General features: G+C 40.8%; 1 protein-coding gene across 3 annotated transcripts; it reads left to right on the top strand.

The window, feature by feature from the left end:
- Window positions 1-67,384: 67,384 nt before the first annotated feature.
- Window positions 67,385-131,991, top strand: LYN (LYN proto-oncogene, Src family tyrosine kinase; the record flags this gene model as incomplete). Of its 3 annotated transcripts, none has more annotated exons than XM_084230801.1 (12): window positions 67,385-67,547; window positions 74,196-74,241; window positions 75,285-75,390; window positions 79,069-79,167; window positions 79,289-79,392; window positions 79,927-80,076; window positions 81,148-81,300; window positions 90,620-90,806; window positions 92,823-92,895; window positions 118,920-119,073; window positions 119,825-119,956; window positions 131,789-131,991. In XM_084230801.1, 12 exons carry the CDS (start codon window positions 67,416-67,418, stop codon window positions 131,989-131,991), a joined length of 1,539 nt encoding a protein of 512 aa, XP_084086927.1. The 3 variants fall into 3 exon arrangements, with proteins under 3 accessions (XP_084086927.1, XP_084086929.1, XP_084086928.1); XM_084230803.1 differs by having other exon boundaries at window positions 67,416-67,484; XM_084230802.1 differs by having other exon boundaries at window positions 67,416-67,547; window positions 75,291-75,390.
- Window positions 131,992-144,179: the final 12,188 nt, after the last annotated feature.

Raw genomic sequence — 144,179 nt, 5'->3', positions numbered from 1 at the left:
TTTTAGAATATTATTCCATGCAGTTTCTATAAGTCCTCAAGTAGAGAGAATAAATATGATTACCACCCCTACTTTTTATCTGCTGTGCTCTGCCCTTCCAGAGAGAAGTCTGTGAGTTCGCGCCCTCCTGGAACCTGTGCTCCCTTGCAGACAATGTTCCAACTATCATAAACCTCAAGTCCCTGCCCAGGAGTTCCTCAGTAGAACAGGAGATCAGTCTCCTCCCTGGGGAGGATAGCATAGCAGACCAGCAGAACGTTCCCCCCTGGGATGCAGATGGGCTTTGATGTGTGGGTTAGGAAGGCCACAGGCAGGCATGCAAGGCAGCTCAGCGTGAAGGGCAGAGGGAGTGAGAAGGGAAGGGATTGAGTAGAATGCGCAGGCAGAGCCTTCAGCTAGCCCTCTGGGTATCACTCTGATGCACAACTCTAGAGAGTCGGAGAATTCTAACTTCCCAAACTCTTTTGAAGATTGTGATGGTGAGTTCTGCATGTTAACTTGACTGTGCCATGGTACCTAGATAATTGACCAAACAACAGTGTAGTTATTTATGTGAAGAGACTTTTTTTTTTTTAAGGCGAGCTTAGCATTTAAATCAGTAGACTTAAGTAAAATGGATTATCCCTTCCAACATAATGTGGGTGGGTGTTACTTAACCAGAAGACTAAGAACAAAGACTAAGTTTCTTTGAGGAAGGAGAAATGCTGCCCCCAGACTGCCTTTGGACAGGAGCTACAATATCAGCATTTCCCTGGGTCTTTAGCCTGCTGATCAGCTTTGCAGATTTTGCACTTGTCAGCCTCCATAATTGCATGAGCTAATTCCTTAAAATCTCTCTATCCATACATACATAGATGAATACACACATACATACATGTGCACACGTGTACACATATATTCATATTCAAGAGTAGTGCTTATTGGAATGTATCTGTCTTATTATCTTACCAGGCTCCAAAGAACAAGGCATAGCCATGCACTCTTGGCTTCTGCTAGGTGTGAGGATTGAGATTCAGAGAGCTCCAGTGGCAGATTTTGGGGACTCAGTTCATTCAATGTAGGGCAGGCACCACCTGCTACAACTAATCTCCACCAGTACAACCTCCATTATTCCACTGTTCTGACATCTTTAGTTCTTATAAACCCCCATTCAAGCTCAAAATCATGTTAGTTCATTCAAAATTCTCCCACTCAGTGGGAGAATAAGGTAAATAAATTCTAATTTAAAAAAAAATTCTAATTATTTTAATGCAACTTTTTCTCTTATAAATTTGACCCCTACCTACAATCAGATCTACAGAACCCCTATGTAAGAACCAAATATAATACTTGATAGACAGTTGTATTTTTGGAATAGGAGTATTCTCAGAACTAAACAATAACAAATCAAAATAAACAGGACTTCCATGGAACAGACACACATAAACAATTTAGGTCAACAAAATGACACACCCAAAGTCAGAGAAAACTAAAAACCCACTCTGGAGTGAACTCTACCCTCAGAGGGAGGTTGACATTTTAACCAGTGAATTGGTTAATAGTCAGTATTCACTGAACTTCTCCAGAAGTGGAGGTAAAGAATGGAAAACCACCACAATGAAGCTGTAGAGGTTTTCCTTAACACTTTAGCTGGGCACAAGAAATCACCAGCTGATTGATCTGACATGCTTAGTGAAGACGAGCCAGTAGGTCCACATTAGTATGCCAACACCTGTTTGCACACAGTTAGAATCTATATATTCCTATGAAATATGTCCCACCTTACAGCAATGTGGCCATCTATGTCCAAAATGTGGTTACAACCAAATCATGATATCAGCCTGGTTGTACAGAGAATAGGGGTGATTCTATTGATACCTCCAACCAGTTCAAAAACCAGAATCTCATCTGAGGCTAAATTCATTCATAGGCAGCCTAGACTGAGAAACAACATCAAGATGATGTCCCAACTGGTGAAAGAGAAATGATACAACTTCAGTCAATGAAGATAAAGAATATAAAATTATTATTAACTTTACATAAACAAGGCAATGCCTCCACCTTCTGCTACCAGTGCTTGGCACTGGTGGTAGAGGTTGGAAGTGAATTCAGCACACCTACATGAGCTGACTGACAGGGTCAGTCAGTAGATGGATGAGAGCTGACAGCATTAAACAGATCTTGATGAGCCCCTGACCCATTCATCACAGAAAGCAAAGATCGACAATTCTATCAATACAGAGTGACACAGAGCTCTGGGAAGGAGGTTAGGTTTGTTTTCAGAATGGGAAAGGAGTGCAGACATCCAGTCCTTCACTTTCATGCTCACATTTTAACTATCATGCTGTCATGTGTCTGACAGTGGCCATGGCAGCAGCTCAACTCCAGGGGCTCAGACATGGTGCTGGCTACCTTATCACGTAGCATCGAGCAGTCTCTACAATAAGCAGCTGTGTTTTCTCTTTGAGAGCTGGTCCCAAGGGCATCTCTCAGCACACTCATGACCTGGGTGCCTGACTTTGGAAACATACCCACCTTAGCTCCTTGCTGGAGATCAACAACAACATCACTGTGCAATGAGGAGCCTTTGAGATTGGGTTCAAGTCAAGATCCCCAAAGCTATTTGACCATGAATCCCTTTCCCATGTAACACCCACTATTATCTCACAAATATTTTGCAAAATTCTGCTTTGTGGTATAATTTATACATACACAAAATTTTATGAAAATTATTAACATTTTTCTGTAATCTGAAAGGGTTTTAATGATTTTACCTTTTATTTATTAATTCTCTGGTATCTATAACCTTTGTATTAAAGTCACCCAGGTTCACTGATAGCACAGGTTTGATATTTGAATTTTTTAATAATTAATTTCTTTATTTGTATATATTTTACATCAGGTGTAGTCCCCATAAAATTTCCACCACCAATTCACCCGTGTACCATCACCTTAGTCCCTTGTGCTCCTTGCACCCTCGTCTTGATCCTTCTCCCTCCCCCACCCCTGCCGAGTGTCTCTGATTGATAGTTGTCTGATTATTTTTGTTTAGTTTTGTCGTGGTTTTTTTTAGATTATTGTTATTCTTTTCCTGATCCCTTATTTTGTTCCCCTATATTCCTCCTATAAGTTAAACCATCCGATATTTTTCTTTTTCCTTTTGACTTATTTCACTGAGCATAATTCCTTCTAGCTCCATCCATGTTGCCGTGAATGGCATTAGATTGATATTTGAAATTCTTAGCCTTTCACTGCACATACCTGAATCTCTCTTAAAGCCAGAGGTTTTGGGTGGAGGGCCCCCCTAGGGTGAGACTGTCACTATTAGAACAGTGGGCTTCCATATTAGGGGCGTGGCAGAGCCCAATCTGAGAGAGAGGTGAACTTATGGCTAATGCAGTAAAGAAGCAAGAGGGAGATTGGATGACATGGAGATAGCCCTTTTTCTAGCAAAGGGATAGGAAGGGCATAAACTTCCTATCAGGCAGGCTCCAGGCCCTGAGTCTGAAGTGGCAGGTGAATCTGAGCTGAGATCTTTACCAACAGCTCTAGGACCAGAATCCAGCCCACCTCCCAGACACACTCATATTACCTTGGTACCAAACTGATTCAGGTGGATTTTTTTCTGGAAAATAAGCAAGACAGGAGCATAAAAGAAGACAGAGTTGAAACATATGGAAAAAGCCTGGAAGCCCCAGAGATTTGCATACCTGGTGCCCACCTCATCTGTGTCCCTGGTTCAGCCTACTGGAGCAGGCACCAGTCCAGTTTCTGACAATGGGGAGGATGGTTTCTGTTCCCCATGGAGACTGCCCCTGCTTTGTTGAGTGACTTGTTCATTGCTGTGAACATTAAAGGTGATTAGTGGAGATGCATCTTTGAGAAGGAATGAAGTTATACTGTCAGTATCAAGATCAATGTCTGCATGATGCCGTCCATAGGCTCAAGAAGAAGTAGGTAACACGTACGTGCCCCATTGAGGGAGATCTTTTTCTGCAGCCCTTTCTTACTCAAAACCTCCCTCAGGCTCTAGTTCCTGCCTTCAGAGTAAACTGACTGATTTCTCCAATGTCCATATTCCTTCATGATTTCCTAGGCATCACATGGTCCATTTTTCATCCATTTTCATACAAACCGCCGAAGTCCTAATGCCAATAGATCTTAACAAAGCTCTCTTATTAAACCTCATCATTAAACTGCTCTAAAAATTAAGTCTTTTTTTTTTCTAAAGATTTATTTATTTATTTATTTATTTATTTATTTATTTATACAAGCACTGGGTACAGTCAGAACCTCGGGAGGGTGAGAGAATTCACCAGAGCCAGAGAGGGGAACAGAACAGGCAGACTGATGAAACACACTGTTGGGGGAGCAGTGGGCGTGGCAGGAGAGGTCTGTCATGCCTTGTGGGACCCTCGCCAGCGGTGGGGGATTGAACCAGTGCTGCAGAGGCTGTGGGCAGCCTTGCAGCCGAGTGCTCCACCGCTGCGTCACCAGGGGAGGCCCCCCAAAATTAAGTCTTTTTTAATGTCTTTCTTCTAGATCCTTGCCACACGTTTTTCCAAATTTCATCTACCTCCTTTGATTAACATAATCTAATTCCAGGAAGTTTTTTGTTAAAACGCCATAGGATGTACAATTTACCAACAATTATAGTAATCACTGATTGAAGTAAGACTCTCAGCAGTAGCTACTAATACTTGTGACTTGATAAAAGACAAGAAATTTATAGTATCAAAGTATCTCCCTGTAAGAAAATGATTTATTTCAAAAGAAAATTTGTCTTCAGAGTTGAGAAATTAGGCAGGCACCATTTTACACAACCGATCAGAGTGAACTTCCAGCACTGGGAGATGGGCCCACTGGTCTGCACCAAGAACATAGCAGTATTTTCTTCAGGCAGTACTCATCCCCAAAATGCTTAGCTTGGCTCAATTTGCATAAACCCAAGCTGAGCAAATTCTATATAAAAAGGTCTGTATACATTAAAAATATCAAAAGTATGAAGCACAAAAATGTGAATTTGTTCTAAATTAAGGGGAGACTAAGAAGACATGAAAACCAAAGGCAAAGCATGAGCTGGGATTTTCTTTTGCTATGAAACATAATTTTGGTTCAATTGCAATATTTGAATATGGAGTGTAGATTAATAGTGTTGTATCAGTGTTTGTTTCTTGATAAGATTATCTTTTTTTGGGGGGGGGCACAGGGGTCTTTGTTATCTTTTGTAACATTGGGATGTACCCCAATCAGATGCCTTAAGTTATTCTGATGGTTCCTCAAATTCCACCAGAGAACAAGAAAAAGTCAGAGACTAAAGAGTCCCCATAGTCTTTTCCTCATATTATACCCCCAATGGGTCACCAAAAGTTGTGGAGAAGAATTGGGGTGTAGGCTGGAGGTGCGGGAGGGAGGGGTGGAAGAATTCACCAGAGACAGAGTAGAGGACAGAAAAGGCAGATTTATTGAAATACACTGCTAAGAGAAGCAGTGGGTGAGACAAGAGAAGTCCTCTGTGCTATGTCTGTTTTTTTAAGATTTATTTTTATTTATGCATACAAGAACTGGGGTGCAAGCCAGAGGTGTGTGTGGGGGGGGTGAGAGGATTTACCAGATACAGAGTGGGTAGCAAAACAGGTGAATCTACTGAAATACACTATTGAGGGAAGCAGTGGGTGAGACAGGAGAGGTCTGCTGCACCATGTGGGTAACTCCCTGACCCGGGATGGAACTCATGCTGCAGTGGCTGCCCAATAGCTTGATAGTGCTGGGACTTCCCTGTTTTGTTTTGTTTTTTTAAGGAAATGTACACTCCCTCTCCCCCCCACCCCCCTTTTTAAAGGAAATATACACTCAAGCATTTAGGAGCAAAGGGACATCATACCTACAATTTGTTTATAAACAACTGAAAAATTTATAGATTGATAGAGTGTAAATGTGGTTAAATATTAACAGTTGGAGAATCTGGCTAAGGCTATATAGTGATTCTTGAATGATTTTTGAAACTTTAGGTATGAAATTATGAAATGCTTAAAACATGAGTTCCTAGATACCACAGATAGGTTTGACACATCTAGAATTAGAACCAGAGACAAGGAACATACTTAGGTCCTGAAACCAGCTGGGTTTGAGGAACCAGCTGTGCTTGCTGAAGAACAGAAAGTAGGGAAGATGGGGGAGGTACCTGGACTTTACTCCCTCAGAAAGAAACAGATTCACTCATAAGCAATTTTCCTCTTATCTCTAGACATTCCTCAGTAGACCTCAGAAACCCCATGTCTGACTATATGAGATGATTTTTAATGCTTTATTATTTTGGCCTAGTTACCATGTAGTACAATCTTATGTATCACTGAGTGACAAATTAATGCTGCAAATTTGATAATTCTAATACTAACTATGCAATTGGTGTTATTGCTATTATTATTTGGCTTGGTTTTAATTACCTTTAGTTCAGATAGCTTGGTTGTTCCTTTATAATATAAAGAAAGGAAAGGAACATGGTCTAGATTTAGGCTTGCTTACACTGTGCTATTTCTATGTGTATCAGACTAAGGGTGAATTTCATAGAAAACTTTGTAACTTCAGGGTACAAGCTTGGGTTTTGGTGCTGGTCACACAGACAGAACAGGGTACAAATCTGGTGACTTCTTAGGCAAGGTGAATTTGAACGAGTTGCCTGCCTCTTTTGAAGTTGTTTTCTTATTTATGAAATGTAAAAAAAATAAAGCCTGGTTGATTGAAGACTTTAGCATAAACCATTCTGCCCAGTTGCTAACTGGTATTTGTGACAGAAGAAATCAACCTCTTCAAGTAAGAGACCTGAGGCAAACAGCATGGGAGGCGAAGGAAGGGGGTCAAAATAGGACAGCGAAGAGCACAAAGGACTATGGTGATAGTTCATGGGTGATGTGGTGGTGGGAGAATTATGGGGTTTACAGGAGGAGAAAAATCAAATACTGTACAAAAATGAACAACAATGTAAGAAACTAAACTAAATAATAAAAACTAACAAAAACCAAAATAACCAAAAGAGAGAGAGAGAGAGAGAGAGAGAGAGAGAGAGAGAGATCAACTTCTTTCCAACAAACTCTGGATGAACCCTCTGTTAAACTTGTGAACAGAAAGATGGGATCTGGGCAGGTGATTCTCAAGTTGCAGCCAAGATTGAGATGTGTGGTCTTTTTTATTTGCTCCTGGTTCTAAATATTAATGTTCACATGTCACAAATAAATTTCAGCAAGTAGGGCATTTTGCAAAAACTCACTCTGAAAGCATGAAGATAGTGGTGTCATTTCTATTCTTCCTCTGTCCTTCTCAGCTATATCTGTCATCATTTTCTTCAGAGGCCTGCTTACCCCTTCAAGGGGATCTTTTTAATTTGCAGCCTGCTTCGGATCGTTCCATTCTGTACTCAATGGAGAACTGAATGAGACAGATCAGTCTATCAATCAATGAACAATCAATCAATATGAATGAAGAATTTTAAAACACCTAATAGAAATTGTGAGAGGTACAATGGAAAAGAAAAATTGAAGGAGCAATGTTTTTTAAAGAGGATTTTGCTATTTACCAATAATCAAGGAAAGTTAACAAGTAAAACAAATGATACTGGTAAGTACCTAAGTCTAGTTTAAAATGAATGTTGTGCACTGTAGCCTCTAAAGAAACTACCAGTAAGGTCATTAAATAAAATTTTTTCCAAGTCATGAACTTTTTAAAAATTTTTATGTATTTTATTGTCTTACATCATTGTCATCCCCACAGTTCTCCTGCCACTGTATCATCTGTGAGTCATCACCATAGCCCCTTGTGTTCTTCCCACCCTTATTTTTGACGCCCCTCTCCCTTACTGTATGCTTCAGATCTATAGACAGCTTACTAGTTTTGTCTTTTTCCTAACCTTTTGTTTGGTTTCTCTATATTTCCCATATAAGTGAAATCATCTGATATTTATCTTTTTCCTTCTGACTTATTTTGGCTAGCATAGCCCCTTCCAGTTCCATCTGTGTTGCCCCAAATGGCACGAGTTTGTCTTTTTTGATAACTGAGTAATATTCCATTGTGTAAACATACCACAACTTCTTGATCCATTCATCTATTTTGGGACATTTAGGTTGTTTCCATATCTTGGCTATTGTAACTAGTGCTGGCATAAACATAGGAGCACAGGGTTCCTGTCGAATTAGTGTTTTTGTGACCTTTGGGTAGATTTCTAGGAGTAGAATCACTGAATCATATGATAGATCCATTTTCAGTGTTCTGAGGAAGTGCCACACAGCTTTCTATAGTGAAAGCACCTGTTTCAAGTCATGGGCTTTTCATGGGCCTAAAAGGAGAGAAGACAGATATACAGAGAAGGTAAAAGCATTCCAGATATATGAATACAGCCTGGGGAATGGGAATGAATACTTTCCCCCAAAATAAAAATAAAGAGATGGTGACTATAATAAAGAGATGAAGAATGAAGAGGCTAGGTAGGCTTTTGCATGTTGGAGGCTGGAACCATAGAGCTGGGTGCAAGCCCAGTGATGCCTGATGATGCAAAATTTCTTACTTCAAGAGACTTTTTTTTAAAAAAAAGATTTATTTATGCATACAAGAGCTGGGGTGTAGGCCAGAGTTGTGGTGGTGAGGGGTGGGGGGTGAGAGGATTCACCAGAGACAGATCTGCAGAACAGGCAGATCTTCTGAAATACACTGCTGAGGGAGGAGCTAGCAAGACAGAAGAGGTCTGCTGTGCCATGTGGGTTAGATCCCTGGCTGGGGATCGAAATCCTGCTGCAGTGGCTGCCAATAGCTTGATAGTGCTCAGACTTAACCCCTTGCACCTCCAGGGAGCTCCACTCCAAGAGACATTTACCAGAAAACACTGACAAAACATCCCAGTTGGTTCACTAACATCAAACATTTTGGATCCCATTCTTATTTGATACAAACTTTTAACGAAGCGTCTCAAAAACTCACTGGTATAATCGATATTTTAATTTAGGGTCATCTAAATATTTGAAAGGACATCTTCTTCAGCAGGAAACCAGCCAACTACATACTATTTATAGAAAACATTAGAGGTATAAAGAATCCTTTTTTTTTTTTTTTTTGCCTTAAAGAGAGTAGCTTGAAGATTTTAGAACTCTATTATGAGTGCCAGTCACTGCTCTATCAGATTGTGGTACAAGGTGGCTGACTTGGCCTCTGGACTGTGGCTGCAGCCACCTTTGGTGGGGCCAGCCTCTTAAGGACACTTTATAAAAGATAATCCAAACATGGAGTGCTGTTATTAACACAAAGACCAAAACCTACAGTGGCTGTTTATTTTCTTGTAAGTTCTGCAGTATGGCACAATGCTGGGATCCTAGGAGCAGAAACATCGTGGAACAAGCAGGCATCCATGGTGATTGGGACTAACACTATATTTTGGCTTTGTAAGTGATATTTACTGAATGAGATGCAATCATTCTTTCAACACACCCTAATTAGGCACCTGATCTGTACCAAGAACTCTGCAACACCCCAGGGCACAGAGACAGCAGGAATGAGAGTAACATGTCCATTCTAGGTGCCCGGGAGCCCTTTACAGAAGACATTCATTCGTCCTCCCCAGAACCCTGCCAGATACACATCCTTAGCTTCGTTTTTCAGGGAGAAAACTGAGGTTTTGAGCCGCAAGACATCTACCTCCACAGCCTCCTGATCTCTAGCGAATACTCATGAACGTCTCTGTCCGCCCTTTAACTTCCTCTGTGCTGATTAAGAACCGGAGGAGATGCTGAACATCACCTAGGCACACCTCATCCTCTCTCTAGGGAACTCCAAGTGTTGGAGGGCTCTTAGCGTGCCCGCTGTGCTGCCGGGGACACCCACTTCCTAACACGTTGGGGAGTCCTTTGGAAGGAGACGCCAGAGGTTTCGTCGACGCGCCCAGGACGCCAAGACGCCAGAGGTTTCCCTGGAAGATCCTGCCGTCTGTCCCTAGAGGAGAAGGCTGGCCCCCGGGCGGCTCCCCTTTCCCAGACCGCACACCGGGACGCCAGGTTTTCTTTGCCTTCAAAGCTCCGCGCGGCTGCGACTAAGGACCCAGACCTTGGGCAGGGGCCAAACGGTCACTTCCCCGCCCCGAGCGCAGTATGCAAATCCGAGCACCAGGAAGTGGCTGGGACCTCTCGGCCGAGCCCAGCGACAGCCAGTTCCTCTCCCGCCGCGCCGGGCCGCCAGCCTCTCGCTCGCCGGTCGCGGCGCCTCCGGGCCTGACGCGCTGCAGCCGCCTGTCCGCGGCGGGCGGGGAGGCCGCGCCACCCCAAGTTCGGAGTCCGCAGCCCCCGGCCGCACGCCCTCGGTCCCCGGCCCGCCGCCTTCCCTGCACGGGCCCCTCCGGGCCGCCCCGTGCGCCCTCAGCTCTGAGCTCAAGTCACCGTGGAGCGCGGACGCAGCGCCCCGCAACTTCCCACCGCAAGCTGGTGAGTCCTCGGCGCGAGCGCGGGCGCCGGGGCGCACGGGGAGGGGGTCGCGGCCGCGCCGTCGCCGGAGACCCGGGTCGGAGTGTCCGCGCGGCCGCCGGGATGGGGGGCGCCCGCAGCTTCCTGACCATACCGGCGACGAGCCCGTTGTGGGGACCCCCAATGAGCTCAGCCTGTGGGTGGCTGGCCCCGGGGAGCGAGGAATTGGTGGCGAGCGTCCCCGCAGGTGTCCTTCCAGCGGAGCCACACAGGGGCGTGGTGAGATAGAGGTGCGGGGGCGGGTGCACCGCGGGTTCCGCGGCGCCAGCGGTCGGCGGGATGCTGTCTCCTTGGGCTACTCTCCGTGCGCCGCGGGGACTCCCCTCGCAGGGCAGAGAGGGCAGCCGACGGGAATCCTGGAGGAAAGTCTTCGGGTTGCACAATCTGGTCTCCCAGCTGGGCCCTGAGTCCCCAGAGTTGAGGGGTGAGGCTCAGCTTAGGTCCTCTCCCAGGCCCTTGGGCAGCTGCCCCCTCGGTGGCCACTGCAGGGGGATGACGTCGAGGGGCTACAGCCGAGGCTGGCGCGCACACTCCTGCTGAGCGCGGCGCCTCTCCTGCACTGGAGCGCTCCACTGTCTTGCCAGCAGAGAGGAAGCCAGGGTTATTTTAAGAATTCAGGGTTGCCTTTCCTTGGCCTTGGGGGAAGGGTGTAAGAGTTAGTTCCCACCATCCTGTGTTCTCTTGGCTGAATGTGACATCTCTCCAGGCTGTCACATTACAGGCTGTAATGCTCCTTCTAATAACCGGCGTGGTCGTGCAGTTGTGTCTCCATTTGTGTGAGCTTTGTATGTGTATGTCTTAGTAACCCCAAATCCCCCAACTTTGCCATGTCAGAAAACTGAGTTGAGTCCTGGATCCAGACTGTGCAATTTCCTAGTTGTGTATGAACTTGGCCCTATCATTGAAATCCCCTGTTTGGGTTTTCTCATCTTTGAAAGAACTTATTTACCTCCTAAGTTATTTATTGCCTGCGAAGTCCCAAGCACATTCCAGGCATTCCATAAATGGTGCTCTTATTATTTTTTATGGCAAATGGTTCTGTCTGCAAAAAACGAGACTCCCTGGTTCTTTGCAATATGAGTGTCTTAAACCTAAGACTGCAGAGCGGATTTAGTCACCTGACCTGACTAGTATACCACTTAAAAAAAAAAAACGTCAGGGAGGGCCTCCCCTGGTGGCGCAGGGGTTAAGCGCTGGGTTGCGAAGCAGCCCGCAGCCTCTGCAGCACAGGCCGCGGGGCGAGGGTCCCACATGGCACGCAGACCTCTCCTGCCGCCCGCTGCTCCCCTCAACAGTGTACTTAGTCAGTCTGCCTGCTCTGCTCTCCACTGTGGCTCTGGTGAATTCTCTCACCCTCTCGTGCTTCTGACTGTACCCAGTGCTCGTATAAATAAATAAACAAATCTTAAAAAAAAAAAAAAATCAGGGATTTGCTGTTCCAAGTAGGGTCCCAGAATCTGACTCATCCTAAGAACTAACTAATGATATGTTGGTTGACCCCCAAATTGTCCACATGTGTCTAGTCTGTACTCACCATACAACGAAAGCTCCATGAAACAGATTTATCTTATTTGAAACACTAGCCTTGGTGCCTATCACATAATCAAGATGACTTGGGAAAAGGAATGAAAATATGCTCTGATCTTGGCCCAGTGTGAGGCCGGGGCGACAGGGACATGAAGACACAGGGCTGGTTTCTAAGGCATTTAAAGCACACTGACTCTCTCTTTTCTGATTTCTAAAATGGGGATTTGAGGAACTTGGACTGTCAGGTTCTTTGGGCACTAATGTTCCACCTGGGACTCCCCACCTCCCACTGCTTAATCTGCTGTATCATTGGGAGAGAGCAGACTTGCTTGGAAGTGTAAGTGGAGTCTGTAAAAGTAGTTTGCCAGATAAAAAGACCCAATTTATCTTGGAATTATTGGCATTGCAAAGATATGAGGAGAATTTGTAATATCCCCTCTCCACTGACATTCTTTTAGAAGAGGAACAGCCTTGCAGTTTTGTGAATTAATAACTTTCAAAGCCTTTTAGTTCCTTTATATTTGTTTTCAAACATTACTGAAACATCTGAGATTCCACTTGGTTCAAATGAATATATGGAGTTGTAATTTAACAAAATTAAACTATAGAACCTATGAAGACATACATATTAATTAAAAATCTGCATAAATACGAATTCAATGTATACACGTCCACAGCCTGGGACATTGTTATAGCTCACACTGTTATCTCAGTGACTTCCTTATCCTCACCTTGTCAAGCGTCAAGCGTGGGCATTATTAGCATTGATAAGTCACCATACTCAGAGGGAAAATTGATCATTGATATATTGATGACAGACTCAGCCTCACACCTCTCTTGGGCTCGCTCTCCTCTCCCTGGCAATCAGAGTCTGAACTTTGATTTCCTTTGAGCTCTCATGGCCTCTGGGGCTGGGCAGGGAGAGGTGTGGAAAGAGATTTGGTGGCATAGTCTTAATTAAGTGCCACTGTTGAGCAGGGTGGGTATGTTTTATGGCTCCAACCTTAGAGATTTCCTCATTTTTCTGTCTTTGGAACTGTAGAAGGTAGCTAGTTACTTAAACTGAAAAAAATTTCTCTCTTAATGAAAATTTTTGGAAGACTGTCACAAGGCAGTTTTCTCCTATCAGTTGGTAGTTGCCTAAGTGATTAACTGCCCAGGACAAATAAGTAGTAGATACACCATCAAACAGGAAGCTTAAGCTGGGTTGGGGAGATGAATTTCTGTGCCTTTTAGTGCTGCTTCTTGCTTGGGGAAAGGTCTGGCAATGTCAGAGCTTCCCCAGTGATGGCCTTGGCATTCTCCGGTGTTTGATGGTTAATGCAGAGTGCCAAATAATACTTTGCAAATGGATCCCCTCAACCTCTGCTAGAAGTGTCTCCCCACACATCTCTTGTGGGTGTTAGAAGCACAGAGAGCATTGTTCGAGATGAAAATAAAAGGTGAGGACACAAGGCCCATAAGATGCACATTAAAACCTCTACCTCATTTCCTGAACAACTGCTATGAGCAGGGCACCCTGCTAAGCTCACACTCTTACAGTAGATCCACGCTGTTTCCTGTCTTTTAAGATTGGTAATAAAGAGAAGGACAAGGAAGAGGAAGTTTTTTTTTTTTTTTCTGTCAGAAATACTGAAAGTTTTCTTACAGCTGCCTAGTTTCCTGATACTTATATTGTGAAACACTGAGTTCACTTTATCATTTCTAAAATTTACTTTGAGTAAGTTCCCATTTGGGGGAGAAGTCCAAGTGTGAGAGATAAAAGGGAAATCTGCCAATTGAGGAATTAGAATTTTTGAAACAGGCCAGTTTAAATAATTGGACTTCTTTGAGATGATTTGGCTTCAGTTTGCTAGAAGAGTCTCTTGCAATTTAGAATAACAAGTACAAACAATTACTTGGGGTACTGTGTTTAAAAGACTCATCTGACATGTTGCAGGGGCCTATAGTAGCCTCTGTTATTCATTCTTGGACTTTTTTCAATCTTGTTCTGTAATTCACTTTACTTAGTCCTGAATAAGCTGTCACTTATTTGCCACTAAACTATTTCTTAAAAGTTATATATATGCACAATCAAGATATAGTTTTCATTTGTGCAGAGCTATTCCAAGCGTTGATTATTTAACCTTCAACATATTTCCAGTCTCCCTTCTCTAGCTCCTGTCTTCAACAGTTTCTCCACCATCTTACAAAATCATCTAACCATTAGTTAATAAAAAGAGCTGACCAGTATGGAAAGAGAGTATTTATTAGTCTCATTATGCTAAAAGATGTAAATAATGCTCCATAAAATTACATGAGCAGGAATGAATTTCCAGACTCCATTGGAATGGCTATTTTTTAGTGGACTCAGCTCTGCTCTTGTTGAGTAACGGGACAAAGACAAGGAGGCCTCATCTGTGTAGCTCAGAAGGTCTCCTACTCTGTCTCATTTCCGTTTTAGAGTTCACATTCCAGACAAAATCAAATATTGCTGGGCCTGCTTGCACTTCCACCTCTCTCAGCATTTAACGTCACGCTCACTACTCTTTTTTAGCCCCAAACTGGGCTGATTGGAAGCCCATAGTCAGAGTCAGCATTCTTCTCCAGCTCTCCTTCCTCAACAACAGCTGGCAGGCAGCTCTAGTGACTTCTCTGAGCCCCTTTTAGGCACTGGTGACAGTGCACAGTGAAACTGAAGAGATGGGTGTGGACCCATTCTGCCTCTACTGACAGTAAGGGTGTCCTGGTGTTTGGGCCTTCTGGTTGCCTCCACTCTTCCTGTAAATGTTAACCCTCAGGGGGGTGTGGGGAATGGAGAAGCTTGCCTCTGAGAGACCTTCTGGAAAGGGAAGACCACTTCTGCTTTCCACAGGGAAGCTGTGTCACGGAGAGAGAGCAGAACTGTAGTGAGAGGCCTGAGGGAGGAGGCCTGCGAGGAAGTGATACTTCCTCCTGCTTAGAAGGCCCCAGGCCCTGTCATTTGCCTACAACCCCACCTTCTTTACCACCCAAGGCTGCTTTTTTCCCTCAGGTTTCTTTCTGCCACCTTTTACTCTTGGAGGTGGGTGGAGGGAGGGAGGAAGAGAGTAAAAGATTGAATCTAGTCACCTGTGTAGAGCTTTCTCTGGAGAAGCCCATACTTAATTTTTTCAATGACAGAAATGTGTACACTTTGAAATTTACCATCTTAGAAACCGTTATGAAATTCTCAGTAGATGCTTAAAATCTTTTAATGTTTAGGCAATATAATAATTGTTTAATCCCAGCTAATAGTTCAGTGCTATCTTTAAAAGTACATAAGCTATAGATAGCCTTTTGTTAAATTCTTGGGATAGAGTTGTGACTTTTAAACTTTTTTGACTCCAACCCATGTCAAGAAGCACATTTTATCTTGTGTCTGAATGCATATCTATTAGTATATATTTCAAAGTTTAAAAAAAAAAAGGGAGAGAAACAAAAAATTTGGTCAAAATCCCTCATCTTCACTTATTAGGAGGATATGACCCACATAAGTCCTTTTGAGTCCAGCTTGGCAAGATCCAGCAGAATTCAAGGCCCAGCAATTCTCATAAGCTACTATTCAATGTGGAGGTTCATTAAACAAATAGAATGAAGGTATGCCCATGCAATGGAATGGCTTGTAGAACTTTTAAAATATTAAATAACATTTACTAATATGAAAGATATTTTTAAAAATCTGAGCATAAACCAGTACAAAAGATAGGATAATATATATGAAATAAAGTATTTCTATCTGGGACACTTAATTTGTAAGCTGTATATGTAAAAAAAAATGAATATTACAGTTTTAATAGTGATTATTTCTGGATGATGTTTGAATGCTGATTTTTAAAAAAAGATTTATTTATTTATGCATGCAAGAACTGGGGTACAGGCCAGAGGTGTGGGGGGTGAGAGGATTCACCAGAGACAGAGTGGGGATCAGAACATGCGGATTGACTGAAATACACTGCTAAGGGGTGCAGAGGAAAGTCAGGAGAGGTCTGCTGTGCCATGTGGGTAGCTCCCTGGCCGGGGATCGAACTCGTGCTGCAGTGGCTGTGAATGGCTTCATAGTGCTGTGTCTTAACCCCTTTTGCCACCAGGGAGGCCTGAATGCTGATTTTTTCTTTTGCACTTTTTTTAAAGGAATGTTTATATGATTTTAAAACTGTAGTATAATGAGCAATGAAATGAAACCAGTGTGACTATGGAAGGAAAGTAGAAACAATCAGGAAATTTTGAGGCAAAAGTGGCCATTATGATGGTTGTGTGGGCATAATTATAAGCAGATCTGTCCTTGGAGGAACTGATGAGTTTGGACTGTTACAGAGACAGCAATTTCTCAAAGAAGCACCCAGTTCTTATATTAGTGTTGAGTTTAGTATACCTTTCTTGAGTACCTATTGCAAGTCAGGTGCAGTGTCAGGAGCTAGGGCACAAATATGCTGACAGTCCTGAAACGGAGTAGCCTTGGGGGCAGAAGGAGCCATCAAGAAGGGGCAGAACAGGTCGGGCAGGGATGGATCACTCACTCCACTGTCCAAGATCCTGCACTAGGGAGCTGGAGATAAGTTACCTAAGCATGCAAGGAGGGCCTTTGTCCAGAACACTGAATGTTGAATTTCATTGTGTAAACAAAAAAGAATCACCGGAACCTTTCAGTGGGAAAGTTTTCCCTCACAATCAACTTCTGGATTTTCATAAGGTAGTCACGATATTGTCAAGTGAGCACTCATTTACTGCTTTGACTAGATGGGTGGTTAACAGGGACTTCCACGGTGACTGATTTAGGGCTAGAAAATGACATTTATTGCTGTTTTATATGACATCAGAAGGCTTAACCTAGTAGTCACTCACTCCTAAGTACTTGATAATGGCCCCAAATGGATGCTGTTGTCCAAACATTTATCTACATATTCTTGATGATGGCAAAGCTCTTGAAGAAATAAGCAATTTGAAGTTGATGGATAAGTTTCTATAGGGCTATCAGTATTGTCCATTTGATTTAAAAAAAGGAGAATGTGTTGTAAAGTAATAGCTTGATGTTGGATTGTTCTCATGATATATGTTAGTTTATTAAAACATTATCATAATTGGAATGGCAACATTTGGTCAGAATGGCATAATTTGGCAATTGTGCAAGTACCTTGCTTAATCAGCTAGAGCCTTTTTCATATCAACTCTATTAAACCTATAAGGATATTATTTGAGGGGAGATAGGACAACATGGTAGAAAGAAAATGGGCTTCTGTGTTTAGATAGATCTAAATTCTATCTAGATTCCAATGCTTGTGACTTTAAGCAAGTTACTTAATCCATTTCTAGATATATACAATGATGACAGTTAATACCCACTTCTCAGGTTTGTGGTGGTGATTAACAGAACTAGCTTGTAATTGCCTAACATTCAACACATAATAAATGGTAAATGCTCTCTCCTTTCAGAGGGGAGAACCCCATTCATTTCTCCCATTAACAAACATGTGCTGAATAAAAAGTCAATATACTATCGCAGCAGCTCAAGGAAAGTGGGGCCGGTGAAGGAGTCACTCATAAACCATCCTAACTGGCACCATGTTTGTCAGGTACTGGAAGCTCAGGTGTTTAGCGAGTTAAGCTTCTGACCTGCCTACGAAACACCATAGCCCAAAGGCTACAGGAGTGAGCAGGATGATCTCTGCACTTGAAGATACTTAAGTCATAGGGACACTGGGACTTAAGTGTGCTTTCACTTTGGTGAATGTCTCTCAAATGTAACCCTTGCTGTAGTTGTAAGCCTTCAGCTAAGGCAATACTATAAATCCAACTTAACACATGACTCACCTCCTCTGGTTTCATGTCAGCTGCTTGATATCACCCATCTACTTTTGTATCCAGCATTAGAATCATAGGATCTTATAGGAGGAAGGAATTTTGGTGGGTGTCTTATGCGTAGGCTTTAGTGTGTAGTCATGTTCCTTTGAATACTGTGTCTCAAATATCAGTGTCTGCGCCAGTGATTTGATACAGGTAGTGGAGATCCAAAGTGGCCTATTTAATGTTGAACAGCTGTGGCTATTAGAAAGCTTTTTCTCTGACACTATAATCTTCCATTTCCATAGCTCCTGCCTCTTGGGTCTTGTTCTGCCCTCTGGCATGGTCTTCAAACATTTGAAGCGGTCACTGCTGGCTTGATTGAATAATCACTTACTGTGGCTGTGTCTAAGACTTCAGGGATACTGCTGCGTGCCTTCCCACCCAGCACTGTCACTCCACCTCTCTTCTGATCCCAGATTATTTCAGGATCCATCTTCTCCATTAAGTTTTAGCATAGGTTTCCCCCATAAGACCACCCCCTAAGGATGGTCCTGACTGGTCAGAGGCTCCTAATCTAGTCTGTGGTTGGTTCATGAATGGATACATTAGATTGGACAGTAGTATGTAAAGCAAAGTAATATCCTGTAGGGGATACTAAAATATAAACCGAAAAGGGGTTGGGGGAGAAAGAGAGAGGGAAAGTGAGAGGTAGATGAAGGATAATGCCTTTATATAAAAGTCAAGACATTGGAAAGAAAATACTGTAAGTTATCTTTGTTACTGGTTTGTAATTACCAGTGTGTGGTTATCCACTCTGCATTCTTCTAGTCAAACAGACTGGTGTGGGATTAATGCTCAGGATTGTGTATAGGGCCGAGGGACCCCCAAATCTGACCACTCTAAATGGCTTCTGCCATCCACCAAGACAAAACATACACTACTGCATGAGATCTTTGTTTTTAAAGATTTATTTATTTATTTATTTATTTATACAAGCACTGGCAGACTGACAAAGTACACTGCTGAGGGGAGCAGCAGGTGCAGCAGGAGAGGCCTGCATGCCATGTGGGACCCTCACTGGGCTCTGGGGATTGAACTGGCACTGCAGAGGCTCTGGGCAGCTTCGCAGCCCAGCACTCAACCTCTGAGCCAACGGGGAGGCCCTACTGCATAAGATCTTAAGAAAAGGAGAAAAGATATAGTTTCCAAATCGAGCACCCAAAATTACCCATTCCCTCATTGATAAATGTCCAGCCAAACAGGGTTGGCCCAAAATAGGACCACTGATGCCCAAAAGCTTGCCAAGTTAAGGCACCTTCTGGTGGGGAACCATGGGAGAAGGGCAGAAGGGGCCAGGCAAGTCTGGCATGACAGGAGCAAAATCAAAACACATATCTAGATAAAGGCTGCCATTGTCAACTTCCCCACGGGTCTGTTTCAAGCGTCTCCTTTCATTTCCCCCAAGTCCCTGGTGCAAGCCGAAGGCTGGGAAGCAAGGACAGCTTCTTCACATGTCTCTCTGCTCCATGTGCCTCCTCCAGGTCCTCCTTCTTGATTCCCTTCCTTCCTTTTTCCTGTCTTCTCTCACTTCTCCCTGCTAGGTCCACCCTTCCTCGGGTAGGGCAGGGAACCTGGAATCTCCCTTTTCCCTGGGGATTAATTACCCCAGGGAAATGTATGCTTATTGAATACTCAGTATTTTAGTGGGTGCTTGGAGGGAAGAATTTATCTTCTGTGTCAGACCAGAAGGCTGACTAACTTGCTATAAGTGTGGTTGACAATAACTCTCAGGGCACCCAACTCCCTTCCTATAAAAAGGATGGGTTAGAGCACAGGATGTGGAATTCATCACATTTGGGTTCAAATTTCAGGTCTGTCCCTTCTTAACAGTGGGACTGCTAGCAGGATGTTGTATTTGTTAGTCTTAGCATCCTCATTTAAATCTCAGATATTTTGTGAGGATTCCAACATGTAATAGATTCAGAACAAGCCACAGATCAGGTGCACAACAAATGGTAGTTGCTGTTATTATTAAAAAGAAAGTGGCTTAGAATGGCTACTATAAAAAAACAAACAAACAAAAAAAATAACACCAGGGCTTCCCTGGTGGCGTAAGGGGTTAAGCACAGCTCTATGAAGCTATCTGCAGCCTCTACAGCACGAGTTTGATCCCTAGCCAGGGAGCAACCCAGGCAGCAGACCTCGCCTGTCTCGCCCACTGTTCCCCTCAGCAGTGTATTTCAGTAGATCTGCCTGTTCTGTTCCCCACTCTGCCTTTGGTGAATCCTCTCACCCCCTGCACCTCTGGCTTGTACCCCAGTTCTTGTATGCATAAATAAATAAATCCTTAAAAACAAAAACAAAAAAATAGAAAACAAGGGTCGGCAAGTATGTGGAGAAATTGGAGCTCTTGTGCACTGCTGGTGGAAATGTAAAATGGTACAGTTATGGAAAACAGGATGGCATTTCCTTAAAAAAATTAACAAAAGATTACCATATGATGTGCCATTCCATCTCTGGGTATATACCCATAAGAACCAAAATCAGGATCTTGAAGAGATATTTGTACACCTGTGGTCATCACAGCCATGTTCACAATAGCCAAAGGCATAGAACAACTCAAATGTCCACCAGTGGATGACTGGATAAACAAAATGGTGCATGTACATACAATGTAATATTGTTTTAAAAAGAAGGAGATATTGATACATACTAAAACATGGATGAAACTTGAGGGCACTATGTTAACATAAATAAACCTGCCACAAAATGACAGACACTGTCTAATTTCACTTATATAAAGTACTTAGAGGTGTTAGATTCATAGAGACAGAAAGCAGAATGGTGATTGTCAGGGGCTGGGTGGAAGGGGAAATGGCTGTAGAGAATTTAATGGGTCTAGAGTTTCAGTTTTGCAAGATGAAAAGATTTCCGGAATGGAGGATGGTGGTGGTTGTATAAGAATATGAATGTTCTTAAAGTCACTGAAATGTACACTTAAAAATGTAATTTTTGTTACATGTGCTTCATTAAAATTTAAAAAAATGATTTTTTAAAAGTTGCTTGATAATCAGAAATGTGTACAAATAGATGAGGGTGGTCTTGAAGATGTTTCCGTAATTTTGATAAATTGACCTTATTCTCTCTCAGAATTTGCCTACCAAACTGAGGTTCACTCTTTCAAGAGGGAGGGGACAGGGTCTTGAACTCTATCATTTGCTACCAGGCCTTTTGGGCTGATGACTGACAAAATATTGAAATGACTGTCGTATGGGAAAGAATGAGCTTTCTAACAATCGATGGTGCCTGTGGTGTAAAGTGCATCATTAGATGGTTTGTAAGCACTGGTTAAGCAACTCTTAGAGGACCTTTTACAGAAAATTGAAGTCGTACTCAGAAGCAAATACCCATGTACCTTCCCAGATCAAAACCAGAACCAGGCTTACGCCCAGTGTCTCCCTATTCAGCCCCAGACAATCTTTCCTCCTCAAAGGCTTCTACCACCCTGCTTCTAGTTTTTTTTTTTAGGTTTTTTTTTTTTTTTTAACAATAGAGTATAAGAAATTGAAAAAGCATTACTGCTTTTGGTTTGCAGATAAACAGATTTTCATTCATTTATTTTTATTTTCGACTTTGCTGCTGGCATCTCCATGTGTTGAATTATTGCAGTTTAAGTTCTTGTCCTGTTTTATACCCTGACTATTCATTTGCTAAACTTCTCACATGTGAGTTTGATCAGTGCCTTCTTTAAATATCTTTTAAATCAACTCTTAGTAAAATTAGTTGGCACTGGCCATATATAGCTTGTTTTTCGATCCATGGCTGCATAGCTAAGTAAATTTGTAATTGCAAATATGTGGGTGTGATAGGGTAGTTTTCAGTGACCCATATCTAATCAAACATCCTGCTATGTGACACTATGCCAGTCTGTGCATTTGAAAATACTCACTGGTTTCTGAATTTAGTTATGATATTCTTCAGGAAAATAGGGCTCCTAATGTGAAGGAATAGAGTACCCTTATTATTGACGGTTTGCTTTGTTTTGTGTTGTTTTGACATTTATTTTTGTTGGGGGTGAGCAAGGAAGTCTTGATTTGACCTGTGAAATGTATTAATCCCCAAAGTAGTTTTTCATTTATTCATCATTCAGAAAAATGTTTCTTGGAAAATCACCATTTGTGAATATGCAGGCTTATGACTAGAGACATTTGGCTCTAAAATGCAGAGTTGTTCTGTATATACTGAAGTTAAATTACTTTAAAAAGTGGACAAGAAGTATAAATTTCTATTTCCTATGAAATATGAATAATGCACACAGATAGAGGAGTACTGAGGTGCCTGTCTGCTATGGAAAATCAGAGCTGTGGTCTGGGTCATCTTGGGAATACCTCACATCCCAATAGGATAAGCTAAACCCGTGGATTGACAGCTTGCAGCACCCCCACCCCCACCCCCAGTTTAATTATTCCCATTCCAGAGAGACGGTAACTTTGTATTTTCACAGCTCCCAATGTTGGCAGCCATTGATTGCTCCAGAAAATTTGGACAAGAAGAGAACCCTGGGAATGGAGGGGAGGGGAGTGTTAGACCACGGAGACTGACCAGAGTAGTTTTTAAGTGAAGTACATTCCACAGATGAGAGTAAAAAAAGAAAAGATGGGGAAATGACTGAGCTGAATTCCTTACTTATCCTGCTGAATAATATAGGGCGTACATACTTAACGATAATTAACTTGTGAGAAAAGTGTGGCTACAGAGTGAATGTTGGGGTGTCTGAGGAGTCCTGTGATGTCACAGTTATAAACCCAAGGTTCAGGAATTGGTTTCTAACCCACCTCCAGTCTCGGGGCACTAGGTGAAGTTGCAGAATCTATTCAGGTCACATTTTCACAGACTACCAGACAGTAATGGCTTCTTATCTCCTATCTTACCCACTTGTTGCAAGGATTAAGTGAGGTGATATGGTTTCTGGAGAAATCTAACTCTACACTTTGAACTTTTATTTTGACCTAAACTACACAACCTTTAGCCTTTTCTTGATTTCGGAGTCTCGCTGGCTACTTAGGGGCCCCTAGCCTGTTTTAACTAGATTCACTAATAGCTTCCCACCAGTCCTGGGTGAAACTGAGGTTTGGTATACACAACTAGATGCAAATTCACTCTTCTCAGAATGTTCAGGAACAGGGAAAACATTTTCTTTCATTAGTAGGCCGGCTTAAGCATGAGAATTCAAGCAGTTAAAAAAAAGAGGGCCTCCCCGGTGGCGCAGCGGTTGAGCGCTGGGTTGCGAAGCTGCCCGCAGCCTCTGCGGCGCCGGTTCGATCCCCGGCTGCTCCCCGGCCACTGGAGGAGGGTCCCACATGGCGCGCAGACCTCTCCTGCCGCCCGCTGCTCCCCTTAGCAGTGTACTTCGGTCCTTCTGCCTGCTCTGCTCCCCGCTCTGGCTCTGGTGAATTCTCTCACCCTCCCGCGCTTCTGACTGTACCCAGTGCATGTATAAACAAAAACCAAAAAACAAACAAACAAATAAATAAATAAACATGCCTCTATTAAAAAAAAAATATTAAAAATAAATCTATAAAAAAAAATAAAAAATAAAAAAAAGAGAAAAGAAAACTAGTTTATAGATGAAAAAGCAGGGACTAGAAATTGCCTAATTTGGTAGAGGTACCTAGCAGGCTCCTTACCTCTATCTGAGTGGCCCCTACTTGCGGTGAAGAGCTGCCATCCGTTGGACTGGAGGGAGAACCGTGCTATCCACCAAGCAGCCTCCAAACAGCATGACCTCTGACTGATCTCAGGGTGATCTTGGCCTGTTTTCTCCCAACAAGGAGCAAACATTGGTGCATTGGGGTTTTGATTCATGTGACTTTTATCATGGCTATCATGAAGATTCAGGTTTTAGATTAACTGGAGTTTTCTCAGTGGATCTTACAGAGCAACTCCTCTTCATGACAAATAACACACAGCTTTAAGTCTCACTGCATTAACAAACCTTGAGATCAGGAACTGGCTTCTAGATGCTGAGCAGAGCAGACTTCTGACCTCACTTGTGGTAACAAGGGCCCGGATGCCCTAGGATCCTGACTACCCTCTGTCTCACTCTTAAATTTGCCTTTTTTTTTTTTTTAAGATTTATTTATTTATTTATACAAGCACTGGGTACAGTCAGAAGCACAGGAGGGTGAGAGAATTCACCAGAGCCAGAGCAGGGAACAGAACAAGCAGATGGACCAAAATACACTGTTGAGGGGAGCAGCGGGCGGCAGGAGAGGTCTGCTGTGCCATGTGGGACCCTCGCCAGCGGCTGGGAATTGAACCGGCGTTGCAGAGGCTGCGGGCAGCTTCGCAGCCCAGCGCTCAACCGCTGAACCACCAGGGGAGGCCCACATTTGCCTTTTTGATCTTGGTCTCTCCCCTAGTTTATTTATTTATTTATTTTAAAGATTTACTTATTTATTTTTGCATACAAGACCTGGGGTGTAGACCAGAGGTGCAAGAGGGGTGAAAGGATTCACCAGCAAAAGTGGGGAGCAGAACAGGCAGATCTACTGAAATACACTGCTGAGGGGAGCGGTGGGAGAGATAGGAGAGGTCTGCCAGGCCATGTGGGTAGCTCCCTGGCCGGGGATGGAACTCATGCTGCAGTGGCTGGCGAAGCTTGATAGCGCTGTGTCTTTAAGCTCTGCACCACAGGGAGGCCCCTCTCCCTTAGTTTAATGGAAAACCTACTACTTACTAAATACTCTGACATATCTCAAAATGCCTTTACTAACGCGATACAACACTCATCAGAATAACTTTTAAGATTATTTTTTTATTTTGAAAAATATAACAAAAATTAAAACGAAAGTAGACCTGATTTAAAAAACCAGCTGGGTTTGTTTTGTTTTTTATTGACTTTTAAAATTTTGCTATACAATTATGTGATGTTTGTTAATTATATGTCACTCTCCCCCTCACGAAAACCCCTCACTTGTGCTACTCCCACGCCTAGCTCCTGACAACTGCTGACCCCTTTCCAGAATCTACAAGGGGAACTTTTTTTAAACAACAGTGGCTTTATTGAGATATAATTTACAGAACATATAATTTACCCATTTAAAGTACACACATCTCTGGTTTTTAGAGTGTCCACAGAATTGTACAAATATCACTACAATCAATTTAAGAACATTTTAATCCCAACAAAAAAAATCCCGTCCACATTGACAGTCACTCCCCATTTGCCAGATCCTTTCCCCCCTTACCCCAAGAAAGTCACTAATCTGTGTTCTGTCTCTGTAGATTCCAGGCAACTGTCTTTAGAATTTTGTGCATGCCTTTTCGTATTTCCAATAATAAACTGTTCCCACTGTTAACTTAACTTTGCAGAGTTGAGAGAGATCATTTGTAAGGCAATTTCTGTGCAGTTTAATATTGTCAAAGAGACAAACTTCATTGTGTCTTTTACCAATAAATATGCTCAAGGTAGTTTTTCTATTTTAAATCTTACTTAAAAAAACAAAATAAAGACCCCTCCATTAGAATCCTCTAAGATGTCAAAGGGCAGTGCTGGGCACAGTGGAATGAACATTATTTGGGAGGAAATCTTAGAAAGTCAAGTTTTAAATTCTGAGGGTAAACTGTGGGCTTGGGCCTCCCCCGTGGCACAGCGGGTTGAGCACAGCTCTGTGAAGCTGTCCTCTACAGCACGGGTTCAATTCCCGGCAGGCCAGGGAGATTCCCACATGGCAAGGCAGACCTCTCCTGTCTTGTCCGCTGCTCCCCTCAGCAGTGTTTTTAGTCTGTCTGCCTGTTCTGCTCCCCACTCTGTCTCTGGTGAATCCTCTCACACTCCCACACCTCTGGCCTATACCCCGGTTCTTGTATAAATAAATAAATCTTAAAAAAAAAAAACACAAAAAAACCCGTGGGCTTTTCTCCTGCTTCCTTATGCTGTCTACACCTCCCTGAGGACAAAGGCATGTTCTTAACTTCAGGTTTACTTTGGGGAATGTTTTCTGTGGGCCCCAGCTCCCCCACTAGATAATGGACATGATTATAGCTTTGCATGAGGTCTCACAAACAGCAAGTGATATGTGTTCCTTTTAGCTATTTTAATCATTTAATCATTCTCTTCTTTGTGAGAGGCAACATGAGGTAGGGACGATGGACAGAGGACCTGGTGGCATAACCTGGCTCCGCATTTGGAGCTATAAATTCTTACTGTTGGAGGCATAATCTTGGACGAGTCACTCAACTTTTCATCATTTTGTGACCCTCCATTGTGTTACGCTCAATAATGGATGGTCTTTTGAAGTTTGTGTTTATTTATGTAGATGTTAGTCAAAACATAATAGAAGCTTAAAAAAATTAATGTTTGTTTTTCTTTTGGCTGAAGTAATCATTTTTGTTCATCAGCGTCTTTAGTGAGCTTATTCTGCACAACTCTATAGTTGATATGAGCCAAAAATTGATGCTAAGGTTATGATAGTTGCTCACTTGGAGTGAGCCAGCATTGTGTTTTGAAGTGTTTCTTAAATCTTGGAAGCAAATTTTGTTGCTTAAAGGGAAGGAATGTTTGATGAACAAAGATGAACAAAGGAGAAAACTAGCCCAGGACGGCTAAGCATTGCTTGGGGAGCTAGAGGAAATTGCGGACTTTGTAGACAGTCTTAGTTACTGAACACCAGTTAATGGTGAGCAGCAGGATCCAATCTAAAATTGTTTTCTTTAGATGATGTGTGTGAGGTCCAAGGAGAAAAAGACGTTGGGGATGAGTAGTTGGCACCTATGGGAAATGAAGTTTTCTTCTTATTTGGAAGAGTTTTCTTTCTTTCTTTCTCTGTTTTTTAGTTTAAAAGTGTTTTCTAATGATGCCAGCACAGTTATTATTTGTTTTACTTTTGTGTCAGGCAACCATTAACTTTCACAAAAAATATAATAAAAATAGTAATCATTTATTAAATGTGTGTCCTCTGTTAGGTGATGAATTCTTTGTGTTGTATGTTATTATATTCTAATTATTGATAAGGAAACCAAGACTCATAGATAATAATTTGCTCCTTTAGCTGCTAATGGAGCCTGAGGCCACCTGATTCCCAAGATGTATTTTCTAACTTTGAAAGTTTGTTTTTTAAAAATCTTGGTTATAATATGTGGAAGACAATGTCCTTGACTTTAGTTTATCAAGTTGACTTTATACATTAACTTAAGTGTAAACACAGGAATACAATTTGCTCCTGAGAGACTAATAACAAATACAATGCAGCAAGTATTTATTGAACAGCACGCCATTCATTATTCTACACACTTGTTATGATTTTGTTCACCTAATTCTCATATTAATTCTTGACAGCCTTATCAAATTAGTACAATTTCCATCCCCTGTTTGTGGATAAACGAAGTTTAACTTGAGTCACTTTGAGGTAGAGCTGGATCTTGAAACCAGGCAGTCTAACTCTCAAGCTCACCACTACACGTGGGTATAATGCGTGTCCTTTCTGACTTGGGAAAGACAGACTCTAAAAACAAGTCAGTACAGCCAAAGCAAGAGAGAGCCCCTGATTCTGCCAGTTCGATGTCATTTTTACTATAATCACAGCTTGAAGAGATAGAGAAAAAAATTATTGAAATTGCAGTGAGAATTTAAACATTAAATCAAGAGTTTAAAGATCAACCAGGATTAAGGCAGTTGAATTTATCTGCACTGATGTCAGCTGGAAACCCAGTTTAAATTTATTATAGTTGCCACTCTGTGTTGGGAAAAAAATATTTTTTTCTCTTGGTAAAACCAAGTGAAGGAAATAATTTGTTTTAAAAACTAAGACTGAATTATGGCTGGATTAAGACTTTTCTTGAGTATGTATCTCACATTTTTCTTTTGCTATCTACTTACCTAGCTTGCGTTTTTCTTCCTATTTTGTAGTAATACTTTTATATTCTCATAACTCTTTACCTTAAAATATTGTTGTACAACCTTGGACTTTGAAAAGTCATCGTAGTTTTAGTTAATAGGTTACTAGTCGCAAAGGGGAAGGGATTAAGCAGGGAATATATGGATCAGATGAGTCACAGTGTCATCCTCAGCTCTCTCCCTTTGGTTTTCTTAGTGGCATTTGCAGCAATGTGTTTATGATGCTGGAGCTAAACCTGCTCATTCCTCGGGAAATTGGCCTAACTCTATGTGGCTAGGGCTTTCTCTCAGCTCTTGGGCACCCCAAGGCCGAATAACTCTAAAAAGATCTTAAAAGACTTCAGCTTTCCCTTTAAAAGGAAAAATCTATTAGGATTCTCCTACTTCATTTCATTACTGGGCTGTCAGATGACTCTTTAAGTAAAACCCCAGTTTTCTCCTGCCTTGAGGGTCAGTATGAAAAGTGTCTCAACATTGACTCTAACATACAGTTTTTCAATCTCAGTATCAGTCTTTGTGCTCATTTTTGGATTGGTACAGGGTCATTTCTGGGTATCCCTTGTGGCTTAACTGGAAACACTTATATTTGGTCCCCAGTATGGTAGCTTAAAGCTCAGCACCTGGAAGAGAGAGAGGTGGTTCATCTACTCCTTTTTCTATGGGGATGCAGTGAAGCTGGGGGAGTCTTGCATCAATATTTTTCTTAGCGATTTAAAAGGAATGTGGGGAATACGCTTATATAAAACAGTTTGGACTGGAAGCTGGGTCTCTAAGAACCTTTGAGCCATGGGACTGTTGATCCATCCTAGACCCAACACTTGAAATGTTTCTAAGGCTACAGCAAGGAGAAAGCTCCTCATTGAACGATTTATATGAAGTCATTATCTAGTTGCACTCCTGGCTCAACTAAAGATTAAGAGAACCTAAGCCAAATGGGCATTAGGATTGTGATTTGTGTTAACATACACAGCCTCAGGGTGGTCATGGATCCATTGATGGATACATACAGGAAAAAATCTGGGGACAGAAAACCAAGAGTCAGTGGTGATATGTCATAATTAAAAAAAAAATCTCATTGTAGTTATGAGAATGTAGGGTGGAGGTGTCTTCACAGTAGAGCAAATAAAGGAGTTGAGCTATTCTTTAAACTTTTATTAAAAGTTTTCAAATGAACAAAGTCCCTGAAGTCAGCCATACATAACATTTCCATTGTTATAATTTTTTTTAAAAAAAAGATTTATTTATTTATGCATACAAGAACTGGGATACAGGTCAGAGGTGTTGCGGGGGAGGGGGATGAGAGGATTCACCAGAGACAGAGTGGGGAACAGAACAGGCACTGACTGCTGAGGGGAGCAGCGGGCGAATCAGGAGAGGTCTGCTGCGCCATGTGGGTTGCTCCCTGCCCGGGGATTGAACTCATGCTGAAGTGGCTGTGGATAGCTTCATAGGTTGTGTCTTAACCCCTTGAGCCACCAAGGAGGCCCTCCATTGTTATAATTTCCACTGCTACATGGAGGAATAATGGAAATTAAGATGTGTGTGTATACAAGGCCTATGGTATAGAATTGAAAGAAATGAAATAGATCTCTACAAAAGAAGTCTAAGGAGCTGAATTATTTTTAATGCTTTTGAAATGAACAGTTTGGAAATGTTCTGCTTTTTTAGGTTTTACCTTTAAGATCAGGGATAAATTATTTCCTGGGAAGTTTTACTTTACTGTAAATTCATTTTATTTCTGTGTTGAAAGTATAATCTGAATACATTGGATTTTATTGGAACCCTTCCATCTGATATTTATTTATCATTATCTTGACTATGGTTTGTTTATGTGCAATTTAAGATGTTATGTTCTTTATATGTATCTTTCAGTTTGAAACTTGAACTAGCATATTTCATCACTTATAAAAATGCCTGTTCTCTGAGAGTTGATTATAATCAATGAGTTGATTATAAACATTCCTGAAATAAAAGAAAATAAGAGCAATAATTTTTTAATAGCTAGATCTGATATAAGTAAATTATGTCTTACATACAGTATATACAGAAGCTAATACTTTGTAAATACTACCATTTTTATGGCTACATAATGTATACAAAATCAGGACTAGATAATTTTCCGTTTGTGGTTCTCAAGTTCATAGAACAAAAAAGTAGAGTTCACAGAAGCAAACATGTGATATGAAATTCAACCTTACTAAACACAAATGCATTTGCAGTTGGGGGCTCTAATTATTAATGAGCTTTTTGCCACCTTTCATGACATTTTTCTCTGTTTTGTGTTCAGGTATCGGGTTAGGTTGACTGCAGATAAATTCCACTATCCCTCTTGGGTAAAGGCATGGACTTGTAATGCCATATGGGATAATTATTGTAGCAGTTAACCAGCTGGGTGCCTGAGTTAACCATATGGAACATTTCCACTGCTACACGGTCAGTTTTTTATAAGGTTCCTAATAATACTGGACTGTGAATTTCTTTTTCAAAAACAGGTGAGGTTGTATTATTGGGATTTTCTAGTGGTTCTCAACCCTGGCTATTCATTAGAATCAATGCAGGGTATTTAAACTGTCCAACCAATTAAATGGGGGTGTAGAGGATTCAACATCAGTACTTTCTGATGTTCGCTCCAAGATTCTGCTTGTGTATTATTAAGGTTGAGAACCATTTCATTAGACATAGTCATCATGGGAATCTCTGAGCTCTTACAAGAATACGTGCAGATCAATGAATTAGGGTGGTCCTATTAATGTTTGGCACATTCTCACCACAGTGTCAGATGTCCTAGAGTGCTGAGATGTGCCCAGACTACTTAGTTAGAAGTCACCTGGAGTGCCCCTTTTGGAAAGGCGGCCATGCAGTTAGAACCTCAATAATTTTTTAGGATTGAAAACCTCCTCTGCCCAGGCTTCCCATACACCTGAGAAGCATCTGGAGAGGAGCAGGGACATAGCATCTGTGCAGACAGCCTTACCCAGAACAGCATCATCTTGCCTGTCTTTTAAGTCATGTGGGGGCACACCGAGCTCTCTCCAATGGAGGCTAGCTCCCGTCTCCTCAGGACAGGCTCCTGCAGTTCTAAGAGTGGGCTCTTCCTTCATTTTGACTTCTGGAAAGTGAAACTCTGTCAAAGCCATTCAGGAATGAGAATAAGGTATGTAGTGGCAAACCACGGAGTAACACAATCCCATCATCACATAGCTCAGTATGTTATTATTAATTTTTTTATATAACAGATCAATTGGGATGCCCAGAAAGGGGCACTTCTTAAATCAGAGGTGTGGGATGGTGAGGCCTTCCCTGAGAACTCTTGGCAGATTACCGGAATATGTGAAAGTGCTTTTAGAAAAGAAAATAAATTAAATGACCCTCACTTAAACCCCAGCTAAGCTAGGGGATTAGCCCTTCTGCCTGAGGGAGAAGGAGCACCGCCCCGCCCCCCAAAAATGTTGGAGAGTTGTTTTCCTCTTTCTGCATCACTCATGGTGAGCAATTGCTGTCCATTAAAAGACTGATAATTCCAGTGCTGGCAAGGATGTGGGGAGACTAGAGTCTAAAACACTATCCACTGCAGGAAATCCTTTGACAGTTTCTTATATAATTCCACATACCGCTCCCTCACAACCAAGTACTTCCTTGGTTACATGTCATAAAACATAGCAACTTTTTTCATAATATATTTAAAAACCAAAACTCTTGGGAATGTCTCAAATGTCCATTACTAGAAGAGTGGCTCCATACATTTGGATGATATAGTCACAAATTGGGACACTGCTCAGACCCAAAAAAGGACACTGATACATACAAAAACTGACTGAATCTCAAGTAAACTAAGACAGAAGAAAACATACACTGTATGATTGCATTTGTGTGATCACAGGGTGGGATCACGGTGATCACAGGGTGGGATGACTTGGAAAGGGAGGCAGGGCCTGAAGGTGGGAGGAATGCTGTGTCATGTTCTGGATGGTGATATGTGGGTGTACTTGTATACCAAAACTGATCAAATACAGCCTTAAAAATCTGTGCAATTCATAGTAGATACATTTTTGGGGTGAATAATCAATTTTTTTTGATTTTGTTAAGCTATAGTAGAATGTACAAAACAATTACCAGGTCACCCATTTTAAAGTGTCTGGTGGCGTGAAGGACCTCCACAGTGCTCTGTAGCCATATGTCTCCAGAGCACCGTGTAGACGTTTCACTTCAATAAGAAAAGCAAACTAAAAATACTGTCATATGGGAGGTCTGATTAGTTTCCAACAGAGGTGTTGGTCTTGTCAAATGTGCAGCCACCCCTGCCATGCAGGATCTTCTGCTTTTCTCTGTGGCCCCAAAGCATGTGGAACAGACATCTGTTACAGCTCCTGTTGGGGCTCATCAGCATCAGCCTTGATTCATCTCTTTCTCTCACTGGTTTTGAACTACTGAGGGCAGAGACTGTCCAGCTCCTCCTCCGCTCACCACCTCCCACTTTCATGGAAAGAAGGTTTTCATGAAAGTGTGGTGCAGAACCCTAAATGGACCTGACATAGTACTTAGCTTGGTGATTTCCAGGGTTTCCTTCCTATTTTTCCTCCTGTAAAATTGTTTAAGAAACTATGCTCAGCGAAATAAGCCAGAAAGAAAACGAAAAATATCGCATGGTATCACTTATAGGAGAAATGTAGAGGAACCAAATAAGAAATCAGGGGGGAAAAATAACTATAATAAAGTAAAAATCAAAATCAACAAGCAACCATAGACCAGAGACATTCTGCAGGGGAGGAGGAGGGAGAAGGATCAGGACAGGGGTGGGAAGAGCACAAGGGACTATGGTGATGGTGCACGGGTGAATTGGTGCTGGAATTTCATGGGGAAATCATACATTATAAAAAAATGAAGGATAATGCAATAAATATAAGCATATATAAAACATAAAAATATCAACATATATATAAAAAAGTGTGAATACCAATTTCCCCCAAGGTGACCAGTAAAAAAAAGAAAAAGAAACTGTAAGTGTTTAGAACCTGGAAGGGGGCATACGTATGTAGTGTGACTTCCTGGAACTGTTTGCTCCTACTTAATGTGTGTGTTTTGTCTCTTTTCTTCCCTCTTGCTACCCCCACTCTGTGAGTTTGGCACTTCCCTGTCCCCAGTACCCTGTGGTTTCCGGTCTGCCTTAAAATTGTCTATCTAAATGACACAAAAGGGCCTGGAACCACTGCAAGCATTTCATTCCTTCAGCAGCTCATCAGCTTTGAAACTAAAACTTTAGGTTTTTCTTCTTCAGAAACTAACAATTGCCAGGAGTAAGGAGGATGTTAAATAACAAGAGGCTGCTGTTTCTGGACCTGGTCACATTGCTGTTTAGCTCTGCCGTAGACGGCCCACAGACCGAACTGGAAGCCAAAAATAGAAGTATATGTGATGAGGTCTTCCCTTTTCAGACTGTTAAACAACTTGTACCATTTCTAAATTTCCACCTACACATAATTTTCAGTATATGTTCAACAGTTCATCCTTAGTCTCTCTTACTTTTATTATATTTTCTTCATAGTAAATCTACCTGTTTTCATCAAAAAAGACTGTCTTGCTGAAGACCAGAGAGCCCCTACTTTCAGCTGACTGTATGCTTTTCATCTTGTTGCAGTTGAATTAGGTTTATGGCATCTCTGGCATCTCTGTCAACACTGTGGCCTTTGATCTTTCTACCAAATTTGTTAAATTGCAAGTTAAAATACAATGAAACACTTAAGTAACTGCACCAACTGTCTTTTTGTACAGACTAAATGGGTTCGGACCCAGAGAGACAGCCATTACACCAGCACCAGGGCTTGAGGTGCATCTACTGCTTGGTAGGGAAAGTCTGAATTTGGTGCAGCAAAGGTTGTCTAAGAATGTCAAGATTGGGGCCTCCCTGGTGGCGCAAGGGGTTAAGCACAGCACTGTGAAGCCATCTGCAGCCTCTGCAGCATAAGTTCAATCCCCAGCCGACCAGGGAGCTACCCACATAGTGCAGCAGACCTCTCCTGACTCGTTTGCTTCTCCCCTCAGCAGTGTATTTCAGTCATCCTGCCTGTTCTGCTCCCCACTGTGTCTCTGGTGAATCCTCTCACCTCCCCCCACCTCTTGCCTGTACCCCAGTTCTTGTTTGAATAAATAAATAAATCTTTAAAAAAAAAAAAAGAATGTCAAGATCATATTATAAAATGGAACATGCCAAAAGTGAAGACTGCTAAGAATTTGAGGAAATATAAGTTTATCCATGGGAAGCTCATTCATTTATCAGCAATATAGATATTGAGTGACTTTTAAATGCTGGGTTCAGTTCTAGTGCTGTGGAGAGAGATAGTGACCTGGTTTAGTCACATTAAGATACAGAATTAATAAAGTTTGCTATATTGATCTCTTCAAAGGTACATATCTTACAGTAGAGACAAAGTATCCCCTGCATCAAATTAGTGTAAAAATTACCTATATTGTTGCTACAAATGCTTCCAACCCCTGTCCAGATACTAATTCAGGGGTTTTCCTGATGTAGACCCCAAGAATCTGTATTTTTAACAAACTCCCCAGCCATTCCTATAAACTGGCAAGTCTGGAAAACACTGCCTTGAGTGTGAAAGGATTCAAGTTGTCATTTGAATTCCAACTATATTAAAGTTATGAAGGTAAAAGGCCTTTGAGACACTGGAGATGAATTATTGTACATGACTTATTTTTTTAATTAGATCATTCCACAAGGTTTGTTGAGTGACCTCTAACAGGCATGGCATTGTCTCCTGGCATGGGTACAAGGGGGTGGGGGTGGCCATGAAACAAGTCTTGTACTGAAATAGAGACATGGCAGGAGGGCTGTGCCCCCTGGCTGGAGGAGCAGGGCCTTTCCACATAAGACATGGTATTTGAAATGGCTCATTTGAAAGAGGAAGTTGATTGTAGCATGGGGTATTCCAGAAAGGAAGCTGGTAGGAAGGTACCAAGGAGGTGTGACAAGCTATTGGGTATTGGGTTTCGATGTGGCTCAAGTATAGGATGGGTTGAAAGAGAGGAGTGACTTATAAAAGTACAAAGCAGGTTGTTGTGAAGGGTGTCACTTGCCAGCCACTACCCTACAAGGAATAAGGAAACAGAATTATAGTTGTTTTTAGAACTGTGGTGTGCGGTGTGGAGAATGAGTGGTGGAGATGAGGTCTAATAAGTTCCTGAGTAAGTCGGTAGGATGGCAAAGATGATTGGGATCCAGGCACTGTTTCTGAAGGAAATGAAAGGATGCTGAGATTGTCCTCAGGAGGTCAGCCTGCCACTCCCTGTAAGCATTTAAGGCAGTTAATATGACACATGCTGGGACAAACTCATTGTGTAGGATACCAATGCTCTCTCTGAGTGAGAGTGCAAGAAGAGAGAGATTGTTCTGATTTCTGAGTGCATTAAGTCCTGGATTTCTTTGGAACTTCTCGGGGAGGGCTACATAGGTGGAACAGTCTCAGCTGCTTCCTGGGACCCTGGTTCCAATGCAGCCGCTCCGGCCATCTGCATGTGCTCCAGTGACAAGACCCCATTCTGGGACCTTTCTCTGAGGCTCCATATCTGGGAATTTTGGAGGGAATCCTGACAACAGAGTATTCCTCATACCCATCCCACCTCCTTCTGCTCCATCCTTACTCTCCCTTTCCAGATGTAAGAAAACACTGCTTCAGAACAAAATCTAGATGATTTTCCTACTTGGTAAAATGAGGAAGCTCAAGGATGTTGCCATCCTTTAACCCCATGTGTCTGTTCTTTTTGTTTGTAATAGAGGAAGTAAGTTTCAAACAAGATTAGAAAAGGGGAATAATGGATTTGTTTCCAGGGGGATTCAGGGCCAGCGAAACTTGAAATTGGCTTAGTTGTCTGTGTCCTTGGGTTTTCACCTGGTTTGAATTGAGATCATTTAGTAATATCCTATCAGAATGGGTGAGTCCAAATGGGTTTGCTAATTAGAAGAGAAAGTCCATATGATCCAGCAATCCCACTACTAGATATTTACCCAAAGGACACAGAAACATCAATTCCAAAGAGCACCTGCACCCCTATGTTTATAGCAGCACTATTTACAATAGCTAAGCTTTGGAAACAGCCCAAATGCCCAAAAATAGATGACTGGATCAAGAAGATGTGGTACATATTCACCATGGAATATTACTCAGCATTCAAAAAGATAAATACATGCAATTTGTACCAACATGGATAGAGCTGTAAAGGATCATGCTCAGCAAAATAAGCCAAAAAGAAAAAGAAAAATACCGGATGGTCTCACTCATAGCAGGAATCTATAAAACTTAAATAAGGGACCAGGAAAATGAATAACTATAAGAAAGTGAAAATCAAAATCAACAAGCAACTATGAACCAGATACACTCTATGGGGGGTAGGGGGCGGGGAGGGGAGGGATTGGGGTCAAAATAAGGGGGTCGCAATTGTATGGGGAACATAAAAATAAAATTTATAAAATAAAAAAAAGAAGAGAAAGTTACACTTTATAATACTTATCACATTAACCATGGATCGAAGAGATAGGTACACTCTGTGTTAAAGCCTTGTCTGTTACTTGTACTTCCTTTTGAAAAAGTATCTTCTTATTTCAGTTTCCATCACGCAGTGCTGTGGCTGGCCAATCTTTGTCATTTTTGAGTGCATACTGCCTGCTTTCCACATTACAGCTCTCATTGTTCTTTGCCTGATCTTTTGTGAACTTATGTACCACAGTTCCGGATATCCTCCATCCTCTGATACTCAGTTTTAAATATGTTAGCAATGGTTTGTTTAAATGTATCTTATTAAATTCAAATTCTTTGAAAATTGATACTCTGTGAAATTAGAACCAAATTATTTAGGATTTCAGGCTCTGTACTAAAATTCTGAAGACTGAGATTGCGTTTTTTTCACTTTGTCTTGTCCCTTGGACATCACTGTTTTGTCTGTGAAATAAGGAGGTTGGACTAGTTAATCAGTGGCTGTGGAACTTATAGAAGCATCTCCTAGAGTTTTTCTAAAATCCATATTGCTGGATATACTACTAGAGGTTCTCACTGAGCATGTCCAGTTCGGACCTGGAGATGAATTATTGTACATTCGCATTTTAATGTGTTTCCAGGAGATGCTGAAGTTGCTGTTTGAGGTGACCTCTTAGTCTTTTCTAGCTCAAAAATTTAGATTCTTTGGTCTGCTATGAAGCATCATGAGGAGTCTTGAAATCTTTCCCTTACAGATATTTGTGTCTGTCCATTTTGCGCTCAACTTTCACAGATGTTTACTCTAATAACGACTTCTCGCTCCTGCAGCCTCTTCCAGTCTCACCCTTGTGGTCTGATAACTCCACCCACTAAGAAACCCTCTCCCCACAGCCTCAGAAGGTGGTCGGTCACACACTGCACGCAGTGTGACGCCATTCCGGGGTGGTCGGCTGTGGACCGCAGTCCTCACGTTGCAGGCTGATGTCCAAACTTTCTTTTTCCCCTGCAGCTCCCCCTTAGGTGCAAACAGTGCTGAGTGAGAGCCAGAGTCCGAAATCTGGCTCCCTTGCTTTCTGCCTCTGTCACCTTGGAAGACTTGCTTTACCTCTCTAAGTCTCATGTTCCTGTTTGTTAAATGTCCAAACTTGTTAAATGTCCAAACTAAATGACATGACAGTTATATCTGGAAGATTGTTAGAAGATGGAATGACACAATCCGTGGAAATTTTGAAACCATAGTAGGTGTCAAATAGATGGTAGCATTTGCCAGTGCAATGTTTGAGTTGGAAACCAAGTTAAGCATAGATGAGGGATGAAAAGATAACCCTACATCTTACTCAAGTCCTTTAAAACTTTCTTTAATAATCAGACTCTTCCTACTGAAAAAGAATGTGAATTAGCATACCGAGATAAAAAGACATTTAAGTATAAAATAGAACAGAGATTATGACCGATAAAATAAATAATGAACGTTCAATAAGCATGTACTCGTTCTTCATAGGCTCTGAGACCTGCTTGTTTTTATAAGTTAATACCTCTGACATTACAGTTAATGGTACCTTAATATTTTAAAGGGTGCCATTCTTTTTCTTTTTTCTTTTTAATGGTATACAAAATAATGGCATAAAATCAGTGGTATTGTAGGTTCAGGAAAATATAGAACTTTATATAAATCAATTTGATATTTCCATTCTATGGTAAATTATTTCATGTGATAGTCCCACTTGCCTTCAGGAAAAAAAAAAAAAAAACTTACCAAAAGTTGATCATTGGCTAAAGAAGTACTGATTTTAAATAAACACATTTTATTTTATTTTATTTTTTTTAAAGATTTATTTATTTATTTATACAAGAACCTGGGTACAGTCAGAAACACGGGAGGGCGAGAGAATTCACCAGTGCCAGAGCAGGGAACAGAACAGGCAGACTGACGAAATACACTGTTGAAGGGAGCAGCGGGTGTCAGGAGAGGTCTGCGCGCCATGTGGGACCCTCACCTGGTGGCCAGGGATCAAACCGGCACTGCAGAGGCTGCAGGCAGCTTCACAGCCCAGCGCTCAACCACTGCGCCACCAGGGGAGGCCCATAAACACATTTTATTTTTAAAGAAGTACCTTTTTCTTACATTGTTGTTAATTTTTGGACAATACATGATTTCTCCCTTGGGCATGGTCACCATAGTTTTCCCGTCACCAAAGCAGCCATAGTCCATCACCATAGTCCCTTGTGCCTTCTCACCCCTGCCCTCTATTTTTAGGAGAGAAAGGGAGAATACTGAAGAGAAATATTGGATGTGCTTTTAATACATGAATATGCTTTTAATATCAGTAAACTTGAACTGGATACAGTTGGGTTGCCCTTGGTGCTGTTAAGCAGTCCTGTTTTTTTATTTAAAAATAGTGTTTCTGGGCCTCCCCGGTGGCGCAGAGGTTGAGCGCTGGGTTGCGAAGCTGCCGGCGACCTCTGCGACGCCGGTTCGATCCCCGGCTGCTCCCTGGCCACCGGAGGAGGGTCCCACACGGTGCACAGACCTCTCCTGCCGCCCGCTGCTCCCCTCAGCAGTGTACTTTGGTCCTTCTGCCTGCTCTGCTCCCCGCTCTGGCTCTGGTGAACTCTCTCACCCTCCCGCGCTTCTGACTGTACCCAGTGCATGTATAAACAAAACGAACAAACAAACAAACAAATAAATAAATAAAACATGCCTTTCCTGTATAAAAAAAATAAATAAAAAAAGATAAAAATAGTGTTTCTAAAACTCAACTTTCTACTTCTTGTGGGCTTTGTCAAAATGCTTTCAATGATTTGGAAATATGCCAGTTTCCAAACTGTTACCGCTCTAGAAGGGTGTGGGCAAAATGCAGATCACAGAGCAATGGAGACATATATTTACATCTGAGGGCGGCCGGGGTAGACTGTGACCCTGGGACAATTGTTCTAGATGGGTATCCTGTCTTTGATGATGATTCCTGAGCACCAGATGTTAAGGAAGATATAAATCCTTCATCATGTAGTGCATTTCACAACACCTCTCCCTTCCATGCCCAGAGAAGAGCACAGACTGACCTCAATCTAGTTCTAGCCTAGCATTGTCTCGATAAAATGGTGTGTAGGTTTTTATTAATTTGGGGTAATGTTTGCGGTCAAGGGGAGCTTTTATTTTTGAAATTGCTCTTTAAATGACTTTATATCTTGGATACTTTAATGATATTTGGTCAAACTTGTGTACTTTAGGGAGTGGGGACAGGGAGACTGTATTAATGAGCTAGTGACATGAACTAAAGAAAAAGGAAAGAAAGAGTTCCCTGAAAATGTGTATGCTGGGTAATTACCTTCCACGAATGTGAAAACGTAACATACCCAGCTCCTTGAGGATAGGGCCATGTCTTGTTGGTATTTACACCTCCAATGTCTCCTTTATAAAATATGTTCAACAAGTGGGCCTCCCCTGGTGGCGCAGCAGTTGAGCGCTGGGCTGCGAAGCTGCCCACAGCCTCTGCAGCACCAGTTCGATCCCCAGCTGCCGGCAAGGGTCCCACATGGAGCATAGACCTCTCCTGCCGTGCCCGCTGCTCCCCTCAGCAGTGTATTTCGTCAGTCTGTCTGTTCTGTTCCCTGCTCTGGCTCTGGTGAATTCTCTCACCCTCCGGCACTTCTGACTGTACCCAGTGCTTATATAAATAAATAAATAAATCTTAAAGAAAAGAAAAGAAAAGAAAAGATAAGAAAAGAAAAGAAAATTGTTTAAAATAAAAAATATGTTCAACAAGTAAAGATGTTCCCAGGTTCATAGATGTATAGGCTTTGAGCTGGAAGAGATGGAAATTTTTGTTTGATGAGTGAGGAAAGGAAGTAGGCCCAGAAAAAGTTAAGGAATATGTGTGGGATACTCACTGTGGCTATACTAGTTTCCCATGTTTCCATGTTCATCAAATGTGATCATATAAATTAGAGTAATTTAAATTAAATAACCTGTTGTATTGGTAGTTCTTTGGGTTTCCATGGAAACCTCTTCTGGCTAGCTTAAGAAATAATGGGGGATTATTGGAAGGAAGCTGAAGTATTGCATAAAATTGCACAAAATTGAAGGGAGAACGGAGCAAATAAGCTGCAGTGGGAAAGAATCTGGGTGGCCTGGGAACAGCAGAAACTCTGGGATTGGATCTCCTGCCACTGATGCCATGTCAGCACAATCCTCTCTCCTCTCTGTCTCTGATCCCTAAGGGGGGGGGGGCTCTTTCCTTCCAGGGATACCTCCTCACCTTAAGCAGGATCTGCTCACCTCACATGGGCTCTGCTGACCAACTATCCTGTCCCTCTTCTTGTTACCTGTTTTTATTTTCTTCATTGTGCTTACACCATCTAAAAGCCTTAGTTACCTATGACTTGTGCAGATTTAAAAATACTGATACCCAGGCCAAAACCCCCAAAGATTCTGATGTCACTGGAGCACATGTCTTCTTTGAAATTGTTTCAGTGTGCAACCTAGATTAAGAATTATGGCTTGGGGCCTCCCTGGTGGTGCAAGGGGTTAAGATGCAACCTATGAGTCTGTCGGCAGCCTCTGCAGCATGAGTTCGATCCCCTGGCCGGCCAGGGAGCAACCCACATGGCAAGGCAGACCTCTCCTGCCCACTGCTCCCCTCATTAATGTACTTCAGTTGATCTGCCTGTTGGTTTTCCCACTCTGTCTCTGGTGAATCCTCTCACCTCCCTCCCCCATACCTCTGGCCTGTACCCCAGCTCTTGTATGCATAATTAAATAAATCTTAAAAATATATTCTTACCAAAAAAAAAAAGAATTATGTCTTTATACATTGATAGAACAAATACAGAATGTACTGCTATAAGCTGTGTTGCTGAAGATATTTGAAATGAATTAAGGATGATGCACCTAGAAAGGATTATTGAGGAGTAATAAGGCACTTTTTTTTTAAGGATTTTTTTATTTATTTATGCACACAAGAACTAGAGTACAGGCCAGAGTTGCAGGAGGAGGAGGTGAGAGGATTCACCAGAGAGAATGGAGAGCAGAACAGGTAGACCTACTGAAATACACTGCTGAGGAGAGCAGTGGGCATGATAGGAGAGGTCAGCTGCACCATATGGGTTGCTCCCTGGCCAGCTGGGTATTGAATTTGTGATGCAGTGGCTGGCGATGGCTTGATAGCACTGTCTTTAATCCCTGTGCCACCAGGGAGGCCCAACTTTTAGGTGACCATATATAAGTGACAGTGACAAGAATTGTCCCAGTTTGAGGTACGCTGGGCATTCTATGTGCTTAGTTAATCTGGGGTGGACGGGATGCAGTGGGTAGGTGAAAATGTGTTCATTTCCCAAATGAGTCAGTTGAGGCTGGGAGATTATATAATACCCCCTAGATGGGCAAGTCTATGTCCACAGTCTTTGACAAATACAACCAGTGTTCCAAGTGCACCAAGATCCTTTTGTTCTTTTGTAATTAAATGTATTTATTTGTTTTATTACATCGTTGTTCATTTTTGTACAGTAATTGATTTCTCCCCTAAGGTGTAGTCCCCACAGTTTTTCCACCACTGTAGCACCCATGATCCATCACCACAGTTCCTTGTCCTCCCCCTCCCCCTGCTGTCTGCCTCAGACCTATGGTCAGCTTGCAAGTTTTGTCTTTTTCCTCACTTTTGTTCAGTTTGTCTTTCATGGAAAAGATAACATGAGTAAGACGTCCCTGACAGGAAAGACTGTTGAATGTTAGGACCCGTTGCTAAAGAGAACACATTTTCAGCAAAAAATGATAGCAAGAAAGGGCCTCCCCGGTGGCGCAGTGATTGAGTGCTGGGCTGCGAAGCTGCCCGCAGCCTTTGCAGCGCTGGTTTGAGGGTCGCCAGTGAGGGTCCCACATGGTGCACAGACCTCTCCTGCTTCGCCCACTGCTCCCCTCAGCAGTGTACTTCGTCAGTCTGCCTGTTCTGCTCCCCACTCTGGCTCTGGTGAATTCTCTTACCCTCCCGTGCTTCTGACTGTACCCAGTGCTTGTATAAATAAATAAATCTTTAAAAAAAAATGATAGCAAGAAAGAGGATCTCAATTATCTCAATAAAAGCAGAACTTGATGGACCTTTAAGGCTGATTATGAAGAATGAAAGTATGTGAAAAATCTGAACTAAAAGCAGTTTAGTTTTAGTTTAAAGGAGAAGAAATAGAGTTAGGGGAAATTTTGATTTTCCTTTTAGGAAATCAGTATATAATTTAGTGTTTGTTCTTAGAGCTTTGGTGAGAAGAATGGGAAATACATGCACACACACACACACACATATATATATATATATACTTTATATAACTATCAATATAGTATTGTCAATATAAGATCTGTCAATATAGTACTACTTATAATAGTGACTAGGCCTCACTGAGGATTCTAAACAGTCTCTCTGTCAGGGTGATGTGGAAAAGGACTGATTTAACAGGGATGGACAACTGGCCTCTGTGGGTTCTTGAAGAAAAAATCTCTAATCCTTTTGGGTTTAACCATTAGGCAAATTTAGCTTCCTGGTTTCAGAAAGAGAAAACACACCCACTAAAAGAAAAACTCAGGCCCGTGGGAAAGAGTAACTTCCTCCTCCCGGGGCTACTTGAAAATCCTAATGCCTGTCAGGAGTCCCTTTCCTGCTCAGTGTGAAGCCAAGAAGCTGGGGAGGCATCCAAGAGGCTAAGGGGCCCACACAGGAGGGAGGGGTGGTGGGGGAGAGAATTCACTGTTTTGGTAAAGTCACTAAATAAGAGTTGGCTGAGGTGTGAGTCTTGGAACACAGCTCCTCAGGCAAAGAAGTTGGTTAGAGGCAAATTTATAATTCTGGGTACACCTGAGAAAATGAAGAATTGGGGGACTGCCTTGTGCCCCCCCTTTGTTCCTTTGTCTCCTTTGTCCTTCATTTTAATGTGCCTTGAGGTATAAAAAATTTAATTCTTCATTTTTTATTCATTAGGTGATAAAATCAGAGAAAAACATCAAAGCCAGTTGAAAAAGAAATACCTGCAAATACAGAACTTATTTTTCTGCCAAATATGTAGGATTGTGGGCTGTAAATACAGTAAAATGATTTTAGCAGATTAATTGAAGAGAACCTAGTGTAAGTTGGGGAAAGGTCTGAATCTGGACTGCTTGAATTTTAGTAAAGTGAGGGGAGAGCTGGAACAGACGTAGAGACAAGGAAGGGGATTCAATAGAAATTACTGGGAGTGCTGTGGTTTAGTTTCTAGACTTAACACTCATAAAGGGCTCTTAGCAATATTTATTTAACAATTTTGTTTGTGCAAGAGGTCACATGAGTCTTTCTCCACTTAGATACAATAATGTCACTATAATCTGGCTTTCCTTGTTTGTGGGTCAGAGAGGGAAAACGGGAAGTAACGCATTGTTCATTTGCTTTGGGTGAAGCGTTTAACAGATGCTATTTCATTTGATCCTCACAGCAACCCTTGAAGGAGGAGTATTATCTACATTTTACAGATGAGTAAAACAAATTTAATTAAGTAACTTGCTGATGTGTATATGCTATTAATAAATACAGGAACTAGGTTGGACTCAAATTTCCTCATCCCAAGCCCTTTACTCTCTTACTTCAGGAAAATTATTTGTTTTAATTAGATATTTTCAGCTCAAATTCCTTGAATGATTACAGATTCTCAGTTAATGGGGTCATTTTGGTGGTTGTTATGGACTAAGTATGTCTGAAATGAAAACAATTTTGCACATTGATATTTATAGATCATTTGTTGTAAACAAATAGATTGTAGTTGTTAAAAATAATGGGCTTTTTTTTAATATTAGTCCATGGGATTTCTAAATTCAACTTTCATTCAACAAGTGGTGTTTTGTTGCTAACTTGGTAACCATATGTGCTTTGATAGGGCAAGCAGAGTAGTTAACATCTGCCCCCCAGGAGTCTAAGATGTAGTTGAGGAGAGAACCATGCATCCCCTTAGGAGGTAGACAATTCAAGAGATACCCAATAGCATGAAATAGCACTATCTGCTGTCCTTTGGCTTATGACAAAGTTCCAAACTGTTTGTAGACAGAAGAACTCAGAGGGAAAGAAGAATGTAAGCTATGGGGGACCCGGCAAGACAGGGCATGAGTTAGGCTTTGGAGGCTAGGTCAGATGTGCCTAAATGGGTAAGAACCAAGTGTTGAAGGCAGAATGATGCCACCACACCAATTAATGCAAATGTCTGTCAGTGCCAGGAGGCTTCTGTTTGGAGTGACAATGGTAAGGGAGGTTGGGGCCAGGCTGCGAGGGGCTGTGAGTAGCAAGTGGAATATTTGAGAATTAATCTTTGGCCATTGTAGTGGTATTGAATATTAAAAGTGATGGTTTTATAGTAACAATAATATCTTATATTTATGAAGCATTTATTCTACTTGGTATTCTTTATTTGACAGATAAATATTTATGCACTGACAATACAACCGGGTACAGAGCTGACAAAAATCCCTGTGCTCGAGGTACTTACATGTACCTGAGTAGAAATGGGAACAAATGATAAAGTAGGAACATTCTGGTAATCACACTGTGGAGATGCACAGAGAAGAGGGCAGTGAGAGGATGAAGCAGGGTTCTGTGCAGGGTTTGTATTCATTGACTCGTTTAACCAGGTTAATGATAGTAGGCCATCTTTGAAGAATGTTGAATATAAGGTGGCACGAGGAAAATTTCATTCATAAAGATGAGCAAAGAGCAGCAGAAGGACAGATGGTAGGGACCTACCAAAATCTGGAATAGTTATACCCCAAACATATTTTTTGAGTAATTACTATTATGTAGGATTTAGTAGAGAAGAATCATGAATGTGGGGTCAGGGAACCATCAGAATACATTGTTTATCTGGTCCACGCCTTTTCCTCAGCCTAGAAACCAAGCATGAGTAGATCGCAAAATTGACAGGGTTTGATGCAGTTGAGTCTAAAAAATAAAATGTGCCACGGGGGTTACAAAGATGACAGAGGTTTTGAGCCTCGGGGAGTAAATGAAAAATTTTCGCTAAGAGAAAATTAGCGAAAAATTTTCGCTAAGAGAAGTGGAAATTCAACAGATTACTTGTCATGTTACTAAATAATTTAAACTTTCTGAAGCTAATTGAAGACATCCTCTACGGTATTAATCATGCTTACCAGAACCAACAGCTTCTCTATCCAGCAGCGCAGGCAACACCAAAGGTAAAGATGGTGGCTTCCCTGTGCTGGACCAGACCTCACCTCCCCTCTGGGAACTGACCTGTCAGTCACCTCACTCTCCTGTTTTCCTGATTCACTGCTCAGGCTGGTGGCACTCACCTGCTTGGTACTAACTGGCTATCTGTTACAACCCACTTTTTAAAATTTCAGGCTCATGGGTTACATTCTTGATTCAGAGGCACCCTAGGCTTCTCAGTAAATTTTTTATGTCAACCCTAGAGCAGAAGAAAACCCAAAAGTTCCTTTTATTAAGTAGTTAATGCCAAGCTACTAAATACATGTTTCTTACAACAGTACCATTTATAAAATTAATATACATACATTGAAAGGAAAAATATATGTGTATTATTCTTAAATGACAATGAGTATACTAATGGGATGGTGTTCCTGTGTCACACAACTCCTCAGCCCCTGGAATCATAGGGACATATGGAGACTGTGGATATCACCAACTTTACCTTCTATTCCAAGTTTGTTTTCACATTTGCTTTTAATCATACAACCAAAGAAAATCTGGTTTTACAGACTTGAGGTTGTTAAAAGAAATATAGCCCAATGTAATGTGCAAACTGAACTATCTTGGCCTAATATTGCTCTTGTCTTTTCTCTTGAACACTGACTATCCCAAAGCACCCTTGTGAGTTCACTGGGTGCCCTGGGGTGTGCCTTGGTACACAGTTTGGGAACCATGGTCCAGGCCTCTTACTTTTTTTATTTCCTCAATTTTATCATACTTGCTGACCATGCCAGCTTTAAGAGTAACCTTAGACCCAGCAGTGGCTCCCAGTTTTCTCATTTTCACCTTTAAAATTCTGAAGTGCATTTAAAGTGACTCTCGGTCACTTATATCTTATCCTACAGTTGATAAGTAACTGATCTTTCTTCACACTTAGTCCAAAGAACTTTCCAGTTCCCATTCTAGCTTACTTCTTTTGTGTTTAAAATGTTGACCAACTGGCTTCTGATTAGAGTCATTACCCAGCTGTTCACTGTCATACTTGACTACAATCGTGGGTGGATGCTAGGCTATAGGAATGAAGGGCTTTCTATGCCTTTATCTCCCTAGAATGTATTTAAACTCTTCTGTAATGCAGATCCATGGGTATAAATGCTCTCATCAACCCCTCCTGGAAACTGAGGGAAACTGAGGCTAGCTATATCAAGGCAATCGAGGAAGGACAGAAACATTATCTGTAGCTTGTGTTTGTCTCCCCAGTAATGGCAAAGTTTAAGAGGCCACTCAGGGTGTAGCCCTGGCTGCCTGAGTGGTTTTTAATTTTATAACTATATCTTTATAAAAGTAAAATATTGTAACTTATTTCTTTTAAAGATTTATTTTTATGCATACAAGAACTGGGGTGTAGGCCAGAGGTGCGGGGGCAGGGGCGGGGTGAGAGGATTCACCAGAGACAGAGTGGGGAGCAGAGCAGATCTACTGAAATACACTGCTGAGAGGAGCAGCAGGTGAGACAGGAGAGGTCTGCTGTGCCATGTGGTTCAGCTCCATGAGTGGGGATCGGAAATTGAACTCAGGCTGCAGTGGCTGGTGATAGCTTGATAGCACTGACACTTTAACCTCTTCACCACCAGGGAAGCTGAAATACTGTAGTTTATTATAGACACTTTGGCAGTGATATAAAAAAAAAATAAAACTAACTAACCTTAGAAATATGAAAGTATTAAAATTTTGATTTAATTTAATTTTAATATTCTTTCCCAAACTTTTCTCTACTTATGAAATCATAATGTATACAAAATTTTAGCTTGCTTTTAAAAATTACATTATAAGCATTTTTTATTTATATAGTTTATTTAGTTATACTGTTTTTTTAGCCATCCTTAATGAATTCTCATCACTTTTTAGGTGAACTTGCACACAATTTAAAATCCAAAACTAAAAAACATTAGCATAAAGTAATAGACTCCTGTCCCACCATCCTAATACCCCCTACTCATTATTGCTCAATAGTGCCAATCTTTCTTAAAATTCTCAAGTGGCTCTGCAGTAGTTCCTTGAATGGCACTTTATAGTTTATGTACCTGCCACCAGACTGTTTTCACTTGTCTTGTTGAACTATTGATTGAAAGTGGTGGTTCTGCAGGATTGCTAATTGCTGATAAGATCCTATTATCTATTCAAATAGATGTGTAAATTCAGGGTTACATTATCAGATATACTTTGCCTTGTGATTTTTATAAGCCTTATTTAATTGCCTTTCATTTATCATAAATGGCTTCAGGCATATCGTTAGGAATAATGACTTTATTATTAAACCTTAATAGATCTCCCAGCTCTTGCTAGTTATTTTCCCAAGCTGAAATTGTAGAAATGTTGGGATTCAGCCAGCAAGATTTAATGAAATGCTATTGTATTTTACATCATGATTATTAAGGCAGAGTAGGTAACACACTCCTCTTGATAATTGTAAAGAATATTGGGTGTTAATAAGGAGAACATTCTGTAGATATTTCTCAGCAGAAATATTTCAAGCAAAAATAGTCTTTTCAAAATTTAGCTTTCATTTGAAATACTGACTCAAAATTATGTAGATAAATGCCTAATCTGTTACAATATACTTTAAAAAGTTAATAAGCTTTATTTCTTTATAGCTTGTTTTAGGATTACAGAAAAATGGAGTGGAAAGTACAGAGAGTTTACCATATAGCACTAACCTCCCCCTCTCAGTTTCCCCTAATTACTAGCATCTTGCATTAGTGTAATACATTTATTACAATTGGTGAGTCAGTATTGATACATTATTATTAATGAAAGTTCACATTTTTCATTAGTGTTCACTCTTAGAGTTGCACATGCTGTGGACTTTATATATATATATATATTATGTGTGTGTATATATATATATATATATATATATATAATGACAGGTATCCCATGTAGACTAGCGTCACTGCCCTAAAAATCCAGTGCTCCACCTATTCACCCCTCCTTTGCACTGAATTCCTGGCAAACACTTGTCTTTTTACAGTTTTCATAGTTTTGCCTTTTCCAGATGTGACACTGTTGAAATTATACAGGATATAGCCTTTCAGACTGACTTCTCTTTCATTTAGAAGTATACATTTAAGTTCCCTCCATTTTTTTTTTGTGATTTAACAGCACATTTCTTTTTATCAATTAATAATATTCCGTTATCTGGATGTTCCACAGCTTGTTTGTCCATTGGCCTACTAAAGAACACCTTGATTTTTTTCTAAGTTTTGGTAATTATAAATAAAGCTGCCATAAACATCTGTATAAAGGTTTTTGTATCAGCTTACATTTTGAGTTCATTTGGGTAAATACCAAGGGATACAATTACTGAGACATATGTTAAGAGTAAGTTTAATTGCATAAGAAACTGCCAAGCTGACTTCCAGAGTGGCTGACTGTACCATTTCAGAACTGGTACAGAACTGTTTCTGTTGTTGTTCTATCTCTTTACAGGCCTTTGCTGTTTCATTGTTTGGGATTTTGCCATTTTTAATAGGTGTGTAGTTGTATCTCATTGCTGTAGTAATTTGCAGTTTTCCAATGACATTTGATGTTTAGCATCTTTTCATAAGCTTATTTGATGTTAGTATACTGTTTTTGGTGCGGTATCTATTCAGATATTTTGATAAATTTTAATTAGTGTGTTTTATTATTTTTAAAGGAAAATATTTATTTATTTATCTATTTATTTATTTTTGCATAGAAGAACCTGGGTATAGGACAGAGGTGTGGGGGTGGGGCAGTGAGAGGACTCACCAGAGACAGAGTGGGGAGAAGAACAGGTAGATCTACTGAAATACACTGCTGAGGGGAGCATCAGAGAAGACAGGAGAGGTCTGCTGCACTATATGTCAGCTCCCTGGCCAGGGATCTAACTTAGGCCATAGTAGTGATGGCCCTGAGACATAATACCTAGGCTACCAGGGAGGCCCCTGTTTCATTATTTTTTAAAGAGTTCTTATCATATTTTGGATACCAGTACTTTATATGTGTGTTGCAAAGATTTTTGCCTAGTTCGTGTCTTGGTTTTTTGTTTTTGTAACAGTGTCTTTTGCAGAGCAGAATATTTTAATAAATTGTCCATTTTTTTTTTCTGTCATGCATCAGGCTTTTGGTGTTGTAGCTAAAAAGTCATCTCCAAATCCAAGGTCACTTAAATTTTTCCCACTGTATCTTCTAGGAGTTTTATGGTTTTGTATTTAGTTCTGTTATCCATCTTGAGTTGATTCTTATAAAACATGTAGGATCTAGGTCTAATTTTTTTTGGATTTTTTTTTTTTTTTGGTATGTGCATATCCAGCTCCATTTGTTGAAAAGATTATCTTGCTCCATCAAATTGCTTATGCTCCTTTGTCAAAAGATCAATTGACTATATTCTGTGGGTTCTCTATTCTGTTCAGAATATACTTTGAAATGAGTTGGGGTTTCTTTGTTACCTTCAATGAAAATAAAACCTATTAGTAACTTATCTTGGTTTGACTTCTTTGTAACTTAGTTTCTTCATAAGAGGGGGTAGGTGAGTAGATCATTCTTACTGTTCCTTCTGGCTTTATCTTATGAGACTAGTTTAGATTTCAGTGTTGAATTAGGGAATTGATTGTCTTATAAAATATGTATATATACTTGAGGCTGTTCCAACTACTACCAGCTCTCTGTATCTGTTTGTGTGTGTGTTACAGAAAATGTAGGAGACATCTACTGGACAAGATTTTTGGCTATGCCTCTTAAATTTTATAATGATATATAAACTCTCACGCTGGTGACTAACAAAGCATATGGTTCTGCCCCAGTCTATAACAGAAAATATCAATACTTCAGGTATTTACTAGTGATGAAATCAGATTTTTCTACCATGCAACTTTCATCAGGGGACATTTGCCAATGTCTAGAGATATTTTTAGTTGTCACCATAGGTGATGAGGAGGGATAGAGGGGTATTATTGGCAACTAGTGGGTAGAGACCAAGATGCTGCTAACTCTCCTATAATGTACAGGGCAGCCCCGCACGACAAAAAAAATTGGCTTAAAATGTCTAATGCTAAGGTTGTGGAGCCCTGTTACAGAGAAACAGATTTATTTTTCCCTTTGCTTTAGTTTTGAAATAACCTAACCTTTTGTAGATTTGAAATTTGCATCTAACAGCTGTGCAGAAACTTATGGTATGATAAAACATTCAGCTTCTTTCAGTTGTCTGAGGCTTATTTCATAATAGTTTTTTATGATTTCATAATAGTTTCTCTTATTTTACACAGTTACATAAAACTGACTTAAAATTCTTAATATGAATACATAGTTATATATATTATTATGGAATATATAGGTAGCTCAATTGTTGATCATAAAAGTCTGATGTTTAATTGGTTAATTGTACTTATATAAGTTAGATTCTGCTTTTATTTTCCTCTTCTGGTCCTTTAAATGACACATTTTCTAATGATACATATGTTTCCATGAGGTCATCTTGTTTTCATAGTGTTCCCTTTTATTGTTGAGAGAAACAAAACCAAAAAGCCCCACTTGTTTCATCAATCCCCTGTTGTCTTCCTCTGAGTGAAATTGCTCAACGAAGGGTTATGCAAAGGAGATCAGCCATGTGAAAGAGGCTTCTTACTGCACATCGATCCAGGGGAATATTACCCATAGCTGTGGTGTATTTTTGTCAGCTACACACTTGTCATAAGAGGCTCAGGACCCTGGTCATCACTCTTGTTAGTCCCTTGCTCCCTTCATGAAGCTCTACCTACCTCCTTTCAGTCATGGGACCTTCCCACTCCTCTGCCTTCTGCCTCCAGCTCTTCCTTTCCACCTTCCAACTTGTCTAGGAGTCAGAAAGGGGACTTGTAGCTATCAATTCAACCCCTGTTCACATGGGCCTGAGCAATTGGGCCCACTGGCAGAGCACTCGCTGCCCGCCAGAGCACACTCACGTGTATCTCCTGCACGACAAGCAGAACAGTTTTTCTTCCTGTCTGGTAAAAGTTCACAATTGATATTTCATGTCTTTTCAAATTCTTAGCAATGTAGGCTGCATCCTCACCTAGTTCTTTACTCCCGCAGATGATCAAGTTTGAGGATCCTTAGGCCGTAGCTCAGATTCTCTTGTTTTAAATTTTTCAAAAATGTGTTTGTTTTAATACAAGTTTATATGTGTGTTTTACAATTATGTATTTGTATAATAAAATATATCACATATGTACATATATAAATATCCAATAAATTATCACATTCTCCAAATATCTCATAACTTTTAAAATAACAAAGCTATTAACTACTACCCACTAAATTTAATATAATTCTAAGAAAACTCAACAACCCTTAGTTTTAAAATACAGAACATACCTTAAAATCCATCACACTTTTTACAAAATGAAACACCTTTTTTAAAATTTTAGAATAAGGTAATTGAAAATATTACCTAAGGCTCTTCAAACCCATATACATATATGTGTATCAGCATGTGATAGGAAATATCATGTGATGTATTTATTAAGAATTTTTTTAAAATTGAAAGGCAAAACCCAAAACAACTACAGTTATATCACTGGGATCATTGTGATATTTTAGAACATTTCTTCCTGGATGTTTTTTCTATTCGTTCCCTCCCTCAAAAATACTATCATGCCATATGTACTCCTGTTTAATTTTTTTCACCTAAATATATTATGAATGTCTTATTATGTTAATGTAAGATATATATTATATATAAGATATAAGCATACCTTATATAGAGTGCATTATTATATAGTATTTTAAAGACTATATCATATTCTTTTGATATACTGTGTTCTAGATCAATTTTCCAAAAATCACTTGCTAAAACAATTTGATGACTTTATGAAACATTCTGATTTACCAGAAGACTTGTTTCTTTTACCTACTTGAATATTATTTCCATTTAAAAAATAATTGCATTTTTAATGTTTCCTGCTAGTCCTCAAATAACATCAATCTTAATGTTTCTGCAATTAAAAATGAAATTTTAATCATATTTACAATTAAATTTAGAAACATCAGAAAGAAACTGGAAGTGAGCCAAACTCTCAACACATGTGACATGCTAAAATTGTAGTTTTTTTAGTCTTCTTTTTTTTTCATTGAAGTAACATTGATTTATAATACTGTATGTTTCAGAGGTATAGGAGATCATACCTCTTCAGATGTACATTACCATACCACACCCACCAATAAGGTACCAATACTCCACTCTAGTCCACTCTAGTCCATTCGGCCCCCTCCACATCCTGCTCTCCACCCTCTCCCCCCATCTCTGGTAGCCTCAATTAAAACTGTAATTTCTAAGAAGAAATTAGGATGTGTTGATCTGGGACCTGTTGTAGATTAATTTGACATGCGAAGATAGAAACATCTTGAGATGTGAGCGGTAAGTCAGGATGTATAGAGAAATCTCTAGAAAGAAGCAGAAAATGAGCTCTCAGTATAATAATATGGCATAAAAATTAACTTTTAAGTTAGTTTTAAATCATAAAACATTTTTATATCAGCACTGTTTACAATAGCTAAGCTTTGGAATCAACCCAAATGCCCAAAAATAGATGACTGGATCAAGAAGATGTGGTACATATACACCATGGAATATTACTCAGCATTCAAAAAAAATAAACACATGCAATTTGCAGCAACATGGATGGCGCTGGAAGGGATCATGCTCAGTGAAATAAGCCAGAAAGAAACAGAAAAATATTGGATGGTCTCACTCATAGCAGGAATCTACAAAACTTAAATAAGGGACCAGGAAAATGAATATCTATAAGAAAGTGAAAATCATAATCAACAAACAACTATGAACCAGAGACACTCTATGAGGGGTGGGGGGGGCGGGGGGGAGGGATTGGGGTCAAAATAAGGGGGTTGCAATTGTATGGGGAATATAAAAAGAAAATTGAAAAAAAAAAAGAAAACCAGTCAGTTGGTCAACAACAAAAAAAATAATAAAATAAAATAAAATTGAACTTAAATATTAAAAAAAACAAAACTTGGAAACTACAGAAATAACCATACCTTATATTACACTTGATTTACTAGTTATATTATTAAATTTACATCCATAGATATTTTAGTTTTAATCTCTAGAAGATAAAAACTCATGTCTTAAACAGAAATTTAGTACCATTTTAAATATAAGAACTATCAATTCCTTAATAGCTTCAATTATCCAGTAAATGATCACATTTCTCATGTCTCATAACTTTAAAAATAATTAAACTACTAATTATTGTTTACTTAATTTAATAAAATCCTAAGAAAAGTTCAGAACCCTTAGTTTTAAAATACAGAACATTCCTTAAAAGACTTCATAGAAATCTTCAAATGCTTTCGAACACTACATTTGATAAGAATTGTAATACTCTTAAGCTATTAAAATCACTCCAACTGATACAAATTTTTGTAAACTTAAGCTGCTACTAAACCATCCCTCTAATATAAACTAAGTAAAATTTCACAAATACCTAGAAGACACTAATTTTGGTATAGTGGTCTTGTAAACTGAAAACCCTCAGAGAACTGACTTTGGGTGAAGTGACTTTTAAAGACAAGTTAACATTTATTTAGTAACCTATTATTTGACAAACATGTATATTTCTCATGGAATGTGTTATAAGCAAGCCTGTGATAATTTCATTTTCTATAGAGTTTTACTTAGCTGATGTGTTATTTTCTTTGAAATGATTTATTTATTGCTGGAAGTGGCAATGTTAGGTTAAGAAGTGCATACATTTTAAAAGACATTTAGTTCGGATGGTACCATATACCTTGCATGCCAAACCCAGTGTTTTCCTTTATGGTGAGGAATTAAGAGTCCATAGAAGATATTGACTTTTGTCTACAGTTATAGATCCATGATGACTGAACCCAGTAGCCAGGTTTCTTGATTCTGACTTCCCTGCTTTCTCATTACCCTCTGTGCTCTCTTTCTGGCAAGAGTCAAATTATTCTTCAACTTCTGTGTTCTAGACACCACATTTTGTAGGGATTTGAAGCCTCAAATACTTCCTTGTTGCACTGAGCTTCTTTTCTGGACTCACTTTAAATAATCTAGACACCACATTTTGTAGGGGTTTGAAGCCTCATATATTTTCTTGTTGCATTGAGCTTCTTTTCTGGACTCTAAATAAATGCAATGATTAAAACTTTTGTATTTTTAAAGGCACTAGTAAACACAGTCATTTGATCCATTTATGCATCATTTCTGGCTATCTCAATATCAGATTAATTTTATATTTTTACATAACACTTTCACCTTTTAGCTAACTACACAACTCCTGGGTCTTCCTGCTGCTACGCTTATGATTACAACATGTAATAAAGAAATAGTTTCAAACCAGTTAAAGACATCAGCAGACATAAGGTAAATTAAAATGTATTAGATTTTGATCACCAAGATATAAAGAAAAGTTAGTAAAGAGGAAACCCACCATACTGTAGTACATCTCCCTTGGGGGGGAGGTATTTTTTTTAATTATTTTTTTATTGATATAGTTCACATACCTTAAATTCACCCTTTAAAAGTGTACAATGAAGTGATTTTAGCATATTCATAGATTTTATTTTATTTTATTTTTTTAAGAGAGTGATTGCCTTATTTTATTTTATTTTTTAAAGATTTATTTATTTATTTATACAAGCACTGGGTACAGTCAAAAGCCCGGGAGGGTGAGAGAATTCACCAGAGCCAGAGGGGAGAGCAGAGCAGGCAGACTGACGAAGTACACTGCTGAGGGGAGCAGCGGGCGGCAGGAGAGGTCTGCGTGCCATGTGGGACCCTCGCCCGGTGGCCAGGATCGAACTGGTGCTGCAGAGGCTGCGGGCAGCTTCACAACCCAGCGCTCAACCGCTGCGCCACTGGGGAGGCCCATAGTCATAGATTTTAAAGCCATCACTACCATCTAATTCCAGGACCAAACACAATTTGTGTGGTTACAAAGTTTACACACTGTAGTTCAGCTGTGCAAAAAAGAAAAGAAAAAGAAAGCCTTAACATTTTCTAGCTAGTCTCTTTTCCATCCTCCGAATAACAAGCAGCAGGTAGGACAATAGTCTTAAGTTTGCTAACAGGATTCCAATTTCTTCCATCATGGCTCCATTTCTTTAAGGTAAATGTTTAGTCCCTTAAGCTTCTTCTCTTGCTCCCTTCAAAGATAGTGTCTGGGTAAATATGGAGATTTATGTTGTACTATTTGGGGAAAAAGAAGCCACACATTCTCTCCATGTCCTTGGTATGCCTGCTGACTTATGACTGGGCACTGTCGACTTGGGGGAATGTTATCCTCACTCATCCCAAGCGTGAATGGACCACGTTAAGACACTTCTGGATCCCCTGAAAGGTAGGCTGAGTGAAGGGAACCTTAACAGCTCCTGCTGTTGTGGTTTTTTTTTTTTTTTTTTCCTGCTAGTTTTTGTTTTCCTGTTGGCACTTGCCCCCTTCCTGCTTCACCCTGAGAAGGCAAGCAAAAAAAAAAAAAAAAGAAGGTGACTTTCCCCCAACTGACCCTTAACGGTAGAAATAGAGGAGGGGTGGCAGGTCCTTTAGACTTATCTAGCCCAGTCTTACACCTTCCATTACACCTTCAGTCTCCTCCTCCTCACTTCTTGTAAATCAAGAAGTATTTCTTTTAAATCACATCTCTCTCCCTTCTAGAGGGAACTCTGGATAATAGAACCCAGAGGGAATCTAGGAATTAAGAATTACCAAATAACCAAACAATATTGACTTAATTGCCCCCAAGACACTATTCCTGTTATCTGTGGTTAAATCTTAGAGAGAGCCTTTCATTGGAGGTTGGTGAAGTAGGAAAACCAGCATCCACACACAGCCCAGTGGATCCGGGTTACCAGCCTACCAACTCTATCAACAATGTCTTTTGGGGAGATTTTACAGGGGAAAACTAGTAAAAGAGATCACCATGGCATATGAGGAGAAAAATCTTAGCTGCTTAAGTAAAGAGAGTCAGATTATAACATTTTCAATATCTTTCAAAAGGGAGTTTAGGAAAATGGCAAAAGAAAAGACAGGGCTGCTGGAGTTGGTCGTGAGTTTAGTTCTGGCTCTCTTTCCTCTTGTGCCTGCCCCAGGCTTTTCTAACCCACTTATACTTTGATAGGTAGTTTACAGAAAACATTGCAGCTTTCTCTGTAGACTGCTTCTTTTTTGAAAAGGTCTCTGAATTCTCATTCCTGAAGTAAAGTAAGGGGAAAGCAATCAAAGGATATCTAAAAGGTTTTTGTTTGGCCAGACAAAGTAAATCTCTTGAGTTAACCACTGGTCCTGGGAGGCAAGTAGGAAACTGGAGAACATTATTTTAAGCTTGAATTCCAATTAATGACCCTGAACCAAACACAACCCATGTTTGAAGCTCAAGATCCCTTCTTTTTGGGACTCGGGCTGCCTACCTCTATGTCCTTGGGGACTCCTTTCTTTTTCTCTTGTCTGTCTAAGCTCCTTAATTCAGAAAACTCTGAAAGATGCAGCTCATTCCACACAGAGGCAGCAGGCTTTGGGAATGTTCTGTGCAGGTTTGATGCTGATACACCAAGTTCAGTTTTACAAAGCCTTTGATTTCTTGGCACAGGTTTCCCTCTGGGTTTTGCAACATCACACAAGTAGTTAATTACACATTAATCCCTCTCCCCCCCCCCCGCCCCCGCCCTTTCCCCACCTGTCTCCTGCCCTCATAGACATTTCTCTGCACTCCAGAAAAACCACTTACTGAAAGATCAGGCAGGAGAAGGTGGTCAAGAGGAGGACTTCAGAGCTCCCAATGAGCATTTGCATGTATAATTCATTGGTTGCTCACTGCCATTAAAACATTCATTTTGGGAAGTTGTGGTGGAGTGAAGAAAATGCTCTTAGTTTCTTCTTAGCAGCTGCTGCATTAAAGGCAGACAATGGGAGTGGGGGCTCCCTGGTGGCACAAGGGGTTAAGCACTGCCCTATGAAGCAATCTGCAGCCTCAGCAGCACGAGTTCGATCCCGGGCCAACCAGGGAGCAAACTACATGGCGCAGCAGACCTCTCCTGACTCGCCTGCTGTTACCCTCGCAGACAATGCATGTCATGATAAAAACTTAGCACGGTACCAACACAGATACTTACTTTTGTCCCACTCGGTAAAGGCAATTTAGGTTCTGAGTGGTTAAATTCTAGTAACTTTGCTTTTACATTTTTAGATCTAGGGTTGTGTGAAGTAGTTGTTTAAATGATTCAGATTTCATAGGAGGAAGTAGCATCCAATTTCCTATTTTTGATTTTTTAAAGCTCTAATAATATGAGAAAGCAGTGATTTAAAAATCTTTATGTAGCTGATGGGGGTGAATTTGTGCAGACTTCAGGCTGAAATATAGTATATATGGTTGAATACTTTTAAATTTATAAAACCTATGATCAAACACAAAATATTACCCCCAAATCTATGTTTTATACAAACTCAGAAACCCCTTTCATTGCACATTTTCTCTCCCCCTTCCTTAATTACAGAGAAATATATACATTTACATACAGGTCATCTTCTCTCTCTGGGCTAGAGTGAGATTCTTTGTGCTTCCCATGATTTGATTGTTTTTCTTCTGATGTTAGAAGACAAACTGACATTTGAATTGCATATTCTTATGTATTAAACGAACACGTATATAGTAATATCCCCTTATTTGAGGTTTTGCTTTCCATAGTCAACAGCAATCCCATATTATTACACATAATAAGATACTTTGAGAACTGAGACAGTGAGACAGAGGGAGAGAGAAAAGGCCACATTTATAACTTTTATTGTAGTGTATTGTTATGACTGTTCTATTTTATTATTATTGTTAATCTCTTACTGTGCTTAATTTACCAGTTATACTTTATCATAGCTAAGTACGTATAGGAAAAAACCTCAGTATATATAGGATTCAATGTTATCTGAGGTTTTAGGCTTCCACTGGGGTCTTGGACGGTATCCTGATAGATAAGGGGGACTACTATGTAACTCTTACTGAGTGTTCTTGTAAGTACTCTTTGAGGCACTTTACAAATATTATCTAATTTAACTTATAACAACCTAATGGGCCTTAAAATGTTATTTCTGTTTTTTCCAGAAGGAAATGGAGGCATGGAGAGGTTGTATGCATTGTTCAAGATCACACAATAATTGATGAACCCAGGATCTTAGTTCAACAATCCAATACCACAGTCCTGACTCCAAAATACTTTGCAAATTGTAATGTCTTCCTTAGGGATTTTCAAGAGAAAATTTCTATATAGGATCTTGTTCCTTACCATTGGACTTTAGAACCTAACCAACAGGGGTGATGGGTCCCCTTCAGGCTTTATTCTGTGCACATTAAATATATTTATGGGTGTGTGTGTGTAATTTTTAAATCAATAATGATGAATGATGAAGAATGTCCAAATTATAGTAAATCTCTTTTTAATCTACCAGACTTATATCAGTTTGACCAAATTTAATGAATTATATACCCTACTGAGGTACATCTAGACAGTCGTTTACAACATAAATAATGCTAGTATGTGCATTCCAGAGCCCTTATGTAAATGTGAACAAATGCCCTAAAATGTTTCACCATTAAAAACAACCATCGAAAAAAAATGAACTTTGATAACTGTATGCAATGATGAATGTGTTAACTATAAGCCTCATTGTGGTCATTTCACAATATATTTGCAAATCAAATCATGTTGTATATCTTAAATTTACACCATGTTTATGTCAATTATATCTCAATAAAATGCAGTAAAAAAGAAAAAAAGAACAAACTCTTAGAAGCAGTTGCTTCTTTGTTGAATAAGTAGATGATCATAAGGCATTATTAGATCTTATTGGAGGCAACAGGAAGATAAATGAGGATTCATAATTAGTCTTTTACGGGTGTCTGTTTTTTGTGTTTTTTTAAATATTTTATTTTATATAATTCTTAGATCATTTTTCATCTTTACACAATGTATGGATTTCATTTTGGTTATATTCCCCATACAGTTGCACACCCCCCCCCCTTATTTTAACTCTAGTCCTTCCACTCCCCCGCCCCCCCCAGTGTGTCTCTGGTTTATAGTTGCTTGTTGATTTTGATTTTTACTTTGTGTTGATTAGTTTATTTTCCTGGTCTCTTATTTAGGTTTTCTAAATTCCAAATTCCTGCTATGAGTGAGACCATCCAGTATTTTTTTTCTTTCTGACTTATTTCGCTAAGCATGATCCCTTCTAGCTCCATCCATGTTGCTGCAAACTGCGTGTGTCTATCTTTTTTGATTGCTGAGTAATATTCCATTGTGTATATGTACCACATCTTCTTGATCAAGTCATCTATTTTGGGGCATTTGGGTTGTTTCCATAGCTTAGCTATTGTAAACAGTGCTGCTATAAACATGGGCATGCAGGTGCTCTTTGGAATTAATGTTTCTGTGTCAATTGGGTAAATACCTAGGAGTGGAATTGGTGGATCATATGGAAGCTCTATCTTTAGTAGGTCCAGAAATCTCCACACAGCTCTCCATAGCGGTTGGACCAGTTTGCACTCCCACCAGCAGTGCAGGAGAGTTCCTTTTTCTCCACAACCTCACCAACATTTGTTGTTGCTAGTTTTTTTAATATGTGCCATTCTCACTGGTGTAAGATGGTATCTCATTGTAGTTTTGATTTGCATTTCCCTGATTACAAGTGATGTTGAACACTTTTTCATATGCCTGTTGGCCATTTGCATTTCCTCTTTGGAGAAGTTTCTTTTGAGCTCTTCTGCCCATTTTTTGACTGGATTATTTTTTTTTTGTTTTTGTTGAGTCTCATCAGCTCTTCGTAGATTTTTGTGATCAGTCCTTTATCATTAGTGTTGTGTGCAAAAATTTCCTCCCAGTCAGTGGGGTTTCTCTTTGTTTTGGTTATTGTCTCTTTTGCTGTGCAGAAGCTCTTCAATTTGATGTAGTCCCAGCTGTTTACCTTTGCCTTCACTATCACTGCTTTGGGTGATGTGTCTGTAAAGATGTCTTTGCAGTGCATGTCATGTAGTGTTTCGCCTATATTTCCTTCTATGTATTTTATGGTTATGGGTGTCTGCTTTGGGGGAAAAAAAATTCTAGCGTTCTAAGACCCTTAAATGGAAATGAGTTCCTCTAATGGCTAGTTGTTCCCATGAAGGAAATTTGTCGAAAGAAGTGACTGTCCTCCCATTTTCTGGATGTATTGGCAGATGTTCCTTTATGAACAAAGGTTTGTCCCGTTGTGTCTCTGCAGACCAGCTAGTTAAGTTTTTGAAATAAACATCTCAGAGTTGTATTTGCATATCAGGCCTTGATTATTATTGTTATTATTAACCCAAACTCTAAATATAAATCTGCCTTCATTAGTCTTTTAAAGACATTGCCAGCTACATTTTCCACAGCATTTTATATCAAATCCATTATAAGAAATCTTAGAGTTAGTGCCAGGCCTTTCTTTCCCATGAGAAGCCTGGTCTGCTTCTTTTCCCTTGAGAAAGGCCCTATGACTTACCTGGTTCCTGTTCCACCTGCCAGGAAGTCGGTTACAGCCAGTCTTGTACTTACCAGGTTACTGCGCTGGCCTTCTCTTCTTGCCTCAGATTTTCTATCTTCATTTTACTAACCACATTACTGTCTCTATTATAAAAACATTTCAAATCCTTTTGAGAAAGAAGCAGGTTATAAAAACAACATTTTCATTTGGCATCATTAATAAGTAGATAAAATGCAAGTTTCAAAAAAAGTCACATGGCAAAATGGTAAGGAAAAACAGCTCAGAGAAGCTAATTTCTCAATTTACTCCTCTGGAAAGTGGAGTTAGTAACAACTGAGTCACAGGGTTACTTTAAGTATAAAAATGAGATGCTCAGAAAATTATAAATCTTTCATTGAAAAATACTAATGTGTAAATCATTGTGGCTCATATCACTTGCAAATATGTAACCACTTTCTCAGTGTTTGTTGGGGATACATTGTCTTTTCTACTTTTTTGATGAGTTCAATAGCATGAGGAATTGCAAGACCTGACGCTAAAAAAAAAAAAAAAAGAAGAAGAAGAAGAACAAATAAATTCCCCAGAAGTAGAATTCCAAGCAGTTAGTTTCTTCTTTGTTGAACAGGTAGATGATCACAAGGTCTTATTGGAGGTTTATGTTGTTCATCTCTGTGACTTGGCGAGGGGCTTTCCAGTGGTATGTGTCTGAATGCAAGGCCCCAAGCCAGAGCTCAGTGCTGAGGGGGCCATCAGGGGCGCTTAAGGTTGATTCCATGTCTTCACTATTGTAAATAGTGCCACAATGAGTATATGGGAGCATGTATCTTTTCAAATTAGTATTTTCACATTCTCCAGGTAGATAGCTAGAAGTGGAATTGCTGGATCTTATGGTAGATTTGTTTTCATTTTTTTTGAGGAAACTCCATACTGTTTTTCAAAGTAGCTGCATCAATTTATATTCTCACTGATAGTGACTGAGTTCCTTTTTCTTCACATAAAGTTGTTCATAAGATCTTATTTTCTCCCCCTCCAAATCTACAAGACAATGAAAAAAAAAAAAAAGACCTCATCTAGATTCACTAATTTAAAAAAAAAAATACAACTTTGTGACACTTGTGCCTTGCTTTCCTTCTCTCTTTCGTCCCTTTTTTTTATTTTAGCCAAAATGTTGAAAATTGCAGCCACCATGAGCCTGCATGCATCAACTAAGACATGGGATTCCCAGCATAACCACACCATTTCCTGCCTATAAAACCTAACCACTCCTTAATATGTTGTGCAAACATATTTAGGTTTTCCCAATGATCCTAGCTACGTGTCCTCCTCAAATTTCCATCTTCCCCACTCTCCATCCAGGATAAGTCTCTATCTCCAGGCCTCCCTCCCCACTTGCCCTCTGTTCTCTCTCCTTTTGGAAGACCAATGCCACACCCCCTGATCTTTTTTAAATACCCAGGCTAGTTGTCTTTAATGAAGTTTTGGATTTGTCTGATCATTTTGTTCCTCTATTCCCTGCATTTCCTATAAACTAGAAGTTGTTCAGCAGGTCTCTCTGTGTCTTTTAAAACAGTCACTGAGATGGATTTCACTTCCTTTCCTTCATTTTTTTAAAGATTTATTTTATTTATGCATATAAGAACTGGAGTACAGACCAGAGGTCTGGGGTGTGAGAGGATTCACCAGAGAGAATGGGGAGCAGAACAGGCGGATCTACTGAAATACACTGCTGAGGGGAGCAGTGGGCAAGACAGGAGGGGTCTGCTGTGCCATGGGTTGCTCACTGGCTGGTGGGGATCGAACTCGTGCTGCAGTGGCTGCCAATTGCTTGATAGCACTGTCTTTAATCCCTGCATCACCAGGAATGCCCTTCCTGTCCTTCTTACTCATTTTTAACAAGATGGGCACTTGTTACAGCCAGAGCTGCATGGCCCATTCATTCTTCGTTTCAGTAAATACTCCTTGAGCACCTACGCTGAGCAGGCACTGTTTGTGGAGCTGGGAATACTGTAGTGAAGAACCAGGCTAGAGCTTGCACCCATCAGATGATGCTGTTGGGTAGCTAGCCATACAGAAATCAATAGGTAATGGAATATAGGTGTAGTAAGAGAAATAAGAGCATGAAGGTGATAAGTGGGCAGAGGGGTGAATTTTTCAGCAGGGTGATTAGTGAAGACCTGTCTGTGGGGGAGGAGGGGTGAAGGAGGAAGAGGGAAAGAGAGAGAGAGTGAGAGCTCCAGGCTCACTAGCCTTTACCTGGCCAGCCTGGTTTCCCTCCAGCCAGGACTGGGGGTTGGGCTGACCTGCTAGGCTCATCCCCTTGCTCTGGGATCCTCCTCACTGGGTGGTCTTTTCCAGTATTTAGTCTCTCATCCCTCATTTCTAAAGCACTTACTTATCTATCTATCTATCTATCTATCTATCTATCTATCTATCTATTTATTTATTATTTTTTGGTATGTAGAAGAATTGGGGTATAGTCTAGAGGTGCAGGGAGTGAGAGGATTCACCAGAGACAGAGTGGGGAGCAGAACGGGCGGATTTACTTAAATACACTGCTAAGGAGGGCAGGGGGCTAGAGAGGAGAGGTCTCCTGCACCATATTTGGGTCAGCTCCCTATACAGGGATGGAATTCAATCCATCTAAGTGATAATGCTGAGATTTAATCCCTAGGCCACCAGGGAGGCCCATAAATCACCATTTGAAAGACTGATCCAGTTAAACACAGCTTTTGGGGGGATGGGATTGAGAGGTGGGTGGGACTGATGATAAAAGAACCTGTTTCTTTACAGATCAACTCTAAAACTTTCTTTTTTGAGGATCAACTTTAAATCCATCTCCATCACAGAAAGTTTAGCATATGAAAAAAAAAATGTGCTGTTTTGAATTGAATCAAAGAAGTACATGCTTCCCCTTTATTTTGGGAACTACAGCTCACTAGTTTCAGAAAGAAGTGTGACTGTCCTATAGAAGCATCATACCTCAACTAACGAAATGATAAACAAGTCAAAACTTGCAGAACTACTGGAAATTCAGGACACCGTGTAGAGATAAGCTGTGGCAACAGTGTAGTGGGGGTGGCAGTTAGGAGACAAGTCTGCTCTTGAGATTTCCTACACCCCTTCCCCTTTTCTACACCCCTTCCCCTCATACTGTAAGTCCCAAGTTCTCGGCAGAGGTCCCCAAATGGCAGTGCTTCAGAATTAAAGATAACCTGGACTTATCCTAGACATATCCAGCTTCTGCTGACCCAGGACAATCTCCTAGGTTGTGTCCAGGGAATCTGTTCTGTTGACAGAACAGATCTGGTGTTTGTTCAGGTTTGAGAATGCTGAGCCCTAATGTTACAGGGCAGTGAGAGAGCACCCCAGAACCTCCAAACCTGCTTGCTCTAAATAGGTTCTGCCATCAGCTACATCAAGACAAAACATATAGACCTTTAATGGAAAGGAATTTTAATACAATTAGCGTGTAATACAGAAAAGATAAAGAACATAGCTTTCAAATCAAGCACCCAAAATTATACATCCCCTCATGGGTAAAAGTCCACCCAAACAGGATTGGCCCAGAGCAAGGCCCAAAAGCCTGCCACAAGTCTAAAGCACCTTCCAGCAGGGACCCAGAGAAAAGGGTCAGAAACAGCCAGACAAGTCTGGGAGAAAAAGAGCAAAATCAAAACCAAGATAAAAGCTGCCATTGTTAACTTCCCCACAGGTCTTTCACTCACATCAGTGTCACCCAGTTCAGGACCAAAAGGCAAGCCTGCATTTCTTCATACACTCTCTGCTCCAAGTGCCTTCTCCAGGTTTCCTCCCTGTTCTCCATCCTGCTTCCTTCCTAATTCAGTCTCCTCTCAAGTTTCTTCTCCTGCCTGCTCAGCTCCACCCTCCTTTGGGTGGGGCAGGGAACCTGGAAACTCCCCTTTCCCTGAGGACCACCCTCTCACACTAGGGCAATTAGGGTTAAGTAGGCAGCTTCAGGAACAGTGCAGGCAGGGATCTCGGGAGAGTTAAAGAGGCTTCAGAGATAAGAGCAGGGAAATCCAGGAGATCTACTGAGAACAATAAATTTTAAGGTTAATAAGGATAGTAAATTTTAAGTGCCCGTGGACAGTAGCAGCGATCAGAGCTGTAAAGCTGCACACAGGGGTCCAGGGAAGCACAGCCACTGAGAGAGCCAGTCCAAAGAGGATGACAAGATTTTAGAACAGAGGGAAAAGGTTTAAATATCCCCTAGACATGGGCCCATGCAGCATCCTTGCCCCTCCTTGGCATTGCTGCCTGGGAGTTTTTCCTTTTCCCTTTTTTTTAATTTATATGAAGGTTTGTCTACAAATTCCCTTTTGTGGCATCATGGGACAAGAACCTGTGATGGTTCAAGTGTTATCAGGGTGAAAAGCAGAAGCAGCAGCTATAATCATGGTAGCAGCACACACAGCTTCAATGCCAGCCCCATAGGACCTTCCAGTCAAGCTTATAGTGGATTTTATTTTGTTTTTAACTTATATTTTCGACTATAGGGCTATTCCATTAAGGCAAGATTCACATGATTCCACTTATGAAAATCATCTTTTTAGTCCCCATGTTTTGTGTTTTGTGTGTGCTCTACACATCTTAGTATTAATTGAATAAGGGACTAAAAGAGTTTAGCATTCAGAAGGAAAAATTCACAAACTCAGAGATCTAATTGACTTTAAACAACTCATGAATAGGACAGCATCTCATCTAGATACTGTAAGGAGTTACAAAAAATGGAGGGTGGGACAAAGTTGTTAGCAAAAGCAGATATTTCCAGCAAAGCCACCTTCCCTTGGGGGAAGACAGGGGGAGCCTCTCATGAGGATTATCTTACTAATGCTGAGGGGGAAACTCCACACTGATTAGTTTAGAGGACACTTTAAGGAGAGGCTGAAACTGTAATAGGTAGTAAGTCTGGGTGGGAGTCAGGCATGAAGTACTCCATTTTGGGCCTGTTTTCTCTACTTTTAACAGAAGCATGGTTGTGTCATTCTGCCCTGGTCAAGCCCTGACCCACTTCTTGCCATGGTTCCTCTGAAGAGAAGGCCTCACATCCACAGTCATGACTGCTGATGCAGTCACTGGCCTCTAGCTTTGTCTTCTCTCTGGGTTCCACACTCACTTAGCTTCTTGGGAAGCCCATTGCTTTTGATCATTTCGATATTCCTACACTCAAATGATGTCACTGGATCTCTTCCCTCAACCTTTCTCCTCTCATTTTGTAACAAGGTGGTCCCCAGGAAAGGGGGAGGTTCCCTGCCCCACCCAAGGGAGGGTGGAGCTGAGCAGGAAGAGGAGAAGCTGCAGAAGAGACTGAGGGAGAAGCAGGATGGAGCCAGAAGGAGACCTGGAGGAGGCTCATGGAGCCTAGAGACACGTGAAGAAACTGTGCTTGTCTTCATAGATATGGTGGAATAAAAATTAAAAGGGGGGATTGTAACAGGGTGGTCCCCAGGAAAGGGGGAGGTTCCCTGCCCCACCCAAGGGAGGGTGGAGCTGAGCAGGAAGAGGAGAAGCTGCAGAAGAGACTGAGGGAGAAGCAGGATGGAGCCAGAAGGAGACCTGGAGGAGGCTCATGGAGCCTAGAGACACGTGAAGAAACTGTGCTTGTCTTTTGGTCGTGGACTGGGTGACACAGATGTGGGTGAGACCCGTGGGGAGGTGACCATGGCAGCTTTTATCTTGATGTTGATTTTGCTCTTTTCCTTCCGGGCTTGTCCGGTTGTTTGTGACCCTTTTCTGTGGGTCCCCACTGGAAGATGCTTTAGACTTGTGGCAGGCTTTGGGGCCTTGTTCTGGGCCGATCCCATTTGGATGGAGTTTTACCCACGAGGGGATGGGTAACTTTGGGTGCTTCATTTAGAAACTAGACTCTTTGCCTTACCTGTATTGTTTCCTAGTTTTATTAAAGTTCCTTCCCATTAAAGTCTTATGTTTTGTGTTGATGCGGTGGATGGCAAAACCCATTTAGAATAGGCAGGGTTGCGGGGTTTTGGGCTGCCCCTCTCCCTGTCCTATAACAATTTCAGTCTTGGGGAACGACCACCATTTCCTCAGGCCCCAAGTCACATCTGATTGGCGCCAGGTCTGAGCATTGTAGCTTCTAATCCTGCCTGCCTTCAATGCCTCAGTCCCCCTCATTTCACTTTGCACATAATGTTATTTGTCTTCAAGGTTAAAAACATGAACTCCTCAGCGTGTATCCAAGGTGTGTTTCCCCTCCAGCCCAACTCCTCACCATCCCTTGCTTGGCTAAAAGGCTTAGCATTATAAGACTAGTTCTTTGAAGGTATCTCTTTGAGCTAGTTTCCTGGAGGGAAGAGATAGCAATAGTTCCCTGAAGGGAACTAGTAGTTGCTGAATGAATGTGAACAAATGAATCATCGAGCAAACCAATTTGTGAACAGTATCCACATTTAAGATTGTTAAACTATTTATGATAAGGAATAGAAGTATATTCTTTTTTACTCTCCTTTCAAGGAGAGATTTTGGTGTCTTGAAGTCAGTTTCATAATGGTAAAATAATGTCATTGCTTTTATATTTCAACAGGAACTATGGGATGTATAAAATCAAAAAGCAAAGACAATCTGAATGAGGATGGAATAGATTTGAAGCCTCAACCAGTACGTAATACTGACCGAACTATTTATGTGAGAGATCCAACGTCCAATAAACAGCAAAGGCCAGTAAGTAGATAGTCTCAGGGGAGAATTCCCACAGCAGGATCAAAGCATGGCTGCATAATTTAAACACCAAATCTAACACGTGCATGCAAAAAAATCATGTCAATTTTGTGAGCCTCAAAATTTTTTTGATATGCTTTATAACTGAACCCTTTCAATAGCTTTTAAGTATTTTAGGGATAATCAGGCCACTGTTGTATAATAAATAGGCCTTTGGTCACCCTTTTATGTATAGAAAAACATCATTTTTCATGTCACTGGTGCAAAGACCTACTCTACATAAAGATAGAAGGAGAAAAGCACACACACATATGATTTGAATTTGTATGATTTAGGATAGGTAGTGAGATTAGAACAGTGGCCTCTAAGCAGAAGGAAATGCTGGATTCAAGAAAGAAACCGAAATAAGTGCCAATATGTTATATCATACTATAGTCAATCTTGTCACTCATTAATTAATATAAAATAGCACAGATAATGCTGTCATGACTTCTTATAGAGAATTAAAAGGAAAAGAATGCAGCTAATTCTGACCTATACCCTTGGACTAATGTCTATACATTTTATATGGATGATGAAGAATTTGGTGCTTTTGAGAAATGCTTGGCAAAGAACTACTATTATATTTCAGGGAAGAGAAAAACAGAACTTTAGATAATCACAACCTTAAATGTACTTTATTTCGGATCTTACATTCTTCTTATCTATTCCCTTCCTGTATATTTGTATATCTCCCCATAGTCTGGTATTAAGGAATCCTCAGCATTTAAGCTGGAAGCAGCTTATTCCAGGATATCCCTAGAGCCCTTATTTGGTTTCATGGTTTCTCTAGTCTACCTTATTTTTAATGTCATGGCATTTGAAGTATGGTGTTGTCATCAAGCCCTTCTGCCTACACTCTCCACACCATTCCCTGTTTTCCTGCAGTAATGACAGTTGCATGTCATTATTGAGACTGATTAGTCACAGCTGGCCTTTTTTTAAAGTTATACTTTTAACAACTTTATTTTCAATTGATAGAATTGAAAGTGACATCAGTTCCTCTTGGGAAATATAAGTTTGCAAATCATCTTTTGATCATTTTTAATCTTTTTCTCATTTTTTAATTGAAGTAGCATTGCACTATAATATTATATAAATTTAAGATGTGCATCATTAAAGTCAATGTGGACTTTTTGTCCACCACTAAAAGTCGAATTCTGTCCTTGAAGAGTGAATATATTATGCTATTAAGTTATTATACCTAATGATTCAGGATAAATAATATTAAATTAGTTATTCAATGAGTTATTAAATAACTCAAAATATGTAGGATTATTTATGGCTTTAGTAATTTAGTAATAATACACATAAATATAGTATTTTAAAATCCTACATAAACATTTATAGATAAAGAATAATGTGTAATATAAATGTGAGTAATAGAAAATAAAATAACACAAGGAATGACAGTTACAAGTAGATTTCTTTTTTTTAATTATTTTATTTTATATGTTGGCTTCATAGAACGTGTTTGGTATTATCCCTTCCTTCTCAATTTTTTGAAAGAGTTTGTGAAAGATAGGTACTAATTTGTTTCTGAATGTTTGGTAGAATTCATTTGTAAATCCATCAGGTCCTGGGCTTTTGTTTTTGGGGAGGTTTTTGATTACCGTTTCAATTTCACTGCTTGTAAGTGGTCTGTTTAGGTGTTCTATTTCTTCTTTATCTAGCTCTGGGTGATTGTAGAGTTGTAGGAATTTGTCCATCTCTTCTAGATTGTTGGGCTTGTTTGCATATAACTGTTCATAGTAGTTTCTGATTATTCTTTTGATTTCTGCTGTGTCTGTGGTGATTTTTCCTCTTTCATTTGTGATCCTATTTATTTGTGCTTTCTCCTGTTTTTCCTTTGTGAGCCTGGCTAAGGGGTTGTCTATTTTATTTAGTTTTTTGAAGAACCAACTTTTGGTTTCATTGATCTTTTGGATTTTTTTTTTTAGTTTCAATTTCATTTATTTCTGCTTTGATATTTATTATTTATTTTCTTCTACTGGTTTTAGGGCTTTCTGTTGTACTTTTTCTAGTTCTTTGAGATGTGAGATTAGGTTGTTACTTTGAGTTCTTTCTTGTTTCTTGTTTTTTTTTAAAGATTTATTTTTTATTTATACTAGAGCCAGGATACAGGCCAGATGCATGGGAGGGCGAGAGGATTCACCAGAGACAGAGCTGGGAACACAACAGGTAGACCGATGAAATACACTGCTGAGGGGAGCAGCTGCCAAGACAAGAGATGTCTGCTCACCATGTGGGTTGCTCCAAGGCCTGCGGGGATTGAACCGGTACTGCAGAGGCTGCAGACAGCTTCACAGTGCTGCGCTCAACTGCCTGTGCCACCAGGGAGACCCTCTTTCTTGTTTCTTGATGTGAGCCTATATTGCTATATATTTTCCTCTTATTACTGATTTTGCTGTGTCCCATACATTTAGAAAATTGGTGTCCTCCTTGTTATTCAACTCAATGTATTTTTTAATTTCTTCTTTGATTCCTCATTAGTCCAGTGGTCTTCCAGTAGTGTGGGTTTCAATCTCCGTGAGGTAGGAGGGTTCCTTGCCTTCTTTTTAAGATTTATTTCTAGTTTGATGCCTTCATGGTCAGAGAAGATGGTTGGTATGATTTCAGTCTTGGTGTATCTGTTGATGTTTGTTTTGTGTCTCAGTATGTGATCGATCCTGGAGAATGATCCATGTGCGCTTGAGAAAACTATGTTCTCAGATTTTTGGGGGTTTAGTGTTCTATAGATGTCTGTTAAGCCCATGAGCTTATTTAGAGCTTTAGTGTCCTTATTATTTTTTTGTCTCATTGATCTATCCATTGTTGATAGTGGTGTGTTAAAGTCTCCTACTACATATTTTTTTTCTCTGATGTCTGTTTTCAGAGATGATAATAGTTGTCTTATATATTTTGGTACTCCTTCATTTGGTGAGTACATGTTAATGAGTGTTATTTCTTCTTGAAGTATTGTCCCCTTGATCATAATGTAGTGACACTTGGGGTCTCTTTTTACCTTTTTGAGTTTGAAATCTGTTTTATCTGATGTAAGTATAGCTGTTCCTGCCTTCTTTTTGGCCCATTTGCTTGTAGGATGGTTTTCCATCCTTTTACTTTCAGTGTATTTTTAACTTTTGCAGTTAAATGTGTTTCCTGGAGACAGCAAAAGGTTGGGTTTTGTTTTAAATCCAGCCTGTGACTCTGTGTCTTTTGATTGAAGAATTTAGTCCATTTACATTTAGAGTTAATATTGATATGTTAGCGTCTGTATTTGCCATTTTGTTTGTCTTTTCTCTGGTTTTATTTATTTTTCAATAATTTTTTTTTTTGGTCTTGTTTTGTTGTTATTCATCCCTCTTTGGTTCTGGCTTTAGGACTCCTTGTAGTATTTTTTGTTTTTGTTTTTGTTTTTGTTTTTTATAGATTTATTTATTTATACAAGCACTGGGTACAGTCAGAAGCTCGGAAGGGTGAGAGAATTCATCAGAGCCAGAGCGAGGAGCAGAGCAAGCAGACTGATGAAATACACTGCTGAGGGGAGCAGCGGGTGGCAGGAGAGGTCTGCGCACCATGTGGCACCCTCGCTGGTGGCCGGCGCTTAACTGCTTTGCCACCAGGGAGACCCGTAGTATTTTTTGGAGTGGGGGTTTAGTTGTAATGAAATTCTGGAGTTTCTCTTTGTGTGGGAAGGTCCTTATTCTTTCTTCATAGAGAAAGAAAAGCTTTGCAGGATAGAAGATTTTTGGTTGGCATTTGTTGTCTTGGAGTCTGTTGACCATGTCCCTCCACTCTCTCCTTGCCTGTAGTGTTTTTTTCGGAGAAGTCTGATGTCAGCCTGATTGTTTTTCCTTTGTATGTTATCTTTCTTCTCTCTTGTCAGCTTCATTATTTTTTCCTTGTCTTGGATTCTTGGGAGCTTTCCTATTATGTGTCTTGCTGTATTTTTCCTTTCATCATGGAAGTTTGGTGTTCTTCTTGCTTCTTGCATGTCTATTTTCAGCTCCTTTTTCACATTTGGGAAGTTCTCTTCAATTATTTCCTTGAATATTTTCTCTGTTCCTATGTCTCTCTCCTCTCCTTCTGGGAGTCCTATAACTCTTGTATTTCCTTTCCTCATGGAGTCAGGTAGTTCCCGAAGTCTTTCTTCATTCTTTTTAATTAGTACTTCTCTTTCCTTTTCTGTTTTGGTTCTTTTTATTTCTGTGTATTCGAGAGTACTTATTCATTCTTCCATTTCTTTTATTCTGCTTTCACTGCTTTTCCCAGAGTTCTTTACCTCCTCCATTAATCCTTTGATCTCCTGCATGTCTTTCACTTTCCTCTTTAGGAACTCAATTTCATTCTTCTGATCGTTGATTATTTTTCCCATATCATTTTTGACTTCTTTCAGTTTTTTAATCATGGCAATTTTAAATTGTGTTTTTGGAAGGCCCCATAAGTTCTTCCAAGTCACTGTTGCAATCTGGTGGGTGATTTTCTTTTTGTGGTGTGTCTTTTCTCTGAGGACTTGCTTAGTTGCTTGTAGTTTTTCTTTTCCCTGCTGCTTGTTTTCTCATTTTTCCTATGTGTTGGGACACTGTGTCGCTTGTACTGGCCAGCATCTTTTTGGTGTGCTCTTTCTGGGATGTCAGAAACTGGTGGTCCAATCAAGTCAAAAACTTTTATGCCAGAGTTCCAGTAGGGTAGTTGTACTATGAATATGTTAGTGATCGCTGTCACAGAAAATCTCCTTCTGTATTTGTTTAATTCCAAGGTGGGTCTTGTGGTCCCACAGACTGCCCTGTGGTGACAGGATCACCCGCTGGGCTCCAAATTGCTGGATGCTCCTCTGGGTTCCAACTGGTGGCCAGAAGAGTCCCGGCTTCTGGGTCTTTTCAGCTCACCTCTGGCTGTGGGGGTAGCCCTTTTCCAGCTCCATGCAGCCTAGGTGGGCTCCTCCAGTCTCAACAGGTCCCTGATCTAAAAATTACAAGTATATTTCTTATTATAGACTTCGAAGACCTCATAAAAAGAATATGAGTTTTTCCTATTAATCATGTGCTATAAATTTTACATATTTTAAAACCCAAGTTTTTTTTTTGTGGGCTTTTAAAAATTATAAATGAACATCTCCTTTATTCAGAAAAGCAAAAGAAAACAGTACAAATACAATACAAATATATATGCCTTTATTAAGAATAAAGGAGATTAAAATTTAGTTTAGAAAGCAGAAGTAGGAACATGTCTACAAGTTTTCAATTCCTTTGTGTAGACCTGAAGTGTCTTAAGCAGGCCTTGGTCACAGTGCCCTCGTTTGATGAGCCAGTTGGTTTGGTTATGGCATGGCCCTAGCTGACACTTTCCATTCTGGCCAGATGCATACCAAACGTACCCACTCTGGATTGATTACAGGAGGATGTGAGAAGATAGTGAGGCTGGATTGATGCAAAAACACTCTTAGGAAAGAACATTTTAAAGAAAAAGAGTGAAGTAGATGAGTTGAACATGTGTTTTGATCTTATAAAAAGACTATTAAAACATGTATAAGTTAAGAACTCTGACATTTGACAATCAGCTTGCTGTTTTTAGAATGACTCTGTCATCTTCTAATTTTTTCCTCTAAATCATTTGAAATTGGTCCTATGGCCTGATGATGCAAATATAAATGGTTTTTAAAAATCAATATAAAGCTTCTTGCATGAATAGTGAAGGATAATTTTGACCTATGATTTTTGGATACCAGAAAATATAGTAACTTTCTCATACTTACTGAACTAGAGATATTTTGGACTGACTTTCATCAAAAATTTAAATTCCAGTACAAACTGCTTTGGTCCTATTACATAAGTCATCTTTATCAAAGAGAGCTAGAAAAGTTACATGAATCTGGTACTGTCCTTAAAAGTGGCCAAACCAATCCTCCCCAAGGTCACTGAGAAAAAATATAAATTGATTTTTGGTGGCCTTTTGTGCTTCCAAGATCTCCTGATAATTCACCTTCCAACTTAAACAGGGAGTGAATTCTGTTCCCATGACAGGGTCAGGTTAAGCCACAGAAAACCCAGGACCTTCAGTATAACAGCCCTCACTACAGCTTTTAAAACATGTCTGAGAAACATGGAAACCCATAGTCTTGGGCTGGGTGGTAATTCCACGGTCACCTGGGCCCCATCTCTTGCTGTTAGTGTCTCTTTCCATGCCAGCTGCAACTGCAGCCTTTCCTGGTTCCTGGACAGCAAGCAGAGGGCAAGAGAAAAGGTGAATCAACTCAAAGCCTCCACACATCTGCTTGCTTGTTATAGATAAGGTCCTTCCTCACAGCTTCCTAGGGGCCTGGAGACTTTGGAAGCATAATCATTTAGTTGGGCAAACTGACATCTCAAGTATTATTAGGATTCTGATACCAAATATGAGGTAGGATTATGACCAAGGAAGCATCTAGCAGCCTCTTTTCAGAGCCTGCTCATTTCCCACCACCACAGGCCAACAAGGAGCCCTTTCGCTGAATTGTGACATAGCCCCACAGATTCTTTTCTCTGTACTCCACTTATTTCCAACTTACTGATAAGAAAAACGATATAATATGCAACAAGAATGTAAGAAAAACTAAACAAAAATTTTCTTTTAACAAATACTCTCTTCTAGGTTCCAGATTCTCAACTTTTACCAGGACAAAGGTTTCAAACTAAAGGTATGTTTTCATAGCAACATGGTCATTTCTTTTCTTTACAATTAGAATTTCTTTTTTTTTTTAAAGATTTATTTATTTATGCATACAAGAACTGGGGTGCAGGACAAAGGTACAGAGGGTAAGAGGATTCACCAGGGACAGAATGGAGAGTAGAACAGACAAATAGACTGAAATACACTGCTGAGAGGAGCAGAGGGCAAGACTGGAGAGGTCTGCTGCACTCTGGCCGGCCGGGGATCAAACTTGTGCTGCAGAGGCTGCAGATAGCTTCATAGTGCTGTGCTTAACCCTTTGTGCCACCAGGGAGGCCCTACAACTAGAATTTCTATGGAGTAGTTTACCTGGATGTCTTCTTTTAAATTTAGAAAAATATATGTAACATAAAATTTATCATTTTCACCATTTTTTAAGAGTGCAGTTCAGTGGCATTAAGTATACCATCACCCCATCTGTTTCAGGAACTTTTTCATCATCCCAGACTGAAACCCTGTACCCATTAAACTTTCACTCCCATCCTCCTCCTCCCAGCCGCTGGCAGCCTCCACCCTGCTTTCTGTGTCTGTGAGTTAGATTCCTCCAGGAATCTTTGAATATCATACGATAGCTGTTCAGTTCAATTCACTTATGTGAACCCTCAGGTTCATCCATGTGTTAAAATTTCATTCATTTTCAAGTCTGAATAATATTCCATTGTACATACACACCATATTTTATTTATCCATCCGTTGGTCACTAGATATTTAGAGTCTATCTACCTTTTCACTTTTGAGAATAGTGCTGCTGTGAACTCAGATGTAGCATTTCTTGAATACAGAAATGGACTTAATTATAGTTGTAGGTCTATGCGAGCTGAGGTAACAAGTCCTGCAGTGTGTGCTATGGTACTTGCGATAGCCCATGCAGTCCTGAGTCTCCTCAGCAGAGGAATCATGTCGTTCCAGTTGTCCCTCTCTTTAGAAAGCCATTTCATCCTTTATATCTGATGAGGATTTGTTGAACTTGACAGATTCTTAAAGTTTTTTGCTTATGGTCTTCATTTTTAGATCCAGAGGAGCAAGGAGACATTGTCATTGCTTTGTACCCTTACGATGGCATCCACCCAGATGACTTGTCTTTCAAGAAAGGAGAGAAGATGAAAGTCCTGGAAGAGTAAGTGTACCCACACACTCTGTGCCTGATGCTTTTCCCTGGACGTCTGAGTTGTGCAAACTCTCCCTCTGGTATCACTTTTAGCAACACAGCAATAGCCAACTCCCCTTCTTGTGGTGGGCTGGAGGCCTCCCTGGCTTCTTTTTGCCAGAAATGCTTAGGAGTGGACAGAAGATAGTCAAAGGAATTTTTCTTTTAGGTTTGGCTGTGAGCACTCTCCAAGAGGTTTCCCTCTGAAGGCAAATCCTGGTTCTTTCATCCATCTGTGCCTGAGTGCAGTTTGCATATTACTTTTTTTTTTTATTAAATAATAAATTTTATTTTTATATTCCCCCATACAACTGCACATGCCCCATTCTGACCCCAATCCCTCCCCTCCCGGCCCCCACCCCCCAAAAAGTGTCTCTGGTTCATAGTTTTTTGTTGATTTTGATTTTCACTTTCTTATAGTTATTCATTTTCCTGGTCCCTTATTTAAGTTTTCTAGATTCCTGCTATGAGTGAGACCATCCGGTATTTTTCTTTTTCTTTTTGGCTTATTTCGCTGAGCATGATCCCTTCCAGCGCCATCCATGTTGCTGCAAATTGCATGTGTTTATCTTTTTTGAATGCTGAGTAATATTCCATGGTGTATATGTACCACATCTTCTTGATCCAGTCATCTATTTTTGGGCATTTGGGCTGTTTCCAAAGCTTAGCTATTGTAAATAGTGCTGCTATAAACATAGGGGTGCAGGTGTTCTTTGGAATTGATGTTTCTGTGTCCTTTGGGTAAATACCTAGGAGTGGAATTGCTGGATCATATGGAAGCTCTATCTTTAGTAGGTCCAGAAATCTCCACACAGCTCTCCATAGTGGTTGGACCAGTTTGCACTCCCACCAACAGTGCAGGAGAGTTCCTTTTTCTCCACACCCTCGCCAACACTTGTTGTTGCTAGTTTTTTTAATATGTGCCATTCTCACTGGTGTGAGATGGTATCTCATGGTAGTTTTGATTTGCATTTCCCTGATTACAAGTGATGTTGAACATTTTTTCATATGCCTGTTGGCCATTTGCATTTCCTCTTCAGAGAAGTTTCTTTTTAGCTCTTCTGCCCATTTTTTGACTGGGTTATTTTCTTTGTTGTTGTTGAGTTTCATCAGCTCTTTGCAGATTTTTGTGATCAGTCCTTTATCATTAGTGTTGGGTGCAAAAATGTTCTCCCAGTTGGTGGGGTTTCTCTTTGTTTTTGTTATTGTCTCTTTTGCTGTGCAGAAGCTCTTTAATTTGATGTAGTCCCAGCTGTTTATCTTTGCCTTCACTATCACTGCTTTGGGTGATGTGTCTGTAAAGATGTCTTTGATATGCAAATCACGTAGTGTTTCACCTATATTTCCTTCTATGTATTTTATGGTTTCAGGTCTTATGTCTAGTTCTTTAATCCATTTTGAGTTGATTTTTGTGTATGGTGTGAGGTAGTGGTCAAGCTTCATTCTTTTGCATGTAGCAACCCAGTTTTCCAAGCACCATTTATTGAACAAACTTTCTTTGCTCCAATGCATAGTCTTTGCTCCTTTGTCAAAGATTAGTTGACCATAAATCTGTGGGTTTATTTCTGGATTTTCTATTCGATTCCATTGGTCTGTGTGTCTGTTCTTGTTCCAATACCATGCAGTTTTGATGATTATGGCTTTGTAGTATAGTTTGAAGTCTGGGAGTGTGATACCTCCATTCCCTTCTTTTTTTTTCAGTAGAGCTTTGGCTATTCGGGGTTTTTGGTGATTCCATATGAATTTCATCAATAATTGTTCTATTTCTTTGAAGAATGACATTGAAATTTTGATTGGAATAGCATTGAATCGGTATATTGCTTTTGGTAGGATGGCCATTTTAATAATGTTTATTCTTCCAATCCATGAGCAGGGGATGTCTTTCCATTTCTTTGTGTCTTCTTCTATTTCTTTTAACAGTGTTTTATATTTTTCTTTGTATAGGTCCTTTACCTCTTTTGTTAGATTTATTCCCAAATATTTGATTTTTTTTGTTTCGATAATAAAAGGGATGGTTTTTTTTATTTCTTCTTCTTCAGATTTATTGTTTGTGTATAGGAAGGCTACTGACTTTTGCGTGTTGATTTTGTATCCTGCCACTTTACTGAATTGATTGATAAGTTGAGTTAGTTTTTCTGTGGAGTTTTTGGGGTTCTCTATGTATGTTATCATATCATCTGCAAATAGTGATAGTTTGACTTCTTCTTTCTTGGGCTCTTTGGTGGCAGCTGAGCACTGCGCTGTGAAGCTTTCCACAGACTCTGCAGCACAGGTTCGATCCCAACTGGCCAGGGAGATACCCACATGGCACAGCTGACCTCTCCTGCCTTGCCAGCTGCTCCCCTCAGCAGCATATTTTGGTCTTCTGCCTCTCCTGTTCCCCACTCTGTCTCTGGTGAATCATCTCACCCTCCTGCATATCTGGCCTGTACCCCAGTTCTTGTATAAAAAAATAAATCTTTAAAAAATGCCATCTTTCTTTAGTTATAGTACTCAAATTTGTCTATTTTCTGGGCCCAATCTGGTTTGATTTTTGAGGGCACCATGCTGAAATAGTGGTCATCTTGGAAAAGCCCTTACTGAGCAGCAGTTGCAGTTGCATTTCCGTGAAGGCACTTGGTTGTCATCATTTCCTTTAGTCTTCCATGTCATGCAGACTTGTGAGCTGCTTAAACCACAGGGCTCTGGACAATAATGAGAGTAAAGAACTCCAGCTGTCTTAATTCTAGCTTGCTTTTTTATACTAATCATGCATACACTGGCCTGTCAACCAGAATTAGAGGAAGGAGGCCCCTTATTAAAGACCCCTTCTTGATTATAAGTTACCAGCAGCTGAGAGCAGTTGTTGATGACTAATTGACCATTTACTTGCACCTAATCCTGGTCCTGCCACATAATAACTATGTCACCTTGACAAGTCACTTCAGCTCAACCTCAGTTTCCTTTTTAAAATGGGAATGACATGTCTGTATTGTGGGATTGATTTAAGGATTAAGTGTGTATGTATGTGCACATAAATAAATGTAACTCAGGCATACAGGCAGTAACAGGTTAGTTTCAGTTGTAGCTGTCCTTCATGTCTCATAGACAAGGATCCTGTGTCTGTGAGGGAATTTGAAGGGAGACATCATTGGGTCTCACAGGAACCCATTCATTCCTGCCACCTTCACTGGCCTCAGCCTTCTCCCTGTTTCCTTGATGAATGAAACCTACCTACTTGGAATTATTTTATGAGTTAAAAAAGTATTTTTTATAACATCTGTCTATGGAAAACTAGATGTTATAACAAAGGAGTTTATAACATGAACCGTAGTCAATTATTCCCTCGACTCCACTCCTGGAAAGATCAGAAAGCTTTTCTTACGTATCCTGGGGGAAATGACAAATGTTTGCTTCTTCAAGATAGGAGTCATTTTTACCAATTCTAGTTTATGCAGTGCTGAGCACAGTGACCAACACTTCAGTTGCAAGGCTGTGGTCCCTTGCTTCAATCTCTAAATATTTTTATTTCATCAAGAGGAGTGAATTTTCCCACCGGATTCTAGGGTTCCAGGGATCTCCCTTCCCAAATAAACACCTTAAGACAATTGCTATTGTAGTTTCTTGAGTCATTGAATACAAAACCCTTTTGATGTGTTTCTATTCCAGGCATGGGGAATGGTGGAAAGCAAAATCCCTTTCAACTAAGAGAGAAGGCTTCATCCCCAGCAATTACGTAGCCAAAGTCAACACCTTGGAAACGGAAGAGTAAGTCCTTATGTGTTGTTTTCTTTGATCGTTTTGCTTGCTGCCATAGATTTCTTGTTTATTCTTGATCTTTTCCTTCCCTTGACCATAATACCCACAAACTGTTACCATGTCTTCTCAGATGGTTTTTCAAGGATATAACCAGGAAAGACGCAGAAAGGCAGCTTCTGGCACCAGGGAACAGCGCCGGAGCCTTTCTTATCAGAGAAAGTGAAACCTTAAAAGGTAGGAAGTGACGTGTGGCCTCATGAAGCATTAGTTAGGAAATTAGTCTCAGAAACTATTCTAGATTTCTGAAAGGAAAAAAAGATATATTATGTTCTGGTGGTGAAAGTTTTACAGTTCTGTAACAAATAACAAAGTCAAGTGATTAGTTTGGTGCTAAAAGTGACTAGAAAGCAGACACTATTATGGCCATTTCTTACCCTGCTGTATGTTTGTTGAGACTTTGGTGTTATTATTTAGAGTAAATCTTGAAATGTTAAGAGAAAAGAATGAAAATAACTTTCCAGTTGAATGAAATAATAAAAAGTAACTATCATGGAGAAGGAAAATGTCTTGTTGGTAAACTTCATAGCAAATAAATTGTTAGGTTTGTTCTTCTGGTAAACTTTTTATAGGAATTTAAAAATGACACACACTTTACAGAATGCACATTTTGCATATTTCTATGGCAAAATGAGTACCACAGTGTTGTATAATGTTGATCTTATTTGTGAAATATAAACATAATCTTTATTTGTACTTTTTCCCCTGTAGGAAGTTACTCTCTGTCTGTCAGAGACTATGACCCTGTGCATGGCGATGTTATTAAGCACTACAAAATCAGAAGTCTGGACAATGGAGGTTATTACATCTCTCCACGAATCACTTTTCCTTGTATCAGTGACATGATTAAACATTACCAAAGTAAGTTGAAACTGAAATTGAACAAAACAAAATGTTTGTTATGAGAAATATTTGATATTAAGCATTTTTTGATTTACATTTTTACCCATACTTCTTCTTTTGATAAAGTTGGAGGATCCTATTCTACAATTGAATCTAAATAATCCATAATTAAATATACATTCAAAGTCAGATTCAAACTTTATGAATAATTATCACCATCCCTTCCAATTAATTCATGCTATTTAACAGTTACAAAATTACCGAGTGAGAAATGAATACTATTTTCACATTGTGAGGACTTTTAAAATGCATCTTTAAATATCTGGACTAGAAATGCAGAGCTGCAGATCTATGGTTTTGTATTTCTGTTTGTGTGCGTGACAGTTTTGTATACAGTTGATAATGCAAAATATAAATAACAACAACAGTGAAACACTTAGAAGCGACCATTCATCTGTCCTCTGTTTCCAGTGCTGCTCTCCAAGCCTGTTGAATGGTACCCACAACCAGTCTTTACGTCCATTCCCTGTGTGACTGGAGCTGTTTGTAGTTGACAGCTGCTTTTACTGCTTAGACCCACAACCTGCCCTCAGGGAATGCACATTGTAGATTTGCTTTAGGTTTCAAAATGTAGGAAGAGCAGGGTACCCAACTTTTGTGGACTCTTCCCTCCCTCTTTGTGGTCCCCTTTCGCTTCCTCTGTATTGGGTCCTTGCTGCGCCCCAGTCCTGTTCTGGGTCTTGGAGTCCGCTGGTGATAGGACCGAGTCCCCTCTGTCATGTCTTGAGGAGCTCCTATGGCCTCCAAGATCTGAAATTATATTTTATTAAGTGTGACAGTCTGTCTTTGTTTATCCATTTTGTAGTTTTTGCTTAAATAGAATTGATAGTAGTAATGAATAATATCAAGTATGTTTTCAATTGTCTTTCATGTAAGAATTTCAAAAGTCATGACTATGCCAAAGATATCCCCATAAGCACTTTAGGATTGTAGATGATGATAAACTGGAGATTAATAATCCCAACTTTCTTATAGATATTGGCAAAAAACAAAATATAACGTTTTAACCTTGATATTCTTTTAACTTAGAGCAGTCAGATGGCTTGTGCAGAAGACTGGAGAAAGCATGTATTAGTCCCAAGCCACAGAAGCCTTGGGATAAAGATGCCTGGGAGATCCCACGGGAGTCCATTAAGTTGGTGAAAAGACTTGGTGCTGGACAATTTGGGGAAGTCTGGATGGGTGAGTGAGTGGCTCTGGGGCCAGAGTCCAGTTTGGAGATGACAATAAGAGAAATAATGGCTCAGGCCAATTTTTATCCTTTTTCTCACCAAACCCGAAGCTGCATCAGAAACACCACTTTTGTTTTTCTCTGTCCGCTTGGCACCAAGAGTTGGCCGGCAAAGTCTATTTCATTAGACTTTTCCTCTTCCTTGTGACTTGGTAATTCTCTCTTAGAATTGCATCACAAGGAAGAGGGCAGTTGGTCTTGATCCTCATTGTTCTGTCTACTCTTTCATGGTTCTCTCATCACAGGACTCTCCGGACACACATTTGAAGTGCAGGAAATTGCATCTTTCTCAGGGATAGGGGCACTGGGTTTAGGAGCATCCTCACCAATAGATTTAATAGGAAGCCTTACCTTGATTCCAATTTCTCACCAAGAAAGTTTCTAAATGTTTTGAGTTTCCTCAACTGATGAATCACAATTCATCAATTAAGTCCTGCCTCCTCAGACTGGCAGGAAGCACCCCAAAATTATAGCAGTGGCTTCCTCTGGGTATTTTTTTGGGGGGGCTTGTTTTTTCTAAAATTTTTGTAGTGAGTATGAATTTTTTTCTTGAGTGGTGACAATTTTTAAACATGTTTTTTTTTTAAAGAGCATCATATTCTCTTCACAGTACTAATGAAAATGCAATTACTTCTGGCAAGGATAACATGTAGGTCATACACATCTTTCTGGATCTCTTTTCTATGTCAATTTGCATGAGTGAGAACAAAGATGATTTCTAAAGAGAATGAGGCACAGAGGGCTTTTTTAAAATTGCCTAACCCTAGTCTAGCAGAAACTATAGACTCCTCCAGCGTCATCATTTTACTTCCCCACTGGGAGTCTATGAAGGAGAGTTTTGTCCTCTACAATCTTGGCCCCTGAGACCCAAGCTCTTCCCCCTTTTTCCTGCTGTCCGTGCAATAGTCCAGTATTTTTTAAATATGGCAGATATTAAACCACCATGTAATTAATTCTCATTACACTGTAGGTCTTTGTGGACATATTTAGAAAATTCAGGCCCATTATCATTGCAGCCCCATTGCATCTTTCTTTTCGGTGGTGTATTTCTGACCTAGTCACAGGTATTGCAAGCACTCTGTTTCCATCCGGTCAGCAGAGTTGTAGAACTGGGTGCTTGTTCTAGATGTGGTCTCCTCCATCCACACTCTGTTGCCCTAGTCATAATAATATCCTCCTCCTTTTGCTATCTTTTTTTATGAGGTAAAATTCATGTTACAAATCAGTTACTTAGAAGTAAATAATTCATTACATTTCCTATATTCACAACGGTGTGCAACCTCTACCTCTATCTAGATCCAAAAGGAAATATTATACCCATTAAGAAGTCACTCCTTATTCTCCTCTCCTTCTGTCTCACCCTTAGCAACCACCAATCTGCTTTCTATCTCCATGAATTTGACTCCCCTATGTATCTCATCTAAGTAGAATTGTATAGTGTTTCCCCTTTTGTGTCTCTTATTATTTAGCATAAAAGCCTCAAGGTTTATCTATATTACAGCATGTATGAGAATTTCATTCTTTTTATTGGCTAAGTAATATTCAACTGCATGTATAAACTAGATTTTTTTGTTAAAGATTTATTTATTTATACAGGAATCGGGGTACAGGAATGTGTGGGAGGGTGAGAGGATTCACCAGAAACAGAATGGGGAACAGAACAGGCAGACTGACTGAAATACACTGCTGAGGGGAGCAGCAGGCAAGACAGGAGAGGTCTGCCCTGTGGCTGGCTGCTCTGTGGCTGGCGGGGATCGAACCTGCACAGCAGAGGCTGCGGACAGCTTCGCAGCGCTGCGCTCAACTGACTGCCCCACCAGGGAGGCCCTATAAACTCTAAATTGTTAATTCATTTATCCGCTCATGGATATTTGGGTTGTTTAAACCTTTTGGTTATTGTCAATAATGCTGCCTTAAACATTTATGTATAAATTATCATGTAGATAAGTGTTTTTATTTCCCTCAGGTAAGTATATTTTTTTAGGGATAGAATTGCTGGATCATATTATAAGTCTATGTTTAACTTTTTGAGGAATTGTCAAATTACTGTTTGCTCATTTAAAAAAATGCTACCTTCTTTTTTTTTCCCCATAAAGTATACATATTTATTTCTTAATATGTATTTTTTTCAAATCCACAAAATAGAGACAGGAATAGTATAATAAATATTGCATACTCTTTACCTAGATACCAGTTAATATTTTGTTATATTTGTTTTAGCTTTTTTATACATAAACATTGCATTTACCCCTGTCCCTCTGAACACTTCCTTATCTTGGAGGGCTATCTACTCCAGCCTCATACCCTAGCAGTTTACTTCAGTAACCAGGGGCCCTACCCTCTCTCCTTGGTACCTCCCTTTTCAGCCTTGCTGCTTCACTAAGACAAAGAAGTAAAATACAGGATGATAATCACATGTAATTGTGCTTGCATCTTTGAGTCCATCTTCCTGCTCTCTCTACTTTCTGTCACTCTAAATGTGTCTATTCTGGGTACCTCAAACAAGTGGTATCATACAGTATTTGTCCTTGTGTCACTGGATGTTTTCACTTAACATAATGTCCTCAGGGTTCATCCATGTTGTAGTATGTGTCAGAATTACCTTTGTTTTTAAAGCTAAATCATATTCCATTGTATTGATGTACTCATTCATACATCAGAAGACACTTGGTTTTCTTCCATCTTTGGCAATTGTGAATAATGCCACTATGAACATAGATGGGAAAATATCTTTGAAATCCTGCTTTAATTCTTTTGGGCATATACGTGGAGATGAGGTTATTATATAATATGGTAACTCTATGGTTTTTTTTTTTGAGGAACTGCCATATTTTTTCCATAACAGCTGCACCACTTTACCTTCCCACCAGTGCACAAGTGTTCCAGTTTCTCCATATCCTCACCAATGTTTGTTATTTTTGAAGGGCTTTCTTTTGTTTTTCATGCTAACCATCATAATAGGTGTGACATCTTGTGTCAATGTCATTTTGATTTGCATTTTCCTAATTATTAGTGATGTTGAACTTCTTTTCATGTGTTTGTTAGCTATTTGCATATCTTCTTTGGAGAAATGTCTGTTCAAGTCCTTTACAATTTTTCAACCATATTGTTTGTTTGATTTGTCAACAATGTTTTAGAAGAGTTAAGCGGTAAAGCCTCATGAGAAATGAGGATTATAATAGAACCTAACTCATAGGGATGTTGTAAAGACGAGCGATAATGCAGCTAAGCATCAAAGAATTATTGTTATTATTAAATAGTTGATTGTATTACAAAGAAATTATGGTAACATTAGAGCAAAGGCTATGAATGGAGAAGTTACCCAACATTTCTCCACTCAACACAGTTGATTTTTATATTTTGAGATAATTCAAGATTCACAAGAAATTGTAAGAAATAATATAGATACAATATAGATTGTTTAGTGAAAGTAATCAATGTCCTTCAGTTGCTGAATGGTTCAACAGAATGTGGAATAGCTATACAGTAGAGTATTTTCCAGCAATAAAAAGAAATAATTTATTGACACTATAATGCTATAATGGAAATGAACCTTGATGGCACTATGTTAGATGAAGGAGAGTAGATATAAAGGGTCACATATATAATTCCATTGTTATGCTCAGAATAGACATATCTATAGAGACAAAGTAAATGAGTTGCTTCAGATGAGGGGATGGAAGAAGAGGGGAAGTCATAGCTAATAGGTACAGGCTTTCTTTTGGGGGTGATGAAAATGTACCAATAATTGATTATGGTGGTGATCACCTAACTCTGAATATACAAAAACCAATGAATCATATACTGAAATGTGGGGAATGGTACAGCACAGAATTGTACTTCAATAAAGCTATTATATATTTAACAGAGGTAATACAAAGAAAGCTCATGTAAGCTTTATCCATTTTTCCCCAAAAGTAACATCTTGCAAAACTATAGTATAATATCAATGCCAGGATGTTGACATTGACAGTTGTTTGTTTTTTAATTGTGCTTTCTCCTTCTGGTCTTGTATTAAAGAAAAGGAAAAAAAGAAAGAGGGGGGGAGGTGGAGAGAAGGACAGATAGAGGAATGGAGGGAGGGCAGGAGGGAAGGAAGAGGAGGAAGGATAGAAAGGAAACAAAAGAAAAGAAATAGAACATTTTGACCTGGATCTTATGCAGATATGACTGCAAATTTGGCTGCCAGCCAGAGAGTTCCTTCTTAGCTATTGAAATAATGTTACTATGTTGAATGCCTTTAGCAGAGGAATACTGGGAATGAATCCAAAAAACTAATGCAGTGGGTGGTGTTAAATTACCAGCAGAACAGAAGTATGCCCCCTCTTTCAATGTAAGCATGAATCTCACGTTGACTGTTCTGTGGCAGGTATAACAGCAAAGCCTGTGCAAGGTAAAGCTGCCAGAATTTTTTTATTTCCTAAGTGTGAAGCAGGCTAGATCTTCTCATTGATCAAAAAATGAACCACCATTTAAAAATTATATCACTGTTGACTGAGTATGTTAATATTTTTGTGAAGCATGGTTTACAAATTAGCCATCATATTTTGTGGTCTGAATTTCTGGAGTCTATAATACAGAGAACAAATATGAGGAAGTGACCTGTTCTTCGGGGGAGGGAACCAGTGGGGAGAAGAGCAAGAGGAGTTTCTCCCTCAAGCTGTTTCCTCTTGCTGGTGTGATTCTCTTGACATCTGGTTTGGTGACATGTTTTCCTCTGTGGATCTCTGGATTCCATGAGAACTGACTGATCAGTGAAGCTAAGGATGATGCTTCCTGTACTACTAAGTCTATAAAAAGACTGTCAAAGAAAGGAAACTTATTTTGAATAGAAATTTGCTAGATATGAATTTTCATTTGAGCCGAGTCCTTTGAAATGAATCCCTAGTCATCTTCCAAAACTAACTGCATGCATCTTTTTTCTTAGACCACCCTCCATTTTGTGGTACTTAGTGCTTTTTTAGCAAGTTAGTCATATCTGAAAATGGATCTCTCTCAAATGATCAGATCAGTTCTTTAACAGTGGCAAAGTGGTACTCAACAAGAAATAGTTTTCTACTGTTTAAAAATTTTAAAAAAAAAAAGTCATTTCCCACCCATAATGCCAATTGACAGGACCTGAGGAATATCTTGGCAAAGTACAATTTGCTCCTTAGCGTTGAATAAGAAGCACGCCTGTGATGCAATATGAAAACCTGCCCTATTGTTTAAATGGCATAGCCCTCAGAGAATACTTAGAGGAAACTGCATCCATTCTTGAGCTGTGTTTGACAGAGCTGTTGTAGTCACTGTTCATCTCAGATTCCTTATCAGTGGTTTAAATATCTTGAGCAGCTGCAGTATTTCCTGAAAACTTTCCCCGCTATGCTTGGGAAGCACTTTTTTCTTCATCCTTTAGCCATAATTTTATATTATGGAAATGTCTTCATGAGTTCCTTGGTTTTTATTTGTCATTTATTTGATGACAAAAAAAGAAGAGTATTGTTATTTTTATTTTTATTGCTACTTAAAATAGCAATCAGTCTGAAAAGTGCATGCAAAAAATATATTTAATCTCACAAATAATTACAGACTGAAAACCCGTGTGGTGACAACTGACTGCCCTGTGGAAATTTGCCAGCCCCCAGAAACCCTCAGTCGCGACCTGTGCCCCAAAGATGATTGCCATTCTGACTTTTGTGATAATTTCCTGGCTTTTTGTCATTGTTCTTCTATTTTTATATATGGGAATGCAACATAATTTAGTTTTGCCTATTTTGGAACTTAACACAAATGTACTCTTTTTGTCTTGTCTTTCTTACCTCACATTTTGTTGGTGAGGTTTAGCCAGTTTTGGTTGTAGTTACCATTCATTCATCTCCGTTGCTGCACAGAATGGTGAAATTTAATAATGTATCTATGGATTTCACTATTTGCCGAGATGGAATTGGCGTTGTTCCCAGACTTTGGAGCTTTGGGCCGTGCTGCTGTGAACATTTTTGCACTGGTGTAAGCCAGCACAGTCCTTTGCTGGTTGCATATATCCCCAAATATCAGAGTGTATTTTCTTGCTGTGCTTTGACATGGATATATGCATGTGGTTGAGGATCTATTTTTAAACTTTTCACCAAATTTATAATGAATTTTTCATGATTCAAATATAATATTGAAGGACTTTAGTTAGTGGAATTTACTTTAAATGTACTGTTAAGGGCCACAGGAAAGATCATATTGTTTGTAATTATGCTTTTAAATGACAAATCAATTTAATATATTCATGATCCCATTTTTTTGTGTAGGTAGTAGCTTTTGAACTGAGGTGTAGGCCAGAGATGCGGGAGGTGAGAGGATTCGCAAAAGACAAAGTGGGGAGCAGAACAGGTGGATCTACTGAAATACACTGCTGAGGGGAGCAGTGGGCAAGACAGGAGAGGTCTGCTATGCCCTGTGGGTTAGCTCCCTGACTGGAGAGTGAACTCGTGCTGCAGTGGCTGGTGATAGCTTCATAGTGTTGAGACTTAAACCCTGCACCACCAGGGAGGCCTCTAGAGGTGTATTTTTCTTAGGCAGGTACAGTAAAACACCACACATCCGAGTACATGCCACCTCCAGGGAGGTTGGTGTGGCGGTAACAACGTCCCTTCCTTTCTTATCTTGTTTTCGGTATTTCCAAGAGAAGTATAGAAACAGGAAAGGAATGGGGACATGATTATCTCTTTCTACATTGCCAACCCATTGAGAGAAGTCTCTCCCAGGAGAAATCAGGCTCAAATTAAGCATATCATTGAGACAAGTCCCAAAAGAGTGGTACGTTGGGGAAGCTAGGTTAAGGAGTCAGTCTTTCCCAAAGTATGTCCTATGGGCCTTGAAAATCTACATGAAAAAGTATGCTGCAGTCAAGAGAAATGGCCAGCATGACAGAGCCAGACAGATTTCCTCACTAAAGGGCCTCCCTTGCTTCAGGGCAGCCCTTGGGGTGGAATGTGGGGAGAGAAGTGGGGACAGCAGTTCCCAGATGCTTCCGCACAGAACACTTTCTTTCCATGGCGAATCACCCAAGTACAATTCTCTTTGAAAACCTTGGAAAATACTTACTTGATAGTAATATTCTCTGTGTATTTATTTTTTTTATTATTTTTTTTAATAGAGGCATGTTTTTTTATTTATTTGTTTGTTTGTTTTGTTTATACAAGCACTGGGTACAGTGAGAAGCATGGGAGGGTGAAAGAATTCACCAGAGCCAGAGCGGGGAGCAGAACAGGCAGAAGGACCAAAGTACACTGCTGAGGAAGGGAGCAGCGGGCAGCAGGAGAGGTCTGCGCACCAAGTGGGACCCTCCTCTGGTGGCCGGGGAGCAGCCGAGGATCGAACCGCAGAGCGCCGCAGAGGCCTCGGGCAGCTTTGCAACCCAGCGCTCAACCGCTGCGTCACCAGGGAGGCCCTTCTCTGTGTATTTAAATAAATTTTTAACTGCAAAGCTTTTTTTCTAGTTATAAAAGTAACATGTTTATTATAGAAAATTTGGTAAATAGTTAAAAGTATGGTGAACAGTAATCACACCAATAATTGCATTATTGAAAATAACCAGTATCTGATGCATTTTCTTTTTTTTTTATTTTTTTTCAGAATGTATAGTATAATTTATTTTTATTTATTTATTTATTTTTTTAAATAATAAATTTTATTTTTATATTCCCCCATACAACTGCACATGCCCCATTCTGACCCCAATCCCTCCCCTCCCGGCCCCCACCCCCCAAAAAGTGTCTCTGGTTCATAGTTTTTTGTTGATTTTGATTTTCACTTTCTTATAGTTATTCATTTTCCTGGTCCCTTATTTAAGTTTTCTAGATTCCTGCTATGAGTGAGACCATCCGGTATTTTTCTTTTTCTTTTTGGCTTATTTCGCTGAGCATGATCCCTTCCAGCGCCATCCATGTTGCTGCAAATTGCATGTGTTTATCTTTTTTGAATGCTGAGTAATATTCCATGGTGTATATGTACCACATCTTCTTGATCCAGTCATCTATTTTTGGGCATTTGGGCTGTTTCCAAAGCTTAGCTATTGTAAATAGTGCTGCTATAAACATAGGGGTGCAGGTGTTCTTTGGAATTGATGTTTCTGTGTCCTTTGGGTAAATACCTAGGAGTGGAATTGCTGGATTGAAAATAACCAGTATCTGATGCATTTTCTTTCAAACTGTTGTCTGAATCTGTGTGTGTCTATATACAATATACCTGTATTTTTAAAATGAAGATTATAATGTGTTTGTGCATTTGTTTATGTGTTGTATGTGTATATAACATCTAGAGCATTAGTATGGGGTATTTTTTTGCTTTAAATAGCAACATTTTGTTTTATTTCTTTATTTTTTTAAAGATTTCTTTATTTATGCATACAAGAACTGGGGTACAGGCCAGAGGTGCAGGGGGTGAGAGGACTCACCAGAGACAGAGTGGGGAGCAGAACAGACAGATGTACTGAAGTACACTGCTGAGGGGTGCAGCTGGAGAGTCAGGAGAGGTCTGCTACACCATGTGGGTAGCTCCCTGGCCAGGAATCAAATTTGTGCTGCAGTGGCTGCGGATAGTTTCATAGGTTGTATCTTACCCTCTTGCGCCACCAGGGAGGCCCCCTATTTCTTTATTACTGAAGTACCTTTGTTTTACATCCTTGTAAGTGTTTTGAAAGTATAGGATCTCCCCTTCAGGATCATCTTAATACTCTGACCACTAGAGCACCCATAATCCTCCACCATAATCTACTGTGCTCTATTCCCCCCTTCTCTCCCCTCCTTCTTCCCCTCTGGATGTCTCAGATCCACAGTCAGCTTTCAAGGGTTGGTTTCAGAGTTTGTCTTTGTTTGGTTTATTTATATTCCACTTATAAGTGACATCATTGGGTATTTGTCTTCCTCCTTCTGGCTTATTTCACTTAGCATATTCCCTTCCAGTTCCATCCTTGTTGCTGCAAATGGCAAGAGTTAAATAATATGTCATTAATGAGAGGAAAATCTTAGTCTTCATAGTGGAATACATATAAATTTTTGCTTTAGTATTTATAAAATCCTTTTGATCTTAGAATAATCTCACATGTTTGTGTAAGACCATATAAAGAATGCTCAGATATCCTTCACTCACTTCTCTTAACGTTCTAACAGGGAAGTTTCTACCATGTGCACATGATACAGGATTTTACATACATTTTTTCTGTCTGTAACTAAATCTGCTGAGCATGAAGCTTGTGAATGTTTGCCTTGATCACATATGCCTGCCTTGCTTGCCTCGTAGGTTACTACAGCAACAGCACCAAGGTGGCTGTGAAGACCCTGAAGCCGGGCACCATGTCTGTGCAGGCTTTCCTGGAGGAGGCAAACCTTATGAAGACCCTTCAGCATGACAAGCTGGTGAGGCTGTATGCCGTGGTCACCAAAGAGGAGCCCATCTACATCATCACCGAGTACATGGCCAAGGGTGAGTGCCCAGGCCAGGGCCTGGAAAAGGCTGGAATTGAGAATGGAAAACGTCTATGTTCTTGTGGAATACATAAGTCAATTTCATTGTAAACAGCAGGCTTACTACTAAACACTTGGAAAATACGGAAAAACAGATTTTCTCCACTCCTTAGAAGTAATCTATGTTATAAAATTAATATAAAAATATAAATATAATATATATAATTAATATACTCCTATTTTCTGTGTAGATATATTATCCCCAAGAATTATACCCCTCACAAGAGATCCCCAATAAATAGTTGTTAAAAATACATCTTTTAAATTAGAACATTTTTATTATATTTAAATTGTGATTTTTCAAAATTTTAAACTTAGCCCATTTTCCTCCTTAGCATTATCTAAGTGTTCCAGGAGTTACTTTATTGATTGATTGATTGATTTTTAAAGATCCATCTATTTATGCATACGAGAGCTGGGGTACAGGCCAGAGATGTGGGGGGGGTGAGAAGATTCACCAGAGACAGAGTGGGGAACAGAACAGGCAGATTGACTGAAATCACTGCTGAGGGGAGCAATGGGCAAGACAGGAGAGGTCTACTTGTGCCATATGGGTAGCTCCCTGGCCAGCCGGGGATCAAACTAGTTCTGCAGAGGCTGTGGATTGCTTCACAGTGCGGTGTTTAACCCCTTGTGCCACCAGGGAGGCCCCAGGAGTTACTTTAAATTGTTATATGTTTAAAACTTGTTGAGGTTAAATATAATTCCATGTAATCTTAGAAGAGATTTTCATTGTAATCGGCTTCAGATCAAAGGCCATCCTTCTTCCTCCAGTTCAATACGTACTAATACACTGCAAAAATAAACTTTTAAAAAAGTCTTTGGAAGGAGTGAAGACAAGAAAGAAACATAAACAATAATTGAGAATTAACTGTCATTTCATGCATTATAGAGATTATCAATTGACCCCATCCATAACTGAATAGGTTAGAAAGATGAATAATACATTTTATTAGTTGATATATGTTAATATTTCAGAATATTAGTCATTCAGAGTCCTCCCCCAAAAGCACATTGTTTAAAAAAAAAAGAACTTTCCCCTATCACACAGGTTTGGAGAATATAGAAACCAGGCTCAGGGTTGACACATGTAGGAGTCCAGTAAACATTTGTTGAATTAATTAGAAATGATTAGCTTTTTAATCACAAATGTACACATGATTTCTCCTGATAACAATACCTAACCATTATGGACCAGATTGTTCTTGATATCTTTCTTGGGTGATCTCATTTCACCTTGTCATTAAGCTGAGGGCTCAGTATCATTGTTCATGCTGTGCAGGTGGTGGTTGGACATTTATTAAGCAAATGTTTGCACAAGAACTCTAATATAACTACTAGAATAGGGCCCCTTCAAGGGACTTAGCTGAGGTATGTAACTTCCCAAGGCTACCCTTACACTGGTACTTTAAGTTTAGGGAACAGCAAGTCTCTTTTTAGAGATAAAGCCACAGGAAGCATAATTCCTTTAAGCAGATCTGACCTTTCCCCAAAGCACAATCAGTCTATGGAATACTCATTGAATACTCACAGCATCTACCGAGCTCACACTGTGCCTTTCCTGGCTATAGTCAGGAGCAAACTAGCTGAGTGCCTGCTGTGCACACAACCTTTGTGAGGACTTGTGCAGTGGTTCCAGGGAAGCTTGGAAGCTCAGGTGGTGGCAGTGAGGTATGGAGATGGCAGGTGGCTCTGAAATGTGTGCTCTAGGACACCTGCAGTGAGAATAGCAGACTCCACTCTCACCCTCTCTTACCTGGAACACATGCTACATTTCACATCAGGTCAAAGGTAATAGGTAGAGGGAACCAGATTTGACCAACCTCAGGAAAAAACACTGTGACAACACAGAATTGCAAAAACATTTTGTGGGGTTTTCCCTCTCCCAAATAGTGAAGATCCTTTGAATTTTGTTTGCTTGTTTGTTTTTCTTGAATGTCTAAACCATACTAATTTGTTCTTCCTCTATCAACAGGTAGTTTGCTGGATTTCCTGAAGAGTGATGAAGGAGGCAAAGTTCTGCTTCCAAAGCTCATTGACTTTTCTGCTCAGGTAAGTATTAAAGAGTCTAGAGTGCATGTAAATGGCAAAGATCACCTTGCTTCAGATTATGATCAAACTTTTCCAGGGAGAAGGCATTTCCATTGACTGTTTCCTTGTACTGGTTATGATATATTTTCTCGCAGACAATGTGGATGTTGCACAGGAAATGTGTGAGATGGTGTAAAATTACAACTTGGTTGTCCTTTTTTCTATTTTGAGTCAACCTCTTTACACTTGATACATTTCTGCACAAGTGATAAAAGAAGTGCAGCTGCATTAAACACATTACGCTGCAGTTGAGCAAAGTGATTCCATGTGTTGTAAGCCCAGCACCTAAATGCTCCATATGTGGTGCTTATCTACTAATCTGCCTCTTTTCTTGAAAACAGAGGAACTATATTTCTTTCTTACTCTACTCTTTTTCTGCCCTTCTTGTTGGATATGTCATTAGGATTCTGAGAAATGTTCTTTTATAATGCTAGTACTTCCCTAGAATTTGCAAATTTGTTTACTTTGAATTACATGTTTCCTGAATTGTATTTAACAACAGAGGAAAGTTCCCCAGAAACCCAGCATGTGCCTGGTAAACCAGGGAAGTAGCATTTGAATGGTGCCAGCTACTGAGTTTTAATAGCTTCATTGTGTCTGCTGGGTCTGTCGGTCATGTTCAGCAGCTGACCATGGTGCCTTGTGTGTAGAAGGCCAGGCACCATAAAGCCCAATGTAGCACAAAGAATTTCTGGAATTTCTAGGACAGGTTAGCCCTTATGGTCTTCATTTCTTAATTAAGACTTTTTCTGTTGAGAAACGTATAAGGCCTTCTTAGGAAGATGAAATGCAAAGAATTAATTAGTACACAGGTAAATAACTTCAAGTAAGGAAGGACCAGAGAACATACTCTACAATAGAGCATTGTTGGGGAACAGGAGTCCATTATCCACAAAGTGTGTGCCCTGACTCTGCCACTCAATAACCAGGCCATTTTCAGAAAGTCCTTTGCTTTTTCAGGTTATTTGTCTATCAAAATGGGAATAGTAATTCCTACTTTAAGATGTTGTTGAGGGTGAAATCAATGAGGCTGGTGTGGACAAAAGTACTTTGAAGTCTTGGTGGAAGCTCAGGAGCCTTAGGGATGACATCCTGCCCTTCTCCAGCAGGGTGAGGAAATTGTCCTATTCCACCCTCATCTAATCAACCAAAATTGGGCAAGTTTAGTTGGTTCCTTACATGAGCAGGAAATTCAGCTGTGATCTAGAAGTCAAGTTTCTAATGTAGAAAGAGGCAAAACTGCTGTGGTGGTGACACAGAGGTAGTGAGAAAGGGCCCTCTCTCAGACTGTGAGCTGACCCCTGAGGGGCTCTGTGGGCTGGCAGAGGTTGCAGGATCACAGTTTGAAAACCGCTGCAGAGCAGGAAGGATGACTTGGACACATGCAGCTCTGATCTGCTGTAGATGGTCAGGAAATGAAGAAAGCGGAAGTCTGATCCACTGGGGCACACTTGGCACGGAGAAGTAAGGCCTTCTTCTGGGAAGGTAATTTGGGTGTCCCTATAGAACTGGAGACTCGAGGAGTATTTGTCACACCGGCTCCTCAGAAAGGGAAAGGGGCGGACAGGTGTGGAAAAGTGGAATGTGGGGCCAGGAGGCCTTAGTGGCCATGGTGGTTTAGTCAGCCCAAGGGTCTGACCTGTTCTTCAGTTCTGTCTGTGGGAATTATGTACGTTGAAGTATGCACTCTAACTGGAGAAGGACTCATTTTGTCATACAATATTTTATATTTGATTTTATATAAATTATCATAAAAATCCTTACCGTGTCATAGCCAAGGTTTTAAAAGCCCAACTCGAAATCTCTGTGTCAATTCTTTCACTTTGCAAGGTACCATTATTACTATAGGTAATGTTTATTACTATAGGTAATTAGCTAAGGGTAATGTTTTCTCTCTGAGAAATGAGTTGGGGAAGTGTTTCTTACTAAACCTTTGTGGTTTTCGAGGAAGATGATTCCAGAGTCTGGCATTGACCATAACTTTCAAATTGTAGGTTCCTGCTAACTTCAACCAGTATCAAAGGTAATGGGGCTGAATTCCCTTGGTGACATGCAGGACCACTAGGTTAAGTGCATGAAATATTTGGTGTTAATAGGGGAGTGAGCGGAGGTGCATACACACATGAACACAGTATGAAATTCCTTTTCTTTGTAGTCTATTGAGTTTGTGACACAAGTCCAAAATATCGATACACGAGGTGGGGCCTGCACTTGGCAACAAGGAGTGGAGCAGGCTGAATGTGCCTCTGTGTGAAATCACACACTGTATATGTCCACTTGATGTTTACCATACCCAATGCCTGGTTCCACTGTGATACCATCAATTCCCTCCTCACTGCTTCTCCCCAACACTTTCTTCATCATGTATCTTTCTGAAATTCCCTCTCTATACAAAAAACTTTTCTGAATTTTTGCTTCTTGTCCTTTCACCTTGTGCCACTAATTAACATTGTCACTTTTCCATCACAAATAACATGAGAATAGTAAACATTAATAAAGTAATATGATAGAAGATAACTGGTACCCAGATATTTAATAATCAGTCTTGCTGATACCTTTTTTTCCACTGATTGTTTAGGGTGGAAGAAAGCAGAATAAGTCCATTTGGTCTTTGAGCACTAAACAATTAGTATACTGTCAAATTTGTTTACACTTTTCCCTCTTCTGTGAGCACTGTCTGTAGCATCAAAGAATTAGGAAATTTAGTACTCACAGAGAATTAAGTTAAATTTGGCCATTTTTCTTAATGGGAGATTGGTAGTGAAAAGGAAGCAGTATAATTAATTCCAGCCACAGAAAAATGTGGGGCAATGATGGGACTTTTACCAAAGTCTCATTTGACCTCTTCTTCCCTCTCCCCTTGACTGACTTCCCCATGTTCCACTTTTCCCTCCCTATCGCCCCCATGATAGACTCTCTGTGCGTGAGACGCTTGATTTCATCACTTCCTGTCTCAGTATCAGTTCTCTGGGCCTAAGTGTAGTCCACACTCTCCTGTTCATCTCTTAGCTACTTGCCTTCCTCTGCATTTGGTGGAGATTAAGAAATCCCAACTAAAGTTGCTTTGCTCAGTTTTTTCTCTTTGTATTAAATGAAACAATTTTGTGCTGAAATAGAAAAATTATTCTATTTGCAAGGGAAGTTTGATACTTTCAGAGCAAGAGACTTTGCATAATTCCATTCCAGCCTTCACCTCCTAGAAGAGAAGAAAAATTAACCTAAAAATGAAAGGGGTTGAAATCTATGAAATCCTTCAGCCGAAGCTGAAATGGAAAAGTGTATAGAGGGGGGAAAAGAAGAGGGAAATTCACAGTTGCAATCTGGCAGTCAGATAAATCATTCAGGCCAAGCGAATGAAAGCATTTTGCACTATTTGGTGGCAATTTCCCTGAAGAATGAAACTTACCAAAAATGAAATGGACAATTATATGTGAATAAAACTGAAAAATCAAAGTTGTTAAAATCACAGCAACTGGCAACATTCCTTTAACTTTTTCTAATTGATTAAAGCACTTCCACTACCATTGTCTAATTTCAGCACAATACCTTCAGAATATTTATATTGTTAGTCAATACATTTGCTGAGTGAAAAAGTGGCCTTGGATTTGAACAAGTTTAAGTAGCTGGTAGATGCAATTGTTGGACTCAATACTGGATTTCCTGACTCTGGGTAGCTGATTCCTTCTGTACCACACTATCGTTCCAAGATCAGAGCTGTTCCTATAATGGCTTTGTGATGGACACTAGGCTATTGTGCATTTTGCTTATTGGAATTGATGATAGCTTAGCTTCCCCCCACTCAAATTCTCTGTTTCAAGACATAGATCTTTCTATCACTTAGTGATTATGTTCAAAATATATTTTGCTCCTAGTATTAAATTTTAAGCTTAATTAAGTTGATACTTGGTAAAATAAAGAAGGTAGGAAACCTATTAATCTTCATGCAATTCTCAGCTTTCTTGAGTAGAAAGACCTTCCAACATTAGGACTTGTTCAGTACTCCCTCATTATAATATCTACTGAATGAGAAAACATAGATCAGGGATTCCTTGTACTATGTCTATGTGAGGATCCAACAATCTCTTGGTGGTAAATCAGGTCTGAATTGTCCAGGAGAAGATGTTCTGGGGCAGTTTCTAGTGTACTTACCAGTATCATAAGATTGGGTTTCCTCTTTCTATCTCTTTGTAGGGAAACTGAAAGATAAGTAGGGTTCTCATTTTCTAGCTCATGGCTAACCTCCAACACCTCTTCCTCCCCATTCTGCTGCCTCAGTAACATAGTGAAGCAACTACTTTACTTTTTAAATCTTAATTAATATAAACCATTGATTATAGCCATTACATTCAGCTTACTTAAACTGGAAAAATTGCGTTAAGATGTTGGACCAGATACAGTGGTCAGCGGAAATCTCAGGTAATGGATTTTGTTTGCACTTCATCCAGAAGGCAGATGCCTCCCCACTCCCTACTTAACCTTACCTCTCTGCACAGAAATCGTTGTTCATGGCTATGTTTTAAGATCCCATTTTCCAAACTCTTCTTTTAAGCACAGGAGTCTCCTGAGAGGGGAAAAAGGCTAGCCCTGAAGGGCTAGTTCATTAATTCTATAAAATAACATGTGCCAGCTCCCACTCTGGCTAAAGGTGCAACAGAGCCACTAGGCCTCTATGTACTCCAGTGTGTATCATGAAAGAATCATTCCTTGGAAGACACTGCTTTCCCAATGTAAAATATCACATAGACATTGTGGTTTTCTCTTTCTATATAAGAAATATCACTCTCATTTTGGATAGGAATGATAGATGATGCTATAGTGGAGAAAGCATTGAGCCAAGATTTGGAAGGTTTGCTCCTGCCTGGAAAGAACACTTGTGAAGATCCCAGTGTCCTCCTGTGTAGAAGGAAAGGCACAGGTTAGGTTTCCCACAGACTTGACTCTAATATTCCATGACTAAAAAAAAAATCTCCAGCTTAGACTATCTTTGTCAATCACGACCCAATAGTTGAATGTGTTCAGATGACATTGATATAAGATGTTGACATTGCTCTATATAAAGGAATAGGAATGTCACATTAGTGCTGTGACCAGGCGCCAGACAGTGAATTCTGTGTCTTTTTTTTTTTTTTTGAATAATCAGTTTTATGTCTGAGGCTTAAACTTTGGCTGTGAATATTTACAAAATGGCCAAATAAGGCTAGAGTTACCGTCAGTATTGCAAAACTGGATCATATGCAGTTTCCCTCTGAAAAAGTTGAAAGAATAGGAAACTGTTATTTAAAAATAGTACAAAATAGGAACTACTTTTTTTTTGGTAGGTGGGCATGGTGTGGTGTTAGACATACTTAAGCAAAGGAACTATGACTGGCTATTTAAAATAGCAAATAAGGCAAAAAAAAGTGATTCTGTTTTGATTTTGATTGGAAAATTTTCTTGTACCAACAAGAAGCTTTAAGTTAGCAGGAAGGGTATAGTAGTGATAGTAGTTTTGGCTGCATGCCAGATTTGCCTCTTGGTATTATTTTGTCAGGGGAGACAATTCTGGCCAGAGCTACTGTAAGTCAGAAACTAGCTTCCTGTTTAGATAGTCAGGATGGAAGTCTGCAAGGCTAGAATTAAGTTGAAGTGAAGTAGTTAGGAGTGGCAGTGTTCATTACCAGCTGCTCAAATTTTAAACAGAAGACAAAAGCACTTTAAAGGGAACTGCAGTGCAGAGGCCAGTGTTGCTTTGTCTTGAGCTCTTGACTTGCTTTTCCTGCCCCCCTCACCCCCTAAGTGTACCTCCCTTTCCCACTTGTACTGAGTTTGTTCAGTCATGCCCTGGATACACCCCTGCCTGAGTGGCAAAAGGGAATTGAGTAAAGGGGTGGTGGGCAACACACTGGGCAGGTGCCTGGAGCTGTCTGGCATGGACACTGAAGGCTGCCTCCGCAGCATGTAGGGCAGGACCCTAGTGGGATGGGCTAACAACTTCCTGGAAGGTAGGCTTCCTGGAGGAGGTGACCCTAGGAATCAGGGCTGGTCATGCTAACCTTGGAAGGGACTGAAATTAGGGAACACTCTTTGAGGGAACTTGGTGCATAAGGACACGGAAGAGGAGTACAAGGGGGTATCCTGGGGGTGTGAGGAAAAATGGGAGGGAGGACACAGACATTAAGTAAAAGGAAATTACCATTAACTCTTGAATTATGTAGGAGGAATCGTTGACTGTTCTGTAGATAACTGAAAAATGAGAAAAACAAAAAATACTCAGCAAATAGTCAGTCTCACAGGTATTATAACTTTACTCTTCCAGATTTTTTTACCTTTGAATAACGAATACTGACAGTTTATATTCATTGTAACATGTATGTAGTTTTGTGCCTCCCGGGCCAACACACACACACACACACACACACACACATTGCCCAAGATGTTTGCTATAGAAACTGGTCTACTTTGACTGTTAGAACCACAGCGCTTCCTGCTCATGTGTTCCTAAGTTTGTTTCGTTGTTGTTTTTTGGTTTGGTATTGAAAACTGAGACTAGGAAAGTTGGGAAGGAAAGGGAATGGGAGTGTGTAAATCTTAAAGTGACAGACAGGACTCATTATAAAATTTTCCCGTTCAGTGTAAGATTTACAGCTCCTTCCCGCCTCTCTCCACCCTCCAAAATAATCCAAAGAGCACTTTTGTCTGGGAATCTAAAATTTGAGTGCCTTCCCACAGGATCTGGGGAGAATCAAACCGCCCAGTGCCAGGCTTCCCCAGGTAGGCCCTGCCTCCGGTGTGCGGCCACCAGCCCTGAGGACGTGGCTTGCTTGGCAGGAGTTTTCTCCTTATTCTGATGGTAATGGGAGCATGTGAATGTCTAAGCAGGACTTGCTATAATGCAATCCTTTAAAGATGGCCCTGGCCACAGCATACAAAAGTGAGGAGAAGGGTAGTAAGCCAGACTCTGTGGTCCTGGGAGAGAGGCTGGGCTGAGCAGCGTTAGCATAGTAAATCACTGTGTGTAGAAACAGAGGGGAAGGATGACAATGGGATTTCAGACCGAGAGCTGAGCGCCTGGCATCGTTTTTATTGTGCTGGGTTCGAGATGCCATGGACACCCAGGAGAGATGTCCTAGGTGATCAAATACTTTAATATAGGCCTCTGGGTCTAGGAAGAGTGTCGTGAGCTGAAGAGAATTCTGGAAGACTGCTGGGTGAACAGTCAGAACTCCTGGGAAAGGGCCGAAAGAGACAAGTGCCAAGGCCAAAAGGGGGAGACCAGGAGCAGGGTCCTGGAAGGTAGCACTTTAAGGAGAAAGCAGGGCCAGTTCAGAACAGAGAATCCTCCTTTAGATTTTACACCAAAGATGTCCTTGGAGAACTTGGCTAAATCATTTTCAGCCTAGCGGTTCAGGCGGACGCCAAACATTTGACCTTATTTCCCTTCTCTGTTCCTGGTTCTCCTCCGGGCTTCCAGTTCCTGGAAGCCTCTTCTTTGTCTCCACAACTTCCTCTCCAGACCTAGTTGGCACTTCTTCAACCTCTTCCTCTTCCTGCTTTCTCCTCCCCTCCTCTCCCCCTCAGTTCTTCCCCAACCACACTCCTGAAACAACTTGCTTTCTGTTATCACTTACTTAAGTGGAATTGTAAAGTCTTTATAAATTTTTAAAAGATTTATTTATTTATGCATACAAGAGCTGGGGTACAGGCCAGAGGTGAGAGGATTCACCAGAGACAGAGTGGGGAACAGAACAGGCAGAATAACTGAAACACACTGCTGAGGGGAGCAGCAGGTGAGAGAGGAGAGGTCAGCTGCGCCATATGGTTTAGATCCCTGGCCAGGGATCGAACTCATGCTGTAGTGGCTGCTGATAGATTCATAGTGCTGAGACTTAACCCCTTGTGCCACCAGGGAGGCCCTAGTCTTTATTTTTAAAAGAAGGTTTATATTGTTTTTTTCCTAAGGTGGGAAATAAAATTAAACAATGAGTTTTAAATTGTTGTTTTTTTCAAAATATTGTTGAAGTTGTAGTCTTCTGTAGGAAAAAAGTTTCTTCCCCCATGTTTGAAACATATGCTTTAAGACATTTGCGTTATATGGCTCATGTGGGGTTGAAAAATACAATATAATAATTATTTAAGTGGGGGGTGCTAGTTAAAAACTGTCACTGCAGGGAGTCCTCCTCCCCGACACAGGGGTAGGCCTTCTCCCAATTTGGGTGTTTATTCTGAGGTAGGGGTCAGGTTGGATTCCCTGCCTCCACACTGCATGCCAGAACCCTGGTTCAGAATGTCGTGGGAAATGTGCTTCTGACCTCTGACCACAACTGAGCACCTGTCCCTGCCTCAGTAGTCAGCCTGAGGAGCTGCCCAAGGTACCTAGGGTGCCATAGAGATCGCTAGCCTGCAGAGGGCAGCTCGGTGGTGCCCAAGACCACAAGTGACCCTTGCCCTGGGTGCTACCACTTGACTAGCATCTCCCCACACAGAGACCCCCCCCCCACCTCCTGTGTACTGCTAGCCTCAACTTTAGTCTCCCAGAGAGCCCCTGCCCCTAGGAAGTGCCACACCCCATTTGTTCAGAGGCAGAGACCGCAATCCCTAGGAGGTAGCCTGCGGGGTTCTCCCAGTCGGGCTTCCTAAAGAACAAGGCCCTCCTCAAAGCCCTCCCCATTGCAGGGGCACCCTGGCTGTCTCCTGAACCTTTCTTCTTTCCACCCTATGCCCTGTAGTAAGAAGACCCTCTCTTTCCTTCTTCCAAAATACATCTCCCACCTCCCACCCACCACCAGCTCCTATCTGGACAATTGCAATTGCCTCTTAACTGGTATTGCCAAATGAAAATTCAGGGAACACAATTAACTTTGAATTTTGGATACACTAGGAATAACTTTCAGCTGAAGTATTCCCTTTGTATTCATCAGGCCACCCCATTCTTAACAAGGCTTCCTCCTGTGTCCGTGGCTTTCACTTTGCTGCCAGTTGGGTTGATTTGTTTGTGTACTTTTTATTGTAGGCAAATAAACATAAAATTTATCATTAAAAAAATTATCATTTTTAATGTCCAAGGCAGTGTCATTAAGTACCTTCACAGTGTTGTGCAACCACCCCCAACGTCCATTTCTAGAACTTTTTCACATTCCCAAATTGAAATTCTCCAGGGACTCACCAGTTACCATTTCTCCCCAACCCCTAACAAACACCTGTTCTAGCATAGTCCTGAACAGGGCTATGTGTATTTGACTGCAAAAAGTAGCTCACTAATTAGGTGGTTTTGCCTCCCTGCTTAATACCTTCAGTGGTTCTCACCACCTTTGTAAAAACTTCTGATCAATGGCCTGTGAGAAAACCCCAGCACCTTGCTTTCCTCAGTCTGGAGACTTCTAGACTTTCCTCTCTTAGAGTCTTTCCCAAACCTATCCCCAGAAATTACCCCCTTTGTTCCAATTCCTGCCATGGAAGCTTCCCAGATCATCCCACCTCAGTCTCCATCCCAAGTACCTCCCCACTCTATTCTTTTCAGTCTTGACATCTGCCCATTTCTTTCTTAGCAGTTTGAACTTTTTGTGATTTTTTTAAAATCTCTGTAACCCCAGCACTTAGCACTTTGTTTGTTATAGTAGGTACTCAATAAATATCTGTTGAATGAATATATTGTCCAAAATGGGGGTTGCCTATAGTCAGTTTAAAATTAGTTCTTTATTCTCTGCCTCATTTCAATCTAAATAGGAAATTAGAAGAACATGTATTTTTTTTTTTAAGAACTGGGGCACAGGCCAGAGGTGCGGGGGTGGGGAGGGGTGAGAGGATTCACCAGCGACAGAGTGGGGAATAGAATAGGCAGATCTACTGAAATACACTACCGAGGGGAGCAGTGGGGGAGTCAGGAGAGGTCTCCTGCGCCATGTGGGTAGCTCCCTGGCCTGCCAGGGATTGAACTCGTGCTGCAAAGGCTGCAGATAGCTTCGCAGTGCTGTGCCACCAGGGAGGCCCAGAAGAACATGTATTTTTAAGAACATTTTATTGGTCACTATTCAGTTCTATTTAATCAAAGTATTTTCTTGACATTTTTCTTCTTCCCTGGTCTCTGTGTTTACTTTCCTCCACAAAACTACCTTTTTGTTTGAAATGAAAATGAGAAAAAAAGAAGGAAGCAGAATGTATGGCTCTAGACCTTTGAGAAAAGACAAAAGTGCTTTGTTTCCCATTCTCTGTAGAATATAAAACATCAGGAGGCATGAGAAATGATCAACAAAATATTTAACACTGAAGCCAAAGGCGGAAGCATTTAATTTTGGTGGAAAAAAATGATCATTTTTCCTCCTCTTGAGAACTTTCCCATGCTGAGATAACCCTTCCCTTTCCCTCACCTGCTGGAGCCTGCAGATGTGATAAGGATGGGACTGGTATGTTGATGAGGCCTGGCTATTCTTTGAAAAGTCAGGATTTCCAGCTCATGTTGATTGTTCTGCCCACACCTCCTCCAGTGTCCATAATATAATTACCTGGGTAGTGCTACATGTTACAGAACCACTTGTACAACACATTATCATGTTTCTGATGAAGATCACATTAGATGAGCATTGGTAGTCAGGACTATGTTTTAGCTGATATGTGATAAGAAGCTGTGCTCCTTGCTCTTCTTCACTATTTCCAGACCTGCCTCCCCCACCTTATAGGTCCCCCACCTTGGAGTCCACCAATCTATCATCCCTTCTCACTGAAGCTGTCCCTGGGTCCCTGCATACTTCCTCCAGTGCTGCGCTCTCTCCAGCCCCTGGAATTCCCACCATTGTTTCTAGTGAGCCCTGCAGGTAGACCATCAAAAACACAGGCCTCTCAGTTTCTTGACTTCCTCTTCCCCAGTACTCTGTCCTCTCTCCTCCCCTCCCGGACCCCAGACACTCCATGGTCATGACCCACAGTTCTAAAGCTCCATGATTCCCATTCCAGTCCATGGCCTCCCCTCTGTCTGGCTCACTCTCTCGTACTCCAGCAATCTCAGCCCTTCCTTAGCCTTTTCAGTCTATGGATGCTTCCACCAATTCCCATACTCCCATGCACTTTTGAGTTTCTTTTTTCTTTTTACCAAGTTTCTATACCCCCACTTGCTTCTTTCCCTTTGCTATATGTGCCCATTTGAAGCCCAGCTCTTAGCTGTTTGCCCATGAATCCATGCAACAACCATGATCCATGTTGATGTGGTGTGCTGCTTCTAGTACTTCTAGCTGAAGACCAGTAACCAAGGTGCCCCTCACTCCTTTTCAAGCACTTCTAGACAACTGCTTCTCACCTCTCTCTCCTCTTTCTCCAGAATTCAACTCTTCCTTTCCTTTCTGTCTCTTGGTGGATTTCTTTGCTGTCTCTTTTACTGAGAAAGGAGAAGCCATCAATAGAAAACCCAAACACTGCCTCTTTGCTGATGGACAGCCACCATCATTATGCGCTACGGCCGATCCCCTCCTGCCATGTCAAGACATTGTTCTAGAAATTCGACATCAGTGTTTTCCCCACACTTCTGGTCTCATCCAAAAAGAATATTATTAAAGCCCCCCCTTTCTTCCACGTGCCCCTCCACATTCTTATGCCTCCATTTTTCTCCTCCCCTTTTAACAAGTCTTCAAAAGTCTATACTCATGTTTTCCAATTCCTCCCCTCGTGCTCTTTCTTGAGCCCTCCCCTCATGCTCTTTCTTGAACTCCACCACGCAGCCCTTGACATGTCATCTGTGACTCCATGGCACTCAGTACAAGGGTGTTCCTCTCTCCCTTTGGCTCTTGGGATGGTCCCACCTCACTAACCATTTCCTCCTCATCTTCAGCACTGAAACATGGGGAGGTCCTCAGACCTCTTTCTCCAGATTCATCCCCTAAGTGACCTCATTGGTAGAGTCGTGTTGCTTCCCTAGAGCTCCATAACAAATGTCCACCAACTGGATGTGGGAATGCTATTTGATCCAGTACAACTGGCCATGCTGTGACATCTCTGAAGATGTAGCCCAACATCTATTCCTCAGTCTGCCCCCCTGAGCTAACTTGGGGTCTCTACACCAATATGCATCAGGCTTCACAAACAACACTTCCCAGACAGAGTGACTGCCCTTCTACCCCAAAACCTGCCCGCCTCTAGTCTTCTCCTGTTCTGCTGATAGACACACTATCCTTCTAGTTGTCAAGTCCCAAAATTGAAAGTCATTCTTGGCTCTTTTTCTTATGTTAAATATCTAATCTTCCAGCAAATCTCATTGATTTTTCCTTTAAAACAGATGCCATTCCTAACCCATCTGTCACTCTGATCCAGTCACACACACTCTCTCAATGGGAACTACCTGGTAGTTGCCTGGTTAGTCTTGGCCTTTAGCAGTGGCTTCCCTCAGAGCCCCTTTGTAAAGCATCAGCCAGCATGGTGCTTTTCAAACAAAATAAATCAGGTCAACTTCCTCCTCTCAGCTCCAGCTGCCCTTAAGCTTCCAGCAAAATTCAAGTTAAAGCCCCCAAATGGCTATTGTTCTGAGGCGCTGTCTTGTCATCGATTCTCCTTCATGAAGATTTTTATTCTTTTATTGGCATGGAAATCTGTGTTGCAGGGTTTCATGTACTTGCCATACACCGGGCCTCCCCGGTGGTGCAGCGGTTAAGCGCTGGGCTGCGAAGCTGCCTGCAACCTCGGCAGCGCCGGTTCGATCCCCGGCTGCTGGTGAGGGGCCCACATGGCGCGACAGACTTCTTTTGCTGCGCCCGCTGCTCCCCTCAGCAGTGTATTTCGTCAGTCTACCTGTTCTGTTCCCCGCTCTGCCTCTGGTGAATTCTCTCACCCTCCTGCGCTTCTGACTGTACCCAGTGCTTGTATAAATAAATTAATTAATTTTAAAAAAAGATGATAAAAAAATCTATAAATCCGGTTATCAGTAGTTAAGAGTTAGAGTCTGGGACAAGCCGTGGGTGTCTCAGGGCCTTGCGTGAGTCTGGGACTCACTGCCCTGGAGAATTTGCTGATTTAGGTGAGTGATCATGTCTCAGGTCAGACTCTTAACAAAGAATGCTTCTTTTCACCATAAAGCAACAGCTGCCAGGGAGGCATTGTTTCTCACTAGTTTAAGTTAAGTTAGTGAAGTCCAGTAATTGTCTCCTCAGATTATTGGGCACAGAACAGTTCTTACTGGGGAGCAAAATGCTTGACAGGATTTGTTGCATAGATTCAGTTATTTCCCACCCCCACCTCTTACCACCTCCCTCTTGCTCCCCCATCCTTGGGAAAAAGGAAAAAACACTAACAGTCCTGGAGCACAAACCTTCACAAGTCCCATTCATAAATGTTCTTTATTTTGAAAACTCATTTCAAAAGGGTCAAAATACAAATAAAGTTACAAATCTGTTTCAGGTGTATTTGGAATTTATCAGATCTCATTGTATTTGTTGCAGGACAGATAAGTCAGGGATTATTTTTAGAGCTGGAGTTCTGGCTTTGCATGGGAATTCTTTCCATCTAACAAAACCCAAGTTTTTTTAAGGTATTTTGGAGAAGCTGAAATGCAGCACTTAAGTCTACTTCATATTTTTTTTTTCACTTCTTAATTGTCTGACATGGTGCATATCTATTTACTGATGTGTTATTTTCTGTCTTCCCCACTAGAAAGTGAACTTCACAGACTTTACTTAGTTGCCTGGATCCTAGAATAGAATGGGCTCCTCGCAGGCAGGACTGTGTGCACTTGGGTGGTAGATGAATGACAGTCCTTAAAACATAAGTTCCTGTCTCAAGGGTACCTTGACTTCAATCAACAAATTTACTAAGAGTGACCTTAGGGTGTATCCTAGTGAAACTATAAATGACCAGAACCCTAACTTGACCCTTAGCTTTTTTCCTGTTAACTTGTGCATATACATGTATTGGTAGGATTATATAAATATGACTACATAGTTAGTAGGTAATCTTGGAAGTCTTTCAAAGTTCATATGACACAATGCCCAGTGTTCAGGTTCTGAGAAATTCTGGGACTTTCTGTATGGGAATCTGCATGAGATGTCATTCTTTTTAAAATAGGGGTTTTTTTCTTACTAGAAATTAATACCTATTCATTAGATCCTATGATTCCAAAGTCAGCGGTTACATTTTCATGTGTTCACTTATGTTTTTTTTCTAACAATTTTTAAAGTATTAGCATTGAAATGAATTTAGAAAGAAGAAAAGTCAAACTGTATTAAAGCATATAAACTAAAAACCTTATACCCTGACTCCTTCGTTCCAACCTTAGCAATTCTAATGCTTCTTTCCAGACACCTGCATAGATTATGGGTCTACATTTCCTTCACAGATGGAATTATACAATATGTTTACTTTGCAACTTTATAGCTTGATATGTCTTAAGTATCTTTTCGTATCAATAGAGAATGATTCTCCTTGTAGTTTTTTTTTTTTTAAAGAGAACCTTTTTTTTTTTAAAGATTTATTTATTTATTTATGCAAGCACTGGGTACAGTCAGAAGCAGGGGAGGGTGAGAGAATTCACCAGAGTGGGGAACAGAACAGGCAGACTGACGAAGTACACTGCTGAGGGGAGCAGCAGGCGGCAGGAGAGGTCTGCGTGCCTTGTGGGACCCTCCTCCATTGGCCAGGGAGCTGCCGGGGATCAAATCGCTGCAGAGGCTGTGGGCAGCTTCGCAACCCAGCGCTCAACTGCTGCGCCACAGGGGAGGCCCTTTCCTTGTAGTTTTAAATGTGCTTAATATTCACATGTACAGATGTCCTCTGATATATTTTACAGTTCCCTTATCGATGAGCATTTATTTCATAGTCAGTTTATTATTTTCATTTTTCTTTAACAAACAATGCATAATGATGATCCTTCTCTATATATGTTTGTATATTTGTGCAAACATGTTTGAAGGATCAATTCTAGGTTGGAGATCTACTATACCAAAGTTGTGGATAAATTTTTATTTTTAATTTTGATAGGTATTCCTGAAAATCTTTCTAAAAATGAGAGTAACTTTTGCTTCATCAGCTTGCCTAAACCGGGTTAAATTAACACTCCCTATCTCGATCTGATAGGCCAAATTTAATATTTGGTAATTGCAATTTATATTTATTTAATGTAGACAAGGTCAAGCATTGTTTCCTATGTTTATTTTTCTTTTAAGATTTACTTTTCTTGGAACTCTTTCTTTAAACCCTTTGCCATTTTTATTAGCTATTCATCACATGTAAATAAATATTACACTTTAATATTCTGTCCTTATGACTAATCAGTGACTCCCTTAATATTCCTTTATAGATGGACATTTAAAACATCTCCAATTTTCCACTAATACAAATATGAATACAAAACATTTCTTTTTTTTTTTTTAAGATTTATTTATCTATTTATACAAGCACTGGGTACAGTCAGAAGCATGGGAGGGTGAGAGAATTCACCAGAGCCAGAGCGGGGAACAGAACAGGCAGACTGACGAAATACACTGCTGAGGGGAGCAATGGGTTCAGCAGGAGAGGTCTGTCGCGCCATGTGGGACGCTCCCCGGTGGCCAGGGTTCAAACCAGCGCTGCCGAGGCTGCGGGCAGCTTCGCAGCCCAGTGCTCAACCACCACCAGGGGAGGCCCAGAATACAAAACATTTCTCTGTACAGAATTTTTTTACCTTTTCCCCTTACTGTCGAGCCCCAATTGTCAGATTAAAAGATCTGCATAAAAAGCTTTTATTTCTCTTGACATTCACAGCTTTCACTGAGCAAAATTTGTCATTTGAGTAGTAAATGTTTCTAAATTTGAGATGCTTTGGGGTTGACAGTTCACATTTCACCTCAGAGCCACTCAGTAGTCTACATCCGAGACCACCCACAAAAGCTTAGAAATAAGACCCAATAACTTTTCTCCCTGAGGATAAATTGGAAACACTTTGCTTCCTTCTCCTTCCAAAATAACAATTATGGTTCATCAGTCACAGGTCAAGGGATAGATAATTTATATCATTGTAGTAGCAGGAAAATTGATACAGAAGAGGGTAGGGCCAGTGCCATTTATTCACTACCTTGTCTTGGGTGTACAGAAGTGGTGAGTCTTTTCCATGAATAGATGGGGGTAAGGAGGGCATCACTGGCAAATAGTCTCTTCACTTCCTTGGGCAATAGATATAAGGAAACCTATTCTGACTGACTGAAGCAGAGTCTGGACCTCATAGCTTCTCCCAAGGTTGATGTCAGTCACTCAGCAAAAGGGAGATGGCAAAGCCCAGGGCTGCCAGTCAGCATGCTTGAGGTGGCACCTGTATCTGTGGATATCCTCCCACCTGTGGTCCCTGGGTTCTAAAAGATCGGCTTTATTTAGCTTGTCATTTCACCATTATGACCCAAATCTGGATTTTAGTCTTTTCATTACTAAAGATATTATGATGATGATGATTATGAATGATAGTAATGACTGATATCCACCTTGCATTGGGCATTCTTGAATTCTTTCAATCTCACCTGAACACTGCCATGTCAGCACTATTACTATCTCCACTTTGCAGAGTGGAAAACATGAGAGTTTGAGAAGAAACTTGTCCCATTTTATATAAACCCAGATTGACTCATCCTAAAGTCTCTGATCCACAGTCACAACTATCAAAGTACTTCCTCAGGCATCGTTGATAATCTTGCTACTTTCTGTTAACCGCTAATTATGTATTTACATCTTGGCCAGTTTTATTTGGAGTGGGATTGAGGAGCATCCTGGGTGGAGGAAGTGATACAGAAGAAGCTTTGATTACTTCCCAGCTTGGTTGTGCACTGGGTAGTCCCATCCAGCTGTCACTATGAGCTGTCAAATCCTCTCCTTGGTTGTAAGCCCACTGCCACAGGTGGTAGTGATGAACATGGGTTGCTCTCCCTGTCACAGCAGCCTTTGCAGGGGTTCTGCCCCTGCTTTTATACAGCTGGAAACGTCCAGTGTTATTATTATTGTTGTTGTTGTTGTAATAACAAAATTTACCATTTTAACCATTTTTAAATGCACAGCTCAGAGGTGTTAGGTACATTCATGTTATGTAATAATCGTAACCATCCATCTCTAGTACTTTCTTCATCTTTCACAACTGTCCTTATTAAACAAAAGCTTCCCATTTTCCCTCCTGGCAGCCCTTTGCAGCCACCATTTTATTTTCTGTCTCTATGAATTTGACATCTCTTAGTACTTCATATGCGTGAAATCACACAGTATTTGTCCTTTCATGACTGATATTACACTTAGCATTATGTCCTCAAACTTCATCCATGTTATAGCATGTGTCAAAATTTCACTCTTTTTTGTGGCTGAATAAAGTTCTATGATATGTGTCTACTATATTTGCATATCCCTTCATCCTTGGATGGACACTAGGTTGCTTTCACTTTTTGGTTATTATAAATAATACCTCTATGAAAAGGGGTGTACAAATGTCTGTTAGAGTCCCTGCCTTCAGTTGGAATTGATGTACCACCTGGTAATTCTATGTTTAATTTTTTGAGGCTCACCCATCCTGTTTTCCACAGCAGTTGCACCATTAAAAGGGGTCCCATTGGAAAGGATCACCCTAAGTGAGGTGAACCAGAAGGAAGATGATAAATACTGGATGGTTTCACTTATATGTGGAATATAGAGATACCAAGGAAAGGGTCAACAAAGACAAACTTTATTTTTATTTTATATTTTATTTTTATTTATTTATTTATTATTTATTATTTTTATTTTTTATTTTTAAACAATATTTGTTTCCCCCCACCCCCCTCAGGTTGAGTCCCCATAGAATTTCCTTCCTCAAGGCACCCTTGCACCATCACCACAGTCCCCACTTTAAAATCAATCCTTGAAAGCTGGTTTGAGGTGTCCAGGAGAGGAAGAAGAGAGGGAAGGAGAGAAGAAGGGGAGAAAACAGGGGGGCAAGATTGCTCAATGAACTGTGATGGAAGACAATGAGTGTTTTGGTCATAGGAAAACTTTGGTGACTACACCTGAAGGGAGAAATCCTATATATGTTGTGTAAAAACACACACACACAAAAAAAAGATGAGGATATAAAATAATGGCTATGTCATTAAAAATAAAAAATAAAATAAATAAACAAAAGATAGAAAGGGCTCCAATTTCCCCACATCCTTACCAACACTTAGAATTTTCTTTTTTTGTTTCTTTATTTAACTTTGTTTTGTTTTGGTTTTTATTTATTTATTTATTTTACAATAGCCGTCCTTATGGTGTGAAGTGGTTCAACAAGCTTATGCGATAGATAGTTTATTAAAATTAGCTGACATGAGTTTCTTCCCTTTTTGATAAAAGTAAATATCTTTCCTGGTAACTTACTGATTTAAATATGGTTGTTTGGTGAAACTGCCTTTTTGGAAATTATGGCTCCCTGAGGCATTGTGGATCCTTGCATGCTATTGGATTGATTAAATTCTGACTTATCACAGAAAAGCTTGCCAGTCCTAAGTTTGTATATGCCAAATTCTGCAGTTACCTCTAAGCTATGAATGTAGCCTGACAGACTGTAAACTTCAACTTGGTCATTTAAAAAAATATCTAGTTTTCTAATTTCTCTTTTTCCTGTCATAAACTTATGAGCATTCCACTATTCTTGGATTCAAATCCAAGTCCATCTAGGAACATTTTAATTTCCCATGACTCAACTTCCTCATATTTACTATAATATTGCCTGCTACAAAGATTATAGAGACCTATCAAGGGGCTTGAGCAGAACAGGCAGTCAGCACATAGTAGCTATCATCCTCAGCATCACCATCACCATCATCAAAGTAATAGACTGCATTATTTCTTAGCAGCGTAACTTGAAAATGAATGAAAAATAGTATCATAAATAATCAAAGAAAACTCAAACAAAATTTCTAGGAAATTTTGACCAAACATAACAAGGAATGTGTTCTCTATTCCCTCCCTTCCTCTATCTAAATTAAGAATTAAGGAGTATAGAGATTCAGTATAGAACATTAGTGAGTAATAATAGAAGGTGTTTCTATAAAACTCGAGTTATAAAAGTGCTGTGATATTTGGAGCACAGAGGAGATATGCTCAAACTACTTGAATTTTATTTATGTAAACTCCCTCTTTTCTTTACATTCTATTTTTCTGTTGTCATTAAGTGGTTTTTTTAGGTCAATTTGGGATTGACCCCCAGGAGGGCGCTTGAGAGGGCCTTGAGAAACCCTCAGAGAGAGAGTTTGCCCATTTGCCACTCATTGGCTTAATTCACATGTATTTGCATCATTTCATAGACTTCTTGGGGATTTTGAAAGTAATTAATTATTTGAGTTCTAATTTTCCTAAGTGTAGAAAATAAATTATCTAGAGAGTGAAGCAAACCTTGCCTAAGAGATCAGGTAAAAAACCACACGAAACCAGAGTTTGGGCAGTTTGCTTGCTCAATTTCTCTCCCTGTTTGTGTAGATGACAAATGTTTTCCAGCCAGCCAATTCTAAGACAGGCTGCATTTTCAGTTCCAGTTTCCCATTTAGGCTGGAATTTCCTGGGTAGATTTTAGCTCTGCTTGAGGGAGCACATTGAGCCCTCCATTAGGTTCCTTTCTTTCCATTATTCCCTCCATCATCTGACTTAAATGTGGGTTTCTCTTCATTAAAATGAAATAACTTTCTAAGTAAAATAGCCTGTTATTTGCCAATTTCTCTGAAAAGAGATAGTAATTAGATGACTCAAGAACACTAAAGCAAGACTTCCAGAACAGGCCATCCATACAAACATTCATTTGTCCAAAGTGTCACTCACATTCTCTGGTGCAACCAACCCAGTAAGTGTACTGAGCAACCCATTCAGAGAACAGCTTCTTCGGGGAGTCTGAGCATCTGATGGGGACAGGCTGCTGAAAGGTGGGGTACAATGTGTGGTGCTGTGGTTGACAGGCTTCTGAGGAAAACAGAAAAAGACAAGTGCACTCTGTGGTCCTCACTGACAAGAAAAGTGGCTTGAAAAGGAGATTATGTGAACATCCCTTTAGTATGTAAACCATAAATAAATTTGTTTTCTCTAGAATTGTATTCCACATCAAATAAGCCTATCTTATATCTACCGAGGGCTGTAGTTGTCAGGTATTTCGCTAGCAATGCTAGCACTGCGAGTCCTCATTATCACGGCTAACTGACTTCTTAGTCAATGTATTTGATGCTGCAAAGTTGTGCATCATGGAGAGGGAGCGAGTGCCCTTGCCTTCCTCAGGTCAGGCCACGCTCAGTGTATAGGAAGGATTTGCTGCTGCTGCTCACAGCATTTACTCCTCACTTGGGGATAGGAGCACAGACTTTCCTTTAATCATTGATGCTGGAGAGACCTTGTATATGCTTAACTGAAGTTCTTCTCAAAATTTTGGTCTGATTTAACATTTCTGAACTCATGCCCTGGAAAGATTGTATTTACAAAATAAATAGGACTCTAGATTTTGTTTTAGGCCCAATTCACCCATCTTAGGCATGCGCATGTGTAAGTGTGTGTATATGCGTGAGTGTGCAGCTGGAAATGAGCAGAGGTAGCAGAAGCTGGTACTTCTTTACAAAGTGCTGGGATTGAAAACCTTCCATATGTCTGTGTATATTTGTGTGTGTGTGTGAAATCATGCATATGGACATACTGAAAAATAAGCATGAGTTGCCGGACAGCCATGAAGGGCATGTGTCCATATTGATCCTCTCAGGAGAGAGCCAGAAATCCACCTTTTCCCAGCTCACCTACCAGCCTGGGTGGCTCTGGATCTCCTCCACTTGGAGGAAGTCATGCCTGTTTGTAATTTGCTACAGGCCCTGAAGAATCCTTCTTCCCACTTCACACCAGCAGTGGGGGCAATTGGCACACACCCGAAGGTCAGCTCCTCTTCTGCTCAGAATGCATCAGAAAGGCCTCTCTGCAAGGCTTGCATCACCTAAGAGTGGGAGTCTGTTTATTTAGCACCTGACAACATGATTCACAATTTGGGATTAGAGTGTTTTCTCTCTAACCTAACGGTCCCTCTCTGTCCTCTCGACAGCAACACACACACACATCAGAGGGAGAAAATATCATCATCATATATTTCCACTGAAGGTACAAAAGAGGAACTAAGAAATGCATATTTGCTGTGCTAATTGAGTGGAAGAGCATGAGAAATGTAAAGTATATCTAAACCTAAATCAGTTAACTTTAAACCAGGGGTATGAAGACATGGCTAACACTATCTTCTTACACGTGTGTTCTCACTTTAGGTAAGGGTAGTGCTTTTCATGTCAAATTTCAGTAGCTTTTCACACAGATTCCCTAAAACAAAGTTAGGAAATAGTACATGAAAATGAGACATTTTTAGTTACTTCTTTAGCATCAGCAGGTGGCTTAGAACAGTTGAGGTTTTCTCTTGTTTTCTCTTGTTCTCTCAAGGCCCAAGATGAAGAAATCTTCTCATATGACTTAAAACCTAAAGATAAATTCAGTTTCCACGGCCTCTAAGAAATGACTCTGGCCCAGCCATGAAATGAGGGAGAGGCACCAAGTTCCTCTGTCTTGGAGTCATGGGGCTGAAGGAGTCCTCCCTACATTTTAGGAAAAACAGAAGCTTAAGCCTCATGTTCCAAACAGTTGATGAGCTCAGACTTGGGCCACGGTTGCCCCAGCTGCTGTCACCTACCCCTAAGCCTCCTCCTTGCCGGGGCATCTCCAGCTCCGGGCCTGGGCTCTTTCCCACTGACATATGTGGGAACTTCCTGTCCCACGGAACTTCATCCGTTTATGGAATCATTTATAGGCAATGCATTGAGACTGAGGTTTAGTTCCATCTATGTAGAACTTTCTTCCTAAAATAACTTAGGTTTAAAGCATGTGATCAAATGCAGTGCTTCTTTAACTTCAGCACATACAGATCGCCCAGAGAGCTTGTTAAAATTCAGATTCTGATTGAATAAATCAGAGTCAGAATCCAAAAGCCATACTTCTGGCAAGCCCCCAGGTGATGTCAAGGCTGCTACTGGACAGAGGACCACACCTGGTGCCACAGGGGCCTAGACTGGTCCCCCTGGATCACCCACCTCAGAATCCTGAGAGGCCCTACTCACATAGATTCAAGATGAATTGGCTTAAGGTGAAGTCCAGATAGTGGTATTGTTTTAAGCTCCCCAGATTCATAGTCAGAGTTAGGAAATCCTGCCTCCAGGGTTAAGATTTAATTTAACTGCTAAATATACAGAAGGGGAATTAAAATCCATTCCAAACCACTGCACTAACTTTTGGTGTGACTCTGGGAAAGTAATTTCCTTCTGGCCCCATCAGAGTTCCAGAGGGAATGACCGTTATTGCTTTTTTACTGAATATAGGGTCATTTGTATGAAGGAATATTTGCTGCCTTAATTTTAGCCTGGTTTTCATTCTGACAGGTCTTAACCTCATTCAGGTCAACAATATAGTATCATCCATCTAAATCCCTCTCTTTTGTTTTAATTATGAACTTTCTTTTTAAGTAAACTATGTATTTTTTTTAAGATTTATTTTTCTTTATGCATACAAGAACTGGGCACAGAGCTGCGGGGTTGGGTGAGGGAGGTAGTTAGAGGATTCACCAGAGACAGAGTGGGGAGCAGAACAGGCAGATTGACTGAAATACACTGCTGAGGGGAGCAGCAGGCGAGACAGGAGAGGTCTGCTGTGCCATGTGGGTCATCTCCCTGGATGGGGATCGAACTTAGGACCTCACGGTGATGATGCTAAGGCTTAACCCCTAGGCCACCAGGGAGGCCCTAAATTCCTTCTTTTGAGTAGTAAGGCAAACTGATTTTAAACCTCCTTTGCTCCATTTCGCATCTAGACGATGCTTCTAGACCCTGCCTTCTAAATGGACATAAGATCACTCCTTAGGGAATGAAAATTCATTCTTGGGGTATGAGGAAATCTTAGACATTACAATAGGTTGTGCACCCCACCACAGCTCAGACCTGCCTGACACAATAGTATTTCTTTGTATTTTATTTCTCCTGCTAAGAATAAACTTTAATTTAAAATATAAATCTAGGGCCTCCCTGGTGGTGCAGCGAGTTGAACGCAGCGCTGTGAAGCTGTATGCAGCCTCTGCGGTGCGGTTTCGATTCCCGGCCGACCGGAGAGAAACCCACATGGTGCAGCAGACCTCTCCTGCCTCACCCGCTGCTCCCCTCAGCAGTGTCTTCAGTCCATCTGCCTGTTCTGCTTCCCACCCTGTCTCTGGTGAATTCTCTCACCCTCCCACACATCTGACCTGTACCCCAGTTCTTGTATAAATAAATATCTTTAAAAAAAAGCAAAAGTCAAAAATATTAAAAATATATATATATAAATCTGATATCTTCCTCCTTACTGTCACGATAATGAAAAAGAAAAAGGTTGGGAAATGCTGTTCTGTTCTAAACAGAAATGCTGTTCTAAAAATAACTCAAAATAAGACAACATAAAATAAGCTGTGTGTACTTTCTGGATGGTTATCCTGAACTCTATTGGGGAGAGTTTGGAATTCCCTTTCTGACAGGTAAAATTTGGACTGAATATTACTGAATTCTAAGAGGAAACTTCAAAAGCATTTTTCTCTCTTCTCAGTACAAAAATATTCCCTCAATGAAAAATTTGAGTTCTAGAAGCATCTCAATCACTGGCCAGTCTCTGTTATTCACATGACATCTTGGAGTCCAGTGTAAAGAGGCACTGGGTGTAAATCCTGCCTCTTTCCTTCACTCTGGCTTTCAGAGTGTACAATGGAAATAAAACTTACTTGGTAAACTTGTTATTCATGGTAAAGTGTCTGTGAGCATATCACTTGAATTAAACAGAGTAGCTCCTCCCCAGACCTGACTGACTCCAGATAACTCCTTCATGAGTGAGCCTTCTGAGTTAATGGAGCAATAGGAAAGGGAGGTGAATACTCCTCTGTCCCCCTCCCAGTCCCTCTGGACAGCTGAGCCTTGGTGCCATGTATGTATGCAACAGCTCTTTCTACAGTGCTAACAACTGGGGGAGAAGAAGGTATTCCATGAAACAAAAGTTGAACCTAGATTCCATCAGCCAAGGTAGTCTCTGACTTCTTCCTGCTGTTGCAAAATGGGCCTGGAGTTACTTTAGCCAAAGTAAACACAAAAAGCTTTTTTTTTTTTTTTTTTTTTTTTTAAAGAAACCAAGAAAGAACAATACATTTAGGCCAAGGAAAGAATGAATTTTACGTAAGAGAAGAGTTGTAGTCTTTTGTGACCTCTAAAGCAAGTCCTAGCTAAAAGTGTTTATTTTGCTCCCATATCTATTATTTATTCAACCTGATTAATGCCAAGTTTTGGAATCATGGTCTTGGTGAATATAGTACTATTATTATTGTTTGAAATATGAGCTCCTTAAAGTATTCCGGCGTGAAAAGGAAAGCCAAAATAAACTAGGCTTGTTACAAGTCTGTTGTTATTTCAGAGAATCATTTTTTAAATGCATTCAGATTTGTATGCATTTAGACAGTTGTGATAAAAGCCCCACCAAGAAATTCTCAAGATGCCTTACTCTGTCATCAAGATGAGACATGTGGGTGCCTGGTGCTTTGTCAGTGCCCCCAGCACATATCTGCATGCTCACTCAACTCCATGCAGGAGTGTCCAGCACAGGTTCCTGATTGCTACTGTCAACTGCAGTTTCAGATCTAAACTGGGAATATAGCCAACTGGGACTCTTTCACACGCCTGGCCCAGTTTGTATATAATTATCAGGGTGTTACGTAAGTATCCAAGAATAGGCATATGCACATTCTACACCTGCCCTGGGTGACTTAATTCCTGTCATAATCATACGTAAACAGGTGAGGAGCAGGAGACCTGGGGCCACACAGATTGCGGGGGAAGGAGTCTAGCCAGGCTTGCTGCTGGAGGTGATACCTCAGCTCACCTGCAGAATGAATTGGCCAGATGAAAGGAGCAGGGAAAGGATGTTCCAAGCAGAGGCAGGTGTGAAAGCCAGGAGACTAGACTGCAGATGTTTGCAGTGAGGAGGCAGAGGGTTAACCAGGGACCCAGTCATGCAGAGCCTTGGCCACAGTGTTAGGGATTGCAGACTATGTCTCAGGCCAGTTTGAAGCATAGAATGGCCTTGTTGGATTTGCACAAAGAGTTAATATATTGTTGTAAAGGAATACAGTGACCCAGTCCTTCACAGTAGTAGCATCTAACCGAACTGGCAGACAGGGGTTGGACCCTATGTTTGTCTGACAGGCAAAGCACCTAGCCTGGACTTTTCCAGCATGTCTGCCCTGCCCCAGTGCCACGCATGAGTCTTAGTTACAGTAGCTGTGTGTTATTGAATTGTTTCTAATAAAGAAAAAAAAATCAGACCGCTTTCATTCTTTGTGTTATATTTTCTCTGTTCAAGACAATTCCTTGGTACTGACCAGGCATGAACCACTAGGCTGACAGCACAGTGAGGCCTACCCTGTACACAGTGATTTTTATGTGCCAGATTTTGTGGCCATCAAAACATCATTGGCCAACTCTCGCAGCACCTGCAGCCATGTGCCAACAGCATAACATTCTGGTAGTGCTAAAAACCCAACATTTTTTTTTAAATCCCAACATTTAAAAAAAAAAACTTTCTTTGGTTTAGGAAAAGGCTTGGTGACAAATTCAGAGGTTTTAACAGATCAAGTGAGAACAGAAAAGATATGTGACTTCTACAGAGAGAGGTCTGGTCTCTGGCATGACAAAACTAGGACAATGACATCTGTATATCTACTGCAGGAATTTAGTAGTCTTTAAAAGATTCAATTTACATTAGAAAATGGTGAGACATGTAGCTATTAATAAGTCATGTTGAAAAGTGAATAGCATCATTGGAGATTTGGGGTGCAGTTATTGTAGAAAGGACTCAAAATGGTGAATGGAAATTTATTCACTGCTTTTTGAAATTTGAATGATGAATAATATACATGAAATGATTTCAGGAACTCACGTTCTTTGGTTTTCCTCTCTGGCTGTTTATGGCAGACTACCTAAATATGAAAATGAGAGCCTCATTCTGTCTTTCAGATCGCTGAGGGAATGGCATACATCGAGAGGAAGAACTACATTCACCGGGACCTACGGGCAGCTAATGTCCTGGTCTCTGAATCACTCATGTGCAAAATCGCTGATTTTGGTCTTGCTCGAGTAATTGAAGATAACGAGTACACAGCAAGGGAAGGTATGTTCTGTAACAATTCTTTAGATGGTCTGTTGTTGTTCAGGTTTATTTTCTTTTTTGGCCTGTTTTTTACTAAGCAATTACAATAGTCGTCATTTAAGAAAGAACTCATTCGGTAAAATATTCACAATGTGCTTGTCTGTTGATGTGAATTTACTCACTGCTTAGTCTCACCTGTCCTTATGAGAAGCACACTGTCGTCATCAGTTCATCCTAGGCAGATCATCTTGCTACCCAGACCCTAAATGCTCGATAATAAAAACAAGAGACAGTAAAGTTAGGAGTTACATCTGAAATTCCTATTGGTATGGGCTAAAAAACATTTATCCACTAAAATATATACATCAAGAGATATTTGTGTTTCATATAAACATAATGTGGGTTCATTAGAGAAAATCTGACCACTAAATGATGCTTTAGAGTCTGGTGTTCAGGGAGAAAAGTTCAAGCTCAGAATAGAGGCCTTTACTTACTCTGTCATGTTTTTTGTCTTGTTTATAACACACAAGTTATTATACCCTGTTAGGATACAGAAGAAACAATGCTTCTTAAGAGAGGAATACCCACAGGGAAGCAAAAGATGGAGGCAAACATTTTTAGCATAACATCTTTTTTGTGCCATGCACATGTTACCAATTTAAAATACATTATTAAAATTTTCCTAAAAGAAGGAAAGTGTGAGTGTTGCACACCCATGAATTTTATTGTTTCTACTAGAAGGGTTAAATAAGACTCTTGTCTTCTCTTGTAGGTGCTAAATTCCCCATTAAGTGGACAGCTCCGGAAGCCATCAATTTTGGATGTTTCACTATTAAGTCTGATGTTTGGTCCTTTGGAATTCTCCTGTATGAAATTGTCACCTATGGGAAAATACCCTATCCAGGTATCATTTACTTTCATTCAAGTAGTATATATTAGACAAATACTAAACAGTATAAGGCATAAAAAAATAACTCTGCACAAACTAAGAATAAGCCCCTGTGCTATAACCTTGGTTTTGATTATCTTTATTGGAAATGTTCTCAAATTTGCTTAGACACTTCTCTGCCTTCTCACTTAATTGAGTGCATGTGCTTTTCCTTCACTAATTAATTCTACCACTTAGTACCTAGAGTGGACCTGCACCATCACAGGTGCTATGGATATGATGCTGGATTAGAGGTAGACACTGCTTCTTCTAAGCAGAGCACCTGATGGAGGAGGAAACAGAAATGAAAACTTGCAGTGCATTTTTGTTAGTTTTGAAACAGGATTTCAGTAAAATGCTTTGGAAGCCCTGGCTTTCAGGAAAATAACTACCTCTGTTCATCAGCGAGAGATTCTTCAGATCTTTAACTGTGGGGATGAGGACATCATTCACTGTTTCCAGATTCCTAGCACCTGAAACCTTGAGGCAGCATCTACTCACCTCTCGTTTCCCAGGATCTGTGCAAGAATAGGGTTTTCCCCTAAGCCTGCCCCTTCTTATTAATTTATGATTTTAAACAAAATTTATGGATAAGGCAAATTTAAAAGAAAATCTTCAGTGTTTAAACATTCCCTTATTTAGAAACTGCCTGAGGGTGCCAGGCACGCTTGATGTGTGCCAGGAATTAGCCATCACAGCACTGCCCAAGAGCTAATTCTAGTAGCAAGAGGATGATAATATTCAAAGAGCCACCAGTCTGTTGGATGGTGAAGCTGCTGCGGAGATTGGTGTAGCATTCTCTAGTGGGAGGGGGCTGCTGGGTTATACAGTGATCCTGGTGGCAGTAGGACTTCAGAAAGGAAGCCATCGGGCCATGCCCAGGGCCTGAGTGTTCACAGGGGAACAGACAGGACCTGGGCCCCCAAATGGCAGTAGGTCATTTTCTTTGAGCCTCCATGAGTAATTGTTGAATGAATGAATAAAGTAAATAAATGGTCCTCACACTATTGTTGAGGAAGTAGGGGTGGTGTTGAAGGAGAGAACCTTAGAGGTTCCAGAAGAACATCTCACTGCATGAGAAGGATGCCAGGAAGCCTCTTGGTCTTTGTGCTTTTGATCATCCTCGATGCTGTGTGGGGATAAGCAGCAGAGAGGCGGGCACTGGGCACCGGCTGGAGGGGAAAGCACAGTGGGCTGTCCCCTGAAATCCCCCTTGTGCAACCATTTTGTGTTCTAACAGCCACTCTGCTCCAGACACTGAAGGTAATGAGTTAGCACTACAGCAAAATAGGAAAGGTATTTCTTCATCTACCCTGATACCTACATCGTATGTCCACTTCTATAATCTATATCAGTCACTGGGGAAAGAGTATTTATTCAGATCACAAGTATAATCTGGTACCTGATCAGAGAAACATAGAGCCTCCTAAAATGATGTGTGCCGTATGAATAGACACTGCACGGGGTGTTCAGTGAGGTGCAGCATGGAGCTGGACACTTGCCATAGAGCCCAAGTTCCTGGCAGAGCCTCTTCTGAACCCCAGGCCTGTCTGCCTTCCAACACCTCACTTTTACCCACTGTGCTTAGTGCTCAGGATTTGAAAACATTGTGGGTGGGGCCTTCCCGGTGGTGCAGCGGGTTGAGCACAGCGCTGTAAAGTTGTCCGCAGCCTCTGCAGTGCCGTTTTGATTCCCAGCAGGCCAGGGAGATTCCCACATGGTGCAGCAGACCTCTCCTGTCGCGCCCGCTGCTCCCCTCAACACTGTCTTTCAGTCCATCTGCCTGTTCTGCTCCCCACTCTGTCTCTGGTAAATCCTTTCACCCTCCCGCTCCTCTGGCTTGTACCCCAGCTATTGTATAAAGAAAGAAAAAAAGAAATATAAAAACAAGAAAAGAAAACATTGTGGGTGGAAAAGTCTTTAAAAATATAAGGAACTAGTAGAAAAATGGTGAGAATCACACACACACACACAAACACACAAACACATGTTATAACTCACCAGAAACCATTGGCTTGATCCTTCTCCAGTTAATTTGTTCTTTGTGAGAACTGACGTGTGAAAACCTTGGGGAGTTCTGGACTGATAAGATTTTTTTAAATATATTTATTTACATATTTTTTTACACTGTTGTTCATTTTTGTACAATGTTTGATTTCTCCTGTCAGGTGTAGTCCCCATAAATTTCCCACCAACAAGTTACCTGAGAACTGTCACTATAATTTCTTGTGCTCTTCCCTCCTCTGCTTCAAGCCCTCTCCCTCCCCGCTGCTGTATGTCCCTGATTTATACTTTGCCTGTTTTGTCTTTTTTTTTTTTTTCTGACTGCTTATTGTTTTACCTATATTCCTTCTTGTAGTGCCAGCAAGGCACAGTGCACATTCTCTATGGACCTGGGCAGATGGGTAAAGGAGGAGTCCTGGAGCCCTCAGTTGCTTTTTCAGGCTTTTAATAATCTTTCTACACCATTTGTAGTGAGGCAGCCAGGAACAGGATGGGCATGAGGGCATAAAGGTGAATCTTCATTCTTTCTGGGCTCTCTGGCATTCTCCCATGGTCTCTCCACTGGTCTCCACTGCACTCCGCTGCACGGTTCTCTGCTGCCTCCTGCCCTCTGCTCTGCCTTTATATGCTCCGTCTCTCTCAGTTGCGCCCACTCACACATGCCCACATCATGCTCCAGGTGCCACCCATCAGGCATGTACCTGAAAGACCACAGGTATCGATGCCAATGGCGGGAGGACAGAAAAACCTGATTACTTCCATTTATCCTTCACTCCTATAAATGAAACCATCCAATATTTTTCCTTTTCCTTCTGATCTAGTTCACTGGGCATAATCTCTTCCAACTCCATGCTGCTGCAAATGGCATGAGTTTATCTTTTTGATTGCTGAATAGTATTCCATGTGTATATATACCACATCATCTTGATCCAGTCATCTATTTTGGGGCATTTAGTTTGTTTCCATATCTTAGCTATTTAAGTAATACTGCATAAGTGTAGGAGTGTAGGCTTCTTTTTGAATTAATGTTTTTGTGTCTTTTGGGTAGATTCCTAGGAGTAGAAGAGCTGGGCCTTAAGGTATCTCCATTTTGAGTAGTTTGAGGGTCCTCCACACAGCTTTCTGTAGTGGTTGGATCAGTGTGCATTCCCACCAACAGTATACAAGGGTTCCTTTTTCTCTACATCCATGCCAGCATTTGTTGTTGCCAGTTTTTTTAATATGGGCCATTCTCACTGGTGTGATGTGGTATCTCATTATGGTTTTGATATGCATTTCCTTGATTATAAGTGATGTCGAGCATTTTTTCATATACCTGTTGACCATTTGCATTTCCTCTTTGGAAAAGTGCATATTTAACTTTTCTGCCCATTTTTTGACTGGACTGTTTGTTTTTGTTGAGTCACATGACTTCTCTGTAGATCTTTGAAATCATACACTGGTAAGATTTTCCACTCACAAGAAGTATATGTCATGAGACAGTATAGCATTAGATAATGTGAACAGAATCCAGCAATCCTAGTTACTTAAATATCAGGATTGGTTCACAGGCAACAAAGACATTGGTGAACACTGTCAAAATATGCCACATTTATCACTATTATAAAACTGCTTACAGCAGAGACCCCATGGTGAGTTATCTGAGAGTATGTTCTTTACTTGGAAAAGTGTTGGATATGTTCAGTTTTTTGTTTTTATAAAAAAAAAAGTGTTTAGGAGCCATATGACTAGCTTAGTAAAATTAAAAAGAGAAAAAGGACATAAAATCAAATGTAAAGTGAACACATTTATTGAGAGAGAAAAAAGACTAAAAGATGTCACATACCAAAACATTACTATCCTTGGTCAATGAGATAGTATGTTACTGATTTTCTTAATAAATCTCGTTCTAATTTTTTGCAATTTTGTTTTTGTTAAATATGTTAATTCTGTCTAAGAAATAGATGCTCGTTAAAAAGTCAGGTAGTGCAAATGGCTTCTAATGAAACATTGCTTCCCTGGCATGTCTACTGATGCCTTCTGGAGCTTCTGCTTTCAGGAGTCTTGGTAATTTATTTTAGTATTTGCTGCTCCTAAGTATTATGCTATTATCTCTTAAGTAAAGCTCCCCCCCTGCTTTACTTATTATTAAATAACATGTCACATGGGGCCTCCCTGGTGGTGCAAGGGGTTAAGCACAGCACTGTGAAGCTGTCCACAGCCTCTGCAGCACAAGTTCGATCCCCTGTAGGCCAGGGATCTACCCACATGGCATAGCAGACCTCTCCTGCCTCACCCACTGCTCCCCTCAGCAGTGTATTTCAGTCATTCTGCCTGTTCTGTTCCCCATTCTGTCTCTAGTGAATCCTCTCACCCACCCTGCACCTCTGGCCTGTACCCCAGTTCTTGTTGCATAAATAAATAAATCTTTAAAAAAAGACTTAAAAAAATAATATGTTACATGGTTCTAGATTCAAGAGACAAAAGAATTACATGGTACAAGTGTATCCTTTACTCCATTCTCCAGCCATACAAACCCCTCTGTAACCCCCTAGGCAACCACTATTATCAATTTCTGTCTTGATTAAAGACCTTCCAGAATGCCCATACAGATCTAATTAGAAGCACACTAAATATACTTATTGGCCTCATGCCAAAACTGATGACACTGACATAGAACATGTCTCTGGGAACAGGAGACTAAATCATATCATTCATCCATAAAATGACATTAAAATGCTAGCTGTCAACTATTATTGTGTGGTAATGTGGTGTAGGTGTAGCAATTCCCAGTTGTAATCCTACTCATCAAAAATGGGTGCTATGGGGGCCTCCGTGGTGGCTCAAGGGGTTAAGACGCAACCTATGAAGCTGTCCGCAGCCATTGCAGCACGAGTTCAATCCCTGGCCATGGAGATACCCATAAGGTGCAGCAGACCTCTCCTGACTGCTCCCCTTAGCAGTGTATTTCAGTCGATCTGCCTGTTCTGATCCCCACTCTGTCTCTGATGGATCCTCTCACTCCCCACAACTCTGGCCTGTACCCCAGTTCTTGTATGTATAAATAAATAAATCTTTAAAAAAAATGGGTACTATGAACAGCACATCACAAACTTCCTTGCTCATTGGAATATAATTCAGTAAAGGGTTTTCTCATAACATGCTCATTACAAAAGGGTTTTATATTAATTACTTGTATTTTGGATAAATCTCAAAAATCCTTTGTTGTCAGTTACTGTTACTTCAACAACATTTTTTAATGTTTTCAGATTTTTAGCTTCCATAGACTCAAAGGAGGAAATGTTTTATTTTGTTTTTCAAGTATTCACTTATTCTCACTGATGAGTGAAACCCAAATGCACTGTTGTTGCTGTGCATGACTTTGGGGTTTGTCTGCATGAAAAGTGGAGACATCAGAATTAATATGCTGCATCTAATTCATACTTAGAAGACCGAATACATTCCCAAATAACATTTTCTGTTGAAAGACTCATCTCCTAAATAAAATTAAATAACTAAATAATTAGGATTATTGAATTTGCTTAGGTTATGAATGCTGATATGCCAAATATTTTCACCTAAAATTTTAAACAAATTTCTTTCACTGACTCCAGCTCTGAAGTAACTTCTGGGCCATGGACTGAGGGTTTCTGAATTCATCCTCTGCCTAGAATCTCGTTTCCTCTTTGGAAGAACTCATATTCTCTCTTCATCCTGGAAATTTCACGGCAGTGTACCTTGGTGGTTTTTATGTTATGCTGGGAACTTGTTTTGGCTCTTCTCTTTGGAAACGCGTAGTCATAAATTCTGGGAAATTTTCATATATTGCTTCTCTGAAAATTTCCTCTTGTCCATTTTCATTTCTCTTTCTGAATCAAGCGCTGACAAGATGGCGGAGCTCCTGAATGACTGTGAGTCCCACCTCTATTCTTTTGTCCCTATCCTTTTGTCCTTCTACTCTGCTCGTAGGCCTTGCCGTCCCACCCTTTCACGATGAGATGTTTAATGAGGATAAGGGGCCTGGACCACAGGGCTCACTCACCAGCACCCTCGAGGGGCAGGATAGCAGGTCTTTACTCCAGGGCCATCCAGTTTCTTCAGGAGATCGTCTCCCTGGCCCTGCTTGTGGATTTGAGCCTGACTTAGCATTCTGGAGGTGCACTGGGGAGTGGACAGCAACATCTTGTGTGTGCATGTGTGTGTGTTTGTATTTAAATGTGATAAATAACATAGAATAAAATGTACCATTTGAAGCATCTCCAGGTATACACAGCGCAGTAGTGTTAAGTCTGTTCACAGTTGTGTGGCCATTGTCACTATTTCTTGAAGAACTTCTTCATCTCCCCAAACCAAACATCTTTACCCCGCTAAATAGTAATTTCTTAACCCTTAACCCCTGGCAAGCTCTATTTTACATTCTCTATGAATTTGACTCCTCTAGCCACTTCCTGTAAGTGGAATCATGCCATATTTGTCCTTTCGTGTCTGGCTTATTTCACCTCAGCGTGATTTGCCCCCGGCTCAAGCATGATGTGTCAGCAGTGTCTCGCTTTTCTGTGCTGAGCCTTTCTCCATGTCGTCCATCCCACACTTTACCCTCCACCTCCGTTGGCCCTGGGGGTCCCAAGTGTGCAGCTTCTGCCCTTCCACTGACACTTCACTGTGTTAACACTTAACTACTGTAACCTGGAGCGCTCACCTGGTGAGCACTGAGTGCAGAGTGCTGTGGCCACAGACACTGCCACCACCCCATATGAGCTGACTCCACCTGGAGCCCCCAGGGCAAGGTGGATGAAGCAGCTGTCTGATTGATGGCGTGGCTCCTGTGCCATCTGGTTTCACATTCCTCCTTTTGTCTCAGACCACTTCTGACTCTCCTTACTAGGGTCTCCTAATTTTATTAAATGGAGTTATAGTTTCTGTTTCTTGTTCTTTTTGGTTTTGTTTGGGGATAGATTTAAGGGGCCTGGGGGTGGGGGCTAAAGGTCCTTACTTCAAGTATCTTAAAACCAATATTGTAATCACATTTATGTTTGCAGTTTCTATAGAAAATAATGGGATCTTTATAGGTGGTGTTTTGGTTTTTCTTACAAAGAGAAAAGAGGTTTGAAAATGATAAAGTTTTCTGAGGCATCACATCTTTTCTGTTTCTGACCAGAAATATCTAGCATCTTCATGCTATATGTAAATCAGAATCAAGAAACTCATTGTATTTACATGCTCCTTCAGTCAGAAGCAATGCTCAGAAAAAATAATAGCCTCCCCTTTTGGTAGTATTGTTGGTGGGAAATTGGTTCTGTGGTAGCTGGTACTTCTGTGTGTACACACACACACACACACACACACACTCACACATACTCACACACATGGGGCTCTGTGTCTTTGATGACTGTCATGGCTCCTGGAGCTGCTGGGCTCCCATCTCCTGTCACTAACCCTTATTCCTATATTAATCTCTGATAAACTGCCTTTTGCTCCTTCCTCTGCTCCTTCACTAATTTTTTTTTAAAGATTTATTTATGCAGGGCCTCCCCAGTGGCACAAAGGTTGAGCGCTGGGTTGTGAAGCTGCCTGTAGCCTCTGCAGCACTGGTTCGATCCCCGGCACTGGGTGAGGGTCCCACATGGCGCACAGACCTCTCCTGCCGTGCCCGCTGCTTCCCTCAGCAGTGTACTTCATCAGTCTGCCTGCTCTGCCCTCCGCTCTGACTCTGGTGAATTCTCTCACCCTCCCACACTTCTGACTGTACCCAGTGCTTGTATAAATAAAATAAAGCTTAAAAAAAAGATTTATTTATGCATACAAGAGCTGGGGTACAGGCCAGCAATGCGGCGGGTGAGAGGATTTACCAGAGACAGAGTGGGGAACAGATCAGGCAGACTGACTGAAATACATTGCTGAGGGGAGCAGTGGGCACGACAGGAGTGGTCTGCTGTACCATGTGGGTTGCTCCCTGGCCGGCCAGGGATCTAACTGGTGCTGTAGAGGCTGCAGATTGCTTCATAGTGCCCCTTGCGCCACCAGGGAGGCCTTTGCACCACCAGGGAGGCCCGCCTTCACTAATTATTAATTTGTGCGAATGCCTACCCACTCCAGATGTCACTTCCTGCCCTCCACCCCCCTCCCTCTCCTGAGGGTATCTTCCCCGTTGGACTGTATATCACTTGAGGACAAGACTGTCTTACTCATCTTTGTATCTCTTAGAGCTCTGTGCTGGCTCATAACCATGGAGAGTATACCACAAATGCTCATTGAAAGAATGAAGGATGGAATATGAAATTGTTTGCCTCTTAAGATCACTAGCCCATGGGTATTTGCTTTCCTTAACTTACCAGAAGACCAGTGACCAACTATCAGGTTTAATCTTAGGGTCTGGTAGAGTTCATTCTTCTCCTCTCTTTTTTCCTCAAGTCTTGTCATTTAACAGCCGATTTTGTTTCTTGGTTTACTTGTATATTAAAAGATAGATTTTAGATTTCCTTGTTTTTATTTCTCTTCTCAAGTCGAGTTCTCCAAGCACAATCCACATCACTGATATTCTTCAGAGTTAGGAGAACATAAAAGAATGAGGAAGAAAATGTCTGCAGCGAGATAAGGGGCCCTAAAAAGTTTAACTTCTTGGGCACACTCTGACCTTTTATGCAACGGAGAGTTCTCCAGGAAGAAAGTGAGAAAGACAGTTCCCACCAAGTTTGCAGACTGCGGTTGCTGTCACCCTGGATACTAGCCCTCCCATCAGCACCACAGCCTTTCATTCAAGACACAGGTAGACGGAAACGTGGTGATTTCTTCTCAAATGTATCCAAGTAAACTTGGCTCATATAAGGGCCAATGCAATACTGAAGCCACATAATTCCATGGAGCACAGAGCCCCAAATAAAGAAAGTGATGCAAATCAGCCCCTTGGCTTCAAGCAATGAGAATCAAATAAATTCTTCCAGTTATAACATTTCGGTTACACAAATATTTGAAGATGGTGTTTCGAAAGTATACTTGAGCAAAATTAATTCACTATGTAAACAACTCTCAAGAGATCTTAATGATTATAAAGTTTGCTTGGATCTTTCAGTTTCAAAAACAAAGGCTCTTCCAAGACAGAAATAATCATGTCTTCTTTCAGGGCTCTAAATCCAGGCAGGGTCCTTTAGTCATTGTATCCTTAGAAGAAAGGTTAGAGTATTGGTAGCTTTCTAAAAAATCAATTTGTTTAGGGCCCCCCCTGGTGGCTCAGGCGGTTGAGCGCCGCGCTGTGTAGATGTCTGCAGCCTCTGCAGGGCAGGTTCGAATCCAGCTGGCTGGCTAGGGTCCCGCATGGCGAGCAGACCTCTCCTGGCTCACCCGCTGCTCCCCTCAGCAGTGTATTTCGTCAGTCTGCCTGTTCTGTTCCCCGCTCTGTCTCTGGTGAATTCTCTCCCCACCCCCCACCCCCCACCCCGTGCATCTGGCCTGTACCCCGGTTCTTGTACAAATTAAAAAAAATATTTGTTTATCCCAGATGATTAGTGACCCATAATATGAAAGATATTGATTAGAAAATAAATTCAAAAGGTTTTGTTTCAGGGCCTCCCTTGTGGCCTATGGGGTTAAGTCTCAGCACTACCACCATTACGGCCTGAGTTCAATCCCTGGCCAGAAAACTAACCCACATTTGGTATGACCTCTTGCCTTGCCCACTGCTCCCCTCAGCTGTGTATTTCAGTAGATCCACCTGTTCTGCTCCCCACTCTGTCTCTGGTGAATCCTCTCACTTCCCCACCCCATATGTCAGGCCTACACCCACACACAAAAAAGGTTTCTTTCAAATCTAATAAAAGGCATATTCTCTAAAGATGCTAATTACCTTTTACAACCTTTCCAGTGACCACAGGTAGTAAAATCTGTGACTATAGACAGGAGATAGGCATGAAAAGGGAAGGAAATTAATTCAGTGCCTCATATGCCAGATAGTGTATGTACTCTACATGGAGTATATACACCTAGGGGCACTCATAGGCCTGCAGGATAAGTTCTCCACTAGACAGGCAAAAGGTCCAGATATGGCTCAGTAGAGATGAAACTGCTAAGTGTACACTATACTCTGTCCCATTTTAATAATGCAGGCAAAGCTTATTAAAAATGAAAGACAGCAGGGCCTCCCTGGTGGCTCAAGGGGTTAAGACACAACCTATGAAGCTATCCGCAGCCACTGCAGCGTGAGTTTGATCCCAGCCAGGGAGCTACCACATGGCACAGCAGACCTCTCCTGACTCGCCCGCTGCTCCCCTCAGCAGTGTATTTCAGTCAGTCTACCTGTTCTGTTCCCCGCTCTGTCTCTAGTGAATCCTCTCACCCCCCACACCTCTGGCCTGTACCCCAGTTCTTGTATGCATAAATAAATGAATCTTTTTTTAAAAAAAGTTCAGCTTCTAAACTAACCTGAGACACTGACCATATTAAAAGCCACCCAGAGCTCAGTAGGAATAGTTACCTAGTTTCCTTACCAGATATGGAGAATGTACAAATTCCAGAGTCAACATGAACTTTGACCCTGGGCTGAAGTAGAGACTGAAACTATTTAATGATTGGAATCTAATCACCTAGTCTGATGGATTTAAGGTGCCTGACTTCCTTAAGTAAACTTAGAGTGAAAGCTGATTTTTAAAAAATAATAATGGTATGAGATAATGTATGTAAAATTTTTCCTTGGTGTTACAGGTGAAAGCTGAAAAAATATCACAAAAGAAATTGAGATTAAAGATTGGGACTGGGTTTAAATAATTAATTCAAAAAGTTTCAGTTAAGTCCATATCCTTGCATCATGCAGGAGAACTTGCTTTGTCTTCTAATTATTGTTGGGGTACCATTCAATAAGGTTAAAGCTAATTCCCCCCCCACCCCAATCCCACCAGCAAGGTGTTTGGGAGGCATGGTTAGATAAGAGGATGGATAAGTTTCCCTCCAGGCCAAGGCTATAAGACATACCAGCTTGACCAGTAAAGCCAGCCCCACTCCAGGAATGCAGAAGCAGAGGCCAGGACATGTTTCCTTGTCAAAGGCCAGCACCCGAGACCAGACATCCCAGCAGGTATTGGTGCAAACTAGTAGCCCAAGTTAGAAAGCCCAAGAAAACAATAAAAAAGAGACCCTCAAATCCTCCCTTGGGGCAGACCACTCCTGTCTTGCCCACTGCTCCTCTTAGCAGTGTATTTCAATAAACCCACCTTTTCTGTTCTTCTCTGTCTCTGGTGAATTCTTTCACCCCAGCACCTCTGGCCTTACCCCAATATTTCTTCCCATTACACTTACCATGTTTGATTGGTTTTTCTCTTTGGCAAATTGATGCTGTTCTCATCCCCTTCCTACCAAAACTTACATATTTAGTTACTCATAGAAATTTCCTCATCTTCCGCATCCATTTTTTAGGGTTGCAGTAATGAAGTACCACAGATTGGTGCCTTGAACAACAGACATTTATTTTCTCAAAATCTTGAAACTCAGAAATCTGAGTGTAATGTGTCAGCAGGGTTGGCTTCTCCAGAGGTGTCTCCTTGGCTTGCAAATGGTTGTCTTCCAGCGTCTTCTCATGTCTTCCTCTATGCCTGACCCCCCACTGTCCTCTTCTCTTATTATTACACCAGTCAGATTGATTAATGCTTACTCCAAAGGCCTCATTTTATCTTGATTACCTTTCAAAAATCCTTACCTCTACAGGACTCAGTGCAGTGCCTAGCAGCCTCTAAGCTTGTCAAGAATGGATGCAGGATGTGGGCAGCAAAAAGGCCACTTCAATGCTTACATCTCTGTTAAGTTTCTAAGTGGTTTGTTTTATGTTTTGTTCTGCCTTAGGGAGAACAAATGCAGATGTGATGACTGCCCTGTCACAGGGCTACAGGATGCCCCGCATGGAAAACTGCCCAGAGGAGCTCTATGACATCATGAAAATGTGCTGGAAAGAAAGGGCGGAGGAGAGGCCGACATTCGACTACCTACAGAGTGTCCTGGATGATTTTTACACGGCCACAGAGGGCCAGTATCAGCAGCAGCCTTAAAGCCAGGAAGAGTCGGAGCCACACACAGAGACAGCTGCCTTATTACAAAAGGAAAAATAACAATCACTAGTTGCACTAGTTACCCATGTGCTGGAATCATCTGCCACCCCCGCTTCCTGAGAGTGAAGCTACATTACTCAGGAAGAACACGCTGGATGTGGGAAAGTGTTCTCATTGCCTGACAATGCCTACCAGTTTGCAGCTTGGACTCTTCCCAGTTGGCAGTCTGTTTTGCCAGACCAACATCTGACAGCCTTCTGAGAAGAAAACACCTCTGCTGTCCAAAAATGAACCCTCTTTGACCCCCTTGTTTACAATTGGACATGTAACTCAAAGGTTCAGAGGCCATTTCAATCAATTCCAAATAGCAGCAGAACTGAACTCACCTATTATCTAGGATATCAGATGCCTATCTGGACACTTCTCTGTAGTCTACCTATGCTTTGGTGTATGTTTAAAATTACTAATCCTACCTATTAGGTGAAGTCAGAACCTTGAAAATAGCTTTTCTGGATTTTAGTGATTGCCCCTCCTAAACCTTGAGGCTGTTAAACATTTTCTTCCAAGGTGTGAAGCAGTGGCAGCCTTGGCCTCCTTCTGCCCAGGGCCGCTCCTGAGATGCCACCTGCTGTGTTACCTGTGGGACTGACTGCCAGGGGCTTGCCCAAACCACCCAGGGGAGAGGAGAGCCTCAGAAAATGCTCTCACTTGAGAAGACACCTTTGTAATGATACAAAATTTTAGATGCAACAATTTTCTATATACAGACTTTTTTGACAATGCCGTCTAGAAGTGTAGTAAGATTTTCATCTCTGCAGAACCTATAAGGCCTTCTAAAATGAAAATGTTCTATATTGCTTCAAATGTTTTCATGATCAAATATTCTTTAGTTGCACTTTGGAAAGTAAAAAGGCATCAAAGGATAAAAGAGTTTTTGTTTACTTTTTCTACTGTACACTCTGTGGAAATTGGTCTCTGTGGTATTTGGCTTTTGCTGTTTTGTATATATCTAATATTTCTATTTTTTTTATTCTATTTTAATACACTTGGTCAAACTAAATCTCAAGCTTTTTACTTACGGTTAACATTTCCAACTATGATAAAGGTAAAAATGAGGTCCTGTTGGGGTGAAATGAGAGGAAATTCCACATAGCTGTAAGTTCTACTGTCTTCCTTTGAGCATTTTCTGATGAGAGAACTGAGGGGATTGGTGGTCTGGATGCCTGACCAGCCCTTTATAGGACCAAGTTGGATTGATTTTCAAATAGGTTTAGCAGGCACCATTAAAATATACTTGTATATGCCGGCTAGGCGTTGAGTGCCTAAGGAGAGGGATAAAATATTCTATTTTCCCTAAATTTTAACTTCTTTGTGAATTCTTCTCTAGATCTTCTCTAGAGAATTCTTAATTCACTGATGGCATCTTCACAAAGATCAACTGTTATCACCGTGCCCATGTGCATGGCTCATCCCAAGACGCACAATGACAAGCTTTCTGCATCCATTGCGTTCCAGAACCACACATATGACCCGATATATCTCATAGAGAACGTAAAGAACTCATAAAGCAAAAAGAAGTCTCTGCAAAATTACTAAAATTGCCTTAATTTTTCCTCTTAATTCTCCTTCCTTTTACCATTTGATATTAGCGGAGTGTGCAGTTCTCTCCTCTGAGAGTTGTCCTGTGCGTGGGCCTAGCCGCCCCAGCCAGCTTTTGCTCCAGCCACATGGTGCTTGGTAGACAACTCCATCTCCTCCTCCGGCAGCAGGAGCCCAGCCTCCCCTGAGTGAGAGCAAAGTGAAGGCTGAGTAGGTGTCTGCGCAAGTTTAGGCTCTCCTGTGGAGGGCAGGGTGGCGACGCCATCACATCCCAGAGCATCATTGAGAACCTGGAAAACAGCGCCTGATCCCCAGCCCCCCAACCCCATTGTTGTGCTGGGGGTCAGGGGGGTGTATGTCCATGTATGACGATGAATCACCTCAGGACATTTGGGTCAAAAATACGACAGTGGTCCCAAAAGGCGCTAACTAGACTATAGCTAAGTTATACAGCAGGCTCTACCAACTCGGTTTGTGTAATTATATGCTGATGTTCTCACAACAAAATAGCCTAAAAGGGGGTTTCTTAGAATGTGTCCCCATAGTTAAGCCATGCAGGGCTGTACTTGAAGAGCTTACCTGGTGAGCATAGTGTGTGCTCGGGTTTGAGAGCCACGCCTCTGCTTTGACCCTTCTCACAAAGGGATCTGCTCAGATACGTTGGTTTCCTAAGAGAGCAAAGAAGTGAAAATGTGCTTTTTTTCCTTCTTATGAACGTGAAGCTCACTGAACTAAAGTTGGCAGGTTGTCCTTAGTAGAAGGGGGGCCTGTGGTCCTTGAGCCTCCCAGGTTCCACCAGAATCCCTCTGTAGGGACACTCTCCCCAGCCCCTTCAGGGGAGATACACCACCAAGGAAGCCTTGAACCCCATCCCAAGCGTGCCTAAGAGGTCAGTGAGAAGAGGGGCCACATTTATTTACTCACCCAGTGGATCAGATCAAGGGCACTGAGATACCAGTATAAGCTCATTTCTGTTCCTTCCTCTCGCTCTAGCAAGCTACATCCCAAGGAGTAGCTGCTAAAAGGTACTCAGTGCTTTACCACGATCATCTGATACAGTCGAGTCAATTAAAACAAATGCTCAGTCCTCTAGCCCCCGTGATTTTAACTGCCACTTTTCTACCGCAATTAGTGTAAGCCAAAAGCATCTCGATAAGATCACACCACTACTTTTCCTTTTGGTATCTTCACTTTCTATTTCTGGCTTGTTGAACGGAGACTTCAGTTCTCTTGACTCCTATATTTTGACTACCTGAGGTTTCTGGATGCAGTAAGATGAGTGTAAGGTCAGGACTGGCCACAGTGCAGGTTTTCTGATCCCATGCAGACCGGGCAAAGGAGGAGTCAGAGTCCTCAGTAGTTTTGCAGGTTTTTTATTTGGGGTTCACCAGGCATATGGCAGGCAGGGGTGCTGGCTGGGGGGCTGGCAGGCCTCCCAGCCCCCAGCAAGTCTTCACTCTATCTGGGCTCTCTAGCGTTCATTCTGCTGCTTCTCGGCTTCTCTTTCGGCTTCGGCTGCTACTGCTGCTACTGGTGCTGCTGGCGTCCCCGTGACGCCGCCCTTAAAAGCCCAGTCTTAGCTCAGCTGAATCCCATCTACCTATGCCCACACCCTGTTCCAGGTGCCCGCCATCAGGCATGCGTTCAGGACAAGGATCCATCATCTATCCTGATGGCGGAAGGGCAGAAAAGCCTGACATTTTCTTTACCCTACAATGAGCCTTGCCATTCTTCCCAGTGGGAATGGTGTGTAAACACACAAGGATACCCACACCCCCGTTTGCTCAGTGATCTTCTTTGTCTTTGGCATGTCACAAGAATTCCCTCCAATTCATACAACAATTCAGAAGTTATGGACAGCACTCTCACAACTGAGAAGTCAGGTGCATGTAAGGCAACAGAAGAAATATTTTGGCTTCATTTCATGTCATTACCTTGTGAAATAAAACAAGTGAAATGTTTTTGTAGTGGAGTTCAGGCCTTGGTTGGGAGTTCTAAGTGAGCAAAGAAATTACTTACAAAATGCGCCATTACATGGAATACTATTCAGCAATCAAAAAGATAAGCTCATGCCACTCACAGCAATGTGGATGGAACTAGAAGGAATTATGCTCAGTGAAAAAGTCAGAAGAAAAAGAAAAATATTGGATGGTTTCACTTATAGGAGGAATATAGGGGAACCAAATAAGACAGTGTAAAAAAATAATAACAACACAAAACACAACAAAACAAAAACAATTATAAATCAGAGCCATCCTGCAGAGGAGGAGGAGGGAGAAGGGTCAGAGGGAGAGAGGGAGGAGCACAGGGAACTGAGGTGATGGTTGTAAAGGCCAGGACTGGGCACAGTGCAGGTTTTCTGATCCCATGCAGACTGGGTAAAGGAGGAGTCAGAGTCCTCAGTAGTTTTGCAGGTTTTTTATTTGGGGTTCACTAGGCATATGGCAGGCAGGGGTGCTGGCTGGGGGGCTGGGAGGCTGGCAGGCTGGCAGCAAGTCTTCACTCTATCTGGGCTCTCTAGCGTTCGTTCTGCTGCTTCTCGGCTTCTCTTTCGGCTTCGGCTTCTACTGCTGCTACTGGTGCTGCTGGCATCCCCCAGTGACGCCGCCCTTAAAAAGCACAGTCTTAGCTCAGCTGAATCCCATCTACCTATGCCCACACCCTATTCCAGGTGCCCGCCATCAGGCATGCATTCAGGACAAGGATCCATCATCTATCCTGATGGCGGAAGGGCAGAAAAGCCTGATATTTTCTTTACCCTACAATGGTGCACTGGTGCATTGGTGAAGGAAGCTCTATGGGGACTACACCTGGGGCAGGGGGGGAGCAAATATTGTTTAAAAATGAACAATGATATGAAAAATAAATTTAAAAAAACCCATATATTAAAAAAAATGCACCACTGCAGTCCACACAGATGTCCTCACATCTAATTTTATTATTAGAAGAAAAGCCATGTAAGAACCATTCACACTTTAAAAAAAAAATGTAGGGGCCTTCCTGGTGGTGCAGGAGTTAAAGTCTCAGTACTATCAAGCTATGGCCAGCCACTACAGAATGAATTTGATCCCTGGCCAGGGAACTAACCCACATGACATACTAGACCTCTCCTGTCTCACCTGCTGCCCATCTCAGCAGTGTATTTCAGTCAATTGGCCTGTTCTGCTCCCCACTCTCTCTGGTAAATCCTCTTATCCCCCACATCTCTGGCTTACACCCCGGTTCTTGTATGCATAAATAAATAAATCTTTTAAAAAAAAGTCACAAGGGTCCCAAGATGGCTGCCGTGTGATCTTGGATGTTTCCCTTAAATGTGGAAGCCATGACAGTGGTCTTGGTCTCCACCTCTAAGTCGTTGGAATGATATTTGTTGCTGTCTTGTTGCAGCGACTGTAAAGGCAGGAAGGACCACTGAGCATGTTTTCTGATCCAGCAGACCAGGTAAAGGAGAAGTCAGAGTCCTCAGTGGCTTTTGCAGGTCTTTTATTGGGGTTCACCAGGCATATGGCAGGCAGGGGTGCTGGGGGGCCGGGAGGCTGGCAGTCCTCCCAGCCCCCAGCTAATCCGCACTCTCTCTGGCGTTCTTTGCTTCTGCTTCTTTGCTTCTCTTATCGGCTTCTTTCTCAGCTTCTGCTGGCGTCCCCGTTGACGCCCTTAAAAGCAGTCTCAGCCCAGGTGAATCCCATCTACCTATGCCCACACCCTACTCCAGGTGCCCGCCATCAGGCATGCATTCAGTACAAGGATCCATCATCTATTCTGATGGCAGGAGGCCAGAAAAGCCTGACATTTTCTTTACCCTACAAGCGACTCATAGGAATCCACAGATATTAATCAGAAATGATCTGGATTGTCCATGTGTGATGTTTACACAGAACTTCTAGAATCAGTGGTGGATCTATTTACAACCCCAAAAGAACTTGCCATGTCACAAAACAAGAAAACAATCTGTAAGTTCTTAATTTCATGTCTGCTACCATTAATGACAGATATACTTTTCTTAATTTCATGTACGTTTTTGTTTTTTATTTAAATGGTTAATACAATGAATATACTATTTGGTGGTAAAACCTCAGTGATCACTAGAGAAGAAAATTTTACTCAAACATTTCTGCAATGCTGGAATCCAAGCTAAGTGGATTCTGTGCTAAATATAATCCATGCCAAATATAACCTATAAACAGGTCAGGTTTTGCTATGAAGTTAGTTCTAAAAAAAAAAACCTTGGTTTTTGGAGTATTTTGGACTTCGTGATTGTGGCAAGGAGGTGAAGCTGTACCCAAAGAGATTGAAAAATGTGAAAGGTCTTTTGGTACCTATGATGCATTTGATGCAAATAGAGGACTTCAGGATTGTGGTTAGTCAAAATTCATTTTTATGCAGCAATCTTGTAAGATCAAAATTTTATGTCTCTCTGAAGCATCAGTCATTAATATAACCTCTGATCAACTACACCTTGAGGAGGTCTGATACTTAGTAATTCAAGAGGTATAAATAAAGGTTGAGTTGACCACAAGAGCTACAAGTGCCTGCAATCGCTAAATGGTCAAGGGATGCACTCAGAGTCTACCTTAGAGCCCTAACAACAGCACAATCAAAAAGAGATACTCTTTCTTGACAGAAAAGCCCGAGCATACAGGAGTGTCACGTTCAGCTCTGTGTGCTTGATGGCAGACCTCACATCTTACCTGCCCTGGAAATAGTCACTGCGTGAAGGTGCTGGGGATGCAGGAAAGAATTGGGAGCACATCACCTGTGGACATCTATGGGCAGGCAGTGGTGTGTGCAGCAGGCTTGTTCCTTATTTTGATGAGAGATCAACAAGGTCATTTTGGAGCATTTGCTCTGACAAGAATATATATTAGGGCCTCCCTGGTGGCACAGGGGTTAAAGACACAGTGCTATCAAGCTATTGGCAGTCACTGCAGCATAAGTTCGATCCCTGGCCAGGGAGATACCCACATGGCGCAGCAGACCTCTCCTGTCCTGTCTTGCCTGCTGCTCCCCTCAGCAGTGTATTTCAGTCAGTCTGCCTGTTCTGCTCCCCACTCTGTCTCTGCTGAATCCTCTCTCTCTCTCTCTCTCTCTCTCTCTCTCTCTCTCTCTCTCTTTCTCTCTCTCTCTCTCTCTCTCTCATACACTCACACACACACACCCACACCACACACACCACACACACACACACACACCACCTCTGGCCTATACCCCAGCCTGTATGCATAAATAAATAAATCTTTAAAAAATATATATATATTAGATCTTTTCTAAGACTTCTTTTTCAAAGGGATGCCAATGTATTTAACTTTATATAAGGGGTTCTGTGGGTTAGGAGTAGTCAGTGAATCCAATGTTTTACTGAGCACGTCTCTGAATTCAGGCACTGCAGTAGCTCTGTGAGGGAAAGGGACAGTTAGTCTCAAATTGCCTGTTTGAAATGGGCACAAATAGTAATGGAGGTAGAACAAGGAAAGTATTATAAGGGGGGAGAGGCGCAATATGTGAAGATCATTCTGAGGAAAGATTCCTGAACAGGTTACAAGAGCAGGCATGGAGGTGAAGAAAGACTTCATAAGTACGTGACAATTGGGTGCCGGCAACCAAAACGGAGACTTCGGAGAGCAGTTTTAGAGAAAGTGATCCAGAAGGCAAGGGGGCGGGGGCAGGAAAGCAGAGTGGACAGAGCCCTGTAAACTGGTAGGATCAGGACAGCAATTCTCTCTCGAGTCTACATCAGAATAGCTTAGAAGCTGCTGTAACAGATCACTGCCGCCCTCGCCCCCCCATGCCCCGCGCTCCTGGTTCTGGTGTGTGGAGGGACTTGAGAATGGTAGCTGAGCTTTCTGGGTCCTTGGAGATCTGCTGGGTGCACAGGTTCTCAGCAGCAGGAGACCCCGGTCGATCCGGATGAAGTCACATCTTGGCGAAAATGTGGAGTCCCTGGTGAAGGGTATGGACTTTATTAGACCTTGCTGGTGGCAGCGTTGTGCATTGAAAAGGACCTGACTCTTGAGCATGGAGCCAATGCCCCACAAACTGGGAGCCACCTGCCTGGCTTCCTGCCCATGTTCTGCTCAGTGACAAAATGGGGGTTAGAAGAATGCTCATCTCAAAGGCTTTATGAGGACTTAATGCAGCAATGCAGTTGATTCTAGAACAATCTGGCAGTTAGGGATGCCACACCCCTGGTCAGTCAAAAATTCACAAATAACTTTGATATCCCCACAACTTCGCTAATAGTTTGCCATTGACAAAGAGTCTTAGCAATACATAACAGCTGATTAACACACACCTTGTTTGTGATGTGTACTGATACTATATTCTCAAAATAAAGTAATCTAGAGAAAATGTTATGAAGGACATCATAAGGAAGAGAAAATACAGTGATAGTATTATACTGTATTTTTAATAACATAAGTTTATATCCTCTGTTTATAAGAGAAGCCACATATAAGTGGACCAGCACAGGTCAAATCTGTATTGTTCAAGGGTCAAGTGTTTTTTACTATAAAATACATGAAATCAAGGTGTTTGTTGACCAGGAGATTATCTGAAATGAAGTGTCAGGAAAGCACATTACCAAATCTAATCTGTGAGCCATGTGAGGGATGAATAGGCCAGGAAAACCAATGAGGAGGCTGCCAAGACTATCTCATGGTGGAAAGCAAGCTCCCCTTGTGCTGCTATGGGAGACACTGCAGTTTCCTTCCCTCTGAGGGTCTTGCCTGACACCCAGAGATTGGGTTTCTCTAGATTTGGGGTAGGGTGCAGAAATCTGTTTGTGTGCATTTTTTAACCATCTCCCCCATCTGTTATTATTGATGTAAGTATTCAAATCACAATCCCAAATCATCTAGGGAACTGGATTTTGGAGTTGGCAACTGTTATAGTATGAATTATGTCCTCTCAAAATGGTATTAAGCCCTAAACGGGCCTCCCCAGTGGCGCAGCGGTTGAGCACTGGGTTGCGAAGCTGCCCGCAGCCTCTGCAGCACCGGTTTGATCCCCGGCCATGGCAGGAGGGTCCCACATGGCGCGCAGACCTCTCCTGCCACCTGCTGCTCCCCTCAGCAGTGTACTTTGGTCCTTCTGCCTGCTCTGCTCCCCGCTCTGGCTCTGCTGAATTCTCTCACCCTCCCGCGTTTCTGACTGTACCCAGTGCTTGTATAAATAAATAAATAAATCTTTAAAAAAAAAAGTTAAAAAAAATGTTATTAAGCCCTAACCTCCAAAATCTCAGAGTATGACCTCATTTGGAAATAGGGTTCTATAAAGTACTTAGTTAAGATGGTATCGTGATGGAGTAGGGTGAACCCCTAAGCAGAGTGACTAATGCCCTTGTAAGAAGAACAGCACGTGAAGAGGTGGACATTCAGAGAAGGAAGACAATGTGAAGACACAGAGAGAAGTCAGGCATCTGTAAGACAAGAGGCTGCAACAGATCCTGCCCTTTAACTTCGGAAGGAACCAACCCGGGACGCCTTGGTTTTGATGTCTGGCTCCACCACCATGAGAAATAAATTTCTGTTGTTCAAACCACCTAGTTTGTGGCACTTTGTTACAGAATCCTTAGCAAATCAATGCAGCAGCCTGAAGGAATTGAAGGAGTGGCTGACAAGACAGAAAATTGTGGACCGCAGAAAAACAGGGAGAATGAGCACATGTGTTTTCAGGCACAATCACAAGCACGCACATGCACACAAACAGGTAGTAATTATCAGTAGTGATCATCTTCCACCATCATTTTTCCAAGTCTGATGTAAGCCACGCTGTTCTTTTAGGATAAAATTATTTCTTACCACAATCCACAGACATTGTATTTTGTTGTGCATGTTGTCTTCTAAAATAATTTCCTTTTCCTAAAGAAACCAGAACTCATGGATAGCACATGAGAGCAGGTTATTCTCAACTATAAAATGATAGCTATTCATTCATCTATTCAATCAACAAATATTTCTTGATTCCCCTGCTGTGTGCTAGGCACTAAGCTCGGTGGGAGCTGGGCTGGTTGAAATGTATACTGACACAAGCACCTCTCACCCTCACGCACACATCCCTTAGTGATCTCCGTTATCATTTAGCTCTCAGAATAGTAACTTCCCATCTGTCATCAGTTTTAAAAATACCCAAACCATATTCCAGATAGCTGCTCAGTCTGTGGTAGGAAATACAAAGTATGAGCAACTTAAAAATCAGACTAACACTCTTAACTCCAAAGCATCATATAAGAATAAATATTTTTCTTTATTAATCAATTCTCCTTATTTATCAATAATATAGCACAGGACTTTTTTTTAAAGATTTATTTATGCATACAAGAACTGGGGTACAGGCCACAGGTCTGAGGGGTGAGAGGATTCACCAGAGACAGAGTGGGGAGCAGAACAGGCAGATCTTCTGAAATACACTGCCGAGGGGAGCAGCAGGCAAGACAGGAGAGGTCTGCTGCTCTATGTGGGTTAGTTCCCTGGCCGGGGATCAAACTCATGCTGCAGAGGCTGCTGTGGCTGCTGATAGCTTGATAGTGCTGAGACTTAACCCCTTGCGCCACCAGGGAGGCCCCTATGGCAGAGGACTTTTAAGGATTGATTTCACACCTATTTCTGGGATAAGTGGTATGGATTAAAAAATTAGATACAAAGTCAAAATTCCTCAGGCTCCTCATAGAGATATTGGGAGTGATGATTTCTGAACCCTCAAGCCCAAAATACACACACCCAAACCAACATCCAATGGCATACATAAACTTTAAAGTCTGAATGTGAAACCCCACAAAGAAATTCTGGAGTCCTTCACACCAATAATGCAAAACAAGGACTGTACTCTCTCTTGTGAGAGAAAAATAATTTTAAAACTTAAAAAATAATTAATAGAAATCTCTTTTCAGTCATCTAAGATACCATTACCTTCTGGTGTTTGAAGGCATCTATGTGAACTTTTTAATGAATATTTAGAATAGCACAGCAGTGTAATTAAGCAGAGATCCTGGGGAGAAATGTGAATCCTCACTGTTCTGTTCACTTACCAGGGCTCTTGAGAGCGTTCCGACTCCGGGAAATGAATTAATCTCCTTCTGTCCTTTCTTGCATTAAGTTGAATGAATCCAGTCATCCTATTTCTCTGAGTCTCGGTAGGGTAGTGAAGAGGAGAGCTGAAAGGTCAGTGTCAGGTTCCTTAGACATTATTTCTATAAAAAGTTGAATTTCTCACTAGTCAGCTCATTTTGTTAAGATTATCAACCAGTGACACTTTGCTTATTTGCATAACCTGGGCAACATCTTTCTTTTTCCACAGAGAAGCCTCACACAAAGGACCCAACTTTGTAAAATCTAATCATGAATCAAACATTTAAAAAATACTGTTTAACTTCTAGAAATCTTAAATATGTGAAATAATGTAATGCTTAGACTATTTTGTAGGTCAATCTTCCTTATTTCATCATTATTTATTATCAGAAAGTGAGTCTTCAGCTAATTGACTTAGTCACTATGTATTAAACACCTGCTTTAGCTCCTGAATTAGCAATGCACTGCTACTTCTGGGCCAATTTTAGTCCATTATAAAGTAAAGGTTAATTGAACTATGCAGAACATTTAAAATGTTATATATGTAATAAAGTGAGAAAATGCCCACAATGTTTCATTACTATTACATATAATCAGAATATGGGATAATTTACAAAAATGATTAGAACTATTTTTTAATAAAAGAAATGTCAAAAAAAGAATGATGGTTACTAGAGGGGAAGGAGTATGGAGGGGGTAGAATATGCAGGGGGTGTTAATTGGATGGTGGTGGTCCGGTGTGGTATATACAGATGTCAAGGTGTGAAGGTATTCATGTGCATACTTATACAATTTTGTAAATCAATGCTATCTTAATAAAATATCAAAAAGTGGGGCCTCTCTGGTGGTGTGAGGGGTTAAGCACAGCACTATGAAGCTATCCACAGCCTCTGCAGCACAAGTTCGATCCCCTGCTGGCCCGGGAGTTACCCACATGGCACATGTCTTGCCCACTGCTCCCCTCAGCAGTTTATTTCAGTCAGTCTGCCTGTTCTGTTCCCTACTTTAGTGAATCTCTTCACCCCTCACACCTCTGGCCTGTACCCCAGCTCTTGTATTTATAAATAAATAAATCTTTTAAAAAGTATAACAAAAAGTGACAATAAATAATAAAACCTATTTTTTTAAGCTTTAAAATTTTCTCTCACAGGAGACACTAGAGTCCTCGTTTTGCAATATTGGTGTAAGGACTCTGGAGTTTCTTTGCGGGCTTTCACATTCAGAGTTTAAAGTTCATGGATCAGAGGGAGGGAGGGAGGAGCACAGAGGACTGTGGTGATGGTGCATGGGTGCATTGGTGAAGGAAATTCTATGGAGTGTAGGAAATTCTCAGGTGTCATAACTGAGGGGGGGAAGCAAATATGTTTTAAAATGAACCATGTTGTAAAAAAATAAAAAAATAAAGTTTTTGTGTGCCACTGATTGTTGGTTTGGGCTTGTGTGTTTTGGGTTTGGAACACACTATTGAACTGGGCTTTGTTTTTTCTTTCTGCTTTCATCTAGCCTCCATTTTCCATTATTGCATAT

The sequence above is a fragment of the Talpa europaea genome, assembly GCF_964194135.1.
Source record: "Talpa europaea genome assembly, chromosome: 3".
Classification (NCBI taxonomy): Eukaryota; Metazoa; Chordata; class Mammalia; order Eulipotyphla; family Talpidae; genus Talpa; species Talpa europaea.
The sequence above is the reverse complement of the archived record's forward strand: the minus strand, read 5'-3'. Positions and strand labels throughout refer to the sequence as shown.